Below are 144,179 nucleotides of genomic sequence, written 5' to 3'. Positions count from 1 at the left end.
CCTTCCTAGTCTCTTCTTCATTGCCTGTCCAGAGAACACATCCAACTCTCAGTTTTGTTGGGTGACTAGGTGTAGCAAGGTGTTTTGTTTGGGCTTCTCTGTGCAGTGGTACTTAAGCACTGCGTCTGCAAATGCTTGTCTGCATGGGGGTTTTTGGCACCACCACAATACAGTTAGCTACAACGGTACCTTCCTGCCCTCCGTCACATGAATGCAAGTTTCTAGAGATGTTTGGCTGGAGAGCTCTGAGAGGAGAGGGAGGGCACAGTTGGTGCAGATTCAAAACTAACTTTGTGCCCTGAGATTCAGGGTCACTTGAGGGATAATTAGTTATAATTGACAAGGATTCATTTCATTGCAGTACCATTTCACCTGCTCCTGCATCTCAACTCTCTCTACAAGAGCAGATTAAATGCAAGTTTTGGCCACTTTCTTAAGTGCAATCTTGCTCTGTGCCGATGCTGCAGCTGTGAAAGGGAAACACAGGGACATGGGGTACCGTGAAGTTGGCTGGAGAGGTGTGCCTCTGGAGACAGGGGCATGTCCTGAGCTGGAGTAAGTCCATATGTTGCTCTTTCCTTACCCTCTTTCCTCCACGTCTGTTGTTGGTCACTATGGAAGCTGGGTATGGAGGTAGATGGACCTTTGCTCTGTCCTTATGCCGTTAACATATTGATGCAATTATAAAAGGCCTGAGCACCTTGGCCATGTATGTCCCAAATCTCTCAAAGGGAGCCTGCATCCATTAGACAACAAAAGAGTTCTGGCAGTCTTACATGGAAGTGTGGGATTTCATATCGAAAGCTGTGAGTTGCACAGCTCACCTGCTTTCCAAGAGCCCTGTTAACCCTACTGATGGGCTCGCCCACAAAACACCCCCCACACCAGCCAACCTGAACTGGCCATCCGTATTCCAAAGAGATTTTTCATGCTCATGTTCCCTTTCCTGAGCTTTCAGAGTCCATGCTGACCTTACCGAGGGTGCTGTGCATGGGTAGGGCTCTCCAGCTGCCCAAGGGCAGAGTTTGGAAGAGGATCCTTTTGAGAATCAAGTCCCACGTCTGAAAAGGGTTTGCTGCCCCCCTATGGATTTGACGGGCGCGGCTTGGGCCAGGGCACCAGGGTGGAGCAGGTGGTGGCTGGTGGAGCCAACTCCACTGTCCTCCTGTGTCCTCCTTGCCCGGGCTCCCCCTGTGCTCTTGACCAGCTGCTAGGCTGGAGTCTGGGCTCCCATTCAACCGATTGCATAAACGTAGGAGAACAACAAGGTTTCCCCCAAGCAGCTCCATCTGTGCATGGCACTCGTTCTTTAGGACTTCCTTGGTCGTGCTGTGCTTTGCTGGAGTTTATGCCAAACCCAATACCTGCGGTTTGAAAATAACATTTGGGTGTGACAGCTCCATTATTTACCTAGGAGCCAAGATTGTCTGGCAGGTAGAGCCAAACGGCTGGAAGTCTGGGGCAAGACATTCTTTTCTCATCTACCACTGTGTTGTGCATTACGTCCTGCTGCCTCAGTTTCCCTGCTGGTGAATCAGGGATAATGAAAACCAGCTCAAGATAGCTTCTGCAAAGCTTAGATACTTCAAGGATCTCAGTTAGGATTCCTCCAGAATCATGAGCATTATAATGGGAGGCAGAATGAATAATTGCATCTCCTTGTTGGTGACCAAGCTTTGAAAGAAGCTATTGACCCAGAAACATGTAATAAAAAGCATCCTGAAATACCCAAGACAGTGGCATTGATATGTTGCTGGCTTGCCCTTTATTCTTGAAAAAGAATCATTGCATCCTCTATTCCGCTTAATTTCCAGCATTGGTGGCTTACTCTGCTTTTCACTTCAATGACAGCTAAGTGCCAGGCATCGTTTCTTCCTGACTGTCTACATTAATGATGTCTTAACCTATGCAAACAACTATAACATACATGGAGAGTCACCTTGTATAGTTGGTTGCTTTTGGTTTGTGGTTGTTTTTTTAAAAAGTCATACCTTAGAGATTTTCTTCAGCGTCTGAAAATCCTCATTCATATGATCCTGTCCACTGTGGACAAATGTGGAGAAGAGTCTTGTGATAGCCTCATCTGGGACAGCACAAGCTTCAGGAGGTGGGAAAAAGTTCACATCAAAATGCTTTGTCCTCTGACTGAAAGTGGAAGCAATGTGGTGTGATGGACCACTGTCCTGGCTTAAAAATAGCTGTTTCCAAAGCCTTGCCTTTCCTCTCCACATTGCCCTTAAGGGAATGTTTAATACTGTGAGCAAAGACTGTTTGATAGACCCTCAAGTGATGCAACTGATGCAAGAGTGGAACTTGTGTATTTCTTTTCTCCTTTATGATGTACAAAGAAATGTCCTGAAAATTGGGGTTTTCAGACTCCCTGAAGATCATCTATTTGCTGTGTGCTTGAGCCACGCCAAGCACAATAGCAGTTGAGTTCCCAGATGATGGCAACCAAGCCATAGAGGTGTCAGTAATTTGAGTTTCCTGGAAGACTTCTTGGAGTTCTCTCATGGGTACTGGGAATGCCCTCCCACTGTAATCTAAAGGCATAGAGCTATTGCATCTAAATACATGTCAAGTTTTCTGTCAGTTGTTCATTAAACCCTGGAGTGCCACGATTTTGTTTTGAAGAAGGCTACATTCTTGAGTAGTGTGAATCCAGGTGGTTCCGCTGACTGTCTTGCAGCTAAGCTAGATTTCTGCCAGCTGGGAAACAATCCTGAAGAGCTTAAAGCAACCTGCCTAGAATTTACTCCCAGCTCCCCCTACCTTGTGATGACAGGTTTCTATGCCCATTTCCATCCTGCAGGTGGCCAGCAATTTCTGGGCCAGACAAAACTGGAATTTTTAGGATAGTTCAGATCAAACCTTGTCTTGGAGCTAAACTCTGAAGATGTCTGGGGCTTCAGTTTGGGCCATCCAGTAACAGGTCTACCTACTGAATCTGGAGCGAGCAGCAATGTTTGAAGAGGCTCCCCATGAGACACCTGGTGGGCATCTAGTAGGAGACAAGACCATCTTGCCTCACCCAATGACTCTATGGTTGCAGAGCTGGGCAGGTCCCTGACGCAGGATGAAGGATTCTTGATGGATTATTGTTTTTCTCTTTTTCTTTGCTGCCTTCCCCCTTTGTTTTATATGTTACTGAGGCAGGGAGGACAAAAAAAAAGAAAAATGGAATTCCAGAGTGAGCAGGAGACAGGAACTAAAATTAGCCAAAGAGCTTCCAAACAAATACATGGCTTATACTTAGGAGATCTTGGTTTTGTTTACTATTTGAATTTCCACTCTTTGCCCTCAGATCAAGCTTCAGGAGAGCGGGGAGCATCGAAGGAGGCCTCAGATGTCTGTGCAAATCTTAAAGGCTGTGAAAGGAACCCTGATGAAAGGTTAAGGCAGTGGGATGGATGACACCCAACAAGAGGCACGTACAGCACTTTAGATGGCTTTTTGCTGTAGAATCCTTGTTGCCAGAGAATTTAACCCTCCTTGCAATGGCTAAAAGAGGCAATCACAAGGGGAAGGCCAATCTCTGTGTTTCCCCAGTGGTGATTGTTACCTGCACCATGAGACAGTCTAAAGCCTGGTCCAGGCAGGTCAGACATACCTATCTGGATGTCATATGAGAGGATCCCTTTTCTAGCAGATGCACAAGAAGCCCAAGACACCCAGAGAAAATACATGCGTTCTCTCACTTCTGTTAAGCAAAATCCAGCCTAGATGATTTCTAAGACATGAACTGGTAAACTTTTAACACATTAATGATCCCACTAGAGCATATGGGCTGCATATGTAGGATTAAGCATAAGCTTAATAAATGCTTAATGCATTAAAGTAAATGCTTTGCTAGGCTGAGTGAGGAATTCTGGTATCTTAAGGTAGAAGCTAACTTTGAGAAGTCTTTGAGAAGTCTGAGTGGGTAAAGTTTCTTATTGACTACCATAAAAGAGAATTTTTGCATCCTGTTTGTTTACAGACTGCTTAGTTTCCAGTTCTGGTGACTGCTGAAACAGGTTCCTCATGTAGATCGCTCCCTGGTTTGAAGCCATGTAGTTGTTCCACTGTTCTCCATCCTGTAAACATCTCCTAGAACATGGCACACCGCTTCATTTGTCTCTTGTTAAGTAGAGAATGTGATTATTATTATGCACGAAGTTGTCAAACCAATCTCCAGTCTCCAGACTTCACCAGGGATCAGGCAGCTTCACCGAGATGCCGTCGTCTCCTTGACAGCTGACACAGAGAAAGCTTAGAAACATTTTAAAAAAATAAAAGTTAAATATACTGTACACCAGCAAAAGTGCCAAAATGCAGGCGGAGTGCATGTCAGGGAGTTATTTATAGTGGCTGAAGTCTGAAATCTACTGAGGCTGAAGCTAAAATATCAGCTGGGATCCCAGCCCAAGGTTGGTCACAAATGGAACGCGTCAAAAAGTGCTCAGGAAATGAGTAGAGGCCCTGCTAAGCAGAGCCAGCTCTTCTGTGGCTGCTCCTTCCCGCCTGGAGCTCCAGCAGAGAAAGAAAAGCCCTGCTAGGAGAATGCGAGCAGCTGAAGGGAACAAGTGTCATTGCAGTGCAATGTCCTCTGGAAAGCCAGGGAGGAGCTACACAAGCATGCTTCAGGCACTGATGCCTTGGGGAGCTGAGGGCCCTCATAGCAGAGGCAGGGAGGAAATATGCGGCAGACCTAATGTCTATCTCGCAGTTATTGTGGGTAGTAATAAGACCAGAGTGCATTAAAACATCAGGCTATCTTCAGCTGATAGATCAGTGTTTTTGCACTGACTGTGATAATTCTGTGGTGGGAGAGACTGGATGAGTGCCTGGTTTGTTGGCAGCAACCTGTAGAGTAGCTTAGACCAGGTGGGACCCTCCTCTGAGCACAGACAATGCAGGATCAGGGCTGAGAAGGGTGTGCCATCTCAGTAGCCAGGCCTTTGGCAGTAGACAGTGAACAACAGGTAAGAGTAGCTTTACAAAGGCAGGGAATAGGCATACACTGCTGGTGTAGCTCATATGGGTGTCACCAAACCAAGCAGGAGATATTTGTAACTACTGCTTCATGCTTGCACACACTACATGTGTAAGAGCATGAAGCAAAGGGAGCGTCAGTAGAAAGAGGGTTAGCTTTGTGGGACACCTGCCTGTTGTTAAATTCCCACAAACACACACACACACAGACTTATTGGTCGTCTCAGGACAGGCACACTTCCCCTTCCATTTCTCAGCTCCTTGGTGTGTCTCCTGAGACAGGCAACAGCAACATCATGTGCTTGTATGCTGCCGCTGCCTGGGCTTCTAGTGTCATCCTCCCTACAGGTGGATCCACCTAATGCTGAAAGAAAGGTGGAGATTGATACAGATCATGGATTGACACTTATTCCTCATGGTGGAAAGAAGAGTGGGACTGATCTGTCTTCTGTGATCACAGCATGTCTATGATAGGACCTTTCCTTCTGAAGTGTTAGGTCAGACTTGTGTAAAGTGTCCTTCATGTGCAGCTGCTTGAGCTCAACTCCTGCTGGGTCTGGGTAAGTTCCTTTGGGGTTAGCCATGACCAAGGGAGGGACTCGCTCCATTTGCTAGTCCACTCTTTTTCCCAGCACCCATACAACATCTTTAACTGACCTGATTCTCACAGACTTAATTGTGAATGCCAATGCCTTTCAACCTGCTAGTCCTAGTTCGAAGCCAGATACAGTTAGCAAAATCTCTGAACTGTACCACAGCTTCTCTGATCTGTCCTGTGGCCTCTCTTTCATTGTTCCTCACCTGGAGCTGGAGAATGCTCGCTGTGCAGGAGAACACACACCCACCCTGGGAGATTCCTCCCCATCGACAAGCATGGTGCCCACCTGAGAGTGCGAGGAGGGAGGCTGTGGAGAGTAATGCTGTGTGATCTGGTGTGGAGCACCGCAAGCTAAATGAAGTGTTTCTCCTCCCTGGGGAACACTCACATGCTCTGAACAGCAGTAGCAGCAGCGTGAGGATAACCCCAGCGTGGGATGGGGGCTGACTCATCTCTCCAGAAGAGCAACAGTGTTTATTAATCACTGCTCCTTTGAAGTGGAAAAATGGAGAAAACCTCTCATGGCCAACGTTGTCATTAACCACCTAATTGTTCTGCTGGTGTCTTGCTTAAGGGGTTTCCTTTGGTCTGTGTACATTAAGAAATAGTTTCTCATCCTACCGTTGTTGCACCCAGATGATAGTCATTAGCAATGTACCATGCAAACCCATTGTATATGCTTGTCTTGATGCCTTTCTTTTTCCTTTTCCTTTTTTTTTTTTTTTTTTAACCCTTGTGTTCATCTCTGCTGAAGTGACTTCATTGTTGGCAGGAGAATGACAGCTCTTTGGGTTAAAGTCCTCTGTTTTTCCCAAATCATGCACATGGTGAACTTTGAAATAGCACATGTTTCCTTACCCAAAACATGCAGTGAGTCTCTTCATGAAACAGAGTAAGTTCCTTGTTAACAGATCCTTCAGTTATCTTTTCCATCGTAGGAAATAGTGCCACAGATGATGAAGAGCTGGACACACACTCTGCCTCAACATCCTTTCCTGGGAGAAGACCCATGTTGTGGTTTAAACCCTAGCCAGACAGCTTGTTCACTCACTCCCAGTGAGTGGTGCCAGGCTGGAAGAAATTGAGACCCCCCGCCCCGTGCTCTCCCCTTCCCCACTCCCATGGGTTGAGACAAGAGCAGTCCAGCAATCAATGTACAACACAAATCAACACCGCTACCACCAATGACAACAATGATAAGAGAAAATAACAAGGGAAGAGAATACAATACCACCCGCCAAGAAACGAGTGGAACCAGAAGCCTGTGTCCTTCCGGGTAACTCCCAGTTACCCCCCTCCCCGGGCATGACGTGCTGTGGTATGGAATACCCCTTTGGCTAGCTTGGGTCAGGTGTCCTGTCTCTGCTTCCTCCCGGCTTCCCCTCCTCCCTGGCAGAGCATGAGCCTCACAAAGTCCTTGGTCAGGGTAAACATCACTTAGCAACAACCGAAAACATCGGTATTGCCAGCACTGTTCCCAGGCTGGAAGTCAAAACACAGCACTGCACCAGCTAACACAAAGGAGAAAAATTGACTGCTACTGCTGAACCCAGGACATTATCCACCCCTTATTCCATACCATTCACGTCATGCTCAGATCGCACATTTTCAATACACCATTGCTCTCCCACATATATACATCCATATACACACAGACCAAGAGAAAGAGATCATTTTCTTAGTGCATGGACCAATCCCTATAATGCTGCCGAGTCCATTCAGTCCATGATATCAGGTTCCATATCTTGTAACAATCTTTCAGGGCAGGAAAGGCTGTGTGCAGTATTGGATCGTTGCCTGATGATGCTGGTCGTTCCTTTACTGAGGAACTCATCCGGTTCTATCAAAGTTCATTCTCTGTTGGGATGCTGGTTGGAGGGAAGTCAGGGCCAGTCGCTGGTGAGCTGGAGACATCTAGTTGATGAGCTACAAAAGTATTACACAGCAGGCAACAGCATACAATTGAGTTCACTGGCTGTTTTCCCCTAAAATCAAATCCCCTTGAGGTATACATCGGACTTCCCCATCTTCCCTCATTACCCACCAAGTATATCCAGATCCCTGAGCAAAAGCAATCCCACGAGTGGGTTTGCCTTTACCTGAAGCAGAAATAACCCAGACTGTCTTCCCCAGCAAATTCTTCATATGCACCATGGGAATTTTTTCCCCCTCTACAATATGTAAAAGTTCTGACTGGGCTGGGCCAGCCCTGTTGGCAGATCCTCTGGTGTTGACCAACCAGGTGGCCTTTGGTAAGTGTGTATCCCGATGCTTGAAAGTTCCCCCACCCATTGCTCTCAGTGTAGATTTTAACAGCCCATTGTACCGTTCGATTTTCCCAGAGGCTGGTGCGTGGTAGGGGTGTGATATACCCACTCAATGCCATGCTCTTTGGCCCAAGTGTCTGTAAGGTTATTCCGGAATTGAGTCCCATTGTTGAGAAACAGATTTTGTGGTGACATGGCACCCCAGAGAGAATTGAGTCAGACATAATCTAAACATTACTTAGCAACAACTGAAAACATTGGTATTATCAGCACTGTTCCCAGGCTGAAAGTCAAAACACAGTGCTGCACCAGCTACAGAGAAGGAGAAAAATTGACTGCTACTACTGAACCCAGGACAACCCATCAGACTGGTTTGCAGGCACTTGGTGGGTACTCAGCCCCATCTGAATTACAGAATCACAGCCCCTCCCACCAGCTTTGAGCATGCATATCCCAGATACAGCTGGTGGTGGGTTGAAGATTTTGGAGGCAGCTGGCACACCTAGCCCTAGTTATGGACATGTCTGCTCTTCAGTACAAACAGATTTACACAAGGGCTTAAACTTTGTTGATGCTCTGTGCCTCCTAGACTTTGCTTGTCTTTGCTCAAAATACTAGACTGGCTTTAAGTCCTGTGACTTGGCAGAGGATATATGGGTAAGCTTTAATTTGATCTGCAGTATGAGTAAGAAATATCACTTTGTATTTGTCTGTCTTGATATCTATGTGTCTGTGAATGTGGCAGAGTGGTAGTGTATCTTGGTGAGTAAAACATGGTATCAGTGGAGGGCAACTAGTTCTGGAAATTTTTGTTTAATCGTTCATCCCAGGCCAGGTCCAGCTAAATGTTCAGTTTCAGGTACAGATCTCACAAAAATACATTTCAGTAACATTTCAAGATATTTCTTACTGTAGCTAACAAAACAAAAAGAAGTTTTGAAATGACAAGTAGCTTAATGCCAAGAAAGACATGTTCAGTCTCACTGGCATTGCTGCTCCCTTCTATGCCACAGTGCACACTGTGAGCTTTGCAAAAGCACGTATTTCCTTAACTCTATTCCTGTGGAAGTCCATACAAGTGTTAGTGTGTTTGTCACCAGACCCCAGAATATCTTACATTGTGCATAATGCAGTAGCTCGATTCAGAAAGGTATTTCCATGCACTGAGCAACTGTGTTGCAGCTGGAGTGCAGAGAGTGGCTCCTGCTCTGTTCGGTGCTGCAAGGCTGTGCACTGCAGCTAGAGGGGGTGAGCAGGCAGAAGATAGTTCGAGCTAAAATTTCACATTTGAAACTTTGATCTTGCCTCTCTCTTCCCTCCTTCCCCTGATCTCAGTGGCACCTGCCTTAATTGCAGACATACCTGTCTCCGGTAGGCTTCCATGTGCATGTGTGTTCCTAATACACATGCAGATATACATACTATGTGTGTCTCCATATATACATATGTATGTGTGTGTCTATGCATGCACAGCATATCTGACAATTACCATTAGCAGCTATGATTCATGGTGAGACATAATGTGAGGTCTCAACTGGTGGCTGAGGTTGGAGTGCATGAAGTGCTGTGCACACGTCATGAAATGGCCCTTTCTCCAAAGATCTTGCAGTCCAAGTATATGATTAGGAACAACAGATGGATACCACAAACAGACAGGCGGCGTGGGTGGGGGAGGAGCACAAAATACCACTGAGATAATTAAGATGAATGATTAATGACTCGAATGGGTAAGAAGGGGCCAAAACATGCTAGCTGAATATTCACTGGTGATGCTTCACAGGAACCTCAGTAGAGGTGGACAACAGATATATTGTATTTTGCACTTGTTCATCATCCAGACTGCTAAATTTTTCTCAGTCCATGTTTGTAGCTGTTCAGCTCTAACTTGATGCTGTAGCTACACTGTAAGGATGGTGTAACTACAGTGTATTCTGTATGGAATGCAAACCCAACCACACTGAAACACTAGTCCTTACAGGAATTTTGATCTCATAGGATCTGATCCAACACCCACTGGAGTCAGTGAGCTCTTGACCTGTATGGGGTTTGGGATAGTCCCCGAATATTCAAGTGGGCTCCAAACTGGGCAAAACGACTGGGATGTGTATTTAAAATGATAAGAAGAAACGCTTTGTGTGAAATGCATTTAATAGATTACTGTTTGCATGTACACATTTTTAGTGTGTGAAATCAGACTGGTTTTATATCTGCTGCATCTATCTTAACATGTGGTGTATGTTACAGAGGACTGATCAGTTACATGATTAAAATACATGGTAAACAGATTCACAGCATGCTTAACACTAGCAGTTTCATGTTTTTTAAGTGATTTTTAACCTCAGTCTTTTTGGTTTTATTGTTGCTTGTTTATTTTCCCTTGAGATATTGTCTATTGATTTCCTAAGTGGGTTTGGTTTGTCTCATGAAGCTCCTTCAATTGTTTTTATGGTAGTTGAGTGGCCTGCTAATCCTAGAGCTCACCCTGCTTTCTCCTCACTTCGACAGATTGGATGTTGGTAGAAGAGGATCACGTGCAGCATCTCCCCTTGGCATGGACAAACACAAAATGTCAGTGCTGCTGGGCTGGCAGGTTCCACCACCACAGCATTCAGTAAGAAGCAAATTCAGGGCAGCAAAGGATGCAGAAGGTGTCAAGGAAAGATTTATTGCCTCATCACACAGAATTTGGTTGTGTCTCTGGTGTGCCTAAAAGCTTGTGCAGAGAGGCGAGAGGTGGCCAGGTGGTTTTTAAGATCATTCAGCTCCACTCTGGAGAGGGTTCCATGTGCACAACATTGATCCGTTTCTCTGAGTAAGCTCAAATAATTGCAAAGTAAGTCCCTACCTCTAAGGCCAGGGTTGCTTTGACAACACTCTGGATGGATCATCTGTGGGAACTGAACCTGGAGCCTCTGGAAGAGATAGGACAAGTCTCTATTGTTAGAGCTAGAAGCTGAAATCCTTTTCTATGACAGCAGGAGCAGCCTCATTTGTGCATCCCTCTGCACTCAGAAAGATGAAAGCTCCACCTGGGGAGCACAAGTTATGCTGTGACAGAGGTCACAGGGGCTGGGCCCAGCCTGGTGTCCACAAATGTTGCATGTGTGCTCGTTGTTTGGACTGCCAGTTGTATCTGAGGTGGAAGGCCCATGTGTAAATGGGTACATGTCTTCACAAGGAGGTACTATGGACTTGCATGCTTTCCTCAGTATGTAGGTGTTTGTTGTATCTATTAGCATGGGTTTTATCTAATATATATGGAACATGGATTTGTGTGCATGTAATGGACCAAAGGGAAATATTTGCAGGTGTTGTCATATGTATGTGAAAAAATCTTACACTCCTTTTCAAGCAGAGCTTTTCAGACAGCCAGACTCAGTGTGAGGATTCAGAGAAGGATGCTGGCTCTGATGCCAAACTTGTGGTTTCCTTTAACTCATTTTGCAGGGCCTCCTTTTGCTGCCTAGAAAGCCTTCACTTGAAATGCAATTACCCAGATGTAGAGAACAAAACAGGCATAGCACAGCCATACCAGAAAAGAGGAAATTTCCTCAGACTGCCCCTTCATCATCAACAATGCCACATTTTCTACACTTTCCAGATAAAGAGGGAGAGACTTGTGCTGGATCCTTGTGTAAATGCACAGCTGCACAGCCGCACAGCCCTATTCACTTCAACAGAGCTTTGCCAGTAAACCTTAAATCATAAGGCAGGGTCGGTAGCTATAAGGTCAGATATAATCTCTTCAGAAATGTAAATTAGTAGTTCTATTGGAATCAATGGAGCAATATCAGTGGAGAATCTGACACTTTGTATGCACCCAACTGATGGCAACATTGTATTGAACTTCCTCCTGAAACCTGCCTTGCTTTTGCGAACTCTTACATCCATTCTGATCTGCCATCCTTGAAAAAACATATTTATTTTTCATGATTCATGGAGAGGCTGGTCTCTGACATTTTCAGCATTTCTGGTTCTCTCTTGCATCCTTTCCGTTCATTCAGTTTGCCAACCTGTGTTGCCTCCTCTTCATTTTCTCCCTGCTTCTTCTCGACCTCTTTATTCTTTCTCTGCATTCAGCAGTGCAAGATGCTGGGCTTAACTGAACTAAAATATTCCTATAGAGTGGATTGGCACACTTGTTCACATCATTCTTCCTCTACGATTCCTTTCTGGATCTTCACACAGCAATGGTAACAGTGGTTACTTCTTCACTGGGGCTTCCTAAGAGCCTATCAGTTCTCAATCAAGTCACTGCTCAGAAGGGAGCTGCTGACAGTGGTGGTCCATGCCAGGTATTTGGAGCTCGGGTATCTGCTTTCTCCTTTATCTCCAGCTATCAGAAGTACTGACTGTGATGACAGTATTACATTTTGAATATGAGTCAAGAAGACCATGATGGTTCAAAGGCTGGTGGGGCACAGGAGTATGACTGGAGGAAGGTGCTGTGAATGGGTATTATCCTTCTGAGAGTTTCTGTCAGAGACCATGTATGCCTGGAACAGCTGAAGTGCATGAGAAAGAAGATTTGAAGGAGCTGCAGCTGAGATCGCTTGTCTTCAGCTGATATGCTAGAGAGGCAAGGAGGTTACTGGTGTGATGGAGTTCTAATAAGGAGGAGACCACAAAGGGCAGGTGGCCATTCAGCATGAAGGACCTGTGTTTGTCTGATACGAGGGTAGAATGAAGAAGGGGATTAGTAGTACTTCAGACCTAAAAGTAAAGGTTGGTTTTGCTGAAAAGGTGAAAGAAACAAAAGAGATGTCAGTAAAGAACAGAAAAGCAACTAGCCCCTCGAGAAGAGAGGTGTAGTCCAGAATGACAGAGCTTAAAAAGGAACAAGAACATAGAGAAACTAGGATGTTGAAGACAGAAAAGAATATCTATAGCTCTAGGAAAGAGAATCAGGTAAATAAGCATGTGGTGATGGATAAATATCAGTGTGTTGGTGGGTGTGCAGATGAGAGAAAGACAGTGTAGGTGGTATGTTAGTGGTAAGATAGTGCCTAATTTTTTTAGAGTATGGAGTCAGATCAATAAGAGACAGCTAAAATATATCTGTGTCAAATGTTGTAAGTCTGGGCAACAAAATGTAGGAACTTGAATTAATCATACTGGGTGTGAAAGTGAGCATCTTGGAGTAAATGAAAGGATAGTGAAACATAAATATTGTTGATTGTGATTGGCTGCTCAGCAAAGATAGAGATGGAATATGACCTTATCCACGAATGTAGAAATACTGTGATATTTTTTTTTTTCTGCGAAGAAATGAGTAAGGGTACCATGGATGGAAACTGGATGTGTGTTGGTCAAAATAATTTTGCTATGAGTTTCTAGCACTGAGACCCTTTCATAGGCCCAAGACTCATTTGATGTGTTTTGGAGGCTTTGATTTCCCAGGTATAGATTGTAAAGCCTCAAGAAAGTGCTAGCAGCAATAGCTGATGAGTTAGTTTTTTCAGATAGTTCTTCCTCCTTCAGTCAGTTTTGGTACCCCTTTTGGTCTGAAACTAGAAATCTATAGAAAGGCTAGTAACCATGAGTTCATTAATTTTTAGGTGAAATGGAAGACTAAATAAAACCACCCTTGCAGCTCAGATTATTGATTTCAGAAGGGCAAACTTCTCAGAGAACATGCTCAGCTGTATTAAGGGGCTCACTACTTGAATATGGAGGAGTTCTCAAAGTACAGGGTACTGAAGCTATTGGGAATCTACGCATCAGCTGAGGACAGAGAGCTGGGGAAGAGTTTCCAGGCTTAAATTAACGTACAAGGAAAAAACTTCTTCTGGTTAGCTACAAAGAATGTTTGCCCAAGACAAAAGGATATGCATAGGATATTAGTCAAGGATAAGAAGTCAACAAATCAGGTTCTGGGATTTTTTGTTGATGCCACAAATCTGTTTGTTTGCTTGTTCCTCAAAAAAATAAATAAGGTGAGGCTTATATGGCAGTTGGTTCATACAATAAGACTGAATTTACTGACCCAAGAGCAATCTGCCTGTGGGATTAAGATGAAGAGATGTTTGGAAATACGCAAGTTGTATGGTAAAGGAAGGAGACAATGTTCAAGCTGGTGTGTATGAGCAGGGAGATGAAATCAGAGATGCATAAATAAAATCTGTTGGGGGGGGGGTGTTGGCTGAAGATTGATGCAATCATCCCCTAACCTTGGGCAGCAAGGCAGGCTCAGAAATCTCCCTGGTTAGCAGCCATTTTATAAAAATGTGGGGCCATCACCTCTAGCTGCATAGAAAAATTGTACTCAATCCCCTGTTTGTATGTGTTTGCCCAGTACCCCACATCTGAAAAGGGTGTAAGTTCTCCATACACTCCAGCTGTTTGAAGTCAGACGACCTCATCAGGTTGTACGAAGATGAAAGCACTTCTTACAGAGAGATGTTTGTTCCCACAATGGGACCCTCCCTCTGTGGGAGGGGGTCTAGATAGCGGTCCACACTGGCCTCCTGTGAGGAACAGATGATGAGGTGTCTCCTATGTATCACTGCAAAGTGGCAGTTGTGGCATCTTCTGAGTTTTATTGAGGAAGGTCTTGATGCAACATGATGCATAATGTGAAGAGGCTGAATTCTAGAAGGAGCCATTAATCAGTCACTGTTTGGTCTTGTGGTCCCTGTTGTTGTCATTGTTTATTCACGTATCAACTTATTTTGGGTGAAGAAAGATCTAACTCGTGAGTGCAGCATGCACCAACAGAGGAGCAGAAGTCTGCTGTGCGTTTCTGTTGTGTTTGCATTTTAGCTTCTTGTACTAATCTTTCTTAAGAGGTTTCTATTGTTTTCTACTCTGTTTTCCGGTTCCTCGAGGAACTGCTTTAATAAAATACCCAGAGTCAGTCCTAGATGGAAAGCAGCCAGAGAGTCATTCTATTAAGATTTTAATTTCTCATGAACTGTTAGCAAGGAAGTGTGACAAAGCCATCTGTCACAGTGGACTGGTCTACTTTTGGCAGATGGTGACTGCCATGGCTTGGATCAAGTACATGTTCCTCTGACTTGTGCATCCATGTCTATTGTACATGTCTTCTGCATACCTAAGTGATACTCAAACTGCTCATTAACATGTTGCAAAGAATTATGAGAAGAAGGAGGCATTTCTTGGGAGAATCCATCTTTTTTTTTCTTTTCTTGAGCTCAGCTCATAGTGTTTCATCTCTTCTGATTGTTTTCATAGATTGGTTTGGGTTGGAAGGGACCTTAAAGATCATCTAGCCCCGACACTCCTGCCATGGGCAGGGACACCTTCCCCTAGACTAGGTCTTGTAGCATTATTACATAGCTATGTTTATTCATCAGGATAGGTCTTGGTGTGAGCACATGTTGTTTCATGCTGCAGCTTCTCTGATGCTGGAAACTGTTTTGAAGTTGAACAGGGAGCATGCACCAAGTACCCAACTGTATCTGAGTCTATCACTGATGGGGAGAATGGCTGGTGTGAAACTTTCCTACTGAACTTAAAGCTGTTGCAGATTTCTGGCTTAGCTTCAAGCGAGGTAGGTGTTAAATCATGTGCATTGAGCTCCAAATCGGTAGGACCTGCTGCCTTTAAATATGCACAAAGTTCCCCTGTACCAAATAACTGAGCAGATGCAACAGAAAACATGCTACTCTACAAGCTGGTTCAGCTAACATCTGTGACTGCTGTGTTACCTCTAAGTAGGTCATGAATACATCTGCTTGAAGCCTCCAGGGATCTTAAATTTTTGTGCCACTAGTCTTCAAAGAGGTGAGGTAATGTACCCTACTTGTGTCAGTCACTGCTTGTTTGTAATGCACGTTACATTGCTGAAGTCCAGGTGTTCTGTTCTGGAATTGAAAACCCTTTGCTTTTCAAAAGGTTGGTAGCACACAAGTCACAGACATACAGTTCTGATCCTTGTCTTGTGCACAGAGAAGGGTGTTGCTAACACTCAATTGATTTAGGCATTCTCCTGGGTCACTACAGACTGCTTTTGCTGCAACTCTCTTCCTTGATCTTCACCTTTGGCTTTGAATAACATCAGGTTTGCAGTTTTGCCAGCCTTCACCTCAGTGCTTTACAGGGTGTCACTTTAATGCTTGGCTCTTTTAAAATAAAAAATAAAAAGTCCCTTAGTGTTTGGGTTTTTTCTCATTAATTGAGTTTTAACTGAAAGTCAGCAACTGAAAAAAAAATATGGGTATGTGTGCTAAGGCAAAAGACAGCAAGGAAATAGTTACTGATAGGTTTGGTAACTGTCCTCCTTATGTTGAGGTTGCATTAGCAATACTCTGTATCTTTAAATCAATGATGGAGTTGAATATGTAGTCCCAGAACAAGCCTGTATTCTCCTGCCAAAACACTGAAATGTAGAATCTGCTTCTGCCAGTTACTTAAAACATACAGTATTTCTTTCTTTGAGCATTATACTATCACTCATTGTCACGATATGGCATCCTATTCAATCCCAAATAATTTGGCAGGCTTGGAATCACTGGCTTTTCCTCCCTCTTGGAATATAGTGATGTTGCTTGGAGAATGTGTAATGTCTAGGAAAGTCATCTACTCCTTCGTTTTAGTCTGTCTCCAGTTATGATAAGAGATGCTTTCCTTTTACGTTCCTGCTTAATGAAGCCCTTCTGTTGTGGTGGTGCGGGGGATGCCACTGAAAGAGTTAAATAGCTTTGAGGATTTGCCGAGTTCCCAATTCTAGGTTGTTCTAAGTCACGAATTCTGGGTCACTAACAATGGGAATTGTTCTGAATAATCTGATAATGTTCTCCTCAGTTGTGTTGCTTTGTTTCAGGGTGTTGTCACTTCATATCTGTCTGGAAGTGAGTTAGTGGAAGGAGTTCTGGAATAATTCAAAACTTTTCCTTTGCTTTTTATCTGAAGTCTCTGGCCTGTGCGGATATGAGCTGGGATGCCCAGCCCTCCTGAAATGCAATGGAAATTCATTCTTCTCTCTCCCCCCACAAAAACTCAGGCATCTAAGTCTGGGAGTTAGATTTTTATTGAACTTTCTTTTTATTTGCAGATATCTGGCCTGTCAGAGTAGGCTCAGCAGCAGAGAATGACATGTTCTTAATGCCAGAGAAACATCATCTTTGGGAAGGAACATAAAGCATGTGGTGAATGCCACAAACATCTAGTAGATCAGACGGTTCATATGGCATTCCCTTAGGAAATACTTCTCATAACTCGATTCAAAAGAATATGTCTTTGTTACTTGGAGCCATTCAATATCTCCTCTGATCCAATGATTGTTTTCAACTTTAAAAGCTCTTGTATTCCACCTGTACATGAGGGATGGGAGTTTGTTAACTCTTTTTGCTTTATGCAGCATTTAAGCACAGTCGGAATGTTTCCTCTGTAACCTCTCTCTGAAACCACTGGCTCCACCAGACACACCTCAAGTCTTCTATTTATTTATATTTCATGTGCCCCTGGGGTCTGATGGCTTCGCAACGGTCAAAAGTTTTGGAGTTCAAAAGGCGGACCTATGTCTAGGAAACAAACTCATCAGCTGGAGGCCAGATTTTTCCCCTGCCTTAGAGCAGTTTTGCACAGTAGTCACTCATCATGAATTTACACTGAAGGGTTGGACCTGAGGCAAACTCTTGGCTGTTGCACTCTGATTGCTGAGAGTTTTTGCAGCCCTTCATGGAGCGTTTTTAGGATATATAACCATTTGTTGGTGTTCTTATCTGGGTGTGCAACTGAGACACAGTATCAGTTTTCCTAGGAGGTGGAAATATAGGAGGAATAATCTGATTTACAGGTGAACTTTGTTCTTCTAGATATGCCTTTTGAGTGTATTGTAGTTACTGCATCTGAATGCTTTATTGCCTGTCAGCTGAGCAAAGGTAACTGAACCCCAGTTGCGAGGCTATGTGCGTTAACTCAGCTCTCACCAAAGCCCCTTTCCTTGTAGTCCTCCTGTGTTAGGAGCAATAAATCTTTACTGGTGTATCTGCACACCCCTGCCCCACTCTATGGGACTCAAAACCAAATTCTGCCCTTGATGCTACATGTGAGCTCACTGCAAACCTGAGTTTCTCTTAGCTTTGCTGGCTGAAAGCAAAGGCAGTCTGCAACCTGCCAAGAGAAACTATGAACCATCTTCAAAGTTTAGGTCATGCTTCTCCTCACCCAGGAAAACATGCAGTATAGGGAGACATGGATCTTATAAAATATATCTCCCCTTTGGCTGGGATTATAATAACAAAATGTCTGAGTCACCACATGGTACACTGATATGAAGCAACTGCCTGCAGGAAAACCAAGCCATGCATTTTTCTGAAAAACTAGGGGGAAAGAAGAACAAAAAACCCATTTATTTTCATTCTTTTGGCTAGCCTAATTTTCTTCTATTTCTCATTAACCTTTAGAAAATAAAGCTAGCTTTCCTGAGGGGAAAATAGCACTTATTTGCCTCACCCCACTAGAGCTACCCTTCAGAAGCCAAATTTAGCTAAAGGCATGCAGTGGTTTCTTGGCCTACTGAGTTGAATCTTACTTCTGGTCTGCAGGGGACCTGCTTTTAAGCCCCAGAAAAGCTATTGCTGAGACTATGGAAAATTGTCCATCGCTTGGGCCAGATGCAAAGTCCCCTGGAGGCTGCTATAGCCACTAGGAGTGCTGATGAGTTTCTTGTTTATTCTGATTGCTGTTCAGACCCCAATACCACAAAGAGGTGCCATATCCCTTTCAAAGCTTGAAGCATGGAATTCCTCTCTGACCAAAACATCTGAAGCTGCTTATCTAGGCATTCTACCCTCTAAGGAGAAGCACCTCCAGAGGTTGGTTTGTCTTAACTTGCATGAAGAGCCCAAGATAACTTCCTGTGTATGACTTCATTTCTCCAGAGATTGTAACAGGAGACTAGCTAACTAGCATAGATATATATTTTTGTCAGCTAGAAATAGATGTGATAAATACCATACAAATTTGGTAGCTTCTGTATGTGGTTTCTCTTGTCACAGGTCTTCTTATCCTATATATTCACAGAGGAATATTTTGAAACTCTGATTTCTTCATCTCCAGATTTGTGTAATAGGTTGCTTGGTTTTCATTCTGTATTATGTAAAATCATCATAGAATAGAATCATAGAAACATTTAGGTTGGGAAAGATCCTTAAGGTCATAAAGTTCAGCTGTTAATATAACACTGCCAAGTCCACCACTGACCCATGTCCCTAAGCACCACATCTACAGGTCTTTTAAATACCTCCGGGGATGGTGACTCCACCACTTCCCTGGCAGTCTGTTTCAAGGCTTGTCAACCCTTTCAGTAAGGAATTTTTCCTAATATCCAGTCTAAACCTCCCCTGGCACAGTTGGAGGTTGTTTCCTCTTATCCTATTGCTTGTTATCTGGAAGAAAAAAAATGATGCCCACTTCACTCCATCATCCTTTCAGGTAGTTGTAGGGAGCCATAAAGTTTCTCCTGACACCCCTTTAGTCCAGGCTAAAGCACCCCAGTGACCTCAGCTCCTCCTCCTAACACTTGTTCTGTAGACCCTTCACCAGCTTTGTTGCTATGCTACTCTTTGGACATGCTCCAGCACGTCAATGTCTCTCTTGAAGTGAGGGACCCAGAACTGAACCCAGGATTCAAGGTACGGCCTCACCAGTACTGTATATAGGGAGATGATCACTGCCCTGTCCCTGCTGGCCACACTGATACAGGCCAGGATGCTGTTTACTTTCTTGGCGGCCTGGGCACACTGCCAGCTCAACTGATGCAAGCTACTTACATTAAGGCTTCCAGTATGCCTAGACCTTTAAAGGGTGTCATTAGAAATTTGAAGCATAACTGGGTTTGTGTACAGAAGTGTGTAAAAGTCTGTAACTCTTGCTTGAGATTGTGTGGAGAATTTCTCTTCTCCCTAGAGTGAAGTAGCATATGTTTTGACAGCCTGGAGAATTGGGAACATGACCCAGAGGTGTACCAAAATTGCACTCTAGAGGTGTGATTTGGTGCTGATACTAGGCCATTGTATTGGCTTGGTGAAAGCTTGGAGGGCTGCTTCTGTGGAATACCTGGAAGATGCAGGCTAGAACTAAACTGTGTCCTCTGTTAGCTTCGAATCTGGCATGGCTGGTGGCATTCAGTGACACTTGAATGGTTAACCCATGTGCAGGTAGTACTTCATCTCTTTATGTTTCTCTGGAGTAAATGGTCATGTGACATTTTAAGGATGATCTATGTGGCCTAGCACAAAGACTTGAAGAAACACTAGGAGCATCAAAGTCATGTTAGTGTGATACATTCCCTGGGCCAGGTACAGCTTTAGGGAAGTACCTGCAGTGATGACTCTCTGCATCTTTTCCCAAAGAATCACAGAATCCTAGAACAAGGAGTAGAGTTTGTCAGGACTATTAGAGTGAAACAACTGTTTTGTCAGATGTTGCAGATCTGTACTTCCCTTAGGGAGAATTTCAGAAATATTTCAACCTGAATGATTTCCAGTGAGGCAAATGGAAAAGGGTTGGCATAGTCTATCCCATGCGCTGCTCACAAGCCAAGCTTTCCAGAGGCATACATGCTTGCTGGGTAATTGGTTTTCCAGGCTGTGGGATTTCATAAATAGGATTCATCCTATCTGCCTTCCCTGAGCAAAAGGATGGGATGCATCAACCTCTGTATCTGACTCCTGGAACTGCTGTTGGAACTTGCCTAATTTACCTAACTTCTGGGCCTTAAAGTAAGTCACAGATCCCTTACCATGCGTCTAAATCCTATGTAGGGAAGATGCAGAAAAGGAAAGCATGATAGGAAGAGTCTACGTTTGATTGCAGGGAGGGATGAACATCAGTTTTCAGTGGATCAGAAACTTGTCCATACCTGTGGTTTTGTAGGTGCCTAACTTGCTTAAGGGCCAAATGCAAGAATCATTTGTTATATGTTGCAACAACAACTTTATTGGTCAACAAGCTTGCAAACACATGACAGACGGTATCTTCCCTGTAAGCCACTAGATGGTGATCTTTATACTCGTTAGCCACGTGCCCAGGTAGGTGAAGACACTGCTTTTTCTAGAAAAGGTGGCTTTTTTTAACCCCACAAAGAGACCTGACTGCACTTCCAGCAGGGAGAGTGAACATGGGCCCACTTGCCTGAAACCAAAACAATTTGCTCTTATTGTGAGAATGGAGAGTGAGATTGGTTTTGGCCAAGGTTTGGATGGAGAAGAGGCTGGTGCCGCCTCCTGTCCTTGCTCTGCAAACCAGGCTCTGGCCATTTAGGGTAGCAGAGTCACCTCAAATGTGCTAGTGCTGGGCTGCTGGGTTCAGCCATCTGGACTCCTCCTTTGTAGGGTGCACATGCAATTGGGCTACACGATACAGTAGCTGTGGGCTCACATGCTAACCACCTGGAGGTTGATAGGATAGGCACTCCTATCTTATTTCAGCTCAATGGTGTAGTTCCTCTTGGGAAGCAGACAAGTAGCAAGGAGTTTATTTTAATCAAAAGGTAACCACGGCAATATTTGTATTGGAAACCACACAACAGGATGCCTCCATGATGATGTCTGTACTTGAATGTGAGGTACAGTATTCATCTTGTGCAGGTTCTGATGTGGCCTTCCTGATCACAGACTAATACAGGTTGGAAAGGACCTTCAGAAGACATCCTGCTCAGGACCTTACAGAGCAGGGCCAAATTAGTTCAGGTTGCTCAGGGCCTTGCCCAGGCCAATTTTGAACCTCTCTGAGGATGGAGGTGCCACAGTCTCTCTGAAAAACCTGTTCCAGGGCTTCACTAAATATGAATCCTTTTTTCTTAATATCTAAGTAGATTTCTCTTCTTGAAATTGGCATTATTTAAGCACAAAACTATCTGTAAGTGACCAGTGCATAACTGCACAGTCACTGTGGTGGAACAAAATGATATTTCAGTCACTTAGGTCTACAAGAAATGTTAAACTATTGGCCATTCCCAATGGGATGCTAAGGATCTAATTTATCATCACCCTGTACATTGAAGCATCATTTGTAGCAGCTGAAACTTTTTATGATAGCAGATTTTTAAAGGCACCTTGGGTCAAGGAGGTGGGGCAAGAAGCCCTTGGAGAAGCTGCCAGATTAGCTGTATCCATACCAAATCTTCATAAGCACTTGAGGTGGGGGGAACTGATGAATCTTTTGTAGAGTGCAGTGCTGTTTGCTGTATTTATCAGTGACGTCTGCTTTGTCTGGTTCTGGTCCAGGCCATATGTAGAAATTGCCAAGTTGGCACTGTTAGGATTTGTCTTCTGTCCTCAAACTGGTGACAGACAGTAAAGGGTTAACTGCCAGTCAGAGAAGAGCTGTGCCATATAGTCTTGATGCACAGGTGACCAGTGAGATTAGCAGAAGAGTTTGCTTGGGGAGGCCTTTAATTCAAAGAAACAACACACTAATTAGTAAGCACTTGGAGTTCATGGCACTTGACCAACCTGTCCTATCAAGTACCACCAAGGGTGCTGAAGCTTGTCCAGAACTCTAGCTGCATCACTGTTCTCCCATGTGAGACGAAAGCCATGGTTTGCTGGGGCTTGCAGCTGTTGCTTTAAGATTTATGTCTTTTCTTGGAGGAGAGGGCAATTGTTGGAGTGCTTTAGAGGACACATCAACCTGCAGGATTCTTGGCTCCTCCTGCTGTGAAAGGTAGCAGAAATCTGGATGGGCAACCTGAAGAACAGGCTGGCCTGGTCCTTTTAAGGTACACTGTCTCTCCAGAGGTTTTCCAACTGCATTTCTGCTGAGGTCCACATATAGATGTCTATAAAGGAAGGCTTGTTAGTCTTTCCCAGGCAGATAGATGTTCCAAAAAAGCTTGCCTCTCCCTTCCCCTGTGCTGACTAACCTCATTCCAGTGAGATTACAGTCAGTGTGACCAGAGAAGATCTAACACACACAGACCTATTCTGGAAGGTGAGCCTCAGCCAGTATCCAGGACCAGTCTGTGTGAAGAATGCTTGTACAGGCTTGGACTAAACTGCATCTAGTTTGTGCCTTGTGCAGGGCACAAAACCAGCAAACACCAGTTGTTTTTGGAGCTCCAGAGCACCACCTGGGCATGACTATGTGTCTTCTCCCATAATGTAAAAGCAAATTGCTTGAGAAAGGCAGTAGCTTTTTGAGCAGAGTTAGGAGTGTGATTCCCAGAGCCAGATGAAAGACAAGCATAGCCTGAGTCTGCGTTGTGCCAACTGGGATAGCATCAGTCACTAGATCTCAGTCTGGACCAGCTTGCCACTTTCTTGTTCTTCCTGGTTTTGAGGATGTCAGCAGGTGACAAGGCTGGGACTGTTGCTTATAGACCCTGTGGTTTTCCTTCTGTCATTCCTGAGAGAGGTGAGCAGTTATGCTTTGCCAGCTTGATTAGAAATGCTCATAGATATATTTACAGTGGGGATGATGACTATGGCCCTGAAATCTCCCCCTGCAAGCTGTTCTGCTCTGTGATGGACCCCCAGGGATGGCTCCCAAAACCTTGGCTTGCAACCTCATCCCTTCCTTTCCTTGCTCTTGCCTCGCTTCGCGCTCTCACACACACTGTGTGTCCACACACACCCCTCTCTGTTTTTCTTTCCTGTTTGGCTTCCTCTCATTGTATTGTTTTAAGTTGGTGGCTGGGATGATAGCCAGTCTAAATTTCATCTGCCTCTCTTCTCCTTCTCTTCCTCTGCCCCCTCCTCCTCTCCCCCTCCATCCCCAGAAGTGATACTGTTTACTTTCTCTGCTGCTTTCTCAATGTCTTTGTATGCACTGCAAGGGATATAATCACCAGCTGTGGAAAGCTTTCTGAAACTCGAACTTATTCCTCAGTGCCCCAGGGCTAGAGACCTCACCATTATAAATAAATAAATAAATAAATACAACAGTGCTGTCTTTAAAGACAAGAAAATGCATTTTTTACATCCCGGGCTGGATCTTTAATAATCATGCCTGCTTTCTTCCTCTGTCATGGGGCTGTTCTATAGATGGATAGATAGCCGGGGGAAGAAAACAAACAAAGAAAAAAAGCCCTCCAACCTCCCCACAAAACAGCAACCAACCAAAATCCCCAACCCAAAATCAAAAAGAGAAAGGCCATGCTGAAGAGCAGGTTTTCTTTTTCTTTTTCTTTTTAATTTTTTGGGGGGAGGGTTGGGGAGGCGGGTAAAGGGGAACTTCTGTTTTGTAGTGCTGCTGTTTTGCTTTATTTCGTCCTTGCACAGGAGGAAGAGTCCAGCATGGAAGTGTCAGACTTCGAAGGGCACTTTGTCTGCTGGACAAAGCCTCTGCAGCACTAAGGTGAAGAAAGATTAGAGGATAAAAGTGTTTGCCAGGATCTCGTCTTCCTTTTCTTCCTCTCTGTGTGTGTGTGTGCGTGTGTGTGTGTGTGTGTGTGTGTGTGTGTCTCTCCCTTTCAGGGAGGAGGTGAAAGGGAGGTCAAACTGTGCCTACTGACCTCTGCCCCTTGCCCCCTGTGAACCAGAGGGAAGCCTTTGAAGTTGTAAAGTGTCCACAAAAACAGCAAACCAAACATGCCGCTGGCTTTTCCCTCCCCTTCTCCTGGCTGCCAGCTGCTTAATGGAAGGTGACAGTGCAGAGGCAGCATAGACAGGGGCTCCATGCACTAAACCTCCACGCTGGCCCCAGCGTGCACCTAATTGGCACTGTAAAAAGGCCACACACCCAGCACTGAGGAGAGGGGGCACCAGTGAAGGGTGAAAACAAGCCCTTGCCCATCCCTCCTGGTTGCCCTGCCATGCATCATTCTGGGGAGCTGTGATGTGGCTTGGGGAGACCCTCTTCCTGGGAGTGTTGGACTGAGGTGACTGCAGCAGGCCAGATAGAAGGTCTCTGTGGTGGCCAGAAAGAGGTGGGAGAGGTTCCCTGGGTCCTAGCTGGCAACTGTGAGGCTCCTGCTGGCACATCTCATGGGCAACCCAGGCAGTGCCCTTGTGGGGTTCCTCCTTCCTCTGCTCCTTCTGCTGTCACAGGCACAACAGGATGGTCAGGGTCTGTTGCTCCATGAGAAACAGGCAGAAGAAACTGGAGAAGTACTTGCCTTTCTTTCCGTTGACATTTGGACCATTTTCAAAAGCAGCCCCAAAAGCAACAGCAGGTTGAAGTTTGTTACACATTGTCTCATGTGGCAATAGATAGGGCCGCCCAAGCAGCTAGCATATTAACATTGAATGAGGGATGGGGTATTTTACTCTAATATAGCATGATATCTGTTTTATTTTTACCATTGTCTTTGAGATCTGTATCTTACCACTGAAAAATGCAACCTGCAGCATTTTGGATGCCCTCAAAGGACATGGAGGTTGTTCTCCTTCTTCGTGTGTGAACTCCTCTGTTTCCCGGTGGCTGAGGGCTGTCTCTGGCAACGAGCAGGGTGGCAGAGCCCCAGCTTCTGGGTGATGCTGCGAGCCTCTGCCTGAAGGAGACCAAGTCCTGCACAGTTTGCCATGAGCCCTAGTCTGCCTTGCAGCAAACTGGTGCTTTTTGTAAGATGCCAGGCTATTGCTTTGGCAGATTGCTGCTTGTTTTGTGGGTTTTTTTTCTTATTTTTCTGCTGGTCCAACAGCTCTTTCCTCTTAGTATATCACTGGGACTTGATGCTGCCCCCACTTGCATCTCATAGGGTTCCTGCCCCATGAGCTGGAAAGCCCTAGGTCAACTGAGAGCTTCCTCTGACAGCAGGCAAGCTGTTAAACTTTGTCGATTTGTGGGTCAGACACATCCTTTTATAACAAAATTGACCCTTAATCCCCCCCAAAACCCTGACCCTAAAACCTTAGAAAACAAACCTTGGTGCTAGGTGAGGAATAAGAAACTCCAAACCAGCTGCTTTTCCCCTCTAATGCAGGTAGGTTCACACTGGCCTGAGAACAAGTGCAGCCAGGAGCAATGCATGGCTTCAGTAGTTTCTGCTGCCTTTTTCCTGTGCTTAGTGTGGGTTTTACCCTTAGATGCTGGGCAGGAAATCCCAGCCCAAATGAAGTCAAACTGAGATTTGTCATTGACTTAGTGGAACCTGGGACTTTGCTCCTTATCTACAGTGGCAGCATTCAGGGATTCATATAGAATAAAACTCCTCTGGCTCTCATTCTTCCTATGCTTCTGAGTCCCCAGATAAGCCCTGTGGGTTCCAGCTGGCATTTCTGATCTCATGCATCTGGGGCCTGATAAGGTGTTACAATATCCAATGTACAAAATCCTTTTCAATTTTACCTTCTCTCTTCCTGTATATGTGGATTTTTCATGCTTGAAGAGAATGTCGCGTTCTTGACTGATAACCTGTCAAGAGCACAATAGTTAACTACAACTAAATAATTAGTGTGCTGTGTGGTGATGCCGACTAGTGCCTAATGCATCCAGAGCTGAAACAGCTTTTTTAAAATTTAAATTCAGCCACACATTCATGACTACTACTACTGTTTCTATGGATTTAATCTTTCTGAGCTCAGTAAAATATTGTTTCTTGTTTCCAGTTATTATATGGTTCTCTCTGTAGCACCTCTATAGGAGATCTGATTTTATCATCTGGTCTAGCTGAGATTTTTCTCTCTCCCATTGAGAACAGGACTGTTTTTAAGCATGTCTGTTGATGGACTAACTTGATTCTCCTTCTATCTTCAGCATGTGCCAGACTTCATAAAAGTTCTAAAATATATAATAAAGAAAAGTAGCATTTGTCACAGCTCTGCCATTCTAGCTACAAGGCAGCATCAGGTTGCCCATCTCAGATTCTCCGTCACTTCCCTCTGGGCTCATAGTATGCTTGCCACGTACAGAAGTTTTCAGGAATTCGCTGTCATTGTGTAATATTGGCCACTTAGTGTAGGAGACCAAGTCAGGTTGCCTAAACTATGAGTATGGACTAAGAAGAGGGGAAGGCACCTCTGGGGTTGATTTGGACCACATAAGTAGAACAGGAGCTAGGTTCCTACCCTCTGGGCTCTGAATCACATTCGAAAAATGTCTGCCTCTCTCTGTGAACTTGCAGGGAGTCTCAGTTTCTAATTTGGACATCTCATCAAGGTTCACATGGTGAAATAGTGTGAGGACCCCCCTACGTGTTTACTTGAACATCCATTGGAATAAGTCTGTGCTCACAGTGTCCTGAGGCTCCTCTTTGAGGGCAGCTTCTCTAGGAATGACTGCTTGTTACTGTATTTTTCATCTCAAGGTCAAACTTCAAAGTAGGACCTGCTTTCAACAGATGTATTTATGTATGTATTTATTTGTTTCAGGGGTAGCTCTTTTCTATCTCCGCTTCAGGCTCGGGTGTCCTTGTGTATGTTGAAGAACGTTTTTTATTTTCCTGAGTGTGTCACTGCCATGGTTTCTGTAACTGCCCACTTGTTGCAGTATTGCAAGGAGCCCTTTGTCTCTGTGGGTCCCTGCTCTGGGTTTACACTTGTGTAAAATCTGACATTGTTCCCTAGAGAAACATGCCTCATGCTTTAGTGCTAACTGTGCTTGAGTTTGTTCCCTGCTTGCCAACACCTTTACTTAAGGAGGGTACACAGTGGTGGCCCTCGAATGGTTCTATCCATTGGGAAGACAAGTCTGTCTTCTCCGGTAACCTGGTTTTAGCCTGACTTTGTGTTACAGCACAAGTTTCTGTCTTCCTAGAGAGTCTGAGTATTACTACCACTGTGGGACACCAGATTTGTGGCCGAGGATGCCAGGGGACTGAATAGCCACATTTTGCTCCTTGATCAGATCATCAAAGCTCCTCCATGCTTGGCTCTGTTGCTGACTTCTCTGGGTGCTCTTAGGTACAGTAAATTCACCTCTGCCTGTCTCTCTGTGGCTGTCTGCAGTGCCAAACAAAGCAACTTTGCAAAATTCTTCATGGGTTATAGTAATGTAAGGGTTTTCCCTTTAAAGAGTTTTCTTAGTGTTATTTCCTAGTTTTGCCTGCTGTGTCCACATTCGAAAGTGAGCTCTCCTGTGAGTGAGCTAACCCCACATCAGGAAAATGGACCTTCTCCAGCATGGCTGGAAGCTTTTCCAAATGTCTTTCTTTGGCAGCTTGTGGTCCTCTCAACATTCCCAATGCATGGGCACCTCTTCTGTCTTGAGGCTTAGCACCTATCTCAGTTTCAGTCTATGCGGTTTCATTCTCCTACTTGCTGCCCTTTTGCCACTCAGGTGTTTAGGCAGCTTTCCTTGTTCCCTTTTTGTCAAGCACTGATTTCATCTTGATAGCCCACATAATAAGTGTTGCAAATGACCTGTCTTTGTGGGGCTTTTTTTTTTTTTTTTGATGAAGCACTAAGCTACAGGTTATTAATCTTAGCTAAAATCTCCAAAGCATCCTGTTGATGCAATGGTCAGCATCTGATTCCAAAAGACTCTGTATAATTTTTCTCTTCTTTGATACATTTGAAGACTTTGGGAGATGAAAGAAAACTGCTAAAGCCTCCTCTTTGTTTATTAGTTTCTTCAGTTGCCTCTTCCACTGCCATAAAGATGATGATAAGCTCAGCAAAATGTTCTAAGATCATCCAAAACCATGAAGGCCACATGGTTGCACAGACTGAATGCTGAGCTGTCATGCAAAGGCATTTTGTCAGGATATTACTCTAGCAGGTGTTTTTCAGCTGCTTGCCGCTTATCATTATGTACAGTGTCATGAGAACCTAACTGGTGAGATAATATTGTTAATGCATAGCATGAATGCAAAATCTTCAAACTCTCTCAGTGGAGCAGTGTGACCCCAGGTAAACAAAGGTCTGGTAATCTGTTTTCCCTGCCTGGTACTCCAGTCTTCAAGGGAAAGTCTGTTGCAGCCTACGTGGCATGAGACTCAGTGTTGTCATGCTACTGTGTGATTTGTTTACCACAAAGTTTGCAGCTGGAATTCAAACCAGAAAAGCAGACTTAATCTCTGCCTTGGATTTTTTTCCCCATGGGTGACATTGAAATCACAATTGCCAGCCTTTGAGGAATGGGTTTCTTAATCACCAGATTTCTCTCTCTTCTCAATTTATATCACCATCATAAGGTAGACAACAGGGGTTGTAACCCTGGCAGAGAGCCAGCTTATATTTCAGTATCTAGCACGCGAATTCTTGTGCACCAGCAACCAGTGTGAGCTCCAAGACCCGCTAAAACAAGCACAGTTCTGGGAAGCATTGACTGCACCATTATTAGTGTCCCTGTATTTAAAGGGCAGGTTGATTTCTGCTGCTAGGCACCTATGAACACATAATATGGTCAACCCGTTCTTTTCTGAAATGTACATTTTCATTTCAGGTCTTCACTCAATCCAATTTTAGGATACACAGACATAACAATGGGTTCAGTGCTGCACATGGCCCCCATGATGTACCATGTGGGACTTTCACTGGGCATGAAGCTTTAACTCCCCTTCTAGGGGGGACCTAAGTAAGCCAAAGCCCTGTTGTTGCCCAGGCATTCACACACACAGACTGAAACAAGCCATCAAGGATTATTCCTGGAGTGATTAGGGGCAAGTTCAAACAAGCCTTCATAATAATGCAGACTATTTAAAGCTTCTGAGGGTTGGGATCATATGACAAAGGGCAGGGTAAATGAAAACAGGGTAATTTCTGATGCCATGAACATGCTAAAATGGGAGGTGGGGAATGTCTGTGGGTCTGTGGGGGGAGTTGACTGGAAGGAGGGGAACATTATAATAATAGTTAGCATTTATGTAACGGTTCACATATTTAAAACACTGTACAAACACTGACTGGGGAGGAACTGGAATGCACTGCCTGATACCCAAGGAAGAGGTTTTTTTTTTTTTTTGGTATAGAGCTAGGGTAACAAGTAGCTTCAACTAGGGGAGAAGCAGCATGACTTGTCTGGCACGTGCATGGGTGTCACTTATTGCAGCAGGGCCAGAGGGATGCAGGAAGAAATGAGCATGGCTCTGGTGAGTAGAATATTCTCTGGGGACAGTGGGGAGATCTGGCTCTGTCATGCTTTCCCTTGTGTCCTTATAAAGGTGTGAGGGCCTACAAGTGCCATTTATGGCTCCTTGAAGTGACCACATATTGCTTGGCAAAATGTGAACAAATAGGTGCTGTGATCAGCAGCTGTGATTTCTTTCCCTGTGGGGTCAAGCAGCTTGGAAGGGTTTGAAGTCAACAGAAAAAGACATTTCCCTGTATCTACACAGTGACGAAGTGAGGACAAATGTAGTAGCCTACCAGTAGCAGGCCTATGAAGGAGCATCAGAATCCTTGGATATCCTTGCTTAGGAGATGCATGTCCTTCATCAGGTTGTCCTTCCTGCATTGCTGGAGATCATTTGAGATATAACCAGAACAGCAGCAAATCCTGCCATCTGCAGCAGACAGATAAGACTTGTGCTTATCTTCCTAGCATTGACCCTGGGATCCATAGAGGACCTGGCGCTACCTGCAGTCTTTTACCTGTTGCTGGAAGTTTTTATGGTGTGGTTGAGAGACTCTTGTGGGTGCCTCAGTTCAGGATGCCTGTGAAGCAAGTGTCTCCTCTTTATACATGACTGGGGTTGGGTTGAGTGGATGACTGAAATGGCAAGGAAGATGGGAGGAATCCAGAACTTTTTTTGTGGCTTCCTTGCTCAGCTAAAAACTTTGTTTTGAGTTAAAACCTCTTTTGTTTCCATGTTGAATGAAACACTCAAGACTCTGGAGTAGACAACACCACAAAAAGAGTGTATATTAAGATAGAATCTTATTTCAAATGGAAAATTCAGGTTTTCTTCAGCAAAACAAACATTTTTATTTTTTTTTTACCCACTCATGCTTATCTTCTTCCAAAAAGAACTAAATCACAGACACCAGCAGGAGTGTGATGATTGTTTTCACCTACTGTATAAAACCGTTGCTCAGTGAAAACATATCCCTGAAACATTTCCCTTAGTGCTCTCTCTGAATATCTCTCTGTGCGTCATTGTTTCTTCATGCAGGAGGCATGACTGGGCTCATGCTACACTCTACTTCTGAAATCCTTCTTTTGTGTTTTGATTTTTCGTTAAAGACTTAATAAAAGACCGCAGAAGAAGTTGGGAAAACAGATCAACACCTTCTCAGTCCCAGTTCCTCCAATAGAGAGAAGAAAGCATCTCTCAAATTTTCTGCTTACAACTCCCATTTCCCAAGAGCCAAGCAGCAGAAAACAGCTCTGAGAGCTTCCAGTTTTGAAAGATATCAATGAACATATTTTGTTAGTTCAAGTGTTTTTCATTTCCCCCCTGACCTTCTCATCATGTGAGTCTTCAGGGTGGAAATGGCTTGAGAGAGCTGCTTTGCTGTCTGGCCCTTGTTGGAGGTTCCCATATCCCATGTGCCTGGGTTTACAGTGTATAGAATTATAGAATTATAGAATAGTTAGGGTTGGAAAGGACCTTAAGATCATCTAGTTCCAACCCCCCCGCCATGGGCAGGGACACCTCACACTAAACCATCTCACCCAAGGCTTCATCCAGCCTGGCTCTTACCACCAGGGAGGGAGCATCCACAGCCTCCCTGGGCAATTCCAGTGCCTCACCACCCTAACAGGAAAGAATTTCCTCCTTATATCCAATCTAAACTTCCCCTGTTTAAGTTGTAACCTGTTACCCCTTGTCCTGTCACTACAGTCCCTGATGAAGAGTCCCTCCCCAGCATCCCTATAGGCCCCCTTCAGGTACTGGAAGGCTGCTATGAGGTCTCCACACAGCCTTCTCTTCTCCAAGCTGAAAAGCCCTAACTTTCTTGCTTATTCTTCATGCGTGACATCTGAGTACTATTTTGCCTGTTTTCTTTTCTATTCAGGCTGCTCTGCAGCACTTCACTATCTCTGTTGTCCCTCTGATTCTGAAATATCTTCTTCTCTCTACATGGAAAGACCTGTCTTGGTTTTTGAGAGCTTGCTGAGCTGTTTCTTCAAGTGCTGTGCAGTGTTCCTCTGTTTTCCTTGCTTATGTCATCAAGATGCACTATATGTATTGCACTTCTCAGTGCTGTCAGTACTGAGTATTTTCTTAGGCCGATGTATTCAGCCATTGTATATATGAACTGAGTGTTTGAGGGCTACATTTTCCTGCCTTCTCTTGTGTGCTCGATTGTTCAATACCCAACCTTATGGCTTGGAAACCTCACAAGAAGTGCCTTTGTCTTACTGACAGACTTGGCCCAGCTTGCAAATGTCAACCCAAGGTGTCAAAGTGAGTCACTGCGCACACACGTGTCTAGAGAGGATTTTCCATGCAACATGATGAAGTCATTGACAGCCGTGTTGTGCAATTGTTGGTTATGAATCATGGAGATTACTGGCTGAGGAAGGCTCAGGCTGTGGAACCAACTCATGTAATTACCTATAATGACATGAACAGCCTGGAGAAGAGAAGGCTGTGTGGAGACCTCATAGCAGCCTTCCAGTATCTGAAGGGGGCCTATAAGGATGCTGGGGAGGGACTCTTCATTAGGGACTGTAGTGATAGGACAAGGGGTAACGGGTTCAAACTTGAACAGGGGAAGTTTAGATTGGATATAAGGAGGAAGTTCTTTACTGTAAGGGTGGTGAGACACTGGAATGGGTTGCCCAGGGAAGTTGTGAATGATCCATCCCTGGTGGTGTTCAAGGCCAGGTCGAACAGAGCCTTGGGTGGACGTGGTTTAGTGTGAGGTGTCCCTGCCCATGGCAGGGGTGTTGTAACTTGATGGTCTTAAGGTCCTTTACAGCCCTAACTATTCTATGATTCTATGAATATAGAACAAATTAATCAATAACTGACATATTCTTTCCATTCACTTGGTCCCAGTTGTCCCATTGGGCAGCCTAAGGCTTTGCACGTGCTGTTGGCAGGCTGTGTCAGTAATCCACTGCTTTTGCAGGGGAAGGGTATGAATCTCTGTCATGTAAGCGAGATGTCAATGAATCTGGCTACTGGCAGGTAAATAGGGAGCAGTAAGACTTCCTGGTGTGAACTCTGCTCTTTGTCCTCCCCTCTTCCCCCTTGCTTACCTTTTTTTTACTTTTTGGGCTCTTTTGTGTGTTTGTTGGGTTTATTTTTTTCCCCAGTTTCTTAATCCCTATTCCTCTCTCTGCTTTTCTGTCCTCTTTCTTTCATCCTCCCCTCACTCCCCTGCTTTTCCTCCTCTGTTTCCTCTCCCCTTTGTTCTGCACAGAAAACACTTGTGACAGATACTTTTCACATTTGCCAGCCAAAATTCTGTGCTCTTTTCCTGTAAATATTTCAGTTTCATCATGAGACAGCATTAGGTTGTTAGCTTTTTCTTTTTTTTTTTTTTTGACTGAATGGGCAGCATATTGTTCTTATGTTTGTTTCTTCTGGGAGATTTTTCTTGGTGTTTTTTAGTGTCTTAGATTTTTATTAGTGTTTCCTCTTGCCAATGTTTTGCTGCAGAGTGCTGCCTAGTCTTACTATGAATGTTTTGGTATGAGGCAAAGAGAATTCATATTTCTGGGAGATTCATTCCCTTGGTATGTGCTTTGGGCAAGACCCTCTCTTTATGATGTGCCGAAGGCAAAAAATAATTCTCATGGATTCCTGTGAGGAGCAGGACTGGGTCCTGCTTTCGCACCAATGGAGGATTGCTCTACCCCACACATGTTCTCTAGGGAGAGGGCTGACTTGGATAAGAGTGAGTGAGATGGGACTTGGGTCTGCTGTCTCTACAGGACAGTATTCTGCCGAGTATTCTTTAGTGTGAGGTATCCCTGCCCATGGCAGGGGGGGGTGGAACTTGATGATCTTAAGGTCCTTTCCAGCCCTCACTATTCTATGAGATGCACAACAGGCTTGCTCGCAGTGCTCAAAGGCATCAGTGTCTCAAGCTCGAGTCCCCACTTCCCTTTCAGTAAATTGTTGAAACCTCTCAAAGCTCACAGTCAGTACTACCAGCCTCAGCAGCAGTCAAAAACCATGAGTCAAGTCTTGACAAACCATGCCATTGGATGAAAAGCCATGAGGTTGGAATATGTACCTACTTCTTTACTGCCTGGTTAGTGAGCCTGAAAGGACATCAGAAGTGATCTCTGAGTTTTCATGTGCAAGCAAGAAGGCCAGAAAATTTTTTTATTAAAAAAAAATATTATATTTCACCTAATTGCAATAACTGAAGTGTGGGAAACTGATTGACTGGTGAAATATCTGGGGTAAAATTGAGAGTGCTGCCATATGCCAAGGTGAGCTAGCAGCCTGGGAGGGACACAGGTAGCGCAGGGAGGTGATGGTGAGATTCAAGACCTTGTCATCAACTAATTAACGTAGGTCTTTGGGCTGGAAACCAGGGGGCTGAGTATGTGTTTCTGCTGCTCATAAATGAGAGAATTGATGGCTTTAGAGAGAAGGAGGCTGCAGACTGCAGGGGCCTGAGGCTGAGTGTATGCTCTGTGGAAGTTGCATTGTTTTGGGCAGGGTAGCTACAACAGAAGTAGGTCTGTTAATGGGTGGTTGCAGTCCTGTGTTACAGAGCCTGATGGCTGCTCTGAGATCCGACATTAAAATGCTTCACAGAAAAATAGTGTGTGGTATCCAGTGAGCTGAGCCACTGGGCCACATCTGGGCTGTGTTTGAGAGCCAGGTATATCTGCAGATAGCAAGAACGTTTCTTGCATGGATAGTGTGTGTTAAGGGAGGCAGAAGCAATACATATGGTCTCCTAATAGCATTTCCTGCAAGTGTTTTTGAGCATCTCTCAGAAACAAAGTTCCATTTTCTGATTTGACAGTAAAATGCAAGCAAGGCAAAAATTGGACACCATTTCAGAAAAGCAGCAGAAAACAGCTCTGAGAACTTCCAGTTTTGAGAGATAAAAATGAAAATATTTTATTAGCTTAAGTATTCTTTATTTCTCCTCCTCATATTACCATCATCTTTTATTCTGTTTTGCTGTGAAAAGTGAGGCAACAGAAGAAGATTGAAGAAAAACAAGGCTGAGAAAGTTTCTTGTTTTTGTGTTTTACTGAAAAATTAGAAATATTTGATGGAGGGGAGAAGAAAATGCTCATAAATTAATTTTCTTTTGAAGAGAAACCACTGTTCATTTAAAAAAAAAATAAATAAATTGACCAATTCTGTTTGAGCAATTCCATGCATAGACAAAGAAGATTGGTTTTAAAATTCAAGTTCTGGACTCAGAATCCATGGTTCCTTTTAAATATAAATGTAGGTAAATATGTATGAGGTAGAACAATTCCTGTAGAATAATGAGGCTATTTATTTGGAATAGCCCTTCCCCCACCCCTTATGTTCTGTTTGGATTTCAGTGACTAACTGGAATGATGATTAAAACCTCTGTGTGTGGACAGCAGCCGCTTGTCTTCAAGGGTAGTCCAACTTCCATCTCTACCATAAATAGTTAACTATATACAGTTTGCCATGTTTCTTTGAAGAAGTTTTTTGGACAATTTTAACCTGATTTTCCAGGAATCTCCTCTCCCTTGTACTTGGAAAGTGCTATTAAGTAGTGCTTTTCTCTTTCCATCCCTGTAGCACATCCCGAGGGTCTGGATAAAAGGCAAAGTCCAATGATTCAACACTGAACATAAGCACAGCTAAGAAAAGAGAGGAGGGAGGAGAGGGTTTATGACCAGGAGACTGTTGAACAATGTGGCCTCCTTCATGTGCATCCAGTTGTGGTGTCTCTTCCTAGATCACCCTGGCTTGGAGCTAAAGGACAAAGCCATGCTGTACATGAGCCCTGTCTTTTGATGCAGTGCCAGTGTGTTGGGCTGTCATTCAGGAAAGCCAAGGTGGAAACGGAAGCTGAAGTACTCGTGGCTCTTGAGCATATCTGTGTATGATCAAGCAGGTCAGAGAAGCATCTTCTTTTGAAGCCCTCAGATAATCATCCTCTCCTCAACAATTCTCAATGCTTTTTCTTTTTCAATGCTTTTCTTTCTGTCCCAGTGGGGTACACTGCCATTTCTCAACAATGAATGTATTTTCTTTCCATTGAAATGCTATGGGGTTACAGTTTTTCAAATTAAAAACTGAATGTTTTTGAAAGTTTATTTCCCACATGGACATTTCTGTTGACTTGCAAAATCCTTTTCTGTTCAAAGTGTCAGTAGTAGATTTTTAACCCGTTCTAAGAAACTTCCTTCTGTTAAAAATGATGGATGTCCTAAACTCTCTTAGCAACTGTTTGTCTCTATTTCCCTTGCTGGAAAAATGATTTCTAAAATTGGTTTTCTTCCCTTTTCTCCCCTTAGCACTCTCTTTGTGTCTCCATAATTTTCCCCTTCCCTGCACAGCACTGAACTTTGGTAAAAGTGATATTTCTGAACATGGAAAGTAAGAGAAATAGCACAGTAATTTAGCTGGGATTATAGAAGTGATTTAAGCCAAGCCTGATCTATAGGGAAAAGTTTTCTGGAACCAAAAACTGTCATGCTCCTGCAGTTTTTTCAAGCTTAATAGCTTTGTAAGTTCAATGTACTGTTCTACAAGAACTTCTGAATGGATCTTGTTTGCTAATAAATTCCAAATAATTCTTGCCGACTCTTGGGCTTCTTCTCCACTAGATTTTATTATAAGACTTTTTACATAATGGGACAACACAAACAGGAGTCTTGGAGCCACAATTGCAGAGCTCTTTGTTCTGGGGTTGGGAAATCAGTTTCCAGATGTGGACCCTGTTGGCAGTTTTTTTCCTTTATTCTCCGCTCCCTCCCCCCCTTTCTTTTGTGTGTATGTATGTGTGTGTATGATTTCTTTCTCTCTTGGCCAGGAGTGAGAGGGGGAAATTAAGATGATGAATGAAATAATGAAAATAATAAAATAACAATGGTCAAAATCCCCTTTGTTCATGAGTCACGACTCAGTTGAGGGCAGCAGCAGGAGTACTGCTCTGGGTCTGCTCTGATACCAACAGCAGATACCGCTATAGGGACACATTTAGGTACTTTGGGTGGAAAAGGTGGAGTCTGGGGAATGCATGGAGAAATCTGCAAAAGACTTAGAAGGATCCTTAGGTCCATGTTCTCTCCCACGCTCCGATTTGTTTGCACCACTCTGGAAAGACAACAGATCTCCCCAGCTGAGGGTTTTCCCAGCATGGGGTAGTCCACAGATGGCAAGCTGGCTTCTAAATTATCTTCCCACAGCACAGGGTGTGGATGGGGTGGGCTGTCCCCAGCTGATGGAGGAGAGAGTTGCTCTGAAAATGGCTCCCCAAAGCAGGGATCAGTAGCAAATGCTCCAGGTGTTGGTGTGAGTCAGGGTGTTTCCTTTCTCCCTTCTGATTCTGTCCTCTCCAAGGGAAAATTAAAAGCCTATGGTACCACAGAGAAGTGATGTTGTGTGCCTGCCCACCACAATCCCCATGACTGGCCACCAAAAGGGACCCACTGTCTGACTACTGGAGAAAGACCCAGGGCTGGAGATGTCTGCAAGACAGGGCCTTTTGCCAGGATTGCATGAGCGAGGACAGTAGGATTAAGATATATTAGCGTTGTACGTGCTCTTTCATCTACTGAGGCAATGAAGTCCTAGTAAGTGCTATAACTTCCATTGTTCTGCAGGCATTTGTTTCATTCCATTGTGGGGAAGGACACCAAAATGGTTTCTTGTTAGATATCTTGTAGCAGAGCTTTAGCCAAAGATCTCTAGGAGTGAATTCTGAGACAGGGAGCTGAGAGCAAGGCTTTAAGTATAATGGGAAGAGGAGGAGTTGCATTCTCTCCACATGCAGACACTTCTGTGGTGCATTATCGAGTCCCCCTAGAACCATTCAGTGTTGCCTGCATAAGATAAGCTGGACAGATGCTGAAGGAAAGGGAGGGGAAGAGGAACTGAGCTCCAATAGCTCTAAAGTTGTGGGTTTGTTTTTTTTTTTTACCTCTGAAATCACCGCTTTCAAGTTGTGGAGACATCTGGAAGTAACAGCATACATGTGTAGACTGTGGTTTTGAAGGAGAGAAGATGAGATTCATATGCAAAGGGAATATGCAGTCCCTGTCCTGACAGCATGACCTTGGAGGCAATTGAAGACAAACTGGAGGTAGAGGAAGAACTCCCCAGATCAAAGAGAGAGATCCATCTATCTCTGACGTTCCTTTTGAGGGAGCTGGGAGGTTATTCTTGAATGTAATGGACATGCACGCAAGTTGTAACACATGACTCACTCTGGTGGTTATAATGAGATTTGCACCCTCTACTTGGGTGACATGAGGCACCATTCTCAAGTCAGGTGAGTGATGGATGCCTAAAATAATCCTGACTGTGTTTTTACAACTTTGGTTGCAGCTGGACATTTAAGAGTATGGCCACAAAGAAAGTACAGCTCTGAGCCCCTTCACTGGCTGTAAAGATTGTTGAGGTAGAAAGCTTGGGAGGTATCATGTAGCTTTGATATATCATTAGGGTTTTTTTCTTTATTCCTTTGCAGTTTTGGGTTTCCAGCGGTTTAACCAGATTTTGATCATGAATCACACTGCTGCTTTATCTACCTTTCCATTAGTTTTACCCTACTATCCATCTTTATGTCATGTGAAATGTTTTCATTCTCATCACTGGGAGGGTCCATGGAGTCCCTTGTCTGGTCCTGCTTTTGGGGATTTCAAACTCTGTTTTGGATATAGTTTTATTATTAGGCTTTTTTTTTTTTTTCTTTTTAAGATCTACTAATATTCTGTTTATGTTCTGTATAGATAGGTTTATTTCAGGAGGCCTCTCTAAGATTGTCTGGCATTTTTGGGGAGAAAGGGAGAGTTTGAGTAGGATATCCTTGTTCTTACAAAAAAAGTTTTACTCAACAACAAAGTTTTTTTGATGTTTCCTCTCAGTTACTGAATCAGAGGGGCCACTGTGATGGGGTAACAAGTGAAAGAGAAGGTAGCGTTTGATCTTTCTGTCACAATCTTTTCTCTGATGGGACTACATGCTGTCTCATGATACGATGGACAAGTATTGTAGAATGGAGTAAAAATTTTCCATTAAATGTTTGTATTGAAATCTCAAACCCAAAAGCATACCCTTGCTATCTTAGTATCTTAGGGGACAAGGAGGAACCTGATTTTTGCAGTGTCAATGTCTGTGGTTTTTTTTGAGTGTTGTTTCCTTTTATGTTGTTTCCTTTTGACTTTCCAACGCTGTGAGAGAAGTCAAAATAGCAAGAGAAGCAGAAGTGGCAGTTCACGAGATTGCCGCTGGTTGCCAGCTAAATCTCAGCCTGGTAATTCTTACTTCACAGGCACTTCCGAAGAGCTGGTGCCAGCAAATGGGAAACTGCATCCGTGCAGTTTGGCAACATGTAGGCAGGCTGAATCTGCATTTTCATTTGAGCTGACTCCTGGAACTGGGTTACTGTGACTTTCAAAGATTCTTGACAGAATCAGACCTTGGAAACAAGAAGGATAAGGATGCCTGGTTTCCTTCACTGTCCATCTTGGTGGTGCAGTAGTCAGATGAAACATGAGTGATGCTTGTAAATGTGAGCAGGTAGGAACAACACTTGGGTTGGAAGAAGCCAAAAGTTAGCTGACCAAAGATATCCATGCTGTATTGGCCTCCTTGGAGCTGTAACCAAAAGGGAATCATCTGCATTTCATTTTTCTCATTTGTATCAAATCAGGGCATATTTCCTGAGGATCTGAATGGAGAATAATTTCTCACAGGAGCTTACTATTCCCTAAGTCATATAAAACAGGACACAGTGTCCATGTTGATGAGCAACTCAGCTTGGTCTTTAAGCATTTTCATGAATCCTTTTTATCTTTGATTTGAATAGCTTCAATTGCAGGGCAAGATGGAATGCTAGAAAGAATTAAGAGGAAAAAGGAGAAACAATAACCTAAACCAAGCACTTATATTGAAAACAGGACCCAGGAAAGAGCAAGTAACTGCTGACTCTGTAGGCCAGCTCGCTCTCCTGCAGATTTCTTTCATCAATGAGACAATATAGTAAGAAAACAGACGCATGTTTCATATTGCAGAGAGCATCTTGGCAGATGAATGGACATAAGTATCAGAGATGATCTGACTGACCTTAGCCTACAAATGTTACCCCAGCCTTGTATTCATAAGCGGACTTCTGGTAGTTTGGTCAAGCAATGAAGGTGCAATCACTCTGCCAAGCATAACAGTTGTGCAGGGCTTGCACAGGGTAATTGTCCTAGCACACAAACCCTAGATGTTGTCAAAACCCTCTGTTACCCAGCAGGAAAACTGGAGTGGTTTCTTTAAGCACTGCTTAAAGAAACCAACCAACCAACAAAAAAATAAATTAAAAAAAAAAAAAAAGAAGAAAACCCCAAGAACAAATAACTGTCTTTGAAAAGATAATTACTTTTGATGTCTGCATGGCCAGCTGTGACATCCATCTGCTTTTCTTCCTCACAGCATGTCCAGTGCTGCTGAAGGTATGGGTGAGAAATCCATGTGGTGGTTTAAAATTCAGCGTTTGCCTTGAAATGAGAACTTCAGGCAATATCAATGTGGTTGTAGAAGCATCGTTTCTTTAGCCTCAATAATGGGAAGACAAAAACCTCAGTCCATGTGTTTCAGTAACCAATTGTTAGTTAGCAGCTACTCACAGTCTTATTTAATCCTTGAGTGCTAATAGAGGAGCAGCAACATGATTGTTTAAAAATGCAGTCTTTAATTAAAAAACTTTTCTGAGGTTTATTAGTTAAGAAACAATTGTATCTAATAGGTCATAAATAATATATCTGTCAGACAACATAAAAATAAAAGCAATGCGTGGGCCAAATACTACCTCTGGTTACATTGTATAACCCAATGGAGAAGATAAGTGTAAATGAGAACAAGACTGTCTTATAATTGTAACTACATAGATTAATAGACAGCTTTGACCACAAAAATGTAACTGAAACTGTCAAACTTCTGACTCTGTGCCAGGTACCTCAGGGCTGAATTTTACATCCACTGTAATGTGTTGTTTAGGGAGAGGACTCAAAGGAAGAAACATACCTCTGTCCTGAAAACCCCCATCTTGAACTGGGACAGCTGCCCAAAAGTGGTGTGCTGTATCACAGCATCTCTCTCCATCCATCACATTTGTCCTCCTGTGGTTTTATTGATGCTTTGCCCTTTTTCTTCCTTCCTTCCTTCCCTCAGTGCCTCAGTCTTGAACCTAATAAGAGGTGGCATTGCTGCCTTTGAAGTTGAACCTAGTTCTCCCAGCTGTCAATACTGGCATTTTGTGCACAAGGCAGCCATGGGTTTCATGCCAGTCCTGAGCTGCAAGCTCTTCCTCTGCCCATTAGGACACTCAGTTTGGATCCCTGAAGCTACAGCCTTTGCTCATTTGGCTCGGTACAGTGGTAGGAAAAAATCAGTGGTACTACTCCCTTGAAGGCTGATGCTGGCAATGAAAGGAAATTCCTGGATTTGAATGCTTGTCTGTTTACTTATTTATTTACTTTCGTGTTCAACAGTGGGAAAATATTTTCATCTTCCTCCTTGTCAAACCACTTTATTCATCGCAGCGGGCACAAGAGTGCAAAACTGGACTGTAAGAATTTCTCCTCATCCTGGATCTCTCTTGAGCCTCAGAGAAATGCTGCGAGGCTGGGAGAAGACCTGCCAGGGATTTGCCAGGAAGAAACAGCCACCCTCATTCTCCAAGGCCACCACAACCTCCCCCTGTAGCCTTGGGATATGGGGAGCTCCGCGCCCCACAATGCTGGTCTGCAACACATCATTGGCAGAACTGCCAGAGCTTGCCTTGCCTCGTTGAACGGTGAGCATGCCCTGCCACTCCGTCTGCTCACCTTGCTTTCTGCTTTATCCTGTCTGTGAACTCCTGACCTTGATTGCTCCCTCTCCTCGCCCATGCTCCCTTCCCTATTCCAAGCTCCAAGACGGTCTCGTGTTTCTTGGAATCCGGCAGCACGAGGGCTTCTTGTTGATTGGTATAAACAATCTTAAAGGTCACATTCCCCCCCCCCCCCCCCCCCCCCCCCCCCAGAGGGAGCTGGGGGGGTTGTGTGTCTAAAATAAAAGGCTTCTCTCAAATTAACAACCACAAGGATGTAAACATGGAAGCCAAAGGGAGCTGCTCACCAGCAGTGTGAGCTGTGCCAAAGAAGGCCCTCGGGGTTTTCTTAGGAAAGAAAATGTGGGCACAAGATGCAGCATGCTCTTGCAGCTGGCTGGGAGGAAGAGGTCACAATGCCAGGGGATGGTGGCAATCATGCCCTGCATGAATGGTGACATTGGATTTGAGCAGCTGTGTTTGTGCCAGGGTCACCTCGCTAAACTGGGGGGGAATGCAGAAGTCCTGGTGGCTTTGAGCTGTGGGGGCAGGAGGCCTGGAGCTGTGAGACAGTGGACAGCATTTCACTCAGCCAGGTGCTGGGTGCCATCCAGCTCCTAAAGCCAGTCCGCTGCCTTTGTGGATTTCAGTGGGAATTGGGTCAGAGCCCTGACTGGGGAGAGGCTTGTGGAAAAAAACAAGCAGAAAGCAAACGTAGGTGCTCAGTTGCCTGCTCAGGGCTCACGTATGCTTTTTGGCTGAATCACAGCCAGGTCTCCACATGACTCACTTGGTTTGAGTTCAAATATGGCAGGGAACTGCAGTCTCAACCAGCTTGGCTGTGCCAGGAAAACTCTTTGTAGGTGCAGCCTGTCCTGGGATCAGAATCTCTTAACCAGTTTAGTTTATATAATCCAGGGAGAGAGTTTAAATGTAAAAGAGCAAGACCTCTTCTTATCTTCATAATTTGCCTAGTGTTAGAAAGACTTTGTAGGTTTAATTCTTCCTATACCAACCTAGTTTGAGGCTTGTTAACACTGCTCTGCACTGTGCTGCCCATGAGTTGTTCCCCCCTGCTGCACTGCAGGAGAGCAGGAGCCATTTGGGATGTGGCATGGCAGCTGCAGGGTTCTTGCCAAGGCTTCAGAAGTGAGCAAGCTGAAAAGGTATGTTTCAGAAACATGTCTTCAGCAAACCCAGCAGAACTTTGTACCCCAGCAAGCTTCTCCAAATTAAGAATTTATGTAAAGTTTGAAGGAAGAATTTTCTTGAAGAGAAATCCATAGACATTGCTAAGTGTGTGGTGACTGCATTCTTCTGAAGAATTTGCTGAATTGAAGAGGACACTGGACAGAAGTATCAAATATGTCTGCTGAACTGTACTCCTCCTTGGGTGTCTATTGTGGCCAGTGCTAGAGACAAGATACTGATCTTTCAGTCAGCCTTAGTAAGGCCAGTCTTTATTTGTCTGCCTCAGCTTTCTGTGGCCTGAACCCCTCTCAGAAGGAGAGGCACAGCTTAATGCAGTGTGCGTTAGTGAGTACCTTCATAACCCTGCTGCTTTGGCTGGTGGATATAGGCGAACCAGGCCAGATTGGAATCCAAGAGATGAGAAAGTTTTACTAGCCATTTTCCTAAAGAAGTAAGCTCTTTGTGAATGTATTTTGCGCATGAAGCTGTGTTCCTGCTTGTCCCTCCATCTCCTTCTTTAGACTCTTCAGCTGGTTTCAACCTAACATAGGAAGGGGGTAGAGATCTCAGTGATAATCTAGTGTTTACAAATATAAGGAAATTCACAGCTGGTGAGGAGGCAAGTCCCACTAATGGATGCAAATTTCAGCATTTAATCAGACATGAAAAACCACACAGGGTGAAGATCTTAGGAGAAAAACCCAGCCATGGGAAAATCTTCCTGGGCCCAGCAAATATGTTGGACACCAAGGTTCATTAGTTCTACTGCTATTTTTTTTGTATTTGTGTTATTTCCCTGGATCTCTACTTATCCAGATTCAAGCCCTGAATGGAAGCAGAGTCTCAGAAACAGCAGGAAAACAATTAATTTTTTTTTTTTTTATTTGTATTACAATAGATCTTAGATGCCCAAACAGAGATCAGGATCCCTTTGTTCTTGGGTACTTTCCATCTCATACACAATAACAGACAATCCCTGGTCTGAAGTGCTTAAAAGCATCAAATGCAGGCTGAGGAGTGAAACTGGGTCACCAGATCAGCTCACCTCACACATCAGGTTTGCATCCAGGATCTGGGACTTTGAACTTGCTTTCTCCTGAGCAAGAGCCCTTGGGGCCACATGGTTCCAGCTGCCCTGGTAAGAACTGTTCAAAGGCTTGCTCAGATTAAAGCTGAGCTTATTAAGATGTTGATAATGCTCTCCTGCAGTTAATGCTTGAAAAATTAGGTGCTGAGTATTTGCCTCCATGTCTAAACCAAAACCGACTGCCTGCATCCCTCCACTTGCTTCACAGAACTTTTATTAGATGCCAAACAGTCCATTTCTATCTTCTGTGGGGTGGGAAATGAAGGGAGGTGGCAGGTCTGAGAAGATGTTTGTGTTTGAAATGGTATGGGTATTTTAACTATTGTCTGCTTTGTTGGTCTGTTGCTAAAGGGCAACAAACACCATTCCTGTTCCCGAATGTTGAGTGTCTGGGAGATGAGATCACACTGTCTGAGGGTTATTTGCTGATACATCACCTTTGTTTAAATTCCTACCATATTATGTTTTCTAACCAAAAAAGTGCCTGAAAAAATTACTGGTGGCCCAGAGTGACTGTAAATGTTTAGTTTGTCTCAACACAAGTTTGAAAACTGGGGGAAAACTCCTCAAATTTAGAGTTTTATTATGATTTCAGATGAAGACTTTGGGGAGGTTCGTTGAATACTTAGTGAATGGTTAGAGAGGGAGGGCTCCAAAACAACTAAGAAAGAAATGAGTTATTTAATAGCCTGGCCTTCAGTGCTACAGTGGACAATTCCAAACTATTCTTGCTGAAAACAGCAGTTTTATTTAAATTGAACACTTCAAGGAGAATTACATGTTTCATGAACAATAAACTGTTGGAGGAGCTGCAATACTAACCCTGGCATAAGCACTTCTCAAAATTTGATATAGTTTTAGCCAAGAATTCTGAAGGGCTTTTAATGCTTTCTGAAGCAAGTGCTTGTAAGATGCTCCAAAGTGAGATCCATAAAACTATACTTTTCCATGAAAAAAAGAGGGGAATGGAGAAAAAAGGCCAAAGACTGCTTTTGTGAAGCACCAGTATCTTTTAAGAGATATGCAGTGAGGAGGGCTAGTCTGGGATCTTCCTCCTAAAAGAGATTTGGACTCTGTAGAGGAAAGAAGGGGAAAACTTCTTGCCCAGAGGATATGAACCATTGTGGGGATTTTGCTCTTATCTGAATCTTCAGTTTCAAGCAGTCAGGAGAGCTGATACTTTCTGTGACACATCTCATCTCATCAAGCACTTTATTTTCTTCCTGTTGAAGATTTCCACAGGAAATCTCCAGCCAATCATAATATTAGGCGTGATTCTTCCTTCATTTCCACTGCACTAACAAGGTCAGAGTGGCAGAGGTAGATCTATTCTTGCTAAAAACTGAGGCTGTCTAGAACTGGTCCTTCTGCTGGAGTGGAGTGGGAAGCAGTTTGGAGAAGTCTGCATGCGTATTTTCGTTAGAGTTGTCACGCTCAGGGGGAAGTTTGGATCCACAGGATACGGAGGCAAAGCAGCCTACTTCCCCCATGGCAAAGCTTCTCTTTTTTTCAGAAAGCATCCCTCCCTTATGTCCTGGCAGGACTTGGGTCATGCTCCAAATTCCACCCTGTCCCTCTGCTTCCTGCCCTTTTACCCATCACCAGAGTGATAAAATAACCATCCAAAGGCATTGCAGAACTGATTGCTCTGCTATACTTCTGGAAATTAAAAGTAATGTTGCAAAAGCCGTTTTTGTGGGAATTTCAAAGGGACCCTATTGATGTGAGCTGCCCTGCGTCTCAAGAGTTTCAGTGTTCGAAATCTTTTATGCTCTGATGAAAACCCCAGCCTTAATGCTTAGATTTAGATTTTGCATAGATTGCTGTTTAGCAACACAAGAAGTGGTCTGGCCTGTCATGTTTGCGCCGACAAAGATGTCCCTTAAGAAATGGATCCTTCACATTCGGGGTTTTGGATTGATAGGCTCAAGCTGAGAAGTTGGACTGCTGGCTTCACAGGAGCAGAGGAAACTGCCCCTAGGAACAGATCACCACCCAGATACAAAAGAAAATCCACCCAAATGTGGATTTTCTGGCATTTTTGAAGCATCTGATCTTGGTCACTGTTGGAGGTAGGATATTGGATTAGAGAGAGTGGTTTTCTCCAGTTTGGCTGTTTTTCTGTTTCTCTAAATCCATGGCTCCACGATAGAGCTCTCAGTAGGAAGAGCTGGCTTCTGCAATATTTCACAGTGAGCTGTGGGACTGCTTTGATAAACCAAGCTGTCCTAGAAGTGTCATTGTAGCTCTGATTGTCTATGATCATAAGCAGAGAGGTTTATAGCAAGGTCAGCAGTATCAGTTGGTGCAATAAAAGACAATACCTTTGCCTTCAAACCTTGCCTTACTTAAACTAAGGTATTTGCTAGGGCAAGTTAAAGAAAAAATAATTCCAAGCCTGGAAAAAACAGCTGGAGGTACATGTTTCAGCTCACATAAAGAAAAACCTACTGTTTGAGATGCCGAATGCTGCAGAGTGAAGGAAACTGGCTATCCTGATGGGAAGGTCTGGTGATCCTGAGAGTAAGGATGCTGATTTGAAGAGCAAGTTTTCAATCAGCAAAGGAGGAATGAAGTAATGTGCAAAGGCACATTTGCTGGTTGCTTTCCCCACATTGACACCCTCCCCAGCCTAGCCCATGTTTTTTTCCTGGTGCGTCCTTAAGGTTGTGCTTTAGAGGTTGGAAAGCTAAAGATTTAGAGAGGAAACAAATGGGGGATCTCATGAGATGATAAAGGTGGTTGAAATGTCAAGATGGGGTTTAGAAATGTGCTTGTGTTCTATCTCTGGTACCCTTAAGAGCAGGTTATGGAGAACTTTTTCTTTTTTACTTCTTCCATGCTCTTGAGACAAGTGGCAGTGTCCTTGATTCCCTGAGGTGATAGATACTGCACAAGTGTCTCGTGGACATTGAAAGTCTCCTGGATTTATTCTGTTTTTTTGAGACACTTGAGCACATTGAAGAACTTTCTCTTGAAGTTCATTATATCATCCTGGGCAACCTGCTCTAGGTGACTCTGCTTGAGCATGGCAGATTATATGACCTCAAGAGGTCCTTTTCTACCTCAGCTATGGTGTGATTCAGCCTCTTGGAGTGTCTTTCTAACTCTGCAATGGATTAATCTGGATACTGGAAGCAGCATATTTCCAACAATATAGCAGAATTACCTTGTATTAATCTTTTCTATGTTCTACCTAGCTTATTTGAAACTTCCATGTTCTCTCACACTACACTTCAGTTGAGACCAACTTGTAGGTAGCAAATAAGGGTTAGGAGGTGATGTTCTGCAGACACAGCTGGCAGCCACCCCACCCAGGTCATTTCTTCAGAGCACCTCTTGCCCATTTCTCAGTGCCTCCCAGCACCTTGCCATCCTGTCTGTGGCCCTGGCAGGGCTCAGCATGCCAGAGGAGACAAAGCTTCCTCCCGCATAGCTTGGGCATAGCTCAGCTACATTCTTCGATGACTGTTTTTCCCCAGTGACCTTGCTCTACAGCTCTGGTGGTCAGTTGACTATTATGCTGTGAGCTTGCCCACATTCCTCCACCCACACAGGCAAGCACTGCCCCCTGGGAAGGGGCGGCGAGGCATGGAGGAATCTGGCTGTCTGGGGACTTATTCAAGGGAAACAGAAATTCCAGGCCTTTGGGACTGTTTTGCCCACCACTGCTGCAGCAACTGGGTGGTTGGAGCTGCTACTTGAAGAGGGTCTGACCGCTGCAGTTGCCACACACCCTGCAGTGACAGGCATTCCCATAGCAAGCCAGGAGGCTCCCCTTGTTGCCACGTTACTTGGTCCTTTTCTCACATTGAGAGGAAACCCTAAAGAAAACAGTGTGAAGAAACCTTCACAGAGTGGTTGCTGGTTGTCATGTTTGTGGGAGCCTTACAGTAACAGGTTTAGCTCCCCAGATTCCCTCTTTGAAGCCTGGGAAGGTGCTAAGCTAAGGATCTTTAAACACTGTAAATCATACAGCTTTCTGGGTTTGAGAGCCTTTTAATTTTGACCACTTAATGTGCAGCTTCTAAAATAACAGTTTTATTTCCCTATATATGTGCAAGAGAGGCTAGACATGAGCTAGATAGGGAGTTGCAATGCAGATGATTGTTCAGCTCCGGAGCCAGCTCAGACAGATTTCAGTGGAGAAGGGTTTGTACAGTAAGAGGAGAAGGCTAGAATCCTGCTATTTTATTATTGCCATGGTTAGATTAGAAATGTTACAAATTTGTAAAGAAATGGCTAAGTCAGGAAAATTTATGATTCTCAAAGCTCACTCAGGCACTTACACATACTGTGTATTTTCTGACATACTCCCACCAGCATAAATATTAATAGAGTAATACTGACATTTAGGGCCTGATCCAAGTCTTATTAAATTCAGTGGAAACACTCCCATTGTCTTCAGTGGAAGACGTATCACGGTCTTGAAAAGAAACAAAGGAAGAGAAAATACCAAGTGGGCTTCATGGGGCTAAATAATGTTGTTATCGAATCAGAACTCCTCAGCTTCCTGAGTCTGAGCATTTCACTCTGTGACCTTTAACGTTAAATTATTGCCAAAACAGGAAGACAAAATTAAGGCTTGATAAGGGTTGAGATGGTCACAGATTATACCAGCCTAACTGATGGAATGTGACAATTTCTTCAATGGGAATGACTTGGGCTTGAATTGTTCATTGGTCGTTTCGATTTATTCAACCTCTCAGCCCCATAGTTTGCAGTGGCAGGGATTACTAGAAACTCTGCAAAAGAAATTCTTTCTCCCACTTAGTTTATAACCTCTGCAGGTGCATGAAGTGTTACAGAGAGAGGATTAACTATTGTGAAATGGCTCCATTTAATTCATGGAAGAGATAGCCCAGAATCGGCTATGTGGATACCATGTGAGGATCTATTGCAAAAGCTTTTTTGGCATCAAAATTTCTCTCTCCTTTTCTAGATCAAAATCTTTTCCCCAAACTTTTCTGCACAGCAATCAGTTACAGCTGTGTTTTGCAAAGCCAGCTAGGGAATTTGGATGTCCAGTTCCCATAAAGTTTAATGTGAATTAGGTTTCCAAGCAGCCTTTAAAGTTCAGCTGAATTAGGGCTGGAACCTCCTAGTTTTGATACAGTTCTGTACATGGAACCCCTGCATCTCTGGATTAAAAAAATAACAAAAAGGGAAATAGAGGCAGAGCACAGGCCTTGATGAAACACCTGAATCAGAGCTCACAGCAACTGCAAAAGCCACACTTTATGTCAAAAGAAGCAAAAAGTAATTTTTCCAGCATTCTCCAATAATTTTAGGACCAGGTTTCCAAGAGAGTCCCTCTTTGCACCCAAAGGTGCACAGGTCAGGTATTCAAAGGGCCCCTTTATGAAGACAAAAATGCTGCACCTCAGTGCACTGACTTCTGAAAATCTGGCCAAGGGTGGAGTGATCACAGAAGACCCTATACTCAGGAGTACCTGGCAAGCTGCAGGCCAGAACAGCTGTAGTGTACGTTTCCCTGGAGAGGTTATCAGTGAATGTGTGAACTTTCTCAGCTGTGGCCACCAACAGAATTTCCAGTTCCTCCTCTTGTCAATTAGGAGGTTCGTTTCTAACCTGTGGAGCACAGGTACTTGCAGGTAGCTTGTCGTTTCTACTGCCAGAAGAAAACTATGCTGGGAGTAACAACTGGAAGAGCCAAATGAAACAGCTCAATAATTGCAAGAGCAAAATCTGGGTTTAGACTTTGGCTCCACCACACGACAGTCTCCTAGCTACCAGTATCTACAGAGGTGATACCTTCACTGTGTTCAAAATATGTCTGAAGAGAACAGAGTTGGAGAGAAGGAAAAGGAGAGAGAAAGCACTTTAGTGCAACTAACTGATGGAGAAGCCTTGAGGAAAGAGGTAGTTATTTAAGCTGCAGACTTCTCAGAAAAAGACACTTTAGAAATACTTCCTTTAGCTACACCAGGGGTCTACACATCTTAGCCAACAATCTGGAGCCACAATGGTGAACAAACGTATACTGAAAGTAAAAAAGGGACTTTGAGAAACAGGGCCACGGCAACTTAGATGATTAGCTTTCAAGTGCTAGTACTCAGTGGCCACAAGAGCAACAAACTGAAAAGATTTCCATCTTAGTGAAAAACAGAAGCAATTGTTTACGATGAGTCCTGCTTGGAGCCTCCAACATTGTAAAACTAAACCTGTAGTGACCTGAGTGAACATAAAGGTTTTACAGGGCCAGAAGGCATATGCGTGTTTGCAGTGTTGTAATAGAGAGGCGAACGCAACTGGAGTACTTGAACCAGTCTCCCCATATCTTATGTTTTAAAGCTGTGCTGCACATTAGCCTGCAAGTGACAGGAATGTTATGCTGCATTATTTGAACTTTTGTCTTACCATTTGCAATATTTGTCTGCCTGGCCTTTTACTGTTCTGCATCTGTAGCACCTTAGCTCTGGAGAGTTCATGGGGTTCCTCAGCTGCTGAAATTAGCAGGTACTGAAGGAAATGGTGTTGGGTACTCAGGGGTGGCTTTCTACCCAGGCATGACCTGAGTAAAGGTTTCTATGCTGCTGGTTGATCAGATGAAGTATACCAGAAATAGGAGAAGTTCTTGGTCTTCCATTCTAGGTGTTCTTGATGACACCAAGCTCAGTGGTGCTGATACTCTGGAAGGAATGAATGCCATCCAGAAGGAACCTTGACAGGTTAAAGAGGTGGGCCCTCATGAACCTCATCAAGGTTCAACAAGGTCAGGTGTAAGATTCTGCATCTGGGTCAGGACAACCCCAAGAACAAATACAGGTTTGGTGATGAGTGGATTCAGAGAAGCTCTTAGGGATATTGGTGGATGAAAAACTAAATATGACCTGGCAGTGTGCACTTGCAGCTGAGAATGCCTATAGTGTCCTGGGCTGCATCAAAAGAAATGTGACCAGAAGGTCAAGCGAGGTGATTGCCCCCTTTATTCTGCTCTTGGGAGACCCCACCTGGAGTAGCTGTGCTCACCTCTGGGACCCCCAAGATAAGAGCAGGTCCAGAAGAGGGCCATGAAGGTGATCAGGGGACTGTAGAACCTCCTGTATGAGGACAAGCTGAGAGAGCTGGGGTTGCTCAGCCTAGGGAAAAAAAGATAAGGCTCTAGGGAGACATTATAGCAGCCTTCCAGTACTTAAAGCAGGCCTACAAGAAAGATGGGGAACGATTCTGTATCAGAAAGTGTTATGAGGGGTAACAATTTTAAACTGAAAGAAGGCAGATTTAGATTAGACATTAAGAAATTCTTCCCTGTGAGGTTGGTGAGGCACTGGTACAGGTTGCCCAGAGAAACTGTGTCTGCCCCATCCCTGGTAGTGGTCAAGGTCAGGCTGGGTGGGGCTTTGAGCAACCTGGTCTAGTGGAAGGTGTCTCTGCAGGTGTGTTGGAATGAGATGATCTTTATGGTCCTTTCCAACCCAAACCATTCTGTGATTCTGATGGTGTCAGATAAATAATGATGATGGTTGGATACTGTAGGTGAAATTCTACCTTTGTTACTCATGTTACCGAATATTGACTTACCCTTTCGCTACAAAATAATGTCTTTTTGTCACCTGCATTTTTTTTTGCATTTTTTTTTTTTTTATTTCCAAAAAACTTTTTCAGAAATTTACATCATAAAGTGCTGCTTGATGTGATCTGGACATTGTCAGATGGGTGTAGGTGCTTGTAAGCCTTAACCTACTGCAGGAAAAAAGATCAGTATGGCTTAGGTAGATGCCTGTGCATTGTAGATTCAGTGCTTGGTGGCTTTTTGTTCAGCTTTACTCAACTGGGAAAACTCCTTTAATCCTTAGAAAGCTAGAATGGAAAAAAGAAGTGAATTAGTCTGACTGAAAGGTTCTCACTCTGTGAAGGCGAAGTGCAGCACTGCCCAGTGCAGAGATGAGCTGTGGCTTCGTTTGTCCTGCAGCCCTTTTTCTCCACATGTAATAAAAGTTCCTTCTCCCCACTCCCCTTTGCATTGTTTCCTCTCCTCTCTTTTTTTTTTTTTTTCCTCTTCCCATCAAATATTTAAGCAGAGATTTCCTTTCTGATGGTGTGCCAAGCGGCATTCCAGCTCTGCCCCTTTCAAAAATGAAAAGGCTGACCCCCATTTCCATAACCAAGGAAGGGACAGGTAGCCTTTGTTTGTGTTCCAGAGCATGACTGTTTTTCTTAGGTTCACACCAAAAGAAGAGAAATGATGTTGTTATTCAAAGGAGGAATTAGCCAGTGACCCTAGCAAATGAAGTAGCAGCAGCAGTGAAATGGGTGGTATGAGCCAAATGCTTTTTGGTGATGAACCTTTGGCTTCAGCCAATTTCTTTCCTTATCCTCTTCCTCTCTCTTCTTTCCCCACAAGATTTCCCTTTTTTCTTGTGTTTGAGGCACGTCAAACCCTGGAATAGCCCTCACAGGCATTAGTCACCAGTGATTAAAATAGCCATTAAGCAAGCAAGAGCCTGCAATGATTTGTGCTAAATTGGGTGTATCTCTGTTTGTAGCAAGGGTTGCTAATTTGCAAACCTCCCTTGTTATTATCATTGTTTTTATTAATAGAGCCAAGGGCCTCCAGCTGACAAAGTTTCATTTCATCCATTGCTCTACAAAAGGAGGGAAGGGGAAAGTTTATCATCTGGATGGGCACTGTAAAAGTCAGGAGAAATGAAGGGCTCTTTGGTCCATATAGCTGAAGCACAGAAGTCCCACCAGTGAACAACCAGGAAGGGTTAAGAGCAGACCTGAAAAATGGGTTCAGGTCCCCCCAGCTCTGAGCAGATTCTCAGTCAGGAGACTGCTCATCACCTCCCTTCTGACAGCAGGGGACTCAGTGGCTTGGTGCAGGCAGGGCTGCTGCCAAGATGTGTGCTGTGCTGGGGGTGAAGGTGGGAAGAACAGATTGTGCAAGCTGAGAAGAAATCAAAAACACCAAACCAAAAGGCCACACTGCTGGGGTTTTGTGACAATAAACTCATCTGAAAGGGTGAAAATTACAGAAACTGTAATTGCAGATGTGTACTTGCCTTTCCTCACCTATAAGATGGAGACAGAAGTGTGACCTCACAGAGACCACAAGTGGTTTAAGGGTCCAGCTTTATGCATATACATGATCTTGGACCACTACCAGTGACCCGAATGAAAAGCCTGTTCATTAGTAAGTATGACTAATGTAATCTAGTGGCTGAATCTATTAGCAAAATACATCAGGTTTCCTTATAGTCATTAGATTGGTGGTTTTAATTTTATTTCTAACACCTAGAGAACTGTAAGGATTTACCCCATTTTTACCCCTTAACTCCAATAGCAAAAAAAAACCCTGTGGTTTTATTGCTCAAAGTCTTGGGTTCTGTCCCTGCTGATGGCTCATGCATAATACATGTCTTTGATGCAGAACAGAAATTGGAAATCTTGTAAGAACAACTTAGATCAGGCTGCAAGTGTATCAGAGGGGTTTTTCCCTCTGTGTATCTGCTTCCAGCTGAGAGGAAATAGCAAAGAATGTGTTTAAAAGCAATGAAATTAGTTGAACTTCTTTGACTCGTAATAAAGATTTTGATTTTTTTTTTGAGATTTTAAGTGAAGTTTTGTTTCTGATTTTGTTTTGTCTGTAGTAGTTCACATATCTCTAACTGTATAACAAACTACAAGGTCTGAACAGGATTGCTAGAGGTCTGTGTTGCTCTGCAGTGAGCATCACTCCTGCTGCTCACACTGACAGTAATAGTGGTGGATTTACAGAGAGGGCACATTTTAAGTATTGGCTGTTAATTTGTGTCTTAATATGTGGTGAATTGAGCTAAGCAGAGAAATAAATATGCAGTCAGTTTAAATACAGCAGTACATAATTTGAGGCATCTGTCACCAGACTGAAACTGCGAGCACTTTGCTCAGTGAAGGGGATCCCTGATTCAGGAATGCTGAATAAAGAATAAAGAATAAAGATTTGAACGATCAGATGTGATTAGTGTCCTTGCCATTGACAGAGCTCAAGCATGGGCTTCAAACAAAGTATGTTTTCGGACTGCAGGGAGAGTGTGTGGGAAATGTACCAAGCCACGAGTGTGGAGAGCCGAGGAAGTTGAGTGATGAGACTTGGGAAGGCTTCAGAGTGGCTGTGAATGGATATGCAGGGGAAGGGCAAAGCAAGCGTGAGCTGTGAAAATTAGTCAAAACGTCTCTTCAAACAATTTATTTCAGTTCTCCTGTGAAAATGTCATGGGGATGGAGAATAGACTTTTGGCTACTGGCTTCTCCAACAAGCAGCATGGAGGTTTGCATTTGGTAATGCTGTGAATCCAGAGGTGAAAGTAGAGATGGTGGGTTCCACTCCTCCCAGCTGCAGGATTCAGGGGGCTGTGCCTGCCAGGGCACTACCCTGGTGTGCTGACAATGAGCATCTAATAGAATGTGTGCTATTATAACCTGGATTGTCTCTTTGGGGTTTTATCCTGCCCAGTGTTTTTTAGTTCTCACTTGATTACTGAGAGGCAAAGATGCAAAGCAGTGAAGCAGCAAAGCAGCAAAGCTACCTTTTCGATATACAGTTCCAAAGAGACAACCTCAAAATATTCTCAGAATCTACCTCAGGGGAAGGAAGTCTCCAAACTGCCTATTAAGATATCACCACAGCACCTCATCTTTTTGAGCTAAAAGCTTTCAGGAGATGCTTCCCAAGCCACATCCCAGCTACAGACTTTCTTCCTCAAATACCCTAGATGGGGGTGTAGGGAGGGGGGTGAGAGGAGAGGGGAAAAGAAAAAAAAATAAACAAAAGAAATCAAAACCCCAACCCATCCCACTATCCAAATGCTGTTCTGTCTGCACTGATTATATAAGGTGATAAAGTGAGGAGTGAGCTGAGGTCAGAGCCTCAGGACACTGTCTTCCTGTGCCATGAAGGAGCTTTTTGTGTGTATGTGCATGAGGGATGATGGTTACACTTGGTTCTTGAAAAGCCCTCAGACACTCTCCAAAGAATACAAAATTTAAAGCAGCGTAAAGTGCTCCATCAAACATGTTTTACAGTCTTGACATCACTGCCTGTTAAATGTACCCCAGTGGCTGCTTCTGAGAGCTTTTGCTTTTTTCTTGCTGCTGGACAGAGTATTCATGGAAAATGGGGACAGTTGTTTTATAATCCTGTCTAGGTGGGGGAACCTTGGAGAAGGCTGCTTCACCCAAGGTCACTCAAAACATGTAAAATATATTCTGCCTCCAAAAATAAACAAGATAAATAAATACACTTGGGCCAGGGTGTGAAGCAGGAGTTAATAAGGCATCTGGGACCAAGGACTTACTTTCAAACTGAAAGCATTGTGGTCAGATAGAGGTGTTTTCCTGAAGCTTTTAGTGTTTCTCCACAGTGCCCATGGGTGGGACCAGGCATGGTGGAAGCCAAAAGAGAGATTTCTATTGGAGATCAGATGGGAAATCAATATCCTGGCTGAGGCTGGATGGCCTCAGAATTGGTGAGTTCCCAGGGGCAGCAACCATGATGTTAGCTTGCATGGAGGTACTACATCCTGATCCCTGGCTGACAATCTGCTTGTTGATGTAGTAAAAGAGCTCTCTGCTGGTCTATTTAGGGCATCTCCATTGTATTTCAAGCATTTACTCACCTATATTGCATCTTGTATGAAGTACCCAAGACTAGGGCTTTCAAGTCTGTCCAAAAGACTGGGGAGCTAGAGTGCCACTGGGTGACTGGGTTTAGGTGTGGTACTGGTGCAGCAGACATAAAATGCACTATGACAGGACATGATTTCAGCTGTCATTGTGCCCTGACATGAAAAGGAATATCTCAGATTTGTCTCAGTAGTTGCTTTCCAGCAATCTCTCAACTCTGCCTTAGCCTTTGCACAGCAGTATGACATTATTAGCCTGTGGCATTTCTTCCTTTCTACAGACAAATAGAATGGAGGAGAGAGGAAGAATGACTAAATGCTATAATGTTAGGAGCAATAGGACAAAATAAGACAGGGCAAAATTGCAGTTCAGTCTGAAGGAAAAAGATTTATGATGTGTAATGCTTCAGCCATAGCTAGGACTTGAGTATGGTGGGTCTGAGCGCATAGGCAGTTCTGCCTTGAATCTGTTTACAGTCCAGAGAGATGACAAGTGAGATATGGCAAGTACTGTAATATTTTCTCTTTGGAGGGTGAATATGGATACAGAGGGTTAAATTTTTGTCTTTGTGTGTCAGCAGGACCTTTGCTGCAGACAAGAGTAGAGTTTCACTGTAAGCCATTTGGCCAAAGTGTGTGTAGTGAGTCCCCCTCAGTGCCTTACACATCCTTTTGCATGCAGTCCAGTTTTCACCTCTAAAACGTGAAGGATCATTGTAAAGTACTCATTTTAGAGGTAACCTGGGCTTGTGCATGAGTGTTGTGCCTAATCTTGTGCATTTCCTTATTGTCCCTTGTCCCTCTGTGTGCTCAAGCATGGTCATATGCATGCCACTGCAGGCCAAAACCTGTGGATAGTCTGTACTATAGCTGGCAACAGATTTTCCCTCCTGAGGTGTCACTCCTGAGCAGTCACCCCAAGCCATGATCAGCTCTGATGAGCAGAACATGCTCTGGAAACACATGTGAAATGTGGGTGCAAACAGAAGGATGGTTCTTACATTCAGGGCCCATTTGACCCTGCAATGTGAATGCAATCAAGTCCTTTTGCCAGCAAGCAAGCCTGAGCAATGCAGCTGTTATCCAGGTAGTCTGGGACATTTTCACAGAGATGTGTCTAGTGGGGATATGGAAACTCAGATGTTTCCTTTCAGCACTGATGCTCGCTCCTGAGTTAGCTAGTTCGAGGTTGGAGCCAGGCTGCAATCACTCAAGTTATTTCTGCAATGAGGAATATGTGCAGAGTCAAGCAAAACACATCTTGGAAGAAATGGATTACCAGCCAAATATAGATTATTTCATTTTGAGGGACATTATCCAGTCTACTTAACTTCTCAGTCATTCAGCAACTTTTAATGTGCATTAATGCCTGTATTTATTGTAACCACACATACTAAAAGTCCAACCTTTATTACGTCTTTCTTGCTTGTTACTGCACATAATGTTAGAGAGGACAATGCCTTTTCTGTTTTCTGAGACACTGAATGTACAAACTCCTTATGTTATAAGTGTTCTCCCATGGATTTTATCCCCTTTTTGTGTAGTAATAGGCAGGAGAGGGTACAGACAGAGTGGTGTAATTTTCATGGAGGGCTAGTTTCTTTTAAATGAATCTTCTGGCACTGATTCAAACTGTATAGATACTTACTTGTGATAGCTTTGATGTGATTTAAGCAGGTGCTGAAACTTAAAGGTAAGCTTTGTGTTTTGCAGAATAATTGTCCTAATGCCTTATTTGGGGATGGAACTGTCAAACTGCTCAGTTGTGCAATCTGCCTGAGCCAGAGTAGTATGGCAGGCAAAGACAGCTCAATCCAGTTAATTACAAGGCCAGCCTAAGTACAGCAAAACTCAGAGACTCGCTAATAAGCTTCTTAGAAACCTTGTTGAAAATTGGTAGTCACCAAGTGATAAAATATCGAAACTTTTTCTCTGATAAAGCTAAGAAGTGGTGATCTTTCCTCTGAAATACTACAGCAGAAGCACTAATGAGATAAATGTATTTATGCCATGAACAAAATGCCTGATGAAAACTAATCCGAGAGACGGAATAAGTGATTGAAGTGGGCCAGAATTGTCAGTACGCTCCATCTGCTTTGCATCATTGGACCGGGCAAAACATCAGAGCATATTGGTGTATCTGGCAGATGTCATGTTATTTTTATGTCATCCTTATTCTTCCAGGGCCTGATCCAAGCCCCACTGAAGCCCATAGAAATGAGTGGACTTTCCTTTACATCAGCAAGCTTTGAACTGGTTCCTTCCTTGCTCACTAGTAGCATCAGGAGTCCACGGTGAGTGTTGGGGGCATTTTGATAGAGCAGTTGGGCACAACTGTGCTTTTGCCTTTTTATGATTTTGTTACTGATGTATGGTGGTGGCTGGAGTCCAGAGATGTAACAAAATGGGGAACATAACAAACTACAAAATGCATAGTAATTTACCAGCTAATAAGACTGCTCACAGAAGCACTGAAATTCAATGAGATTTAGAATCCCAAGGACCCTATTATTTTGGAAAATGGACCATATGCTTTCAAGGCGTTTGGGCAGATCTGAAAACTTCATCACTTCTATGAAGAGCAGCACAGACCTTATGTAATATCACAGGCAGCAGCCAGAACTGTTAAAAGTAAAACCCCCAAAATGGCCTGATTTTCTATTGTTTCTGAAGATGCAAATTCCTCTTTTCCTGATGTTAAGTAACTTTTGGGTGTTGTCCTCTGTTAAAAAAGGAGTCTGCCGTATGTTGCAAAAAGATGTTTTTAAATTCCCTCACATGCCTGTCAATCCAGACATCCCTCCGTATTCCTGTTATGTTTATTTCTATAGACGCATATAAACCCAAAAATCTTGTACTTATTAATCAAGGTGATTCAGCCCATGCCTCCCACTGTCTTTCTTTGATTCCAATCTTATTCCAAAAAACAGCCCTAAATATCACTGAAGTTACTCATAAAACATGGTACTGGTCTGCATGAGTAAGATTATTTGAATCTGGCCTGGAGTAAAGTTACTAATTCTCAGTGAGAAGCAGAGCTAGACAAAGATTGCAAAATACTGTCCATTAATCTGTTCTTGAATTTTTAAACATATTTTTTGGTCTCTGCGCACTCGTGGATCTCTGAGCTAATGAACTTGTTGACAGGAATGTTCACCATAACAACCCATTTACAGCAAATATTGCAAGATCTTTGCACTCTTTCCTTCATTCAAAATAATACCAGTCTCCTTCCCCAAGAAATGACCTTCCTGTTGTAGAATTTTGTCATTAATTGTGAATATTTACATTAGTAAGATGTTTTGTTTATTTTTATGAATCCTCCTACAGCAAGAAAACAGAATTAAACCACTTGAACTAGAATTTAACAAAGAAAGATGTTAGAGGTCCAATGCCAAGAGAAAGAATGGCCCAGAGGTTGGAGCTGTGGTGGAAGATGTGGAAGTCAGTCTTCTGTCCACCAAAGTCTTGGCTGCGTCGGAAATCAGCAGTGCTGCACCTCAACTCCCCATGTAGTAACACTCTACCTTGAAGGGCACTGAAAGTTAACAGCTTTCAGGATCTCAGGTACACTGAGGTATGCATGAAGGATGCATAATACTGGCAAATCATTTGCTTGTGACCCAGCTATATAAAAAACAAGAAAAGTGTAGAAATGACTTAATTACAAATTCCTTTACCTAAAGATGTCCTTTTGTCGACTGGTGGATATTTTCTTTGAGGAGATTATTCATGGAGCAAGGTTCTAAAATAAAAATTGAGGAGGATGGAGCAAAGCTGGGCTTTGGTAAATACATCTAAACCCTAGACACATTGCAAACAATCTGAGCCTGTTCCCAGGCAACTCCCAAGCAGAAAATAGTCGCAACTGCTCTGAAGTCTTTCTCTATGATTTGTTTGCATACCTGTACGGTATTCTTCAGAGCCAGGGGGCACAGTTGTTAACCTCAGCTTGCTTTGGATCTGGCCTGTAATGAGAGCTATACCCACACCAAGCTTCAAATTTCAAGTCGTTTGATGTGGCCTTTTACAAAGAAAAAAAATGGTTAGAATTTTTATTACAGTAAGAAAATGTAATTTTTCATTCTCTCCTCATTTCAGGAGGTCTGAGGGGATTTTACTCTCTACCTTCAGGCAGAGACCAAATCTGAGAAATTGCAGACCAATTCTGGAAAGTTCTCAGGATGTGCAAATTAGGGACTCATGATAGAATCATAGAATCATAGAATGGTTCAGGTTGGAAAGGACTTTAAGATCATCTAGTTCCCATCCCCCTGCCATGGGCAGGGACACCTCACACTAAACCATGTCACCCAAGGATTTGTCCAACCTGGCCTTGAACACTTCCAAGGATGGAGCAGTTACCACTTCTTTAGGTAACTCGTTCCAGTGCCTCACCACCATTACAACAAAGAATTTCCTCCTTATATCCAATCTAAACTTCCCCTGTTTAAGTTTTAACCCGTTACCCCTTGTCCTATCACTACAGTCCCTAATGAAGGGTCCCTCCCCAGCATCCTTATAGGCCCCCTTCAGATACTGGAAGGCTGCTATGAGGTCTCCATGCAGCCTTCTCTTCTCCAGGCTGAACAGCCCCAACTTCCTCAGCCTGTCTTCATACGGGAGGTGCTCCAGTCCCCTGATCATCCTCATGGCCCTCCTCTGGACCTGTGCCAACAGTTCCGTGTCCTTTTTATGTTGAGGACACCAGAACTGCACACAATACTCCAAGTGAGGTTTCACGAGAGCAGAGTAAAGGGGCAGGATCACCTCCTTCAACCTGCTGGTCACGCTCCTTTTGATGCAGCCCAGGATACACTTCCCTGCCCAACCTGTAGCTGTGCCTGGGATTGCTCCAACCCAGGTGTAGGACTTTGCACTTGGCATGGTTAAACTTCATGAGGTTGGCATCAGCCCACCTCACAAGTGTGTCAAGGTCCCTCTGGATGGCATTCCTTCCCTCCAGGGTATCAACCAAACCACAGAGCTTGGTGTCATTGGCAAATGCGCTGAGGGTGCACTCAATCCCAGTTTTCATGTTGCCAACAAAGATGTTTAACAGGATTGGTCCCAGCACTGACCCCTGAGGGACACCACTCGTTACTCATCTCCAGTTGGGAAGCTGCTGTTCAATGTATCTTGTTACATGTGCTTCTGGGAATCTACTTCAGACCAGGTGCCCCCTTCAGCCCTGCTTTTTTCTGATTTATAACCTTCAATCAGAAGAAGTGTCTGATTAAAATGATGGGAGGTTTTTCCCTGTTGGGACCAGGATGGCTAGAAGGTAGTCAAGATACGGACTTGCATAGCTGAGAACTATCTGCCAACTTCTGGAGGGTGGCATCCAGTAGAAAAATGGTTCCCAAAGCCTGAGAAAGTCCAGCCAGGGTCTTGCTGTTTACTCAGAGGGCTTTGCCACTGAACCTATCAGCCCCAGATGCATGGCGACTCAGGGAGGAGGAGAGGAATGGCAGCTGAATTGAGGGGTGCTCTCTTTTGGCAACGTCCTGAAAACTAGGACAGACTATAGCCTGGGCTTTTGATGATGCAAGATTTTTATTGATCAAGAGTTAGCACTGATCTGCTTTTGCAATGTTCAGTGTTCAGAAGAGTGTGGTGTGCCCTTACCAAGAGCAAATGTGAGCCTTATCTGAATGCAGCTGGTATTATTTTCAAGCCCAAATTAGATGCTGTGTTAGACATTCTGGCAAAATACACCAGCAGGATAGAAAAAAGTCCATAGAACTGAAAAAAACTGCTGTGAATTTGCTATTGTTACATCCACCGATTTAGGAAAAAAATCAGTGTGAAGGCACAATCCCTAAAATAAAAGAAAGAAAATGTCTTGTATCCACTGGCAGGCACTGGAGCTCCCCAGCAGAGGCAGAGGCTGCCTGGGAGCAACAGAAACAACTGCACACAGCTTCTTAGCCACAGTAAACAGCAGCGCAGCATTCACCCATCCGAGGGAGAGATGTGCACTTTGCCGTAGGTGTAGGTGGCTGATGCTTCTGTCTCTTCCTTGGCTATAGACACCTACCCCTAATTTGAGATCCTGCACTGCTCCAGGCAGAGCTGGAGGAGACAGAAGGCGTGAATGGACAGCCAAGACCAAGCACAGCCAAGGGACTGGCTTGGCTCTGGAAGGCAAAATGCAAGCTGAGCCATTGGAGCCGGCTGTACACAGATGAGAAGGAAAATGCACAAAGTGATAAATAACTTTGCTTGGGCCGCCAGGAAGGGCTGCCAGAACATTCTCGCTTGGCTATGCTGTGACTTGGCTCGCCTGCTGCCGCCGCCCCCCCTCCTGCACAGACGAAGTGCCGGGCCAGAGCCATGCATGCATCTCTGGGCTGGCTCACCCTGTCCCCTCACTACCCAGCCTGCCCATCACACTGCTCCCCTCCAGAGCCCACCCTCCATCCGGATGGGCATCCCAGAGGTACACCCAGCAAGAAGGTGTGGAGATATAAAAGTCAGGAGGCTTTCCATTAGCTCGGGTTGTTTTTGGAGGAGCCAACTCTCCCGTTGCTCCCCCAGCAATCTGGACAGCATCTGCCTTAAGCGGCACTATACTGTACTGCGTCCCTGGGCAGCTAAAAAACCCTTTCCAAGGGTCAGCTCTGCACCCTTCCTTACAAAGGCAAGTAGCGTATACAAGTGGTTTGGATGGTTTTAGCAGAGGTGGATAGCTGCTTTCTCACCTGTGAGTACCTGGCAGTTGGCAGAGCAGGGATAGATGCCTGGAGTCACAGCATGGGGTGTGCAGAATGGGAATGCGCTGCCAGTGCCATCCGTGGCAGCATGGAAATCAAAGCAGTGCTTCCTCCAGCACCCTGTGGTGCTACCAACTTGGTGCCTAAGTAGAATGGATCTTATAGAGGATTTGTCAGGGAAAAAGAAATGTCTGCATTTCTCGGTTTCAGCTGGCAGCTCCAACTTGAGAAAAGCTATTGTTACAGGATTTCCAGCTTCTCATTGCCTGTGATGCACATTGAACATATGTCTTTGTTTAGTTGCCCATTATTTAATCTAGATTTTTACCCCCTTGGGAGACTACAGTGAATTCAGGGCAGGGCACATGAATGGTTTAATTTATCATTTTCCAATATAGACTGTCTTGCACTTCTGTATAGTGAAAATAATTTGTTGTCAGGTTATCCAGTTACCACCTCATTTTATATGCTCCATAATAAGCATAAGTAATGATCCATACTTGTAAGAAGTCTAAATAATCCAAACATTGCCATCTCATAGCAGATAATTACTAAATATTTCCAACAGCACTGAATCATCCTAATCCCTGGGAGAGCAATGTACACATTTTCAGAGAAATGGTTTGCCACTAGAAAATCCCTTTTCGGGAGTACATGGTTTGCTTTTGAAACCCTATAGACTTTGGAAAAATTCAGTTTGAGGGGGGATACACTATTTTATTGGAATTTTGTTGTTGTTGTTGTTCTAAGTTGCATCTCTTTTCCCTTTTTCCTCTTACTCTCACGCATTCCTTTTGCAGTGGATGTGTCTTTCCACAGGGCATGGCTCATTGCAGTAGTACGTTGAAGATTATGGGCATGTCCTTATGTTTACCACAAGTAATTTTTCCAACATATTCAAATGCCTAGAGTACTCTGATTAGTACACATTCACCTCAGACTTGTCCTGCATGCCACAAAATGCCCAAGGATCCCCATAGTCACTGAAAAGAGAGGAGTGCTCTTGGAAAGTGTTTCATCCCCCCCAGGATCTAGATGATCCTTGGCTGTAGCTGTCTCACCTCCTGACAGCTGAGGTGGTATATTATTCTCCTAGTTAAATGGGGTCCTCAATTAGACAGATGAGTTAGATGCCTAAAATGGCTCAAGCTGAGCCTTGGCAGAAGCACTTCTTTTGTTCTTCCACTGTTTGGTGTTAAAACTTTTTACTCCTGTGCAAGCAGGAGACCCCGGTACCATTCCTTACACTTTAGTGTCTGTTTTCTAATCAGCCAGTGTGATGGGGCAGCTGCCCTTAGGGATTTAAAACCTAAGTTACTTCTACTGTTTTTTTATGGCATGACTTGGCATGATGTGACATCCCTGTTTGTCTTGAATGAGGGACTGACCAGTGACTCGGACTGCCTGACAGACTATAGTCAGAGACTAATGACTGCCTGCACACTGCTAGGAGGAACCCCCTGGGGTGGCAGGGGGACCACTGCCAGCTCTGCTCTGAATTAACATCTTCACTAAGGAGCAGGCAGGGAGATTAGGAAGCCATGGAAAGAAAGACAAGCTATACCAAACCCCGCAGTGTTCTAGCTGCTGAGAAGTCAGCCTTTTGAAACTAGCCTGAGTAGGTTGTTCAGGTCAATCAAGCAGATAAGTAATCAGGAACCCACACTATTCCCCAGTGAGCTTTAACATTTCAGATGGATATAAACATAGGAACTTATCGGGGAAACTGCAGTAGCTGAAACTGAACTGAAATTGTTTGTACACAGAAATGATCTTAAGCCATACACTTATTATATTGTGATTTCCTAAAAGAAATTGTAAGCTTAGGTAGAAAAATCACTGCCGTACATATCCTCAAGCAAGGCTGTAGAATAAATGGGGTTCCCTGCAGTGATTTTTTTCAGAGAAAAAATTTGCAGAATAAAAACAGGGTTTTTTGAGAGCTGCTTTGAAGCACCTCTCTGAAGGAGAAACACCTCAGAAAAAGTCTCAGGTGACAAAAGAGGAAGAAATTAACAAAATAAACTCTAAACTTGAGTCTTTCTCTTTTTCTAGCTCTTCTTTACAACTGTATTTCTAATCTTGTAATAATAATAATTTAAAAAAAGTATTGCTTTGTTCAATTAGAATAACATCGTTTTCTTCTTTAACCTTAAGTAGACTTTTGAAGGAATTCAGATAACTCTGGAAAGCACCAGGCTCACTGGGTTTTTTAAAATATTTCTGAAACCAAGAGCGCTTTAAAGGGTTTGGCTTTGCAGAATACATCATTATTCAGTTCTCTGACAAATGGATCTGGTTCCTCCTCTTTTGAACTTGCTGTTGTCTGTTGTTGGGTTTTTGTTTGGCTTTTGTTTCATTTGTTTTGATTTTTTTTTTACTTTCTTGGTCACAGAAGGCCCGGATATTACAGTCAAATTGTGTAATTTGACACTGGAGGGGGACACCTCCCCAAAGGTTTGCTCTAGCAAACCTGATCTACATTTTTAAAGAGCAGTGAATGGCAGTACAAATGGATATAGGAGACAAACCAATTAGCTCCTGTTGTTTAATCAGCTGTGCAGGCCGGGCATGAAACTCCAGCTCAGGAGTGCTGTAGCTCTCTAGGGCATTAGTGCCATCAGACAGGAAAGCAGACTGGTTGGAAACATCACCAAGAAGTGATGTGTAGAAGCCTCTTAGATTTGCTGTCTTGCTTCAATATAGGAGACTGCTAGGCCTATAGCAGATCAGTGCTGAGCCATTGCACAATGGTGTTCTGGAAACTTGGGGTCTTTTTGACATTTTGCTCCTGGTCTCTTCTCTGTTCATGGTCAAGTGGCCAACAGCTATGGCCATGGTTACCTCTGCCCTTTATTTGCAGTCAGTCTCACCAGGAAGAGTTCCTAAACTAAATGTTTGTTCAGGGCTGGTAGCATTTTGTAACTTCTCTAAATTATGTACATCAAATTATGATATTTTTAAAAAGGTGGTGTTGGGGCTGACAGAGGAGCCACAGACCTCTTCTGATGCTCCTCATCTTGTTGGGCAATATTCTTGCTGGCTATTCACATGTTACGCCCTCACCCAGGGAATCTCTCCTTCCATGGTACCTGAGAGATGTGGGGTTAAAGATGATGTAGTTCCGACTTTCTTCTCAAGACCTTCTTTAGGAGGATACGTACTGCAGGTGAGAAAAAGGATACAAGTCATAAGGCTTTTCTGTACCTACAGACTACAGCCCATATCTGTGTATTTATTTTAAAAATGTGACATTGTTTTAGGTTGACGTCTCTACATTTTCAGGCAGAAGTGCAGTTAACATGACCTCTGTTCAAACGAATGTGGGTGTTATTCATGTATCAAATTGCACTCTCTTAATGAAATCACTATGAAATAATGTCTTGAGTGATAGCGGTATGAACTGGGGTAGCCCCAAAGTGATGTGAAATAACCATAGCGATAGTTAAGCTTTCTGGGCTGTTGCTGTGGCTACTAGCCTATTTGACTTGCCATTGCAGTGGAAGAATATTAGCCAGGAGACAACTCATTTCTGAGACTCCCACATGACAATAGTACTTTCTGCCAAACCTCCCTCCCCCCAACAGAACTGAAACAAGACAGACGTCAAACTGTTACTGTTGTCGACTCCTGCAACGTGTCCCAAATGGGAAATTAGATTTTCAAATGTCATTAGAAGGGGTATTTAAAAACATATTTAAAAGTTTTCACATAGGCTTCTAAAAAAAAAACAAAAAAACACCAAAACCCAAAACTCCAAAATTGTCAGGTTTCTACAGAAATTCTTTGTATTTTTCAAAAGATAAACTGTACTAAACTGAAGTATTTCAACCAAAACCCTTAGTATATGTTCTGCAAAACAGTACTGTGGTGCCCTTTAGGAGTTCAGTCTGAATGTTCCCCTTATCTCACATGGATCAGAGGGGGTGATCTGAGAAGCTCTCTAAATGTGTACCGAGCTCCAGTGATCCGATATTCACGCTGTAAAATGGCTCCTGTTGACTTACACCCTGGAAAAAACGTACAGTCTACTCTTGTCCTTCAGGAGTCCTTATTCTTCTGGTAGATTTTTCCACTCCTTCTTCCAGACACCTAGGAGGGAAGCTGTTAGCAGGAAGGCACTCTTAGCATAACCTGAAAATAAAGCCCTTCGGATGTTCTCACCTTGGATGTATAAGAGGGAACCTGCTCATATCAATACCTGCTCTTCAAAGTCCAGACCAGTGTGTTCTGCTGCATGTCTGAAAGGACTTCCCTTCCAAGAACAAGTCAGCAATGCTTTGGACAATAGCTATGAGGATGTTCTTACATGATATTTGTAGAGATGACGTTGAATGTATGTAGTTAACAGAGCAGTGTTTTTTCAGCTGAAAATCATGTGCATGATTGTAGCTATAAAGCCTCACAAAATCTCGGGGTTGCAGTTCTCAACAGCAGCATTTTAGAGATTCAAAGGAAGGGTGAGAACAGCAAAGTGTCCCAGTATCCCAAACATTTCACCACAGATGAGTGTCATGCTTTAGATGTTTTGTTTGGCCTAGTTTGTGAAATACAGGTATACAACCAGAGCACTGAGAGGGCTGGGGTTTGTACAGACATGCCACCAGCTCATGGTCATCTCCAGAGCAGTTATTGGAAAGGACAATGGTCTTCAGCTTTCGTTTCTCTGACTGCTCCTGCCGTGGAAGCTTGTAGCAGTGGTGCTCCTTGAGTGAGGCTGAAGTGGATATCTGGAATGGAGGCAGCAGCAGAAAGGCTACAAGGAAGTCCCTCAATTAGCAGGCCATCAGGATCTCAGCACATCTAGATGCTATTTCTCAGGGTGCCCAAATAGGGAGACAGAGCATGGTGAGTAAATTTGTATGACTCATCAAGGTGGGACAGGATAGAGAAGCTAATCCCTGTCAGCTCCTAAAGAGTACAAAAAAGCAGATCCAAAATAAGCACATCATCCCCAATCTCCAGAGAGTCCAGGAGACATGAGAAGATCATGATAGCTGGTGTCTCTCATCCTCCATATCCTTGCAAGGGATCCTGGGCTGGCCACTTAGAGACAAGCGTCTTGGTGCCAGCTTGATGGACTGGCTGCTTGGATATGTCTTGGTGCCAGTGACTATGTGAGTGTGAGGGAAACTGGTCTTATTTTAAGAACACCCCCCCTCCTCGAAGAGCTTGCAATGAACTTTGCTGCATTGTTGCAACATTATTTCCTACATTCATTTAAAGAGGAAAAAATAGCTCAAGACCCCACTTTCATCCCAACGTGAGTCAGTCCTGTGTGCACATAACAGTGTGCAGCCTTGGTCACTCCCAGCAGTGAATCCACACCGGCACTTGGGGCGCTTGAAGTAAGGGTGTGTTTCAAGAAGGAGTTGAGAAGAAAGAATCTGGCAGGAAAAGGACAAAGCTGCTTGCAGCTATCAAAGTGGCTGCAAGGAGGTGTAGACGTGGGAGATGCTTAAGAGCCAGTGTTCAGTGCTCTGTCCCAGTGATGGCTGGAGAAAACCCAGATGCTAGGGGTGGTCTCTGCTGCAGCAAAGTGCGTATCTGGAGCCTGCTAAGGAGGAAAGGCAGTTTGAACACAGATTCGTGTTGTTGTATAGTTGAATCAAAGCATAACGCAGCTCCCCCCTCGTCCTGTCTCTCCTCCTCTTTTCATGTCCCTTTATACATAAAAATAAATATCCTTTATGTGAATAAAAGTAGAAGGCGCCTCCCCTAAGCATGTTTTAAAATAAGCCAAAAATAGTCCCAAAGTCTCAACCAAAAGTGAGCATAGCCAGGATTTCTGTGGAAAATATCTGTAGCTGGAGGGGGGCAGGGGGAAGGCATTCGGGCAGGGTCTGCCTGGGCATTTCTCCTTGCCCCCAGCCCAGCTGCCTGCTATCCGCCTGCCACCCTGCTGCTGTGGGGAGGTGACCCAGCCACAGATCTGGGGATGGGTTGCTGGCCGGGCAGCTGGCCTCCCTGGGAGGCATCAGAGCCTCCGCTGTGGGCTTCCCTGTCCTTCGTCTGACAGTTCTTGGCAGCTCTGGCGCAATGTGTTGTTAACAGCAGTCCTAATTAATGGGGAACATGTGTGTGTTGCAGAAACCTTTTTGGTTTTTTTTTCTTCTTCTTCTGTTTGGTGGAAATACCATAAAACTGTTATATGCGCTGTAAAAGGGACAGGAGGGGGTTTACTATCTTCCTATCCCAAAGGTTTCCTTTACCTCAGATCAACCCATTTTGGGACAGGCACTTCCCTAATCCCTGGGTGTCTTTTCCTAAATGCTTTCACACATCTGCACCCCTCTGTCCTGCATTCCTGCCATACCATCATCTTGTCCTAACGAAAAATAGCAGCCTTCGGCCCTGCCAAGTCCTTCTTTTTTTTTTAAGGCAAAATCCTGTTTATCAAAAAGAATTTCAGAAGTTTGTTGACTTTTTCCATTCATTAACTTAAATTTTTGCAAAAAATGAAGAAACTTTTGCTTTCCCAACTGTTTTCCCTTCTTGAGTAATAAGAAAACAAATGTTTATATACCATCTGCCACCAGCATGTTTTACAGATGATCTGGCAGTTCACTTCTAGCTCAGATAAGGGTCCCGTGTCGTAGGTGACTTGTTCTCCATCACAAAGAGTGTTTTGGTTGGCTTGGGAATAAACACAGGGAGAAGAGAGCAAGGGGATGCATAGATCTGTCCTCAGCTGGTGCTGAGCACCAAGAGAACAACTGAGCCCAGTGCAATGCAGAAGGTCTCCAGTCTCCCGTGAACATGCCAGGACCCAGGGAATAGAGGTACAGTGGTGCAGGGCTGTGCTGAGATAATATATTCTGAGTCAGTTGGATGTTTGCAGTCCTTTGTGGTGTCCTGTTGTGCAGAACACACATACTCACACTGTTCATTGCAGTCAGCCCTTGACCAACAGCAACTTTGAGACCTCCTAGGGCAAATAATGATAAGATAGGACATACCTATAAAGCTGTGCATGGTCTTTCCTTGAGCACCAAGCTGTAGTGATACCTGTACAAATCCTTTCACAGGGGGATGATTAAGACTTAAGACATGGGAAGAGAGCCCTAATTAATCTGGTCTCCTTAAAGGGAGGGAAATACTCCTGTTTCTATTTTATAAACGCTGAAGTAGAGGGTAAGACAGACAAAGAAAAGCAGTGCTGGTGGAAGGTGGTGAAGAAAGCCATAATGCACACCTGCCCTTTGAAGTTTCCTACTGCCAGGATGAGGAGAAACAGCTGATTGCATTCTGGATTTCCCTAAGATCTGTAGAGACTTTCACAGCTCTGGTACTGGAGCATCCTCCTTTGGTGGGTTCTCCTGAAGCCAGATATATATGGTGGGTTGCAGGCTTGACAAACAGCACAAGGGCTATGGAGTTGTGCTTTGGACTTCAGGTTGCATGCACACACTGGTAACTTGGAAAAAACCTGTCACATCCTGACAAGTCTGGCAGGAAATACTATCCTAGCCTGTATCCAGGTTCCTGGATGTGTTTGCTGAAGGTCCTGGGAGACTGGATATCAACAAAGAACAGCTGTCCAGTCTCTTCTGGAGAAGGACATTTCTGAACACAGATGTGTGGAGTGCCTGTTTTGGAAGGTGTGGCTTCACCCAGCTACTCCTTGAGCCTTGATTGCCATGGTAAGGCTTTCGGACATGTATAGCGTACATAGGAGGGGAGCATAATGATGAATAGCAATCAGTATGCAGTTTTGGCTTAGAGGGAAGTTAAATCTTACATTTTCCAGGAGAACGTTATTTCTGGTGGTTTTGGTGTTTTGCATTAATGAACAAGTTCTGAAATTCCACAGATAACACATTTTCCTATATTTGCCCCAAAGGGGGGGGGGGGGGGGGAAGAAAGCCATTCATGAAACATTGCCCTTTGTTTCTTGTGGAAGACAGCAGAAAATTTGAGACCAGAGCATCAAATGTTTCACTTCTCATCAAACCCATGGAAATGTCATTTTCTCCAGGTTTACCAGAGCTGCAAGTATGTCCACATAAGCTGATACTACCAGTACGGCTAATGGACTAGATCCACAGCCAGCACTAGCTGGCATTGCCCTGCGGTATACTTCTTACCTTAGCAGCTTGCCAACCATGGTATCATTTTCCAGATGATTTGCATTGAACTATGACGATTTATATTCACTGAGGATCTGGCCAACTGACACCCACCCAGGAGGACTTTGTTTTATGGAGCTTTACCCCTATCTTACAAACCAACCTGATTAAAATGCCCCACCTTTATGTCAGGTCATCAGTACCATGATGACATTTCTTCCATGGCAATGCATTGTGTGACTTTGTGACATATCTGGCAAAGCTCCACTGAGAAGGTCCAGTCTTGGTAAATACAAAAAGGAAGAAAAGGGAGCAAATGGATGAAACCAGTGAATTCCCTAAGATTAAAGAAGAGATGGGGTCATTTCTGAATGACTAAAACACACTTCGGCTGAGGTTACTGGTCTATGGCAACCTTGAAATCTTATAGACACTGTGTTTTTTCTCCACAGCCTGCCAAGACCTTGCTGACACATCCAGCATAAAAAAAGAATCAGCATACACTATATCCTGAAAGGTTTCTGGGTTATCCTCCTCTAACATATTTAATGCTTGAGCACGCAGAAGCAGAGGGCTCCATCTGTTTTATTTTTTTTTTAGTTTTTGTATTTGAGAAGATAGTTCTATTCCCTTCTATTCCCTTCTATTCCCTTCTATTCCCTGTTTGGTTCCCAGATTGAACCTGTCCAGTCCCCATCCTTTGTGCTTTCAGGAAAGGGAAGCTTTTCCAAGTGTCTTATTTATGATGCCTTCAGAGCTCATCCATCCTCTATTTGGGCTTTTTTATTTACTGAAGACAAGTCTCAACTTTTTCCTTCATTTCTTTGATGCTCTCTCATCAAGGGCATGACAAGCACCCAGTCCTTCAGTGAACACTCCCTTCCCTACAGTTTGTAATTACATATGCATTTAATCTACATGCAGCTTTAAAAGAAATACACTTAACAACAGACACTGCTCTTTTCTGGACACTGATGTCTGAGCAAATAGCATTGCAAACTTCAGGCAACACAACCCCATTTGCTTTTAGAAGTGTAAGCTAGTGGTCTGCTGTAAAGCTGGGAATTAGAGTCCGAAAGATAGGGAAAGGTACCACTGGCAGACTGGGAATTAGAGTGCAAAAGATAAGGAAAAGTACCACTGGCAGGCTTAGAAAGAGGTAAAAAAACAAAACAGGTGGATTTGGGGAGGTTTACCCAAAGAAAAGAACAAACCCACCCATTCTGGATTTTCCCAAGATCAAGAGAGTGTCAAACAATGTACATCAACTGGGTGCGTAGCTGGCTTCTCATCACCACCCCACCAAGCCTGCCTGTCTCCCCTAGCACTTCCCTCCGCTGGCAAAGTACCTCTGCTGCAGCCAGGGAGGAACTTGTTGGGCTAAGGGAGCTGCTGTCCACATTGAGTACACACAGCAGGAGTTATGCTGCAGCATTTTCCCACCAAGTGTCTTTCCTGGCTTGTTTTGGCTCTGTTTGTAGCTATACATACTATTTTCTTTTTCTGGATGCTGGCTTTGAAATCCACATTGCCTTTTTCTTCAATTCTCTTGACAAATGGCTCTGTTTAATCTAGGCCTCCCCATATTTCCCCTCTATTTCTCTTTCTCTTGAGTCTCAACCACAACTGGGGCTGCAACCAAGGACTTTGACAGACATTTTCAAAGCAATCTGTTTCAGTCTTCAGTTCAAGACCAGTTGTAAGTTATTCTGTGGCCAGCCTTTTTTTTTTTGTTTTTTTTTTTGTGCAATCTCTGCTTTAGAGCATATTATTTATGTTTCTTCTTTGTGGGTAGAGAAAAAGGCATTCCTCTGATTTCTGGCCTGTGGTATCACAGATAGCTTTTCTCCTTGCCAAGTAGATCAGGCACCTCAGGACTAGCAGATGTCAGACATAAGCTGCCTATCTGACTCGTCCCACAGCAATCCTATAGCTTTCTAGGTACAGCATGGAGTACTGTAAAAGCTTTCCGTATATTTAGTACTTCAGCCTTTGTAAAATACTCAGCTACTTGTTTCAGCTGCTGACTGTGGACTTTTTTTCTTATTCTGGTGTTCAGTAACCACCCAGGGCTTGCATAGTTTTTTAGATAGACCTGGTTCAGCTACATCTCCTTCCAACAGTAACAACAGCCCCTGACAAAGGCAGCTTGCCCTTTATAAGGTAGTGCAGGGCCCCTTTGAGATCTTGGCACATCCCCCCAGGACCTGATTTGTGTGGTGGGAAGGGGTGGAACCTGAAGTTAAGAAAAGGAGAAAGAGGCAATGAGAAAGGACTTTTGGATGTCTTCATGTCTATAAAGGAAGGAATTGGGATAGAGGAAGAAAACAAAAGAATGTGTTTTCTGGGGAAAGAACAGGAGATGGTGTTGTGGCAGAGATGCTTTTCTGAAAGTTTCCATAAATCAGGGATGAAGACAACTATGGCTGGTAGAAATATTGATATTGTCTTCCTAAGCTGGTATAGGCACAGACAGACGAGGAAAAGTAGGGATGAGATCTTCAGAAAGATGCTTGTCTGTCTGCCTCTATCATGAGAGAAAATATATAGGGAGACTATATGATGCAAAGAATTTAAAGTAAGTAGGGCTTTTCCATTCTGTCTCTTATGCCAGTCCACAAGGTGAAGGCCAGCAAGCTGAGCCACAGAAGGCAATCTCTAGCCAAAGTACTTCACAAAATTGTTGTGCGGGAGAGCTGAAGTGGCTAATGGCACAAGAGGCTGCAGAAGAATCATAGAATCATAAAATAGTTAGGGTTGGAAAGGACCTTAAGATCATCAAGTTCCAACCCCCATTTAAGGGACACCTCCCACTAAGCCTCCCAAGGCTCTGTCCAACCTGTCCTTGAACACCACCAGGGATGGAGCATTCACAACCTCCCTGGGCAGCCCATTCCAGTGCCTCACCACCCTAACAGTAAACAACTTCTTCCTTATATCCAATCTAAACTTACCCTATATAAGTTTGAACCCATTACCCCTTGTCCTATCACTACAGTCCCTAATGAATCCCTGTAGCCCCCCTTCAGATACTGGAAGGCTGCTAAAGAATCTGGGTGATGACAGGAGATGTGAGAAAAGTGCTACGTGTACCTCAATGCACTGCAATTAGGAGTTAGGTAATATGAGGAGCTGTATCTACCTGAGGCACCATGTTGTTGGGAGTGGGTTGTCAGTGCTTCGCAACAGCCCAGGAGTAAATCAAACTCTGATTCCCCGCGTTTAGTGAAAACTTGACAGGTGGGCAGGAGGGGTAAGAATGCAGCAATTCCACAGGTTTTGGGAAACAAGTGATCTGGGAGAAGATGGGAGAAAGCAAACTTCTAAACCTCTAAAACCACATGGGATTGCTGATTCTCCTCCATAAGACTGATTCAGATATACTTGAACTGTATTAGCTCTTAGTTGTAGGCTGTAGTTTGGCTTATCAAAAAAAAAAAAAAAAAAAAAAAGAAAAGAGGGAAAAAATAGACCCCAAACCAGAAATAAACGAGAAGGGGAGCAGACCCAAATCCACACCACATTGAGTGGCTGTGTAATAGCACCTTGCAAATGGGTTCACCATGGGATTGCAGATGACTTAATTGTATATAACAGACCACAATGCTCAAGTGACTCATTGCTTTTGCTATATCTGTTCAAGATCACCATATTTAGTAAGAGAGATTTGCCATCACAAAACTTCTAATAAATTCTGTTGTTTCGCAATATCCATGGTGCTTTTGAGAAAAATATGGCATATCTCGTGCTCTGAGAATGTCTCAACCCCCTCTGCACATGTGAACCATCACTACCATCCAGCCTCTTCCCATGAGGGGCTGATACTCCACTGCATTTGCATTGTGTGTTGCTTCATTATGTTGGACTTCCACTTCAGTAGGTTGAGAATGCTCCATCCCTGGAAGCATTCAAGGCCAGGTTGGATGGGATTTTGAGCAACCTAGTCTAGTGGAAGGTGTCCTTTCCATTGGATGGTGGGGTTGGAACTAGATGATCTTAAGGTCCTTTCTGACCTAAACCATTTTATGATTCTATGAAACAAACCACTTCAAACTAAGGTCCTAAATTCCCTACCTTCCCCTCTACCTCTTAACTCCATTTACCCGTATTTCTTAGATGTATAGCAGCAGCTTATTTATTAGCGCTCTTCAGAAAATAATTGCACTGGTGACATTAGTGCAAAGAGTGCCAGTCATATCAAAGGCCTTCTGTACACAGCATCACATACACATGCACAAGAAGTAGGAATGCTCTGATCTACAAACTCTTGGCTGTGCAAACAAACTTTCTAAAATCACTTTTATATGTAATGTTTTATTTTTACATTTCAGCCCAGACTAAGCTCTGTCAGCTTGCCTTTTTCCAGAAAATTCTTTGGATGCTCAGCTGAATTAATTGTCACAGCTGACCTCAGGTTCTTAATTTTCACTAATTACTAATATTGGCAATTTCCCTCTGATGTCAGGATAGGCCTTGCTTGAGGAATGACTAAATAAGACCCTCAGGGTATAGTGCTCCATATGTTTTAGGAGAGGGTTTTTTTTTTGTGTTGCTTTAGTGAGAATGTGGGAGAGGGTTTTAGAAAACTTTCTAGCTCAGCTTTCTTGGGTTACTTTTTCCATGAAAGGTAACAGATGCTCACTGTGACGTGAACGTTATTTCCATGCTTACAGAGAAGAAATAAGGATCAGTGTGATCGAGACTTAAAGGTTAGTTTATTTCAAATTATTTTGTGACGTCAATAGGCAATGATATATATAGCATAATATTTTCCCTCCTTACCACAGGGCCTTTAAAAGTATATCTTTGTTGACTTAGTTGCCATAGCAGTGACTAACATGGATATATATATATGTATGCACGTGCATATATGTGAGGAGGGATTCCCCAGCCCTAGGGTTGATTGTGTTGGCTTCTGTGGTTGTATTTCCTTTTTCTTCCCCTGCTCGAGGTGCTAAAAGACAGCTTGTGAAGCATCCTGGAGTTGGGAAATCAATCTTTTCAGTCAACCATCTTGAAGCGTGGGCCTTATTGTGTTTTGCAGGGCACTGGTATTTAGTGCTTATCTCCTAAAACAGGTAGCAATGTGTGGGCAGAGCAAAGCTCCCACATTACCCCCTCAGTGCCAGGATGATTCGTGTGGAAGCAGATGATGGAGATTTGCAAGGAGATGGGGCTCCACAAATAAATTAGGAGGCTATTAGTAGTAAATGTGCTGTTTACTATTTAGATGGTTTCACATGTGCTCAGATTGTGCTGAAAGGCCTTTGACATATTTAGTTTATCCTTACCTTAGAATAGATTTTTATCTCTGTGCTCATGTTTCAAACTGTTTCTCCCTTTCAGCAGCCTACTAACGTATTTCAGAGATCTTCTTGTCTGTGGTGTCTGTTAGGGTCGTTGCCTGCATTTTCTCTGCCCTGAGCTCTGCACCCTGTAAATAGCAGGAGTGTGATCCAGACCTGGAATCGCCCCTGAGTTCAGCCCTTGGGAAGCAAAACACTTTCAGAGGGTTTCTTGATCTCTTTTTGGTGGAGCTCAGTAGTCACCTAAATCTGAGCCCCAGGGAGTGGAGGCACACTGGGTGGTTTGGGTGCAGGGGTGAAGCTGCCTAACTGCTCTGTGCTGCAGTCGTGTCTCCAGTGTCACCATCCTGATGTCTCTCCCACCTCTTCTCCTCTCCTGCAGTCAGAAGGCAGCAAAATCTGAGCAGGTAGCTGCAGAGAGGGAGTGAATGTGGCTTCCTTTACTCTCTGAATATCTTTTGCTTCTCAAATGACAACAAATCTCAGGGCAGTCCTGGATGTGATGTGGATATAAGCTCCCTCCTTGTGGCTTTTGGGGGCTGGCAGGAGTAAAAGGGGTGGGAAAGGTTAATCACTATCTGAGTACAAATCATAGACTCATAGAACAGTTAGGGTTGGAAAGGACCCTAAGATGATCTAGTTCCAACCCCCCTGCCACGGGCAGGGACACTTCACACTAAAACATCTCACCCAAGGCTCTGTCCAACCTGGCCTTGAACACTTCCAGGGATGGAGCATTCACAACTTCCCTGGGCAGCGCATTCCAGTGCCTCTCCACCCTAACAGTAAAGAACTTCCTCCTTACATCCAATCCAAACTTCCCCTGTTTAAGTTTCAACCCGTTATCCCTTGTCCTGTCACCACAATCCCTAATGAACAGTCCCTCCCCAGCATCCCTCTAGGACCCCCCAGATACTGGAAGGCTGCTATGAGGTCTCCATGCAGCCTTCTCTTCTCCAGGCTGAACAGCCCCAACTTCCTCAGCCTGTCTTCATACAGGAGGTGCTCCAGTCCCCTGACCATCCTCGTGGCCCTCCTCTGGACCTGCGCCAACAGTTCCATGTCCTTTTTATGTTGAGGACATCAGAACTGCACACAATACTCCAAGTGAGGTTTCACGAGAGCAGAGTAGAGGGGCAGGATCACCTCCTTCGACCTGCTGGTCACTCTCCTTTTGATGCAGCCCAGGATACGGTTGGCTTTCTGGGCTGCAAGTGCACACTGCTGGCTCATGTTCATTTTCTCATTGACCAACACCCCCAGGTCCTTCTCCGCAGGGCTGCTCTGAATCTCTTCTCTGCCCAACCTGTAGCTGCACCTGGGATGGGTGAAAAACTTCAAAACTACTGGCAAGTCCCATATATTTGTTGGAGCTGCAGTCAAACTGGACTTGGCCATGTGCTGAAGGAAGAGCGCTTATACATAACACCATCCCAAAGAGCAGAAAGAGGGGAATCTGAGAACCTGAACCAACCTATGGTTTTGTGTTTAAACTCTTGCATTCTTAATGCATCTTTCCCCCCAGTGTTTTTTTTTTATTGCGGCTTTTTCATTTTACCTATCCAAACCTATGCTTCTACATCTCCGCAGCCAGCCAAAATTCAGCTTTTCCATTTTTGCTTGTGTGTGTTGCTACCAGCAAGTAAGATGTTGGAATGAGAATTTGGCTGGTCAGTGTGTTGATGACAAATGAAAGGGAAGCAAACACAGCTTGCTTGTCTGCAGCTACAGTGGTTCAGCAGGGCTGGCAGTAGTAAAGACATGTTATTTGTTGATAAAATACATGAAGCCAAGCTCTGAGAAGGAGCTGACACAGTGCTATCGTCTGCCTGTTCCATCTGCACCTTCAGAAATCCTAGCTTGTTGTGCTGGCTTAACCTGGAGGAGTTGGAATGGTGCATAGCTCCTGCTGGGTAAGATCAGGAGGGATGATCCTGGAGGGGCTGTGAGCACTTCACAGGTAGCACAGAAAAAATCGCAATGTGCCACTTGCAGAGGTGATATGCATGTGCACGCATATTTAGTCTTTGCCAACATAGCATGCGTGTCCATGTGCTTAGTCTTTATACATATTTACATATAATGTATATACACATACATATATACATTATACATATATGTGTATGTTGATATACATGCATTGAAGTGCCACGTAAAGGAGTGAAGGCAGCATACGCCAGCATGCAGGACAGCTAACTGGTGCTCTCTGACTTTTAATCCCACCCCCACCAGTTCCCTTCAGGGTTATCTCAATAATACTGTTTAATGTCTTTCCTTTTGTGTCACTGCTCTGTTGAGACTGAAAGGTCTTCAAGCAGGGACTGTCCCTTCGTGTTTGCATGCCCAGTACCCAGTATGGGAGGCCTTGTCCCTAGCTAGGACTTCTGTATTACCAGATAAGCACAGCTACTGAGCATACTGCTGCCTTAAGGCATCTTGAGGAACGGCTCCCAGAGACATTTTGAAGCAGAAGGAGGACTTGTTCTCTTAGTCATGTAGTGGCTCCTGAAGTTAAGGATCCTTGGTGCAAAACAGTGAAGAAAAAGGTATCACTACTTTGTTGCAAAAGTCCTGCCTCTAGCAGAGCAAGGATGTAGCCCAGTAAAAATGATGCTAGTGTCTTCCCAGACTCTCTCTTGATGCTTTGGGTTACCCTGCTCAGTCAAGAAAGGATCCCGTAAGTGCATGCAACACAGTACCACTTGCAAAAGGATGCATGCATGGCAGGCTGTAGGAACCAAGGAATTTCCAGAAAGCTCAGCAGCTCTCCAAGCCCTTGACTTACAGCATATATCAAATCCTCATAATTATGGTGGTAGCAAGAACAGTAAGAGGCAAACCTTGGACCATAAAGCTGGCATCCTAAATAGCCAAGAGGTGCAGGATGGCAAAGAAAGTGCAGCCATGGAGGGGAGACATGACTTTCCAAGGTTAGATGGTGGGGTGGCAGGGTAGCCAAGAACAATGGCCTGGGAGTCAGGTCACTATCTTAGCAACATGACCACATTCCCCGCAGTAATAAGAGTCATACTGAACCTTTGCCAAGAACCAGCTTGGCTCTACTCTGAATGGTCACCATTTCTGAGGGTTTTTGGGGGGAAAGAATAGCAGTTCAACAGTAAATAAACCCATTCTTTTCTAGTCCTAGAGGTACTAAAAGCAGTAATAATGGGGAACCAACAGTATTGTTGGTTTTCTTCATTGCCCCAAACCTACCAGGAGGCAGAAAATCTTCACCTCTGTTTGTATCTTTCAAAACAAATGTCCTTCTAAATCTGCTGCTGCATCTCCTTTGACGCATTCCAAGTAATGGGTGCTTCTACAAGACTTCTGAGCTTTGCTTATTATGGACACCATGGTGGGGAAACAGGACCATAACAAATCTGGCTTCTCACCAATTTAAAAGGTTGCTCTGGTAAGTCAAAGCCCTTTGGTATGGAATGTAGTCCTCATCCATTCATACATCTAATTTTAATTATATGATTTACTGATAATACACAGCAACAGCCTCTCCCTAGAAAATAAAGTGTCTGACTCTCAGCTACTTTCTACACAGAGACAAACAGATTGGTGTGGAGTCTATGGATGTTAGGGACACTGGTCCAGACTCTAAACAACAGAGCCCATTTAATTTCAAGAGCTGAATCTCCACAAAATGTTCACAGCAAAGCCCCAAACTAGGTGCAATAAATCTAACACCAGCCAAGTTCGCAAACCCAGGCTGAATTGCAGGAAAGCCCTGCGCCAGGTTTGTAAGAAGCCCTGGGCCAGGTTTCCAGTTAGCTTTGAAGACACATTTTAAAGAGGCTCCTCATCAGGATTTTGATCTTCCCACAGGCTATGCTTCAAGGTATTTCCACCAGCCAGGATTTGAGCTCACTGCTGCCAAATTCCATACCTGCTTGGGGCAGAGCAGCAGCAATGTCCAGAGGCAGGTTTCAGCTGAGCCTAGCTCCCCTTCCTGAGCAGCACTGGTGCCCCAGGGAAGGTGCTCTCAGCCCAGCCGGCAGCACAGGCAGGGCTGAGTGGCAGGCAGCTTCCCCTATAGATTGCAGCTGTTTTGTTTTCATCGGGTTTCAGCACTTGGCATTTTGGGCTGAATTTCACGCCAAGTATTCAAATCCAAGAGGCCCACAGGCCTTGTGGACATGCAAAACCACCAATGTAATGAAAATTGGTTTAAAATTGATTTACTTAAAAAAAAAAAAAATTCAAGCCACCATGTGGAAACATTTAGAAGAGTCAGTTATGAAGTTTAACTAAATGGAAGTAAATGCCTTTGAATGTGTCCATACAAAGCACTGCACTGGTGAAAGTCAATCTATTTACTGTGAATTTTAATTAAACCAGTTGCTCTCTTATTTAATAACCAGCAGGGAGTAAAGTTGCCAATCACCAATCACCCTGCTTAGACTCCCAGGTGTGGACAGAGTCTCCCAGTCACCTTTGTAAACTTTCCCGACACTTAACTTTTTCCTTTTTTGGGAAAGTGTGTGTGGGAAATCCATGTTCCCGTCCAGAACCTTAAAGATGCTTATTAAAATGTCTAAGCACCACTGATTTCAAAGAGGTTCTAATGCCTTTGAGGATCTTGGTTCACAGACTTCATTCCTATTAACCTGACAGGAGGTTTCTGTTCTTCTTGGTCAGCTGAATAACTTGGAGCTGTAGGATCCTAAATGATTTAAATCCAGTAGCGGTTTATGATATCTTTTAGGTTTCAAGGCTATGGAGTACTGTAACTGAAAAACATATGGTAGGGAGATGCTCTGTAACCCCAAACTCTTCAGTCTCTCGTGGACTTGTGGAAATCACCTCTATGCACAGTAGTGCTTGCTTGATGCCAAACCTCTTCGGTTAACACAGCCCATCAGGTTGTGTGATTGCCCTTATTTTGGGTTGTTTCTGTGTCACCTGGGCAACTGCCCATTGAACAAAAACCTCTTGCTAGTCCTTTCACTAGGTTTAAATGGGGCAAAGAGTTGTCTTCAGTTTCCAGGTAGCTCCGTCCTGACAGTAGTGTGGAAGAGATTTGCAGCTGATGTTGCAGCTGATATTGCTGAGCTCTCACAGTAGCACCAGTGATCTTTGTCCCATGGTTATTTCATTCTGGGTTTTTTTTGTCTCTGGGGTTGTTTTTTTGTTGTTGTTCTTCTTATTTTTGGTGTTTGTTTGCATTTTTTTGCTTGCTGGTGGTGTTCCACAAACCCTACCTGTAGTGCCACGAGCACAGGATGTCTCTGCTGCCCATCTTTCCCTTGCACATCTACATGCATGCACAGCTATGCATATAAACACAGCAGCCTCAAAAGTGATGTGATCAAAAGGTTTCAGAAAAGCTCTGCATTTTATGAAATGTTTTGAGGCTCAAAGCCCAAAGGGGGAACTCCATCATGAACTCCCCATGTATAACTGAACTGGGGAAAGGGATTAAAACGGGACAGAGCCTCTTGCTTTTTCTCCCCCCTCCTCCATGGCCTCTTTCAGAAAATTAGGGGCCCCTCTCTGAGGAGAAACTGTTGAAAATTGCACACTGCTTTCCCTTCCCTTTCCTCCTGAACATAGCCAGAACAGCAATATACATTTCTGAGGTTTGGCAGCAGCATCTGAAAGCATGATTTTTTTGCAAGAGAAGGACTGGCTGATGGGGTCCTAAATGCATGTGGACTTGGGGGATGCTTGGAGAAGGGAAGGCACCTGTACCCTCTCTTCCTGCCACTGCTATTAGAGATCTTGTTCCCATTGTTTCCAGGTTTATTCCCGGGGTTGTGATTATTGATGATCACATTTATCCCCTGGGTTGTATCATCATGGAACGAGACCTGTCAGCTGATATTTGTGTCTGAACCTTGGTTTCATAACAAAAGCAGAGACAGTTGCTCTTGCAACAGACCTCTTTTGGACTGAACAAAAACATGTACAACCCATGTGCGGTCCATGCAGTCAAGAAATACAATGTTAGCTAAGCTAGTCTGGAGCTAGCAATGATATTGTTTTATGTGAAGTTTTCCTCCACTGTAACATCACTGCCTTCCTTCTCCCAGACTTCTCTCTGTCCACCTCTTGCCTGACATGGCACCAGCCCCCTTAGCTTGCTGAAAGCCCCCTTAGTCAGCTTTGGTTCTTGTTACCGTGATATCCAGACAGCTATCTTGCACCACAGCAAGCACGCATGTTTTTAGGACCATGATGAAGTCTAGTGATGTTGTCTCTTACGACTCAGAGGAAGAAATTTCCATTCCATTTCAGAATTATCATGGAAAGATTTGAAAAGCTTGGGGGATGGGAAGGGAAAGTTTTGTTGCCCAATGAATCTGAAACTCAAAGTATTTTCATGGCTTGCAAGCTGAAAAGCCTTTCCTGCATTTCTTCCTCTGCACCTTTCTTTCCTGTAAAAGGAGAAGGAAGAGGAAAAAAAGAGGACAAAAAAAGGTATTCTTTCCCCTCCTGGAAAAGGGTTGCAAAATGTCAACCTACAAATGAAATTTTGTCCAGAAATTTGCTAGACCTAAATCCAAAGCTGATATTTTGTTAGAAAGAAACCTTTATTTAACAAAAAATCCAGACTAGTTCCCATTATGTTTGTGCTCATAAATGAACATTTTTATATCTTTTTTTTGCCCATGTTTGAACAGCATCTAGGACGCGGAGGTTCCAGGGCACGCCTGAAGCCTCTGCATGCTGCAGCAGCTTGTGTGATGTGCCTCAGTGTTAGCTTACAAATATTTCCTCATTGTCTAATGCAGAGCATAAACACATACATTTAGTTTGTTGCCTTCCTCAGCTTGGGATGCAAGGAGGCATTCATTATCCAGCAAGGGACTGCCCTGTGATTAAATTTCCTCCACAAGCCCATGGCAGCAGGGTAGATGGAGCTATTCCTGCTGCCCCCAAAGTTCAAACCCCCATCAGAGGGGCTGCAGCCATCAGCATGGGAGAGAAGGGCTGCTGTTATTCATGTTTTTACATGGCTGGGTTCCACTTTGGCAGACGGGAGAGACTGCAGTCTGAAAGCCGTGGGCTGATAAGTGGTTTTTGAGAGATAAGATATGAAAGACTCTGTAATTCTGGATGTGAGTGTTGAGTAGTTTATTTGTGTAAGTCCAGATGTTCAGTAGAAAGAGCTGTTCCAGCCCTTCAGCTGCATATGTCTGCTTGCACGTGTATGGTCTGGTGTGCTCGTGGCACTGGCAAAGCAATGGTCCCTGGGTGCAGTGAATGAGGCGCTGTTTCCTGTGGGATTCAAGGGAACCAGAGGGCTAACATTCAGGCAGCGCTCTATTTCCATTTTGCTTTGACACAGCCATATTTCACCCACAGGATGAGAATGCTTTCTGATCATGGAAGCTGCATCCAAATATACAGCCCAAATTGGCAAGGCAGGGGAAGCCCCAGAGCATCGGCACCCTGAAGGCACTGCAACTCAGGCACATTTCTTGGTCACAGGGGCTGCCTGCTTTGCTAATCCCATGAGACACTAGTTTATTACTGGCCTACTAAATGCTAGTGCTGGTGTGGATATCTAAGGCATCCAGAGCACAGAGAGGCTCAGTTATAGCCTCCCTGCTTTCTCCCTCAACTCCCACATGAGTAAGGAGCAAGCAAAGCTGCATGTGTACACCTGTTCCAGAAAGTGCTTTTCTTGCAGAGGGCAGGCTTGTGTCCAGATCAGCTGCATTAGTTAACTGCTCTTAACCATGAATCATCACTGAAGGAGAGCTGTGCCTAACTAGAAGTGTATCTTATCAGCAGCCTATGTCTCAAACATACAGTTGTGGGCTAAGAACTGTTTTAGTAAGAGGCAGATTCAGGGCTGGGTTCCCAGCATCTGTCAATTTGGGGTAGCTTCCCTAAAATGGATGTAGCTGTATTGATTTAAATAGGGTGGGAATTTAGCCCTGGATATTGTGCAAGTACATGAACTGTCAATGGCGAGGATTTTTCCAAGGAGACACACAATTTTTTATTGTGAGCAAGATCGCTGCAGACAGAGAAATAGATAAGCAGTTGGATTTTTCTTTGGGCTGCGATTTTTTTGGGTAGATGCATTAGTTCAATTAACGTAAACTTGTTTAGTTGGTGTTTGAAAATAAACAGGTAAACATCTGTACTTTTCAGCCTTTTCTGAACCAAACTTTCCATAATTTTTGTGTTTGTCTCTAAAAGCAGGCTGTATGTGGGACTCTTGGATATTTTGATTGGCAAGAATCACCAGGATTTTCAGGTGTGCCCAAGAGCAGGTTGTTACAGACCTAGGAGTGAGGTCATAGAGACCCCTTTCAAGTCTGCAGGGTGGGTTGTCCCCCAAGAAGGCCTTTTAGAGCCTCGCCGGCCACTTGTGCATGCGTACCTTCTTGACTGCCATCCACCCTGGCAGGATGATGACCCCAGGATGGGGGTATGCCAGGCAGTGGGTGGTAATAGCTTCTTGAGCATCCACTGTTCAAACCAGTGCAGTTTATGTGCTGGAGACTCACATATCATATAGTGGCTAATATTTGCCAGTAGGAGTGCCCTGCTGAGAACCAAGAGAGGCATGGTAGGCTCATGTGGGAAACATGATTTTGTTTGCAAAGAGCTAAGACAGGAGCAAAGGTGGGGAAAAGACTGTTAGGCACAGGAATGACCTGGTGGCTGGCAGCACAGAATCATAGAACAGTTAGGGCTGGAAAGGGCCTTAAGATCATCTAGTTGCAACCCCCCTGCCATGGGCAGGGACACTTCACACTAAACCATGTCACCCAAGGATTTGTCCAACCTGGCCTTGAACACTGCCAGGGATGGAGCATTCACAACTTCCGTGGGCAACGCATTCCAGGGCCTCCCCACCCTAACAGGAAAGAATTTCCTCCTTATATCCAATCTAAACTTCCCCTGTTTAAGTTTTAACCCGTTACCCCTTGTCCTATCACTACAGTCCCTAATGAACAGTCTCTCCCCAGCATCCTCATAGGCCCCCTTCAGATACTGGAAGGCTGCTATGAGGTCTCCATGCAGCCTTCTCTTCTCCAGGCTGAACAGCCCCAACTTCCTCAGCTTGTCTTCATACGGGAGGTGCTCCAGTCCCCTGATCATCCTCATGGCCCTCCGCTGGGCTTGTTCCAACAGTTCCATGTCCTTTTTATGTTGAGGACATCAGAACTGCACACAATACTCCAGGTGAGGTCTGACAAGAGCAGAGTAGAGGGGCAGGATCACCTCCTCTCCTTTTGATGCAGCCCAGGATACGGTTGGCTTTCTGGGCTGCAAGCGCACACTGCCAGCTCATGTTCATTTTCTCATCAACCAACACCCCCAAGTCCTTCTCCGCAGGGCTGCTCTGAATCTCTTCTCTGCCCAACCTGTAGCTGTGCCTGGGATTGCTCCGACCCCGGTGTAGGACCTTGCACTTGGCATGGTTAAACTTCATGATGTTGGCATCAGCCCACCTCACAAGCGTGTCAAGGTCTCTCTGGATGGCATTCCTTCCCTCCAGCGTATCAACCGAACCACACAGCTTGGTGTCATCGGCAAACTTGCTGAGGGCGCACTCAATCCCACTGTCCGTGTCACCGACAAAGATGTTGAACAAGACCGGTCCCAACACTGATTCCCGAGAGACACCCCTTGTTACTGGTCTCCAGCCAGACATTGAGCCATTGACCACAACTCTTTACATGCGGCCATCCAGCCAGTTCTTTATCCATCGAGTGGTCCATCCATCAAATTGATGTCTCTCCAATTTAGAGACAAGGATGTTGTGTGGGACAGTGTCAAACTCTTTGCACAAGTCCAGGTAGATGACATCAACTGCTCTACCCCTGTCCATCAGCTCTGTAGCTCCATCACAGAAGGCCACCAAATTGGTCAGGCAGGATTTCCCCTTAGTGAAGCCATGCTGGCTGTCACCAAGCACCTTGTTGTTTTTCATGTGCCTTAGCATGCCTTCCAGGAGAATCTGCTCCAAGATTTTGCCAGGCACAGAGGTGAGACTGACTGGTCTGTAATTCCCCGGGTCATCCATTTTCCCCTTCTTGAAAATGGGGGTTATATTTCCCTTTTTCCAGTCATCGGGAACTTCACCTGACTGCCATGATTTCTCAAATATGATGGCCAGTGGCTTTGCAACTTCATTCGCCAGCTCCTTCAGGACCCGCGGATGGATTTGATCGGGTCCCATGGACTTGTGCACGTTCAGGTTTTTAAGATGGTCTTGAACCAGTTCCTCTCCTACAGTGGGCCCAAGGTCTTCATTCTCACAGTCCCTGCATCTGCCTTCCAAGACTTGGGTGGTTTGGTCAGAGCCTTTGCCAGTGAAGACCAAGGCAAAGAAGTCATTCAGACCCTCAGCCTTCTCCAAATCCTGTGTAGCCAGTTCTCCCAAGAGCTTCCTGAGGGGGCCTACATTCTCCCTACTCTGTTTTTTATTTGCTATGTACCTGTAGAATCCCTTCATGTTATCCTTAACGTCCCTAGCCAAGTTTAATTCTAACTGAGCCTTAGCTTTCCTAACCTGGTCCCTAGTTTCCCGGACAACACCCCTGTACTCTTCCCATGCCACCCATCCTTGCTTCCACCTTTTATAAGCCTCTTTTTTCATTTGAATTTTCCTCAGCAGCTCCTTATCCATCCAAGGAGGTCTCCTGGCCCTCCTGCTGCACTTCCTTCTGGTTGGGATGCAACACCCCTGAGCTTGTAGCAGGTGATCGTTGAATATCAACCAAGAGCCTTGGCCCCCCTGCCCTCTAGGGCTATATCCCATGGAACCTTAATAAGCAGGTTCCTGAAGAGGCCAAAGTCTGCTCTCTTGAAGTCCAGGGCAGTGAGCTTGCTTCACGCTCTTCCCACTGTCCTGAGGATCTCAAATTTGACTATTTCGTGATCGCTGCAACCAAGGCTGCCCTGGAGAGTCACATTTGCAAGGAGCCCTTCCCTGTTGGTGAGCACGAGGTCAAGCATGGCACCTCTCCTTGTCTGCTCCTCTATTACTTGCAGAAGGAAGTCGTCTTGTACACAATCGAGGAACCTCCTGGATTGCTTGTGCCGGGCCATACCGTCCTTCCAACAGATGTCAGGGTGGTTGAAGTCACCCATGAGAACAAGGGCCTGTGAGCATGTGGCTTTTCCTATCTGTCTATAGAGTGCTTCATGTAGCAGATCCCCATAGTAATGTCTCCCATAGCTGTTTTCCCTTTAACCCTGACCCACAAACTCTCTGTTAACTGCTCACCTGTCCCCAGACAGAGTTTTCCCCAGGCAGAGCATGACCAGCTCATGGTGCTGTGTCAGTGTGCCCCCACTCTGCCGGTACTCTATCTCCCCAGGTCCTCCTCACCCACTGCAGTATTTCAGACATCAGCAGCAGCTTCTGCTGGCTGCAGCCGCAGAGAAGCACTACCACAGTGCTATTCTGTTCCACATTACAGCCTGGGATTCACCTCTTGCCATTAGTACACATTCCTTGATCTGATTCACAGTGGCATCTCACTCTGCTTCTTATTCATTACCCAAACATCTTGGCAAGCAGGGGCCTGTTAGTGGCTTTGGCCACTTGGCACAAACAGCAGATTCTTATGGTAAACCCAGAGACACTTTATGGAGGTGTAATATCTTGGGTTTGGTTACCATTGCATTTTTGTAGTGCAGTGGCCAAAAACACATCAAAGAAGTGAGTCTGGCAGCGAGCACCAACCTAAATTCATTACACTCCAATTAGGCTGTTAAGAAGAGATAAAAGAAGCAGCAAAACTGTATGTCTTCCTCAACTGCTGTTTGCTGAGGTTCCTTCTCTCTTGTGGCCTGGGTCCCTGGGTATCTCAGTCCATCAGCATCAGCAGTGTTGTGTGCCTGGGGACAGCTGAGGCATCCTTTTCATCAGAGCCATGATTGGATCAAAGGGGTTTAGCCAGTCCCTGTGGAAGAGCAAAGGGATTTTTTTGTGCATCTCCCTTTGTAACTAACTGCTTTTTCACCATTTTGCCTCATTGATCTGCTCCCCTTCTATCTGCAGTTGTGGGTTAAAAAGCAAATGTATTTCTGACATGTGGATTCTGGTGTGCAGGGATGACCTCTGTGTCAGTGCCAAGGCTGGAGAAAGGCACCTTAGAGCTCCATTCCTCCTCCTTGAGGAGAGAGTAAGGTACGAAAAAAGGGACTGATTTCTCCTTTGGATGACTTGAGATAGGACAAGTATCTCAGGTGGGACAGGAGCATGCTAGTCAGCACTTTTGGTTTTGCTGAACACCAAATAGAGGGGAGAAGAGTGAGAACTTACTGGCTGTTTTTGGCTGTGCCTAAGGTTCCATGATGTGTTGGGATCCAAATGTATAGACTCCTCCCTCATGCCCCAATCTTTAGTGTTCAGGGAAAGGAGATCTGGTGGGAACAGGTACCAGAATGTGCTCTGGATGGCTGGGGGCATTTCCCAGCCATTTGCTCTGTCTGGCTCTCTGAAGGCCTGCAAGATCACCCCATCTAGGAAATAACTTCCCTCCCTCACCCTATTATAGTTCTGTCTTTGAAGGTTTCACATTTTTAGTTGTCTGAAAACCTTGTCTCTCAGGGTTCCCCTTCCACATTCACACAAATGATTGATAAAAAGACTTCCAGAAGAAATTTGGTTTTGGCTGAAAATTGCATACAAAACCTCTCCCTGTGGAGGAAGACAAAAAGATCGCTGCAGGAAGTTTTCAGCTCTTCTGCCAGGAGCTGCAGTTCTTTGGAACTACTTAGGTGACCCATCAGCTGGCAGAATGGCTTCTTATATTCTCTGCTCAATCCATGTGACTGTTTTCCAGCTAACAGGCAAACAGTGCTCCAAGAAAGTGTTGTCAGCTGAGTTACAGCAATGTCAGGAACTAAGGACAATCCTTTATTGGTAAGGCATTTTGAAATCAGTGCCTCATATGGTGATTATCAGAAGCTTCCTGATGCATCCTGGGTGCAGCATGTGCCTTCAGGTGGTCATGCCTGCTGTTGGGGAGAGGAGTATCAGGGCATCTCCTGCCCTGCCAACAGCAGCCAGAGTTTTAGCCTCAGCAATGCAATTATTAAGCAGGTGGAAGCCTTGTTGTTTCCCGTTTGCAATGTCTATGCTAGAATATTTTATTAATGAAATCACTGATGTTTATTACCTCCTAAATGATCTCTTTCTCCAGCAATCTTTGAGGGTTATTACCACGAACACTTGCACAACAGATGTTAAAAGCCATCAGTTTAAATCAACATATACTTTTACTAAACCCAAAACCGAATGGTTGTTTTTTCTAATCCCTGCATTCCAGTCACTAAAGCTGAGATAATCTTCTGGAGAAGCTAATGGATATTGTTAATAGCTGAATTGAATTTATAAAGAGCTGTGAGAGAACAAATAGGAGAGCAGAGGCAACCTTCAGCAGCAGTAATGAAGGCAATCTGTTGTGCTTTGCTAGCAGCTTTATTCACACCAGCCATTTCAGCCGTTTAAGATGATGCACAAGATGAAATTGGATATTTCTAATTATTCCTTGCATTTTTCTTCTGACTTAGGATCCCAGGTTTAAAGGGTTCAGCAACTATAATATTATGAGTGTGTATTTGTTGTCAGTCATCTTTTCCTTCGTTGTGGTTTGCTACAGAATTCTAGACAGGCTATTGTCTCTGGTCAGTTTATTGCAATGTGATACTTTCATAAAGGTGACTAAGGATCTGATATCTCCAGACAAAACTTATTTGTTTTTTCCCCACTCATGGATGGAGCTAAGTCCAAGCAAGAACACATAGCCTAGGTTCAAGTCTCTCTAATGTACCAATGACTGCTGAGGGTGAAGGAGTTGCTTAATTACATGAGTGATGCAAGGATCAGGTGAAAAAATTTGCATCCTGATTGTATTGAGTGAACCCTGCAGTTGGTGTGGTCCTTAGTGAGTTCTAAGAAACTAGTGATACCTCACCAGATTGAAGCAATTACACTTCACAGTGCCACTGGTCAGATATAGTCCATACTAAAGAGCATAGTGACACAAGATAAGGAGGGCAACATAAATGATGGTCCCGGTGTGGACTTGCTTTCTATTTTCCACCAAAAGCAGGTTTCCAGTTCAGGCTTATTTATATATATGATCTTCTCAGAACATCTCCTGTGAGTTGACATGTTTCCAGCTGATCTAAACTCAGAAATCAATTCTAGCATGCAGACTTTATTGGAAAATTGTGTAATAAAACACGTCTTGTGACATTTCATCAGGTACTAGAGAAGGACTTTCTCCAAGAGACTATTTCCCTGATGCTTTTTTTTTTTTTCCTCACTTTGGATAATTTTGTTTTAAGACCTGCTGTGAGTCATGGACATCATAGTGGATTAGGAATGGTGCCTTTGGCATGTTTCAGAGTACTTGGTTTGGAAATAACCATTATGGTTTCTGCAAACAGCATAAACTGAAGATATGCAGTGTGCTCATTCCTAGAGCTTCAGAGTGCCCTAAAGGATGGCAGGGCTGGCAAATGTGCCTCCCTGATTTCAAAGAAGGGAGGAGGCAATCTAAAAATAGGGTGCTCCCACCCCAATATCCATCTGTAATCATCCCCCTCTATGGCTGCCTACCATTTGCAATAGGTATCCAGTATGCCTCTAAAGGACATCCCTCAATGTCTTCACCTTTCTTGGGTGAAACAGTGAGTGGGAACCCCTGTTTTCCTCTTTTCTTTGTTTTCTTCCCCTTCCCCCTTCTCTGTTTCTTAGTACTGCAGAGCCTGATGTCACTCTTTCAACAGATATGCAGGAGGTTCTCGCTGGGATTTTCCTCCCTGGGATAACGCACAGTGTTTACTGTCTGTTGCCTTTCTGGTGGTCTCCCAGCCTCCAGGAATGGGAATCATGAGGTCCCTTTTACCCCCAATTCCATGGTCTGCGGTATCTGTTGTTTTCCAAGTGCTGGAATCTTTGTCCCTGTTACGTAGCCCCAAACCTGACCTTGTCGGAGACCACACACGGGTGTCTCTGGATGAGAGGGGAATGTATGGAATGTTTTTCAACGAGCAGTTTATGAAATTCCTTTCCTATATGTTTCAGAAATTCTTTACGTTAAAGAGCACAAACATTTCTCCAAGGAAACTAGAGTTCGCAGCAGCTCAAATACAGGCACTTGTTTTTAAAAACATTCTTTATTAAGAAAGGGGAAAATAAAGGAGGGGGTGGGGAAAATAAAAAGATGAGATGTAAACAAGGAAGCCCAATTCCCTGCTCAATATATTCACAGGCAGGCATAACAGCACAGTGGGGCTGCACAACTCCAAGGCCTGGCAGCAGGCTGTATACTCTTCCCAGGGTTGCCAGCTAGCAAAAGTGATAGAGAGCTGTATTGACCCTGTGTCTCTCATAGGGTGCAAGGGTTGAGACTCAAAGAGCCTCACTCACCCTGAAGCACTGAACCAGGGGTCTGAGCCCCCTCTTAGAAAACGTGGGGAGATAGAAAGTGGAAAAGCAAATACTGATTGTGGAGATGCTTGAGACAGGCAAAAGGGGATGCTGAGGGCAAAGGGATGTCTTAAATCAAAAAACCTCTCATAAAGAGAAAGCATATGGCTTTTGTGCCTGTTTTCTCTCTGACAGTACTTTATATATTCACACATTGAAAATAACGAGATCAGGTATTTAAGCAAAACTTGGCAGAGGAAACTAGGTCCAAGAACATAATTTTTAAATGTGACTGAAGTGCTGAGAGAAGAGGAGGGAGGGCTCCAGACTGTGCACCCTCTGTGGCACAGGGCTGAGTCCTCTCAGGCAAGCAGGAGAGGAAAACCAGTTCTGCTTGGGTGTGTGCTACAAGCACTGAGCTATTGTATGATAAGGTGGTACCACCTCTTCCTCTATTTGTGTTTTGAAAGAAAGTGGAGTTGCTGTTGTGTGTTTGAAGGGCCCTGGTGTTGGTGGGCACAATCCAGGGGAACCTATGAAGGTCTGGCTGGAGCTGAAGAAGGGAGGTGGGCATGGAACTGCCTATCAAAGTGGAGGTGGTTTGGGGCATGCTCCATAGCAGAATTACTAATTTTGAAACTCTTTGGCTTCCAGGGACTGAGGACCTTTGTCTGGGACTCGCATACCTCAGTCCCACTTTAAGCGCCTAGGTCCTTCTTTGGATCTAGGCCTAATCTGCTAATTCAGATCCAGCTTGCATGCGTCAGAACTGTAAGCCAATATAGAGCTGGCAGGAAACAGCTTTCCTATCCTGTGAACATTTTCAGGATTTTTTTTATTTCTTTTTAACCAAACCTGGGTTTAAAACATGGGCCAACAGCCAGAATTCTGAAGAATTTTGCAAAATGAAAACCCAAGTTCTGAATCCTTTTCCTCTAACATCAGCTAAAACATTTGATTTCAATACTGACTTCTTCTTTGTGTTTTACTCTTTTATTACCAGTGGTTTAATTTTAAAAACAAAAGTGGAATTTAAAACTGGAGGCAGTTGGTTGAACTCTTTCCCCCCATCAAAAGTCTTGGGTTTGATGGATTGGCATATTCTGATCTGAAAAGCACTTCATCAAGAAGCAACCGTAGGCCAATGAACTACAGCTGTTGGCATCTGATGGCAGTGGTCTGTTAAATAAGTATGTCAGTGTAGCAGGACAGATGAAAAACACAGCAGCTGGCACACACTGGCTGTCTCAGCAGAGATATTACCACCTCATAGGCACAGGAGATGATTATTCTTCTTCTGAGGCATGGTTTCTTACCTCCTGGTTTAGGAACATGTGCTAGGACTTGTAGTAGTAGGGTGCAAACTATGGTGCCAGAGAAGGTCTGGATCTGGGACCTTTTACTGCTGCAGACCGTTTGAGCAATATGTCCAAAACAGTATCTTTTAACAATTTGCAGTATGGCTAAGACTTCTCCCACTGTGTATAATTTTTAATTTGAATTGTCTTTTTTGTGCTGTCTTTTATGTTGCCCTCTATGCCCAGCAGTAGTTCTTCCCTGCTCTGGTTCTGATCCAAAGATCATTGGCATCAACCAAAGTCATTCCACCAGTTTCACTGGGTTTTGGAGCAAATCTCCTGCATGCTAAACAACCCCTATCTCATCTTTCAAGTACTTCCTGCAAAATATGCTTCTTTCACAAAGCTCTTAAGCACAGCTGATCCCATGTAACATTTGTATTGCTTTGAGATAGACTTTCAGCCAGTGAACTGTACATGGGTCAATTAAACAAGATTCACTGATCTGTTTTGCTTGGTGTTTGCTCTAGAAGACCATGAAAGCAAAAAAATGCATTGTTTATTAGTACTGAGGATGAGTTTAAAAGTGTGATATATACCATCTAGAAACAGGTTTTGTGTCATAACTCTTTCCCTGTCCTATAATATTCTTGAAGTGATTTGTAGTATGTTCCCACATAGATATGATTTTTGGAAACAGAGTGTGGAAATGTAATGAACATGTGTGGGTGTGAAGTGGCTCACTTCAGTGTCTTCTTGATTCCTGTGGTCAATAAAAAAGACACATCTAGCAATGTAAAAGGCCCTCTGAGCAGCAAAAGCCCAAGAGGTGTCAGATCTATATTATTCCATCATCCCAGGTGTCATCTTTCCTTGGAAGATAGTGATTGCTGTTGACTGGTCATACAGCAACACTTACCACACAGTATCACAGTATGCTAGAGATTGGAAGGGACCTCAAAAGATCATCTAGTCCAATCCCCCTGCCAGAGCAGGAACACCTAGATAATGTTACACAGGAATGTGTCCAGGCGAGTTTTGAATGTCTCCAGGGAAGGAGACTCCACAACCTCCCTGGGCAGCCTGTTCCAGTGTTCCGTCACCCTCACTGAGAAGAAGTTTCTTCTCAAGTTTAAGTGGAACCTCTTGTGTTCCAGTTTGTACCCATTCCCCTTGTCCTATCATTGTTTGCCACTGAGTAGAGCCTGGCTCCATCCTCGTGACACTCCCCCTTTATATATTTATAGACACTTATAGGGTCACCCCTCAGTCTCCTCTTCTCTAAACTATAGAGACCCAGCTCCCTCAGTCTTTCCTCATAAGGGAGATGCTCCACTCCCTTAATCATCTTAGTTGCCTGTGCTGGACTCTCTCCAGCAGCTCCCTGTCCTTCTTGAACTGAGGGGCCCAGAACTGGACACAATATTCCAGATGCGGTCTCACCAGGGCAGAGTAGAGGGGAAGGAGAACCTCTCTCGACCTACTAACCACCGCCCTTCTAATACACCCCAGGATGCCATTGGCCTTCTTGGCCACAAGGGCACAGTGTTGGCTCATGGTCATCCTGTCGTCCACTAGGACCCCCAGGTCCCTCTCCCCTACACTGCTCTCTAACAGGTCTTTCCCCAACCTATACTGGAACCTGGAGTTGTTCCTGCCCAGATGCAGGACTCTACACTTTCCCTTGTTATATTTCATCAAGTTATTCCCTGCCCAACTCTCCAGCCTGTCCAGGTCTCGCTGGATGGCAGCACAGCCTTCTGGTGTGTCAGCCACTCCTCCCAGCTTAGTGTCATCAGCAAACTTGCTGATAGTACACTCGATTCCCTCATCTAAATCGTTGATGAATATATTAAATAATACCGGTCCCAGTACTGACCCTTGAGGCACTCCACTAGTTACAGGCCTCCAATTAGACTCCGTCCCATAGACTACAACTCTGGCTTCTCTCCTTCAGCCAGTTCACAGTCCACCTCACTACCTGATCATCCAGACCACACTTCCTCAATTTAGCTGTGAGGATGCTGTGGGAGACTGTGTCAAATGCTTTGCTGAAGTCAAGGTAGACCACATCCACCGCTCTGCCATCATCCATCCACCGTGTTATTTCCTCATAAAAGGCTAAGAGATTGATCAAGCATGATTTCCCCTTGGTGAAGCCATGTTGACTGCCCCTCATAACCCTCTTATCCTTGATATGCCTTAAGATGGCACCAAGGATAAGGTGTTCCATCACTTTCCCAGGGATGGAGGTGAGGCTGACCGGTCTATAGTTACCTGGGTCCTCCTTCTTGCCCTTTTTGAAGACTGGAGTGACATTTGCTTTCCTCCAGTCCTCAGGCACCTCTCCCGTTTCCCAAGACTTGGTAAAGATGATGGAGAGTGGTCTAGCAATGACTTCCGCCAGTTCCCTCAGCACCCGCGGGTGCATCCCATCTGGACCCATGGATTTATGGATGTCCAGATTGCTCAACTGGTCTCTAACCCATTCCTCATCGACTAAGGCAAACTGCTCCGTTGACCTGACTTCATCTAAGGTCTCAGGGGTACAGGGCTCTTCAGGACTGCCCGCAGCAGAGTAGACAGAGACAAAGAAGGCATTCAGTAACTCTGCCATCTCTGTATCTTCTGTCACCAGGGCACCCATCCCGTTCATCAGTGGGCCTACATTGCCTCTGGTGTTAGTTTTATCTGCCATGTATTTGAAAAAGCTCTTTTTGCTGTCCCTGTGTGACAGACACTGTAAATAGACCCATTCAGGCTGTGCTGAGAGAATTTTCCATCATCCCTTTCCATTATTCTCCACTCTTGTCCATTCTTCATGCCACAGACTCATGTTATCTGTGCTGTTTTTGTTCCCTCTCCTCTTCTTTGTCCCTCCCATTTCTATGATGAATGCTAGTACTACACTGACATTAACTGGCCCAGAGCTACTTTTTGGGTAGCACAGGTGACATGGAAGCACAAAATAATAGCCAGCCCTTTCCCTGAAAAGATTAGAAAGGGGGAGAAGATGCACTGGATTCAGAAAGGTGCTAGCCCAGGACTGAATGCAGGTTGAATGAAGAGAGATACAAAAACCAATAATATGGTCACTTCCTCTCCTTATCGCAAGAGCTAAACTGCATAATCCTTCTTTCTTCTCAGTCCCCTTGTTTTACTGTTACCCAAGCAATGGTTCACCCTTACTGTGGTATGTAGAAATATGAATCTAACAGATCCTTACCCCTGGGGCCAACATCTTGCACCTTCATGGTGTGTTGAGCATATATGTGAATCTGATATTCCTGCCTTGAGTAGCTTGTGATCTTGTCAGGTTGAGCCACATACACTGAGGTGGGAAGCAGGGCAGTCTCCAAGAGCATGAAAGAGCAGGCAGCTGTTGGTAGTATTATGAATGGTTAGGGTTAATTGTTCCTTCAATCAAAATTGTAGGGATCTGTTGAGGACGAGGTGGCCAAGGGAAGCTGTGGAGAAAAATGGTTATTTGGAGTTACTGCAAAAAATGGGGCTGTTAGGAGGACATGTAGGAGTGATAGGAGGCTATGAAGAGGGCAAGTAATCTGACCAAGTTTACAGAAGTAATGGAAGGGGCAGAGAACAGAGACTGACAACATCTGGGACCCTGGTGTGATTAAGTCTTAAGATCAAAGCAGAACATGCTGGAACTATTGAAATAAAGTACTGCAAATGATCTAACTAGAGTATACTGGTTTCAAAAATGTTTGGAGATTTAGCAATTCTCCCTACTGGGGAAAAAAGAAAATAAAAATCAGAGAGACTGAAGAAGAAAAAACTCTCTGATCTCAGGGGATAACATAATTTTTTAAGCTGAAAGAAATCTTTGCTCTCACTGAGCTCCCACTCTCCTAAACCTGTGGACATTTCAAGAGCAGGAAATACATTGAAAAAACTCTGTTCATACTTGCCTCTCCTCCCCTTACTAACTTGCTTCCAGATCCAGACCGCTATATCCGGAGTGCAACCTATGTTGCTGGAGTGGGGTTTTTGCTGTACAGTGAAGTTGCGAACATGAAGACAGTTTTCCAACAGAAAAGAGAACAAACAATGAAACCCCTCAGCCTATCTAAAAGAAGTGAACACAACTTCACTTTTAAAGCCATCTGTCAAACAGCTGGCTTCAGAAGAAAAAATTACAAAGCAGGAGTGTGGAGGAACTCAGGGTTGTTGGGTTATTTCCTTCTTCATTTCATCTGGCTAGGATTAAGTATTTTGTTTTTATCTTCTAAATGCATCAAAATGCCACCATAGGACTGTATGACTTCATATGCAGATAAAAAAAAAAAAAACCAAGATAAGAGAGTTACTAGTGCTCAATTGAAACCTCAGCTGGTTTGAGCTCGGGGCTGAAGCAGAGGTGAGAGGAGCACAGCACTGACTCCTAGGCAGGGGGGAGAAGCCATCAACTTTCTCTGTTTGTTGGGGAAAGATGTAAAATTCTGGGTTATTCCAGATGTGCAAGGGTAAATTTAGAGAAGAGTTAGAGAATAGGGAAGGTAAATTTCACTGGCTGATTCAAGGTTGGTGTATTACAAAATCAGGGGAATCAGAGCTAGAAAAGAACACATGTTGTATTAAGTCATCTTATCCGGTCCCTGCAACCAACCAGTGTATGCTTCCTCCCATGGGCTTTCCAGACAAGATTAACCCTTATTGAATAATGAATGATCATTGCTGAATACAAAATGAAACTGGCTTCTGGATCTGGACCCATTTCCTCCCCATCCCTTTCCAGCTCTACCCCCCAAAAAGGCATCTTTTCCTCCTCCTGATTCACATCTCCTCTGTCTTTCACACCCTGCTGTGATCCCCAGACAGATATCTTCTTCCAACTCAAAAAGCAGGACAAGAAATGTCAGTATCAGGAAAGACAAAGATTTAGGAGGAGACTTCAAAAGTGGGTGTTCAGAGAAGTTCTTAATCCCTTAAGAGAGATGTTTCTTTCTTTTCCTGCTCTAAAGAAACCTCCTTCCTTCCCCCCTATCTGCCTTTGCAAATGCTCAGCAAAGACGATGATTTACCAGTTGTTATCTAACTTGGAGCTGTTGATTTCCTGAGGATGAAGGGCCAGTGTACAATATGACAACAAGGTCTTACATTTAACTGCAAAGTCCCTTGACACTGCAGCATTCCAGCACAGCAGGCTGGAAAATGTGTTGCAGCTCTGTATAAATTGAAGGGGGGAAGAAATAAAAAAGGGGGGAGGGCGGAGGAGAAACATAATGAATTAAATATGGAAATGAATAATATATTCAAGGACAGGCATCTCCTCTGTGTCAACTTGGTATTCAATTCCATTTATTTTATGTTGTCCCCGCATGATCAACTTGCAGAGTTGCACAGATTTATGTGTAGTGAACGTGGAACTGTTTTGTTGAGATTATCTGAAAAAGGCTGGAGGCTCAGCCATGAAGGAAGAGAATAGGAAGGGCTTGTAGGGCTTGGGGGGCTTAAAAAGCAGCCTATGAAAAGAGGGAAGTGTGTGAAACTGGCATTTGTTGCTGGTTTAACTGTAAGGACATGACAACTGCCATTGAAATTAAATTTAGCCTTTAGGTTTTTCCAGACCATTGGCTCAAACAAAGGAGAGTTTCCATCCATCAGAGCTGCTTCTTCAGGCAGACATTATTTTAGTGTTTATAAGGATGTCTAAGACTACAAAATGAAGTTGGGTATCCCAGGAGGGTTTTTCAAGAGACTGGGGAGCTACTTTAGTGCAGAAGACTAAGTCTGAAATGATGGAGCTGTCCACCCTCACTTTCCAGAAGTGACTTCTACTGCTTTGATATAAATATGTACAGCTTGGATTTTTTTTTCTAATATCCCATAATTTCTAATTCAGGCTTCTATTCCTTTGCTCTCTAGGTAAGAACAGACTGTGTGCCTCTATATTTTTCTCCTGGAGTGTAGATCAATTGCAGATTTTTTTGTAGGAGCTGTAGTGAATATTTTATGAAGTATATTGAACCAAGAATGAGTTACCTTAAGTTGATTAACTACCATATATCAGCTGCTCTGCAGTAATTGCCCAAACACATGCTCTTAAACTTAAGTGAAACTTAAAACATGCTCTTAAGTACTCCCATGTAATCATATGTGTCAAAGTGCTAAAATGTCCATTTGCATCTGACAAACTCCAAATGGCTTGTGATTTCATTACATCTCTAATATTAAACTACCTGCACAGCAAGGAAATCATATCCTCCTTCAGAGTTGCATTTGTCTAACATCAGCCTGAATTTTTTCTGAATCCTTTTAGGTCTCTGGCTGAAAATCTTGAAAGGTTGGTAAGGTGTCTTTTGCATGCAAAAGTACCTACATATAAAAATATCAAGTCACTTTTTGACTAATCACAGTAGATTTAAGTTACATACTCATTGCATTGCAAGACTTGTTTTCTCTTGCAAGATCATTTTTTTGTGGCTTTAGGTTGAACTCTGAGATCTTTCCTGAACTGGGAATGCCAAGACTGAAGATAAAATTCTTCCAATGGGTTTAACAGTGGCCAACCCATGGACAAAACCACTTCCTTTTTCATATGTGAGAATCCCTTTTTGACACACCTAAGTATCACATAAGTCATCAAACTCTGCAACAAAATCTCATGCTGAGGTAGTTAATTTTTATGTTCTTTATGCACAGCTTTGCAGGACAGAGGTCTGCCCTCCTGTAGGGGCTTGGCTTCAGCCCTCCTAACTTCAGCCAGATTTCCACCCACCCCTAACCCCCAGAGTGCCATTTTTTCTCCATTGACTGTAGAGGAAGGCTAGGCCAGTTAGGCTCTTAGTTTGTATGTCTCTATATGGGCAGGAGATGGGTGGGGTTGACTCTCAGCCTTTATTGTCAGGTGTGATATGTTTCACTTGCCTCTAGTAAGATGCACATATTGAATTGTGATAATTTAAGCAGGTAAGCTGAAAATTCCAACCTTATTGGACTACCCACTTTTCTAAAGCATCTTGCTAATTATGGTCCCATTCATTATATTGCTTCCCCAATAACTATGTGTTAAAAGCTGTCTCTGAAACATGTTGGTTAAGTCTAATACATGCCTTATAATATCTACACAGTGCAAAGTATTTGTTTCTTAACTAAGATCTCATGAGATATCAAATCATATGCCTTGGAGAAAACCAAACATACTCTGCTAGTGTCTTTGCCTTTATCAACATAGGCCTTTGTCCAAAGAAAGGTAACAATCTGTGCTTCTCCTAAGTACCAAAGCAATTTCACGTCTCTGTAGGTCTAACAGAAGCTGAATTTACTGGCAGCTGGAGCTTAGCAAAAGTCCCATCACAAACCTCTGGAGCTCAAATTTACTGCCTTTATTCCCATCAAGAGATGTCAGCATTCATGTCCTGTTGTTGTTGGCCAGCATCTCCATAGTTGTCCATATCTTGCATTTCAAAGAGTGTGATCCTTTCTTTGAGGAGGTATCAGATTTCCTTGAAATCAAAGACTCTTTCCCTCTCAAGTTCTTGAAAACTTCAGCCTACGCTTCAGATACTTCTAAGGGTGATCTGCCATGTTCCCCAAATCTGAGGGATTTGCTTATTTAGTTCCAGATGTTTAATATAGGATGGGCTGGCAGTGGAAAACCTGGTAGGACAGCTGGCACTGTTCTCCAACATGATGCATAGGCAATAAAGACTTATCCACGTGTCACACTTTTCATATATTGCTGCTCTTGGAACCCATCTTCTCAGGGTTTGCCTGTCTTGCTCTGTCATGATTAATTTCTCTTGCTAAGGGCCTTGGGGCAGGTACCTGTGATTTCAGGTTTTGCCCTTTTTTTCCTCATTGTAATTGTAAAGGGCTCACAAAGTCACAGACATCCTCTAGTACTGAATAAGTAACTAACAATGCTAATTCTTTTCACTCCAAAACTTAGTCTGCAGATTCTTAAGAGAGAGAATGGTGTCAATGCAATCGCAAAAGTGCACATCATCACCAGATGGAAATCAATACATGGCATCACTGTAAGACTCCACATGGTAGCACTTGTCAGTAATTCTCTTCCAGTCTGTCAACGCAGTACTCCATCACACAAACAGGAGGAGCATGTTGTGGGTTTGTATATTTGAACCTCTCTGGGGACACCACTAATATAAAAAGCATTGCCACCAGAGGCTTTTTCTGCACTTAACGAAAGGAAATACATTTTCCTTCATTCTCTTCTCAAGCTTGTAGAGGCCTGGACTCAGATTGCTTAGCTATGCTCTTCTTTTGTGGACAGCAGCACTGCTATCCACAAAAGCTAGTGGCAACTGTGATGACATGGGCTTCTACGCCCTGAAGGCTGACCTAGGACCAGACTTGTTACACTTTGGCTGCATCTACACAAAACTTTAGTATCAAGTCTGAAAATCTAGGCATGAAAGCAATGGGTTGATGTTGCCCATACATAGGACCTACAGGCCTTGCATGGAGCTGCCATGCCTTGTCACTTGGAGGAGAAGTAACAGCAATGTGTAGTGGCCCATACAGTCACTGCAAGGGTACAAGTGCTTAGCCAGCCGTGGGCATGCAACAAGGGGGAGATGTTCTTGGGGCATGTGACAGTCCACAACTCGTTAGTCAGCCATCTTTCTTCATTCATCTCCACTGGGAGCTCTCCACAAGGTGGCAACGTAACACCACACATTCCACCATTTCCTCTGGCAGATGTCCTCTGATTGAAGTTTCCCTCATCCCAAGAGTGGTGGCCTTGGTTATGTGCACCCATTGCAGGCATGAATGCAGGCAAAGCCTGGCTCAAATTGAAATAAATGAAGCTGGTTGGCCTGATGGTTCTCTGCCAAGTCTTCAGAGATAAAGAACAAAGTCCAACTTACACAGCTTTGCCACTAGTTGTTGACCATGGTAAAAGATGAGGCATGAGAGTATAGTCACCAAGCCGGAGCAGGATCGTGGTGTCTTTAAGGAAAATGGCAGACTTTTAAGAGACCAAATCTGATATCATTGCAATACTAAATTTTGCTTTATTAAAAAAAAATACTCCTGCTCCAGAGTGTAGGATAGGTGTTGAAGCACAAGACCACTTTGACATGAATGAGCAAACCAAAAACTGTCTGCACTAGGTTATACCTGCTTCCCATTAATTTAAAAACAGCCAGGAAAGATGTTAGCTGAAAATGAGATGTGATCATTGATAGATTGCTTATATCAGTTTAAATCTAGCAGCAAGAACAAAAGAAGTACAAATGATGGATATATAACACTAGTTTCTTTCTACACCACAGATCAGGATTTTGTGAATTATCCCCAGATTTCAGTACCTCCCCTCCAGCTTCTGTTCTGTCTCTTACAATAAAGATTTGCTTGCCAACTTCTTTGAACAGGGAAAGCAAGCCAAGTCAGTCCTGGAAGGGGTTGAGCTGTGTTTGTTTTGCTATGTTTTGGGAAGCCCTCTTTTGAGATGTTTCAATGTGCTTGGTCCCCCTTAAGTCTCTTTATCTTTGTAGGGGGTCTCTGCCCTTTAGTTGATTCCTTGAGTAACCCTCCCAGAAGATCTGGGGCAGTTCAGGATGAAAGTGGAAAGGATCCTTTAGCAGCTTCTCACCCATTCAGAGAAGGGACTCTGTCTAAAGCTGGTGTTCTGCTGCAACTACAAAGTTGTGTTGTTTTCTGAAGTACCAGGTATTGATCATGGCTGGAAAGAGAAGAGCAGATTAAATGGATCCAATGAACTGATCTGGTACAGCAGGCTTTAAGCTCTTTGAAGCCTACGAGGGCATTTCCATTTCCAAACCACAAATTATTTCCAGAAACTGGGAAACAAGAGGAGGGAAACAAGAGGAAGGAAAGCTTGCACATGGCAAGCTCAACAGAGAAGAAAAATCCTTTGCAATGAAGTCATTGGACAGAAAGTAAACTGCCCACAAGCCCTTTTACCAGAAAAGTTTGGATCAAGAGTCCGATGAATAGGAGAATTATACGTAACATGTAGTATATGAACAGTCAGGGCAATAAAGAGGCATTATCCATGGGCTGGTCTCAAAACTTCCACTGAACCCGTTAGTGCATGAGTCAGTCACAGAGAAGATGGGTCTATGTGGTCCCTGTTCCAGAGCTAGGTTAGAGGAAAGGTGGAACTTTTCACAGAAAATAGTTAACGCTTTGCTTTATCAGGCTTGCTAAACTTTGCTTAACTTGTGCAATGATTCCTGGCTCTTCCGTATGGCCTTCACCTTTGAGTACTATTGATTAACTAGTACCTAGTTTGCATACGATCTGAGTTCCTCTTACACCTTTCTCCTCTTTATCTAACGGAGTTGGTTATTTTAACCCTTTGACTGGGGACTTGGTGGCTGGTACCTTCTCTGAAAAGCTTTTTGCTAAGGAAGCAGGCAAGAGAGACTGAAGATCCTGGGGGTGAAAACCAAGTTCTTTTAAACTGTTAAGGCTCTGAATTCTTTGTGTTGCAGTAGCCTCTTGTAGGCATAATCCAGCTGGGGGGGGGGGGGGGGGGCAACTGTATGAGGCACAGGACCAGCATGTAACGAGAGGGCTGCTCCTGCCCTAAACAACTTGCAGCCTGAATAGAAAACACAAAGAATGGGAGGAAAACTAGAGGCACAAAGAAAAGCAATGACTTGGCCAAGACTGAGCAGTAAATCAGTGGCAAAACTTCGAAGAGTTCCCTTGAGTCCTAATCTAGTGACCTTTCTAGTGGGGCAGGCTGCCTCTGGCTTTTAACTGAAGTGTGCAAAGCATTGGCTTTTGATTTGCAAATAGGTTAGAGCATACAGTATCTTACGCCAAAAACTTCAGCGCAAAGTTAACATTGCCTAACGGTGTCTCATATTGTTCCAGAATGCATAGTGGATAAATCCTCAGCAGGATATGAAAAATTAATGCAAATTTAAACTTCTGAAAAGTAGGAAGTTTAAAGGTTTGTGCTATACTGTCAAAATAACCTTAACTCTGTTCTCTTCCAGAATTACTGCTATATATGCTCATGCAGAGTGAATCTCAGAGGAAAATTCAAGAAACAAGGCACATGAAAACATGCAGTACAGCCTAATCTTGTCTTACAGCATATCCCATCAAGAGAGATGGAACAGACAGCAGTGTCTGTTCATACAGCTTCCTATAAGTTCCTAGGCTTTAAAGCCAGTAAGCCTTTGCTAGACTGTCTGACCTTATACCAACCTTTAGACTTTTTTTAAATCGTGTGTATTGAGCCAGATACACTGAGGCTGCCCACAGCATCTTCAACAAAGGCACAAGTTCAGATCCTGAGTGCAGTAGTTTCAGACAGACAAACTATTGTCTGGTTGTTTTCAGGGGGTCTTGGCTCTGGTCCTCCCCTACACGAACTGGCTTGCTAACCTTGGCATGCTCAACAGCGAAGATGCATTTTGGGATTCCAAAGCATGCTGGTTTAGAAGTACTTAGAATAGTCCACCTAAAACCAGAAAGTGATGCTTGGTATTATCTATAGCTGAGCTGAGATTCCTCTAATATCTGGATGACTCTAATGCCCATTTTACTTTGGGGGAAAAGGGTCTAGCAGTGCCACAAATTGGTTGCAGTTTAGAGAATAGTTTGCCTTTTCAGGCATTATGCTCCCTCCCCATCTATCAGCAAGGTGTTTACCAAAACCAAATCACTATATCTATTTAGTCATGATGATTTCCCATGGACAGAAAGGGCTAGCAGGGGTCTTTAGACCCAGCAGCACCTGCAAGGATGTTCTCAGTAGATGGCTGCACAGCGGTGTGAAACTGGGTGGAGGTCTCTCACGTGTCCCTTGGACTTTGCTGAAAGCACTGAAGCATATGCCTCAGCTCTTCGCTTGACAACTTTGCCTTTCTTATTCTGCTTGTAAGCAGTTTGGGCATGGTCTGGTGCTACAGGTAGGAGTAAGATGCTGAAGTGTAATATGATAGTAGAAGCCCTGTTTCCTGGTTTTAGTGAGTTAGGTCTAGAAGGATGAAAATTCTGTTTTTCCATCTGCAGCACATCTAACTTGTTATCAGCTAAGAAATGGGCTGGGTAGGGAGAGCTCAGGCTTTTGTGTTACTTAATCACGTTTGATATTACAGCTAGGTGAGATGTCGGCAGGGCATTTATTAGATGTCTTTTCCCTGTATGTGTTCAGGTGCTTTGAGGAACTTCCCAAATTTACCCACCATGCGTCACTCAGTTGAATCATTCCTCCAGGTGAGTTTCAGCCCCAGATTAATAACAACTTGAGTGCAAATATGATTCATTCATTTTGACTGCATGCCAAAAGCCTTGTGTCCTTCTCTTGCCTGGATGAGGGCAGCTGTTTTTATCTTTCTTAAAAAGAAGAAAGAGTGAGTAAGGGAAAGGAAATAACATACAATGTATGGCAATTGTGAGTTACTTGTGTAATGAACAATGTCTTTGCAATGCTACCAAGTCACTGGGACTAAAACCCAGGCGCCAAAGGGAAAGTGACTGAAAGGGGACACCCACACAGCCTACCCATCTGGAACTGCCCCATCTAGTCCTCATCCTTTGCATCTCAGGACTTTTCAGTCATGACATGGTTTCATTGTCTCCATCCCGTGGTGATGCAACATGTCTATCTCTTAGTGGGAACTGAGGCACAGGCTAGATGAATGTCTTGCCCCGTATTTAGCTGGAGCCAGGCTCCAAGTCATTTATAATGTTTTCTTCACTGCCACTAGGCACATTTCCCTGAGTAACTTTTTTTTTTTCTCTCTCTCCAGGGTAGGAGGAGGCTTCCTAATGTGTCGCGATATCTGTAAGGGATACGGATACCCATTTCTGCTTGGTCCCCATACTGTTATTTCCTAGAAGCTAAATATCTGTCTATGCCCTATTCTTTGCATTCTTCCCTACATACCCACTGCCAGCTACTGTCAGACCCAAAATACTGCACTGCTTGGACATTTGGTCTTATGTAATATGGCATTTATGTTCTTATGAAGTTTGGGAGGTTTCCTGTTTTTCATTATGGTCTCCACTGAGCAGGCAACATGCAAAATGATCCCAGCAAATTTGGTGGGTTTGCTGAATGTCTCTTAAATGCTTTCTCCTACATGCAGTCCTGCCTTCAGTGAGGCTGACAGTTGACTGAGCTCTGTACCACCCACCCAAAAGGTCTTTACCTTTCGTATGTTGCATGTTCACCATAAGGCTACTAGTCCCACTAGTGTCAGTAGGGGTTGTGCAAGTGAACCTTGTCAGACCCTGAAATCCTGATTGTTTTTAATGGCCAAAGGAGCTGCTGCAATAAGAACCTGATCTTCCATGTAAGACGGGCCTCAAAATTTCTTCTGCTAGTTGTTGCTTCTATCCCAGCCACTTTTAGTTGTGGTTGAGAAGGCATGTGGATACCTCCTCAGCAATGGCCAGAAGGGTTGATATGGGCCTTTATCACAGAAAAGGGTAGTGAAGGGAAGAGGCATGCAGTGAAGCTGAAGTGATGCAGCAATGGCCTTTTGACAGAGATGTTTTTTTCAGAATGTCTCCTATTTCTGGCAGAAGATGTCAGGGCAAATGAATCCTGGAAGCCCTCAAGTGCAAGTCTGGATATGTTCTGTCTCCATTTACCAGCTCTGCTGAAGGAGAAATGACTGCCATGCCACTGTCCCATCACTCAGCAGCTATCTCGCAAACTCTCCCTTACATCAGCACTGCAGCTGCCTTGCGTGCTATCTGTTGACTATTTTCTTTTCCTCAACCTTTATGCCCTGAACTGATCAGTTTTTAGACTTTACAGGGTAAGTGTCAGACATCCCATTGAGAACTGAACACTGATGAAAAAATGCTGGAAAGCTGATGGAAATTGCTAGAAAGCAGCATTATTTATCCACTGGAAAAGAATACTACATCCATTGTCAGAGCAAGCACCACATCTCCTGGCTCCCCTATTGTCCTCCAAGCCTCTGCTGAATTTGATGCTTGTTCAAGGTCAACCAGCCACTTTTGTCTCCTGGCTCTGTGCTGTATCCTCTTGCTTTTGGAGATTTTCTGCAGCAGGACCAGCCAGCTTCAGGAAAGAAGGGATAAACCTCCCTTGTTGGCACAATTGTTTTTGCTCAGGTTCAGTTCAAATCTTCTCTCTTTCCCCCATCAACACTCTTGGGCTCACCAGTTTCTTTGGGGTAACTGACACCCTCAAGTCCAACCAGTTTGAGGGATGAGCAAGGTCAGAATTTTATTTTGGTGCATCTCTCACCTTGAAAAGCGTTAAAAAAAAACATGAAATAATTGCTAGAGCTGGTTGGAAAAATTATTTTACATGGTTTTTTTCTGCCACAAAGGCAAATATGTTCAAACTGAAATGGTGGGAAATGGGATGGTTTCACCTGATTTTCCAGCTTACACAAAGGTTATAAGTCTTCTAAAACCACCCCACCCCCCACCCCCCCTGCTTTTATTTTTAATGATTAGAGGTTTGTGGCTTTTTTACATTAAAATAACATTAACCAAACTTAATTTTTACTAGATAAAAGAAATTAAACAAAGAGAAAAAAGGTCAAAATCAAATATTTGAAGATTATTTTTATGTATGTCAATTTTTGTTTTGCTTTGATTTATTTTTGTTTTTTTCTGGTGGTCTGTGAACATTTTTGAGATTTTCTTCCAGTTTTATTTCTGATGTCGAGAGGAAAATCAGTTGAAATTTCAAAAGCTTTTATGAGAAGGGGAAAGTCTTCCCTGCCAAGCTCTAGCTGCGGCTTGAATACATCTTAAAACACTGACTGTAAAAAACTGTGATCTGATTTACCAGAGAGGGTTTTCTTATGTTGCTGCACCACTGTGTAACCTCTGAAGAGTGAATAGCAGGCAGCTATTGCTGATGGTTTCCACTTGCACCAGCTCTTCAACTTCTCTAAGATAGAGTATATTGTATTTTGGAGATGGAGATGTGTTAGAGTCAGACAGGAGGATTTGTAAACAGAATTATGAGAAATGGGAGTCAATGAATAAGAATGATGATATGTAGGAAAGGATTGGGAAATACGAAGTTAGGGATGACTCAGTGTGAAGGTCCGCACCAAGCAATCGCCTGTGACGAACAGCAAATGTACATGAGAGCTTCAAAGCAGAGGAGCACTGAGTCTCCAATGCAGACTGTGTGAAAACCTCTAGAGGTTTGTAGCTCAGGGACTTTTTGAGCCAGGAGCTTCACCTTTTTGTTTAAAGACATGGCTAGGAAATATCAAAATGCAGTGTGAATACAAATAAGAATCTAATAATTGTGACTTTTTCAAAAGCAAGTGGAACTGCTCACTGGGGCTAATGGAAAAGATCATGTAGCACCTTGGTTTTTAGACCATCTTTCTTTTCACCACCTTTTCCTAGCCACAGTTTTCCCTCTCGACCAAGCATGCCAGACCTGTAGTTTTGAATTTTGTCTGAAAAATGGGTTGTTTTGAGTAAACCTTCACCCCTTCTTCCACTGAAGTTTCTATAAAAAAATATAAATCTCAAACTGCAGCTAAAATCTTTTATTCTGCCCAGCTTTTAACCTTATCTCTACTCTCTTTCTAGCAGGGTAGGTAATCAGAGAGATGAAACACAGCGTGGCTTTGTCCCTGAAGAACATCATCTGCTCTTTCTTCTCCCGCACATAAATCTCACTGGTGTACCTTGCCCTTTACAATGTGGTAAGACTGAGTGACCAGCATACACTTAGCAGAGGAGATGGCGAGGTTTTAAGTACAGATAGTTTCCAAATGACCCCAGAGAAGTGCACATATCATGTTGTTAACAACCATATTCTGCATGGCAGTGATCCAGGGCCCTGTAATTAGATATGAATATTACAGTTGGCTTCAAAACACTATAGAAATTAGAAATTGCTGTCTGTTGGGGAATTAGAGCATCATTTTATTGGACAGGGGAGAGCAGATTGGTGGTGGGCTCGTTTCATGTTTTTGTATTTCAGCCAGTTTGTCTGCTTGAGAGGAAGCTATTTATTGATCCCTGCCTGCGAGGGTTAATAAATCTCTGTTCAGATTGGTTCAAACTCTGGCCAGGTCAATCTGAGGCAGATAACTGCTTCTTAACTAGAGGCACTCTGCGAACCAGCTGGGGGAAGCTGCCCAGCTTCTATTGGTCTGCAATAAGAAACTGGGGGTGTGCAGACCCTTGACCTTCCTTCGAGCCTCTGGTGTTTGGGTAGTTTGGATTTAATGTATAGAGAGTCCTTTTTTTTTTTATGATATGGCATTGAGGTCAGCAGCATTTTTTCCCATCCCTTCACATTTCCCATTATTCATGCATGCCACCTTCAGTGGGGGGAAGCGTCTGCTTGGCAAACAGGCTGGTTTCATTACCCAGTCTCCTCCCCTTGCCTCCTGAAGGACATCTTCATTAGGAGCCTCTGTGTGTGGAAATCGGCTTATGCTCCACACAATATGCGAAAGCCCCCTGGAAGGATTTTATGAGAGGTCACACGCTCAAGCCTGTCTGTCACTGGCCACCCAGGGGTGGCCACCCCACCCTCTTGCCTCCCTGGGACTTGCCCTTTGATTCCTCACCCTGAGCAGCAAATGCCTCTGCTTCAATAGATGTAATTTCCAATTGTCTCCATGCGCTTTGGAAGTCTCTCTATCACACCCTGAACAAATATGCCTTTTTTTTTTCTTTTTTATTTGTTCTCTGAACTCGCTGCTGAATAATCGGTTCTTTCCCCACTGCCATGCTTCTGCTCTAATCAAGGACAGATTCTTGTGAAAATAGATTGGTCTTTCCCCCACCCACCGTGTGTGTATGTCTGTTTTTTTAAAAAATCATTTCCTAGAACTGGTAGATCTGGCTGGCCCCTGGGTCTCTGCTGGTGCAGGAGGGTTAAAGGGAGAGCTGGGTGGCCTGTTTGCTCTCAATTTTAACCATTTCATCATTTGCAGTGAAAACCCTTTCTCCTACTCCCATTCCTCAAAAGGGTCACTCTCGGTGCACGTGGTGTAGAAAGCTCCACTGAAACATAATCAGCAGCACTGGGCTTAGGTAATGCCTCCTATCAGCCCTGTCAGGCAGCCCTGGACTGTGGGTTGATCCCGAGAGATGCTGGATGCATCCTGTTGGGTGCTGAGTGCCCTGAGCTCTCACTGGTGATCCCAGGTCTTGAGGCTCTAGGTTGTGTGCACACCCCCAAGGCCTGAAGCTCCTGATGATGCGTTTCATCATTGAGGACATCACCTTCCCTGGGCTTCTCAGGTTCCCTAGCTTCTTGCTACGTGCAGAAAGGACCAATTCTCACCTTCCCGCAAGGGTCCTGGGTGCCTGGCAGTGAGACAGCAGGGCCAGATGCAAACCTCACATCCAGAGGAAGGTGAACTGCAAAACCTGAGGAGGGCACTAGAGAAGTGCAGAAACGTCGAGCAGCCAGTGCACGTGGCTGCCATCTGCAGAGCCCCCAGTTCCTGGTGCTGGGCTTTTCCTCGGAGAGTGAGGTGAAAGGGGGGGGGGGGAGGGGGCTCTCAGACTCCTTTTTGAGCAGCTAAGGTCTTATCAACACTTTCCTCCCCGTCTGATCCATGATTACTGAGCCTTCATGTGTACACACTGGATGTATGTGCGTATAAAAATATATGGCTGTATAATTAGAACCAGCCAAGAATATTTGGCTGAAATGGTGGTGGAGAGGGGGATTCAGGGGTGTCCAAATATACTGATCCATTAAGAGCCAGAGCTCTTCATGGAAAGTGTCAGGTTTGATGAATTTCCCACAGAAAAAAAAAAGGAAAAAGAAAAAGAAGAGGTTTTGACATATTTTAAACATTCCAATGCAGCATTTTTAAACCATCACCTCCCAGTCTCACTTTTTTTCTGCTCACAGAGCTTTTTGAGATCATTCTGAACCAGGAAGAACAGGGATTTGAAGTATGGCCAATGTCCTAAACACCAGCTAAACAGCATCATTCAGTCCCTCTCTCTCCTTTCTCCCAAGAAATACTTCCTGATAAAAGCAGTTGAAGACGAAATGTTCCACGTTTCAGGGCAGGGACATGTCACCTTCAGGCAAATGGTATATTTGACTAAAGGAGGCAACAGCCACCCATAATTAAAATGTTTCCATTGCATGTGCACTTTAATGACTCTCCCCATCCCCAAGATGCACCTATCATCCTGCCTTAGAGCAGCTCTTTGGTTGAGACCCTTCACTGAACTGGTCTTTCCTTAGTTTCTGCATTTCCCTGCATCTTTCTGTCTTCCCAGAAAGGCTCCCTGCCTTTCTTAGTGCCACAGAACATCAGCCTTGCCATGGGAAAAGGAGGCTGGAGGGATGACTGAGCTCGCAAAGGCAGAGATGAGCAAACAGTAGGAAATGTGGCAAACCCATGCAGTTTCAAGAATCTTTTGGGAATTAGGACCCACCTGCCTGGAGCATCTAAGCCACTTATTAGGACCATATCCATTTTGGGGAGGGGGTGTGGTGGGTAGTGTCAGCCACGTGGCTGGCGCTTTTGCCCAAGCTATTATTCATGCTTGTCTAGGTAGAAAACCTTTGTGCGGGAGCACAGATCCTCAAAGGTTTGGCTTGACTGGAGAATCAAATGCCTAAATACCTTTGAGGATCGCAGCCTTAGTCATTACATCCACTACATCCACAGCCAGCTTTAAATCCACTCTGGAGAACTTACAAATGCTTCTTTATAAGCTTTTCAAGCTGGATTTTGACCCCAGCTGGCTTCCTCCTGTGTCAGCAGCACCCCTCTTCCTCCAAACCTTGGAGCAAAGTGCTCATCTGAGCTGCTGTTTCAGTGGGTCATTGCAGGATGGGCTAAGTGGAGGTTGGCAGTGTGAGCTACAGCTGAATGAAAAGGTAATGTAAATGTCTATTCCTATATAAACAATACATCGATTGCTCTATATGTTTCTATATGTTTAAATATGCATGCTGTTCTCATCCTGGTGTTCCTATACTTTGAACTAGTTCACAGCTGGATTGAAGATAGGGGGAGAAATGATCCATTCCTGGTGTCAGTCTGAGCTGGGTGACAGCGCCTTGTCACTGTACCAACACCTACATCTGGGATCAGTGGGATGGAAACAGAACATCAATGTTTGCTCCCTTGGGACCTAGGAAAAGGCTTTCTCCTGTACATCACAAAGGAGCTTCCATCTGCAAGGCCTCCAGCACCTTCTTTCCCACTGTCAGGTACAAGCTTCTGCTTAAGAACTCCAGATTTGATGCAGCCTGAATACATATTATTGTTCTTTTTATTGTCCATCCATGTCCCCCTCAAAGCAAATAATAGCAAAAAAAGAAACAAAAATTCATGTAACAGATGCACTGTTAAAAGGAACTTACACTGTATTCAGATACTAATGGAATACTTGTAAATGTTGATAATATTTCTCCAGTCTTTGGGGTATTTGGGATCAATGTTTGAATTTCTCTTTTTTATATATTGTGACAAACTCAAATCTAAACCCAGAAGGAGGTCTGAGAATTGTTCTCAGTCATTCAAACAAGAACAAATCAAAGCACCCCATGAGGGTGCTTAGCTGAACCCCAGCAGAGCAGAACTTACCCCACCAGAGTGCAGACAGTGGTGACACTTCCAGAGGAGCCCAATCATTTAACTTCTGGTGGTTCCACGGCCCGGGGAGGCTCAGCATTGCAATGCCATCTAGTTGTGCCTCCACACATCCCCCAGAACATCATCATTCCCTGACCTACTTTTTTCTCCAACAAAACCTTTTCTATTCTTATTTTTCCTGCTCCTTGTCCTGGTTTTCTGCTTGCCTCTACATGTACATTCAGGGCTTATAGCTTTTTCTGGATGTTTTCTTGTAAACATATTTTTTGGCTGTAACCCACCCATTACGCATCCAAAGGATGATTGATTGGCAAATGTCTTCAAATCAACAGAAAAATCGACTGCTCTACTCTTTTATTTTCCTCTCCAGCAATCCACCTGGACTTCCTTCTCTGCTGAGCCAGTGTGCTCAGGCCTGCCTGCTCCCCAGGGACACTTAGGGAAGCTTTAAGGATTCCCTGTATTGATTTTTAGGTCCCAGGGAGCCCTGGGAAGAAGAGGACTGTCAAAGTGCATTGCACCTTATGGTGGGGCCATGCATTACTGCCCCAGAGCTCTCACGCGAGGTCCATGATGGAGCTGGCCATACCAAGGGCTGCGCAGCCATGCTGGTGACATGCACACAGGCACGCCAAAGAAACGTGCCATGACCACCTCTGTCTCCAAAGCAGGAGAGCATCCCCTGAGCCATCAGGGGCAGCCGCTCCTGGCTGCTCAGGCAGCTGCACGAGCTGCACAGACCCTAATGCTTCTCATTTATTCACCTGCTTTTTTTTTTCCCTTTTCCTCCCTCCACCCTCTCGCAGACAGATTTCCCTCAGACAGGACCTCCCTGTGGCCGCCTCTGAGGGTGTTGTTCCCTCTGCTGAGCTCTAGGCACAGCATAGGGGTGGGCTGGGGGCTGAGTCTGCCGGAAGGGCATTGCTTTGTACCTACCAGATGTGCTGAATTTCTCCCTCTGGCTCCTTCTGAGCAGCCCCCTGCTTCCTCTTGACCTTGCTGTAATTTAGATTCTCAGCCTTTTGCCAGTCCCTGCAGCTGATTTATTCTCCTGATGTTTAATGTTGGATTTGCTTCCTTGGAGGAAGGTTGTATCCACCTTGGAAATATTTGCAGAGCAGAACTTGTCTTTTTTTATTATTATTATTTATTTTTTGCTCACTCCTAGAGAGCAAACTTGTGTTATGGTATGTGGCTAGCCTGCAGTTCCTCAGCTAGCAAATTCTCTGATGGTCTTGTCTCTATGCGAGCATTTGCGTTCTGTCATTAAGCCTTTAGAGATCTTGCCAGCCATTGGTTTGGCACCCAGTCATTCTCAGCAGGACTGGTTGTCTGTATCCTGTATTTAGCTAATGCTCTGTCAACCACAGGGTGAAACTCAGCCAACAAGATCTCTATCAGCCTTTCAAGGACCAACAGTTCTGCCATGTGGACTGGAGTCCTGCACCCTGGGCTGATCTATTTATTAAAGCGCTCTGCCAATCAGTAGACCTTGTCAAAAATAATGTTTCCCCTTCTCCTCTCCCTCCTCCCTGGAAAATGTTGATGTGAGTGACAAAATGTTTGTTTTCATTGACTTATTCCATGGAAATTTACAGGTTCCATTGGAAAATGAAAGATATGTTTTCAGCTGTTGAAGATGTTTCACTTTAAGTCTTTTCAAATTTCCAATAAAAGGAAAAGAATTGAAAATTTTCAAGGAAAGGCATTAATCACATTGGTTTCACTGAAAGCAGAGCTTTCCAGCAAGACTGCTGTTTGCTTACTTTCACAGTGACTGAATGGTTTTCCTACCTCAAAGGTGCTCCTGCAGGATGGCTATAAGGTTTGCTGTGGCATACATTGCCATCTGCTTTCCTGGACAGTGTTGGTTGCAACAAAGCCAATCAGTTAATACAGATGTCCAGTCTTGCATTTTGACCACAATATCATCCTTTCTTGCTCATCTGAGCACATCTGGTCCTGCCTACCCCTTCCACCAAATCTTTCCTCATGTTACCCTTATAGCCCTAAACACACACATAGGAGAATATCTTTATTTTCATCCAGGCCATGGGCTTCCCACTTTATGGACCAGAAACTGAGGCATTGAGTCATACCCAGCTCATTAGGTTCTGCTCTGCTGTACAAGCATGAGGGAAGGTGGAGAGGGTTGATCAGATAAAGCCTGGAAGCACTCCATTAGTGAGATGTGCTCACAAAGCCACTGTGATCACTGGAATTAAGCTTTAAAATATTCTGAGCAAATATTGTCTCAGTTCTGAGAATTGCCTTTGTGTGTGTGGGCATGCGTGCAAGTGCATGTGCCTGTTTTAGCCAGATGCTCTGGCTCAGCCTCCTTGAGTTTGGCAGAGGCTTCTTGGACCCTGTGGCTTCAGCAGAAGCTTGGACCTGTGGCCTCAGCACCTAGTGGCTTCCTCTGAGATGGTCTCCAGCTTGATGGGAGATATCAGGAAGTCATTTAATCATGCAGATGCTCTGGGAGCAGCTGCACTGGTAAGAGAAAGCTTTGGAAACCAAAGAGCCTTCCCCATACCTGTCAGCTGTGGGAGAGGCATGCTGCCTCTTGCCTGCCCTGCCCTGGAGGCACAAGTCTCCAGGACCAAATACCTCTTTCCTGGTTGTGTGTGATGCATGGCCTTTTGGCCACTGGGCTTCTTGTTGTCCCTTTAGGGCATATCCATCAGCTGTCTTCTGTCTTCCAGTACCTCTCTGAAGTAGCTTGACTCAAGAGACTGATCTTTACAAACCTGGGAGGAGAGGAACATGTACAGGCATTTCTGCTCCACACTCATTTTATCCCAGCCCTGTACGAGCTGCCTTTGTGAGGGGAAGCAGTGGCATTCAGAATACCATCTGAAGCAGTAAGAGAACAGTAAAGACAGCACCTCTCACTGCATCTCTTTGTGCCTGACCACCCTCTTCTGTCTTTGCTGGCTGGTAACTTCGGGATTCATAACAAGGCAGCACAGGTAGAGTGAGACACTGCAGACTGATGTCTGGGGAGAGCATGACGCTGCAAACCCCCAGCCATCATACTGAACCAACAGGGAGAGAGCCACAGGGTCCGTAAAACAGACAATGACAACCAAATAGGCCAGAAGTAGAGCTGACCAAGCACATCTTCAGATTTCTACATCCTCTTCCAGTCTCATGTGACCATGTCCTTGTGACTGGTGCTGGGAAGGGGACACGAGAGTTGGGTTTTGTTAGTGCAAACCTTGGGGCAGTTGGTAGTTCACTTCAACACTTCTGTTGTGTCATGCACAGAATTGCCAAAGAGCTGGTAGGGGAAATGCGCGAATAGTGGGTTTTCTTTTAGAGAGTGCAGTCCTGTCAAAACTCCAAATGTCTTGAAACATTTTTAGGATGAAAAGTTATGTTTCTTTTTTTAATCCTGAAATAACTTTTTATAATGTGGTGCATTACGTAATAAAAAATATAAAGTAAATACGTTCAACCAGACCTGACCTGATAAGAAAGTTTGGTGTGTTTTTTTCCCCCACAGAGATTTAAGTCATATTCAGGTTTTATCTGGTATTGAAGAGAAAATCCTTCTGATCTTCAGTGACTCCAGATTACAGTTCCTCACTTTTTTTTTTTGTGAAACTAAGTCTTGGTCCACCATGGAACTTAACTTAGTAGAAACATTTTGTTTTAGGATGAAAGCCTATTAATGCTGCATAACCATTCAGTTGGAGTCCTCTTACAAAAGCCTCAGTCCCCCAGCTGGAAAATAGGAAAAGTGCCATGCAGCTGACATGACTGATCACGCTCATGCAGGCCAAATCAAGCGTCATATCAGTGAGGAAGAGGAACAACCCTGTGCCTAGGGCAACAGTCTGGGACATGAGATCTGGATTCTCTGTTTCCTGCAAACTATTCCTGTGGCCATGGCCCCATCACCTGAGATCATCCTCATTACATAGAAGTCCCCCATGGCCATTACCGCCTTGGTAATGGATGTCAATGTGCTATTAGTACTGATTAATTGCACTATGTGCTCAAAACCCCAACCTGATGACGAAGGTAGGCAGAAGTGATGGAGGTGACTTGGTATTGCATACCAGCTCCTCAACAACAAGGAAATATGCAAGCCTGTTTCCTCTTGTATCCTATTTCGTTATGAAAGTTTTGGGGGGAGCTAGGAGAAATGCAACGGTTGGAAGTCTGCAGGAAGCTCACCAGTCGAGGGGCTGGTGGGACACTAGACCTGGTGGACTTGGGAGTGAACAGGAGTAAACCCAGCAAGGGTTAGGTGAGGTGAGCAACTTTTATTTTTGAAGCAGCACAGAGAGAGGGGAAGAGGAAAGGACAGAACAGCTGTAAGGACATATTTGTTGCTGACTGGTCCAAAGGAATGTGTATAAACAGCTTTAGATGTATTTTTCTGAGCATGCTAAGTGTACTTACTGCCTCCTCTAATTGGTCCTGCCTCAAGTTAGCCAGGACTATGAGTTCCCATGGGAAGTACGCTTCACTGACTCAAACGGTCTGACAACTGGTGTCCCCAGTGCAACCTGTGTTAATGATTGCCCCGGAGCTGTCCTTTCTCACAGCCTCCTGCCAGAGTGCCCAGGGCAAGCTCATATTTGGCCCTGCCTTAGGGTCCACTGGCTAGATAGCTTTACCGCAGGGCAGCAGCAGGGCCTGGCTGGTACCAGCACTGGATCTGGCAGCACAGGTGTAAAAGGCTGCATCTCCCTCTGCGGAAGGCTGGTCCGTGTGGCTGAGGATGCTTGAATTTATTTCCTGAGCTGGTCACAAGCTCCTTGACTCAACCTGAGGAAGTTGAAGACAGAGGCTCCCGGAGCAGGGGCTGCACTTTCCTGATGGGCTGGTTCCTGTGCAGGCACCGACAACTGACACCAGCAAAGATGGTTTTGCATGTGCAAATGCGCCTGCACACAAAGTGATTGTTCCTAGTATGCAGCCACTTTTTCTGAAGAGTTCAGTGCAAGCAGTCAGCAAAAGGAGGGAAAAAAAAAAGAATAAACCAGTTTCTCATGGCAAAATGTCATTTTGATGGAACTGACATTTTTTGCAAAGCCAGTATAAATTTCAATGTTTTTTTTGTTTGTTTAAAAAAAACAAACACAGAAAATGTCCAAATACGTAATATTGACATTTTCAGAACCAAATGTTTTGCTACTCCATCCTGGCACAGTTCTTAAAATTTGAATGAACTTTTTCATAAAAATACGGAAATAACGATTTTTACATTCCTCTAAAGCACTGGGTCTTCCACAGATTTTATCTTTTTGCTCTGACTCAAGACTTGAGCCCATCCATCAAAGAGAAAATGAGTTGCCATTTTTGGGGAAATGCATGGTTTACTCCACTGGCTAAGCCAGTTAGTTGTGAAAATGTTTCCAAAGAGCCATACCTGTGTTTGGTGATCTTTCAGGCAGCCGGCATCCTCCTGCAAGCTGAGCTGTGCATAAGCCTGTAAAATGCATCCTTGACAGGGTATCGGCACTGTTGGCCTCCCTCACAGGGAGCATCAAGGCAGAGGCGGGGTGTCTCTGTCCTCATGTCCAAAGGCAAGATAAAGTGAAAATTGAATCAAGCCACTGGACTTTTAAGAATTGCTCTCTTTGAAGGTGCTCAAGTGCAGGAAATGTTGTGGAAGGGAGGAATTAGGGGGGAGCTGCTGGATGCAGAGTGGTACAAAAGCATAGCATGGGGTCTGCTGCTGCCTTGCATGCTGCCAGACTGTGGGGCCAGCAGAAAGTGCTGATAGGAAGCACTGGTATGACTCTGACCGGTTTTGAACTCCTGTGTTAATACTGACTATAAGTATTGATTAGGACTGCAATTCTCCATCATCCATTATATTGCTTTGCATATACAAATAGAACCAAGAGGGAGTGAAAAACTGAGCAGTGGGTTTGCATTTGGTGACCCTAATTAAGCTGGGTTTGGGAGCTCCAGCAAGGCTTGGTTCGCAGTCGTGCTGATCCTCTGGTTTTCCTTCTCTTTCACTCCCATCTTTCCTTCAAAGCTCTCTTTCCTTCAGTGTTTTCTGGGTCCCACCAGCCTCTGACGTGTCAAACACAGCTCTCAGGACCTGGCGGCAGAGCCTCCCCACGTGCCCAGGAGGTGATGCAAGTCACACCCGTCATTCGGCAGAAAATGTTGCAATAGGGTAATAAGGAAATTTACGCAGGACCACTGAAGGGAATCAGTGACAAAGAAAGGCAGAAAAATCAGCCCCAGAAGAGATCAAGTTATCTCCCACCAGAAAGGTTGACCTTCAGGAAGTGTGGTGGGTCGAGCACCAGGAAGACACAGTGTCACACATGACACATGTGCTGATCCTCCAAGAGCTGTTTTTATTTCATGTGGTGCTCTGAGCCCTGAAGACCCCCTGTTTGGTCCCTCAGGGCATGTTAGCAGGGGTTGCTGCCACAGTTCCAAAGAAGTCAGATTTAAAACTGGCTGACGGGACTACAAAAGCCTTGAGTATAGTCATCTGCTTTTGATTTCTTCTTCCTTGAGCTATTCCCCACAATGCTTTTTTCTCTCTTTCTATCCATCCCATGACATCTCTCCCCACTCTCCTCCTGTGGCCCCCACCAGCCCCAACTCCACCCATTCTCTGAGTGTCCCAGTTAGGAAGCAAAGAGGTAACTACGTGCCAGCTAGTACCTTCTTATCTAGTCACAGTATGTTCCCCTAAGAGAATTTTTGGCCTGGGATTGTGTGTGTGTGTGTTTTTATATGCTTTATTTTTATCACAGAAGGGATAGACAGTACATTATGTCTTCAGTCCAGGAGGTTACACATTAGATAAGAGACAGGCAGATATACTACAACTGCTCCAGCCTGTGGAGTTATGTTCCTGAGATAGTACAGGGAATGTAACAGGTAAACTGCTTCCAACCCCCCACATTCAGGCAGTGGATTTTCTGTCAACAAAACCAGATCCAAGCAGAGATTTCAATGTTGATGCTCCTGCAGCCAGAGAATAAAGTCCACAGTGCTCCCTCCATCTCTGTCATGCTTGTACCTCCTCACCAGTCCCAGCCTCCCATCTCCCCTGTCCCATCTGCTCTTCCTCTGGCTTCATCCTCATGTTTCTCTGTCAGTTTCTGATCTGGACATGTGGTACAGTTCAGCGATCATCTTGGACTTCTCCAAGAATACAGCTAGATTCAAAAGAGAATGGGGGAAGGAGGGAATGCAGGAAACGGTGGCATCAACAACTTCATGATATCAAATGCTAACTAAAGTGGGGAAAGGGGAATTTTAAAATATTATATTAACAGCTAGGATTGGAGATGGTTTATCTGTGGCTGCTGCTTGCACCTTTCTTAAACTGTCTGGGCTAGTTATAATGCTGTAGACTGAATGATAGTTTTTAAAGGGTTAAGGGTGAGGCACAGTATGGTGATTCCTTTTTTTCTGCCATTGCAAGAACAGTGTCCTTACCACACTGTGTCAGGCTCCAGCAAGCATCCAGGATCTGGCTCACCAGTCTCACCACCCATCACAAAGCTCAGAGGCACCTGGCCACTTCCAGCATCTTTAGTCTGGTAAGGGAGATGTTGCAGAGCCTTTGAATCATCCGGCAAATTTGTGCCTGCCCTCACCTCCCTTCAGACCTTTGTCTCACATTGTGAAGATAAACAGCATATTGCAGCATCACCATGCTGCTGTGGGGATGGTGGTGCTGGGTTTATTTTCTCAGGAGAAACAGATAAAGGTGGCACCAGCTACTACCCAGCACTAAAGTTAAATCAGTAAATTTATTATTCTTTTAAACCTGACAGACGTGACAGGGGATGTTTGGGGTTTTGATCCAAAGCTTAGCAAAGCCCGTGACCTCTGTATCAGCCTGACAATGAGCAATCGTGGCTGTGCTGCTCCAGCATCCATCAAATGCAATGATTAAGTGGTTGATGGCACCTGAGAGATAAAAGTCACTGTAACTAAACATTGTCACAAGATTGATGTCTCCCACTTAGAGAATATTGTCTTAACTTAGGCTTTAGTGTTTGGGTGTTTCCATGATGGTCTCAGCCTAGTGTCTGCATCCTTTGCAAGTATTACCCGGACTTTAATATATCTTTCTGGCTTACCTGTGAGATAAGAGCAAGCTATCATCCTAATTTCATAGTGGGGGAAATAAAGTACCAAGAGATTATCCATAAAGCATAATCACTCATTTTGATACCTAGCATGAGTCATATAAATCTCCAATGCTCTGCGTAATGGGGCTGGAGGACACCTTTGCATTTGCTTTTACGGAGATACTGCCTTGGAGGTCATGCCGGCAAGCCTAGCTCTGGTTGCCTGGGATTATTCATGTTGCCTGGACAAACTGGTCCTTTCCCTTTGGTACAAGAGGCACTTCAGTAATGAAAAGCCTTGCCCATTCCCAAATGAGCTAGCTGCTTGAGCTCAGAGACCAAGAGTACGTTATTAGCAAAGAAATGCCAAAATTGACGTGGTCTGGAGCAACAAAAGACATGTGAAGCCTCAGAAAGCTTGGCTTGCACATGTAAGAAAGAGGTAGCATTGGGTCTGGTAAATCCAAATGATCCCTCTCATCCTAGGGTGATCAGCTCTGCATACTGAGTGTGTGCTGAGAAGTTGCTGCAGTGAAAACAGAGCTGGTGTTCCCAGGGCTGGGGACAGAAATGCTGGAGCTGCCTGGGGTGAATGGTTCCCAGAAGGTTTTGGTGAATGCTGAAGGTGCCCACAAGCCATCAAGAGGTAGATGGGAAAGACAGACAAACAAACTGATCTTTTTGATGCCCCCTTACTGCAGAAATCCCCTTTTCTGGCTCAGCTTTTGGCATGGCTTCTTGCTGACTGATGAGCAGCTTGGACACCAGAACACATTCAAGGCAAAAAATGAAGTTCTCAGCAATGACTTCTGCCACTCTTAAGCCCCGATAACTAGTCAGAAGTTGAGATCATGCAAGTCCCCCAGCCCTCCCAAACCTTCCCCTCTCCCCAGCTGGCTCCTCCCCATGCAGAGTGCAGGAAGTTGCTGGGACAGCACCCATGCTGCCCGTACGCTATTCCCCTCCTGTGCTTTACAGCACTAGGACTGTCAAAGTTGGCACATTTCTGAGGCTGAGCTTCTCACAGTGGCTTTGGGAGCAGGTTATTCTGCCTGCCTTTAGCTTGCTTTTTTTATTTTCCATGTCTCCCAGCTGCTCTGCATGGCCAGGAGCAGGGCTGGGATGTGCTTCTCCCAGTGTGCATGGTGGTCATGGGTCCCTGCTCTGCTGTACAAGCAGTAATTAATTGCTGTCCTCAGTGAGGAGTCCCTGTGCCAGCAGTAATCAGCACAGGCCTGGAAGTGAGTGGCAGAGAGCTGCATACTCCGCACTGGCACAACTGTGTCAACAAAGTTACGGCATTGACCATGGCTTTAGTACATGGGTGTTGGGAAGCAGATAGTCTCTGCGATTAGGGTTCCACACAGGTTTTTTGTACCCCCATCATTGCAGGGCTGACCGGGTGTGTGCTTGGGCAGGGGTCTGTGACCCAGAGGGTGCTCCCCTCAACTGGGGTGTCAGGCAGGGTAGCAGAAGTGCTTTTGTTCCAGCTAAGCTGTATCGGAAATTTGTTTTCTTTTCATCCTCTGTCTAGTTTTTGGCTCTGAACTCAGTGCCCAAGACACACAAGTCAAAAGTCCAGCGGGCCAAGATAGCTGTGTCTTTATGGGGACTGTGCAAACAGGAGCAGGTGGGGAGGGAAGAGGAGCCAAACAGTGGGGTCTCCCCTCTTGCTGCCCAATATTTTTGGTGATCTTTATGTGCCTGTCCCTGACTACTTTCAGTGATGTCCATGGTTGCTAGGGCTGAGCTGCAGCTCCCTTGTTTAAGCCAGATCTCCTCTATCCACTCCATTTGACTAATTCTCCACTTGATAAATCCATCATTTGCAGTGACAGAAGACAGGTCAGGGAGCATCACTGTGGCCTGCAATGCAGCACACTCCTGCATGTTTCCAGGCTAAGGTAATGTCACTACATCTCCCAGCATCTGTGCAGCAAATGGAATCAGAGTCCTCTGAGGGGATGGGCTGAGGAGACAACCTGCCCACCAACTCAGCCCTGCAACAGAATGCAGTCCCAGGACCAGCTGCAACCACACAAATAAAAAGCCAAAGACTGATAAAGAATTTGCAGACAGAAGACATTTGGAAATTCCGATGAAAAAAGCATTTGACAGTTTGCAAGTTAGAGGTAGTAATTATCTATTTTGCCTGTGTGACTTTTTCAGCAAGATGGGCAATGATATCACATGACTGATGGGATTTTTGCACTCTGTCCCATGCTCTTATTTTCACCATCTCCCACCTCTTATCCCAGTCACTCAGGAGCTGCTTCAGTGTTCACATGTTTAAATGGACAAGAATACAGATCAGTTGGACCTGGAAAATCAAGCCTTTTGTGTTTAATATATTTCCACCTCTGAGGCAAGGCATTGATACTGGCTGAAAGCAAATGCTTCCAAATGGTGTCTCATTACTTACACTTCTCCAAAGAGTCTCCTACCCCCTGTCTTAGTGCTTTGTGTGTCTGGACTTACTTCAGGTACCGAGCAGAGATTGAACTTGCAGCAGTGCACAAAGTATTACATTCAGTGAACCAGAAATAAAACCGAAAAAACATTCTGAGAAGTTCCCTGAACATTCTTAAAATAGATTTTTCCATCTTTTAGGGTTGCATACAGAACCCTGCTTGATTAGGTCTGGGAATCTGTTGTTAATTTGCTCATTAGAAGGTGTTTTTAAAGTGGCTTTCAGCACTCATGAGTTTTGTGCTCTTTCTAAAACTCTCACTAAACTTCCAGTAGCAAACTCCAGGAGAGGGGAATCAAGCACTTGGTGCGTCCATCAATCCCCTAAAATCAACCCTAACCTTCCCCAGCTCCCTTCTCTCAATATCATGCCAAGGCAAAGATCAAACATGTGCATCCCCAAATCGGCCATGATTGAGAAGCCCTGGGTGGAATAGATCTGAATGACTTTTACCTATCTATCCCAGGAATGTATCCTACTGCCTCTGACAGTTTGCATGAGCACCAGCAAAGAGTCCTATGCAGTGACGCATGCAGAGGAGCAATGTGGCTGGGAGTGCAGTGGGGAATGCCAAGGATGCCACAACAGGAAGCGTGGAGACATAACAGATCCAAGTGGGGTAACTGAGGCAGATGGAGCAGGAATGTGATTAAATTACCCCTGCGGGATTTGGCTGAGATGCCAAGGCATGCTGAGCTCATTCCCCATCAGAGGGAGGAAGCGAGCAGAGTAGGTCTAGCTGTTTATGTTTTGTTTTATCAGATAGGACCAAGCGTCAGCAGCAGCAAATGTTGCGGTTTGGGGAAAGACGTATTTCAGCTCATTTCCCAGTTCCTTCTGTGTCCCAAAGTACAGCTAGTGGAGGAAGAGCGAGCAAATGAAAGTCTCACTGGGTCTGCTAGTGTAGGAGATTGAGCCACCTGCAGAGTCTTGCCAGGAAGCCAGCAAACACTGGAGGGGCAGATCCTGTGCATCCCAAAGCAGTGGCCATTGCCTTGCCAGGTGCACATGGAGCCACCTCTGAAGGAGCTGCATATGGCTTTAGGTTTGCATATGCTTGCCCCTCTGCGACACAAAACCTGTCTGCTCTGGCTGACAAATGGGTCCCAAATCCCTGATCTGCATCCACGAGGGTCTTGAGTAAGACATGGGGATGATGACAACGTGCATCAAGTGGCTCCTCTACAGCTGGTCTGAGCTCTACAAGCTTGGTCCTGCCCAAGAGAGTGGGTTGAGGGAAACCTTTGCAGGCTAATTCAGTGTGCAAGCTACAGTGCCTTGTTTGGTCTCCTTCTTCATTGTGGTCTGGAGTTTTTTCTTTTAAAGATTTTCACCTGAAAATGCAATTTAATCCAAAGTAAAACTATCTGCAGAGAAAGAGCAGCTTTGATATAAGCAAATGCGCACAGTCTTTTGTCAGTAGTTTCAGGTCTGGGGAATTCTGCACCAAAATTTTTTTAGGTTCAATTAAAGTATTACAAATGCAGTGAACATGGAGTAAAAAAGTTGGGAAAGGTCAACACTGAAATGTTTTCCTGCCATTGACCTTCTCTCAATATATTCCTTGTAACTCAGGCTTCAGTAAAGTTTCCCAACTTTTGGGTTTTACTGATTCAGGAAAGAGAAAAAACATTTTGAGCGTTGGGAAAGAGTTTCCCACTTAGTCTGTTGGTTATTCTCTAAGTATCAAGGCTCTTTGCTCTTGTGCTGTGCTACATAGCAAATATGCACATACTAAATCAGAGATACAGCTTATCCTAATATCCAGCTGCTAAGCAGGCTGAGACCTGTGTGACAGAAATAGGGCATGTTTTCAGATGCCACTTGGGAAATACTAGATTTTACACAAGGCATGAAGATTGTCTCCATGCTGGTAAGTGTTTCTAAAATGCAATCATATTTTGGGGTGGTGGTGATGAGAAGAGCTTGAGATTCTCTTCTGCATTAGTAAGTCCTCTGAGTGTTCCTTTCTCAGGTTTTGCATGGGCCTTAAGTGCCTTATATGAGGCCCTGAGAAAGCAAGACCACCAGTCCATTGATATAGTGTGGCTTGTTCCCTTTTCTTTCTGAGTCCAATTTGGGATTATTCCTACCAAGCCGTTTGCACTTTAAGCACAGCTTCACAGAATCACAGAATCCTAAGGGTTGGAAGGGACCTCAAAAGATCATCTAGTCCAACCCTCCTGCAAGAGCAGGGTAACCTAGAGTACATCACACAGGAACTTGCCCAGGCAGGCCTTGAATATCTCCAACGTAGGAGACTCCACAACCCCCCTGGGCAACCTGTTCCGGTGCTCTGTCACTCTCACAGTAAAGAAATTTTTCCTGATGTTCACATGGAACCTCCTGTGCTCCAGTTTACACCCATTGCCCCTTGTCCTATCACTGGACATCACTGAAAAAAACCTAGCTCCATCATCCTGACACTCACCCTTTACATATTTGTAAACATTGCTGAGGTCACCCCTCAGTCTCCTCTTCTCCAAGCTAAAGACACCCAGCTCCCTCAGCCTCTCCTCATAAGGGAGATGTTCCACTCCCTTTATCATCTTTGTGGCTCTGCGCTGGACTCTCTCCAGCAGCTCCCTGTCCTTCTTGAACTGAGGGGCCCAGAACTGGACACAATATTCCAGATGCGGCCTCACCAAGGCAGAGTAGAGGGGGAGGAGAACCTCTCTTGACCTACTACCCACACCCTTTCTAATGCACCCTAGGGTGCCATTGGCCTTCTTGGCCACAAGGGCACATTGCTGGCTCATGGTCATCCTCCTATCCACCAGGACCCCCAGGTCCCTTTTCCCTTCACTACTGTCCAGCAGGTCAGCCCCCAACCTGTACTGGTACATGGGGTTGTTCTTCCCCAGATGCAAGACTCTACACTTGCCCTTGTTGAATTTCATCAAGTTCCTCTCCGCCCAACTCTCCAGCCTGTCCAGGCCTTGCTGAATGGCAACACAGCCCTCTGGTGTGTCAGCCACTCCTCCCAGTTTAGTATCATCAGCGAACTTGCTGAGGGTACACTTGGTTCCCTCATCCAGGTCGTTGATGAAAATATTAAACAGCTTCCCAAGTTCCATCACTTACTTAGGACACAGTCATGTCCAGCAACACCAACAAGAGTGGAAGCAGATCTGTGGCTCATACAAAAGCTGGAAACGAGTTTTTCAAGAATTTGGAAAGCAATTTCTGTAAGAACTGGTTTGGGCCAATAACCGAGGCATCCCTCATCACAGATCAAAATCTGTAAAAAGGACCTCAGCAAAACTGCTTTACCTCCCAAATACATTTCCTTTGAATGACTCCTGTCTTTACCAGGTTTCACACTTTATAGGTTAAACCAAGGCAGTTTTTCCCCCTATCTGGCAACATTGCAAGTCTTGCACAGTATCTGAGCAAGAAGTGAGGTTGCTTCCAGTCTTCTACGCAAGTCGGGGTGTTTATTTAAAAGTTTCCAGATATATGGACTGTGACAGAGCTCTGAACTTCACTGTAATTTCTGAAATGGTTTCTTAAGGGTTTCAGTTCACATCTGAGAAGAGGATTCAGGTGGCTCTTGGTACATTCATATCCCTGTGCTTGTATTTCCTTGTTTTAAGCTGTTCCCTACCACATACATGCTGAGATCAGGATTCAGCTGGTGGCCTTGCTGGTGGGAGAAGCAAAAACTGGCCTGCAGTTCCCTCTCTTAGTTTTGCACTAACTTGGGAGTGCTGACTTTGATGAAAACTTGGTTTTGTCAGTGTTCAAAGCTGCTTGCGTGTTACTCAAGAGGCAGAGAGGCAGTAGACCCGAACTGGTTAAAGTCACTTCTCTGACAGCAAACTTTGCCCTCTCCCCAAAATGCTAATTTCTAGTGCCAGCCCCAGAAAAGCTGCCCAACTTCTCCACACACACACACGCACAATCCTGCTTTCTGACAGGCATTAGATGTTGTGGCACTTTTTTCTTTCCTCAATTGAGAAACACATCAGAGCACCTTTTTAATATTTCTTTCACTAACAAACTGAGGATGCTAAACAGGCAGCTGAAGAGCAACCACGGTTTTAGTGCCAACAAGTGCTGCTGTATGGATCTTGGGATGTTTGTGAGCAGGTTTCTTTGAGAAATGGGGCAAGTCCTAGGGGTGGTTTTGCCATGATCAGCTTTGCCGGCTGTCCTTCCACGTAGTGACAGCCAGGCAGCCAAAGGATCAGCCATTCCTGTGCCACGAGTACTTGTGAGTCCCTCTGATCAGGAGGGACTGATCCAGATGACAGCAAAGGATGGGAGTAGAGGCTGAAAGGACCTATGCCCCCCAGCAGCCTTCAACTGAGCTCAGGTGTGGCAGCTGGATGTACATCACAGTAGCCCTGAAAAGTCTCTTTCTTATGACAGCTGAAACTGATGTTGCTTTAGGTCAGACATTGCCTCTGAACCAGCACCATTCAGTTTGGCCTGGATCTAAAACATGCTCTTCCCTGGGGACCTGTTGAGAGGAGAACCAGAGCTGCTCCAAGCTGTTCAGCCCTTTGGCAAAGAGCCATCATTTACAGCCCTGATCACAGCCATGCTACTGCACATGGTAGCCAAGAAGACCTGCAAGAACTGTAGGCTTGAAACATGCCCATGAGCCATAGATGACTCTCCTTTGGCTCATTAACTCCCGAAAAGACTTTAGCCAGGACCAGCTTGCTGAAAACACCCTCAAAACTCAATGACACAGAGACAAGAAGGTGGCTGGTTAGGTATAACTACTTAGCTACCTTCCTAACCATTGTTGACCCTTATTAATGGTTAAACTCTCGCTGTGTCATAGCTTGCTGTTCCTGGCCAATTCAGACTCTTTCAGATGGAAGGAAGGGTGAAGAGTGGAGGGAAATCAACACCAAAGACCTGTTTGTATTCCTCAAGACACCCATGTAAACAGCACCTCAGGTTACCTGTAAGTGGCATTTGCTTTCCCGTTAAGGGATATTTATTGAATTCAGAACTGCATGAATGAGTAGGGCCTTAGCCTTGTCTTGAAATGGGCGAACATGTATGTGTGCTTAACTCCCATTCTTTGTATTTACATGGCATCCTTCCCTCATCTCCACAGTACCACAGAGCCTCAGTTTTATGCTTATTTATCTCCATGGTCTCTTGAGCACTTCTTAAAAAATGAGGTATGGCTGATTTACCCAAAGTCAGGAAAAAAACCCTGGTGTCAGCACAGAGGATTGAGTTGAGTGTTTGTCAGCATGGCAAGTGGATCACCATGAGGTCCTTCTACTGTACCTCAAATCTCACGGCAGCCCTTTGGCCTTGGGCACCTGCCCTTCTTTTTTTGTGGGGGAGGGTGATGAAGCTGTGCCAGGCTCATGCTCTCATGGGGCTATGTGCCTCATGGGCGCCCATGCACGGCACACATGGAGTCACAGGGGCTTTGCCTGGCCACGAGGCTATGGGCAGGTAACTCATGCCCCTGCTTGGCCACTGACAATCTCAAACCTTTACTGACCTGAAACTGCTGACAGTAATAGATTTGCTAAACCACATGTTTTTCCTGTTGCAGTCATATGCTCAATGAGAATTAAGCTGAGTCTGCTTCCTTACTCTTTCTCCTGCCCAGTGGCCATGACGTGATGTTTGAACCATGTATGTGTGAACCTGGGTACAGGTCTTTGTCTATCAAAAAAGATAGACAAAGACCTGTACCCAGCCTTTGCCTGAGACTTGGACCAAACTACACTTGGCCCTTCTGTCAGTTTGAAAAGTTCAATCAACCGTTTTTTCAACTTTCACATTCCTCTGCCCTCTTTGGGATTTGACTGAAGCCAAAGGCACCAAAATACCCTGAGAAATGCTGTCTTGTCATAATTTCTGACCTGCTAAAACCAGTTTTTCTGATTCTGATAAATTCTTACAACTTCCAGGCCAAAAAACGATTTGGGCAAGGTTCAAGCTGACATCCAGGCCAACACTTTCAAGTACTCTTATTGACAAGTAATCAGTCAAAAATCTCTCTCCTGAGTTTGGTGGCACCAACATGAAAGGTGCATCAACATGAAAGGTACACCAACAGAAGATTTGAAGTCAGTATTTTTCATTGCATGGCCACACCAGTGTTGCCATTTTGAAGCTTGATGAAGGATGGAATGAGCAGAACCTGCCAGTTTTCACTGCCTGTGTTTAGCAGAGGACAAAGGTTTTGCTTTACCAGAGGTGAGGATATGTTGGACAGCTGTGGCAGCCCCTCATTCAGATGTGCCACTTGATAACCTGACCTCAGGGATAATGCTGAGATTTTCTGGGAGCCCATTTCTAAACTGTCATGTTACTTAATTAGCTTTATGCTTTCTATTTTTTTTTTTTTTTTTTTTTTAGTTCTTCTCATTCTTTTATCTGGCAGGCACCTTGGTTCACAGCATGCTGGGAAGTTGGGCCAGTACAAGTGCTTTTCCATGCAAAGACATCCTGTATGAGCAAGAATGGGGTCTCTTGGGCTGTCCTCCCTATTCCAACCCTGATCTACTACCATATGCTCCTGCAGATGCTATTGTGGTCTTTGTCTTTTCCTGAAAAATGACTTGAGCCTCAGATGGAATGAGGGAGGTTTGAGGGCACATGCCCATAGAGCAGTCAAGCAGCTGAGCAAAAAGCATTATGCAGGAGATAATGAACTTTTTTTAGATAACTAACAATGTCAGCCAGTTACATTTCAGCTTCCACCTACCTAGCCCTGCCATCAAGATCAGGCATTCCTTGCCTTGCAAGAAAATTAACTGAGGGAAAAGAGGGAAGTGGAGGTGGAAGTTCTTCTGTTTTACAGCTGTTAATGAAATATCATCTAATCACCTGCAAAAACAAGAACAGTCACTTCTCCAGCTTCCCAAACACTTGTCCACATGATGCTGCAGCTCGTCTCAGAATTTTGCCTCCTAAAGGATGACACTGACGGGAAGGGGGAGCAGTTTAGTTTCAGGGAGGTTGTTGCCTCATAGCACAGGGGAGACAAGGGCTTGAGGGCTTGAGTCTGAGTTTGACAGCCTCTCAATTGCACATCAGGTATCTTAGTCAAGCAACCAGCCTTCCCTCCCTACCACAACAGTATACAAACAAACCAGCCAGAGTTTAAAAGTTATGAAACAAATCAAAACCATGTAAGTATGTAAGTATTATACTAGTACCCTGTTGCCTAAAGAAGTAAAGGCAGAACTGGTCAATACCATTTTGATGGTGAGGTACATGCATCTGTATGGATGCTGTGTACAGCAGGACCCTGTTTCCTGAGGAACAGCTGAAAGATGAATTATAGAACATGAAAGCACTAATGCCTCTAGTGGGATCAAGAGAGCACCAGATTCAGCAGCTCTGCCTCAGGCAAAGAACAGGTGAGTCCCTGAGGATGCAGGTTTGCTTCCTTGTTGGCTTTTCCTCCTCCTCAGGAGAGACAGGGTGAGTCCCAAGATTATCATCCTCCCACAAGCAGCAGTCACACCACCTCGACCATGCTCTGAAACCAGAATGAGATGGTCCTTTACCTGGTCACACTCACTGGGGCCTCATCAGCTGCTTCATCTCCCTCTGGAGGGAAATCATGAGGAGGCACAGCTGGTTCCTTACTTCATCTCAACTCTCTACTTTTTCTCCCTTTTCTCTCTCTGCAGCTGCTCAGGCTGTTTGTCACCACATCCAACATACTCAGTGTCAGTGTGCAGTGGGAAAGGATCTCATCTCCAAGCTATGCTGGCTTAGTGGCTGGAAGCCAGCACCTTTCTTCCACCAGATACCGTCCAACCTTGAATCCCATCATCCAGATTTGCAGAACAGTGGCCCAAAGCAAAGCTCTTCCTTGACTCTGATACTTCTATCCAGATGATGGGTTAGTTTAGACAGTAAAGAATTTTTCTAACATTACTAATATGAAGAAATAAAGAGCTATCAAACCAAAATGTAACTGACGCCCAGTTGCCTTTTATCTGGCTGTGCTTTATTTGCACAAGCTGAAGAACTTCATGGTGCCAGGAGGAATGTGATAGAAGTTCTTTGTCTCATAAATTATTTTGGCCCAGTCTTCCCCAGGGATATAGGGCATGAGAGCAAGAGCTGGCAGCATGGGTTCTGCTCCCAGCTTTGGCACTGACCTGCTGCATGACCTTGGACAACTCACTTCACCTCCCCTGAGCTTCTGTTTCCCATCCTCTCTTTTGTCTGCCTTGTTTATTTGGAGTGTCAACTCCTAGAGAAAGGAATTCAGCCTCCCTGGCTGCTTGCAGATTGCATAGCATGAGGGAAGCTCAATCAGACTTGTTCCTGGGAGGTATTACAGTAAAAAAATTCATTATGTTGACTGAAAACTAGCATTTGCTAAACAATTAAATGGGCGGTTTCAATTATTAAGTGGCATACATGAATTAACAGGACATCTCTGGCACTTCACAGTGTTTGTCCATGGGTGGCGACTGCTGCATCTTTCCTTTTCTGTGGCTACACCAAAGGCCATGTTTACCAGTCCCATAAATTCTGACATCTTCTCCCTGTCCCAGCTGCACAGTGGGAGGAGTGGAAAGCATCTGTTGGAGAAGAGGAAGAGTTCATTGTAGGCAATGAAGAAGGCTACTCTCGGAGTCCTCCCCTTGTGAACATCTGGGCAGATAACAGTTCTTCTGAGAAAGATTGAAAGAGCCGGTGAGGCCTTCTGGAAAGGGCAGGGAAACCATCTGCCTCAGAGCTGATCAGGGTCAAGGGCAGAAAGGCCAAGAGAGGCTATGCAGTCTAATGCAGACCCTGTCACCTAGAGGTTGTAAGTGAAACAGATTAAACCAAGGCTACCAAAGACTATCTTTGAGTGAAACCGTGAGATCCTTGATCCCAGAATATACCTCTTTTAGGCAAGTACTGCAGCCTTGAAATACATTTAACCATATGAATGGTATCAAGAGATGTAATAAAAGGCTTGCCATTGCATCCATGGCTCTGGAGGAGACTACGTGCTTACCCACTGGTTTCGCCTCTATTCAGCAAGTCCCCCTGGCAGTGCCACCACTGTCCTACAGCCAAGAGCATGCCCTCCTTTTGCCACAGAGTGACCCATGATGGACACATAAGGACATCACCAGATGACAAGAATCACATAATTTGCTCTATTGGCCACTCCACAGCAATAGCTAAGAGCAGGTTAACTGGTGATTCACAGGACCTGTGTACAGGTTGCCCAAAGAAGTGGTGAATGTTCCAGCCCTGGCACAGACAATCTAAGAGAATAGGCTCCACCTGGTCTTAATTCCCTTATCGCCACTGCAATAGGAGCTCAGGAAACTCCACAGATGGATGAACACATGTAGAAAAGCAATGCTAAGGTGCAGGGTGAGTGTGAGTGAGGATTACCTTGTGCATTGCCATCAAGGGTGTTTACAGACCTATGTTTTGCCACTAGATCCAGCTTGCTACGCACCCTGATGACTTCAACGCATAAAGCAGGCAAAGGGCAGTGGTTGCATATTTAAAAAATATAATAAAAGAAGGGGGGAAAATATCTGTTTTTCAGAGCTCGCATGTTGCTGTTAAGCAGCTACTCCTTTCCATGACAGACACTGCGGCTCAGAGACCACTGCAGACATGCAGTTGCCAGGGTCTGAAGGGCAAAATTCCTGTGTCTCAGTCTCCAAATTCCTCAAATAAGTCCCTCCAATTTTTATGTTTTCATAAAGACATGGCCTGCTGCCGGGTGACCTGGAAGAGGCATCGCAGTGCTTTGTCAGCACACTCGCCTCACTGCAGAAGCTAAGGACCAAGTTGTCTTATTAATCATTTAAAAAAACGATGAGGAAAAAGAAAGGCACAGTTCTGGCTAATTGGGGGGGGGGGGGGGGGGGGGGAATGAGGTCAGAGTTCATTTTTCTCTCTGCTGCTGATTCACAGTTCACTGGCTGACAAGGAAAGAAAGATAACAAGAGACTGGAGATAGTTTAGGGAACAACCTCCCTATTCCAAGGAGAGGTGGGGGAGTTCAGGTTTCTGACATGGATGGAGAGGCAGCTGTGCTGGCTGCCAAGCTACAGTACTTGGAGGGCATTCTGTGAGCTACTCCATGAGGGGGTGGAGAGTTTTGGCCCCAGCACACGTGGAGCAAGGGGGGAGACTGTCTCGATTTTTGCCACCCCATAAATATGCTGACATTGGTGCTGGTCTCAGGGAAGTCTGAGCTGGGAGGAATCAGGAGCCTTCCATCATCAGTGGCCATGCAGGAATTCAAGCGGATGTATTTGATTCAATCTCACCCTCAGGGTTTATCCACTCTCTGTTTTTTTGTTTCTTTTTAATTTAACATCTATGCAAAAGTATATGTTGGAGGGGAGAGCAGAGTCCTGGTGCTCCTTCCACTCTAGCACAGGGGTGACGATATGACAAAGCCTGCCAAACCACCCTTCCCTCCTTCCATCCCCTACAGTCACTCCCACTACGAGCGGCGATTGCTGGAGTAACTGAGACCTCCTCAGGAGCGTGAGATCCAGAATCATTCATTTTATGGGGCCCTCCTGCAAGAGCAAGGGATTTGTTACCCTGATTCCTGCTGGGGAAGCGCTCCCACAGCCAGAATGTGAAACACAATACAGCGCGGGCTCTGACATTCAAGCTGGGTTATTTGAGGCGAGTTTGTTATACGGGGCCTACGCAGCACAATTCCAGCAGTAATTATACAGGCTCCTTGCACCACTCTGACTAGTTAAATGCTAACTCTAGCCTGAAATCACAAAGCCACCAAGCAAAGCCAATGTGCTGTGGCTGGGTTTAGGGGTGAAGGGGGAGGAAGGGGGTCAGGAGAAGGAATCGTAACCAAGAGGTGGTTGTTTAGTGGAGATCCCTGCGCTGGGGGCATACGCTACTATGGGAAATTTGCTTCTGTGAGCATGAGCAATGGATTATGGCAGGTGGCTTGGGACCTTCTTCAGCACTGGCATTTGCGGTAATTCCAGTGTTAATGCTAGTGTTAAACTTTCTGCTACAGAAAACGAAGTGATAGCTGAAGCCCCTAGGTCAACAACACAACATGCACTAAAATCACTAGGGTTGTGCTAACAAGGCAGGAAAGTTTCAAGAGGATGTGAGCAAATAGTGTCAGAAAAAGCCATCACAGAAATGTCAAGATTGCTCAAGGCAGATAAACCTGTTTGATTCTGGATTCACACAGGTGGTTCTTCCTGATGTTCTTGCCCATTATAAGACTTATGGCTGCAGTTCACTTCTGGTTTTGAACTCATTTCCACTATAATTATGATCCAGAACTGGGAAACACAACATCAGGCATCCTCTACTCATCCCGCCTCACTTCAGCTGTCTGCAGTGTAGGTCTTCACAAGTGACCTGGGCATCCAAACTCGTGTTATAGTCACGTGTAGTCTAGTCAACACAGAGAAGTTTGCAGTGTTTCATGTCATCCTAAAGTGGACACCTACACCTGTTTGGAGGAACTGTCCCACAGCTTCATAGAAAATAACAGCTGAGAGGCTGTGGCTCTGTAATCACCACTGTTAGATTTGACCAAAACAAGAGCGATGTCTCACATTGTAAGTACAGGGGCTGTGTTCAGAAACAGAAGCTATCTCCTGAGGCAGAGTCTGATGGACAATGAAAGAAGACCTCACTCTTGGGCCATGGGGAGTCTCCAGGTAGCATCTGAATTTCTTCTGTGACATTTTTAGTAGCACATTCAAAAACAAGGACATGCACATTGGACAACAAGCACAGCTGCTGAGAACAGAAGTCCATAGAAGGAATGGGAGCCCTTTGTAAAACATCTTCCATTTGAAGGATTCAGAGATGTCTTGGCAGACACGTATAATCATAGAATAGTTAGGGTTGGAAAGGACCTTAAGATCATCAAGTTCCAACCCCCCTGCCATGGGCAGGGACACCTCCCACTAAACTAAATGGGAAAATCCTCCATCAAGCAAATTGTTTTTAATATCTGTATAAACACACCTTCTTAAAATCAAATTCCAGATACCAATGATCTCTGTCTGTTTACTTTAACTACATAGTTAATATTTCAAAGTTCTCTGACTTAACAGGCATCATCTGGGCATCTAATTGCCAGCTTGTGGCTACGCTAGAGCTATGGACACTATGTGATATCTGGAACTCCTATGGATGTCACAAAAGCAAGACAGAGCTACACTGCTGCTACCAGACTTAACACACACTGATTTAATCGGCACATGCTCAGAATCATAGAATAGCTAGGGTTGGAAAGGACCTTTGGATCATCCAGTTCCAACCCCCCTACCATGGGCAGGGACATCTCACACTAAATCATGTCACCCAAGGCTCTGTCCAGCCTGGCTTTGAACACTGCCAGGGATGGAGCATTTACCACTTCTTCAGGCAACCTGTTCAGTGTCTCAGCACCCTCACAGTAAAGAACTTTATATATAATCTGAATTTCCCCTGTTGAAGTTTAAACCCTTACCCTTTGTCCTATCACTACAGTCCCTCTTCAGCGTCCTACAGAGCTAAAACGTTTCTTCCAATGAAATGAGGAGCTGAGCTGACTCTTCTGAACATGATCCCTGGTGAGTTGTACACAGGTGTTGGCCCAGCTTTGGGAAAGCTGTGATGAGGAGAAGAGTGGGAGGTCCATCACTTCCACAAACCCATCTTCCTCCATCTTTGCTCTTCTCTTTATCCTTAATCTGATATGTAGTAAGAGGGAAGGAAGTGTGGGAGACTAGTCAAAGTGTAGATCCGAAGGTTTGCTGAGAACATTTGACTTGGAGCTCTATCTGAGGTGAGATCAAGGCAGTGTGGGTGAACAGAACAAGGGTTACAAGCTGTTTGTATCTGTTTGGATGCCAGCAGTTATTCAATAGCCTGTACTACAAAGGTCAGGCCAGGTGATCACAACAGGCTGTGAGTCCGTCTGTATCAAACACAGGGCTAGTCAGCCTAGGCAGAGCTGTCTGGAAGGTGTTGCCTAAAGGTAGGATCAAAAACAAAGTCCTGAAAGACTTCTTTTCCTCAGTCGGGCATGGCAGAGCAGGCACAGGTTGCAGGGGTGTGTGTGAGGGTAGAAAGATGTTGTTAAGCCCCTGTGAGAAGGTAGCCTGTTTCCTGAAGGCTGCACAAGTCCCCACCAGCATCACTGGTGGTGCGGAAGCACCAGCGGCTGAGCAGGTAAAAGGTGGGTGGGCCATTCAGGCCAGACACTAGCTAAAGGCTCCATCATGCTCAGAACCACAAAACTAACCTGAAATTCTAAGACATGTGAAAAGGAACAGCAGATAACGAGGGCTGAGCAGAGGGTTATAGTCATCTCCAAAGACCGTGTCCCCCACCCCCTGCAGACAGACCACCCATTCCTTTCCTTCCCAATCCTATTTTCTCTTAATGCAAGATAATTCCTAATAGCTTTTGCTATGGACATAACAATGTGTTGTCTTCCCCCCCCCCTTTTTTTTTCTGGTTGGGACATCAATAAGGACCCTTCTGCATTTAGACATGAAGGAAGAGAAGGAAAACAGTCTTGTTTTCAATAAGACAGGGTCTCTTCCTCCATTGCTCAACTGCCCATTTGCACAAGGCTTTCTGGCCCCATAGTAGACTGTTTCCCTGGAGAATGCCGCCGACAAGGGGAGGCGAGGCGGTGTTGGAAGGTAGCCTGAGGATAATAGGCGTTATAAAGAGGAATTTTTTTTCCTGCTGTTTTTGTTTGTTTTACCACAGAGGCTCAGAGGAGCTGGCCAAGAGCCTCACACAGCAGGTGCTGCCTGGGAATGTAAGGGGAGCAAAATTCCTACTAAATGGAAGCATTATTTGACACCACTGCCTTTCGCAATCTTTTTCTTTTGTTTCAGACAAACTCCAAGGCCTCCTGGGCTTTGCGGTCAAAGCTGAGTTGGAGTCTTCTGCAGGGGAGGAAAGGGAAGTAGTAAAGGGTGTCCCCAAACATGCCAAAGACTTGGGTGACAGAGACCAACCCTTCTGGAAACAATACTGCTGGGTTCCCACAGAAGTAGCAAGAGGGCCAAGAAAAAAATAAAAATCCCCTTTGGCTCCCCCACAGCAGGTTTTTTTTTTTCCTTTTTTTTTTTTTTATTTAGTGAAGAAGAGGTTGAGCCTGCACGCCCACACCGAAATGGTCTCACCATTTGGAGACCTCTGAGTCTGGATCCACAGGAGCAGGTTGCAGCTTTGCCCAGCTTGGTTATTTCTCTCCTATGGCTGTTGCAAGACTGGGAAAGAGTAAGTGTGGTTGGGGGAAAGCAGGCTAACTCTTTCCTTCAACAGAGGTTTCCCCTGTGGCTCAATCCTTCAGCTCCTCTCATTTTCTTCTGTCACTCAGCTCCTCGCCTGTAAAACTGGTAGGAGCTATGTGGGGATCATATATTGACAGCATGGGATGTAGAACTATTTCATAAGTGATGGATCTGTAGGAATATCCAGAAAGAAGGAAATCAGGATTTTCCAGAAATGACAGGCTTTGCCACAGACTTTACATCCTTTTTTATTTTTTTCACAAGCCCGCAAGCTGCCCCTGTCTGAATGCTTTCCTCCTACCAGCGAAGACTCAGTTTTCATAGCCTTGTGTTTGGATGCCCCAGTTGATGAAATTAACCTGCAGAAGGGCCTGGTGATAGTTTGTTTCCATCAGCCTATGAACATGCCATTAACTGGCTGTGCCTGCAGTATTCAGGTACATCTGTCTCATGATTGTCCTTGAGCAAAAGGACAGTGCTGTTTTCTCCATGCCTACTTGCTGGGGTCATGCTCACTGGTGGAGCCCTAGGGTGATCCTTCAAGGCTGGTGCTATTAATATTAATGATTTTCTTCTCCTTGCACACTCTAGTTCTTGGGAAGCCAACGGTCCCTCCTGCGCCAGCCTCGATGCTTTTATGCCACGTTCCTTAGCTACAATCACGCACCTGCTCTCCAAAACAAGTACAAAGCATGACTCCCAGTTAAATGGATGACATGGTTCTTCAGGCCCAGAGGTAAAATCTAGGAGCAGAAACACGACATCATGTACTGCAAAAGATAGAGAAATATCAATGTGAGACAATAATAATCTGATTCTTCCAAGCACTTCCACTGCTCTTTATTAAGTACACTAAAAATAATGAAAGCCAATGACATTTGGATGGAGGGCAGAAAGTCATAGAGTTCAGAAAATGAAATTGAAATTGAAATGAGCCTTTTTCAGAAGGCCATTCATGTAGCATTGAAATTTCTGCCCACTCAGAAAGTAGAAGGAAGGATAATACTGAAAAACACCCACCAACTTTAAAGCTTCTGGTGTAAACTGGCACGGGTGAGAAAAGTATGCACTTGACAAACTGCAAGAATGATCAAGCCCTTCAGGATCAGGAGTCCTGGTGAACGGTATACCTACTGAAAAACAGCAAGGTTGCAGAGTAAGATTGCACAACTAATTTCAAAGCTGCCAAATATGACCTGGTGGTATGAGAGACAGGTTTATCCCCATCTCCTTTTCAAAAGGGGATGGAGAGAGAGTAATAATGTGCAACACATCTGTTCAGGGAGATGGGTGAGGTGTTCAGAAGCCCTTTGGCGAGGCTGGACATGGCTGTTGTTTCAGCAAAAAATATTAGTTTGGTTCTTGTATCAGCAAGCTCAATTTCTGTTCATTCTTCTAAATTAAGGCATTTTGAAAAATATTTTTCAAATATTCCAAATAAGTATTCTCTGTATTAAGTAAGAAAAAATAATACTGCTAGCAACACTGCAAATTTATTTTTTTTTTAATAGCCAAAGCTGCAGGAGAGTCACAAACACTTATGATACATCAGCATTTTATCCAGATGTCAGGCAAATAAAAACAAACTCCAGAGTCTGAAAAAGGTAGCTTGCCAGGCAATGCTGCTTAGTTACAAAGCAGAGAAAGGTGCAAAACAGACAGCTAGATGTGAAGCCAAACAAATGCAGATTAGAAACAAAGCATGTTTTTTAATTCATGTGAGCTTCAAAATCAAGGTGGTGAATCTCCAACTTCTGATGTGTTCACATTCTCATATCTTGTTGTGTCCGGAGCTGGATGCTTTCCTGGAAGATGCAGCAAAGCTACTGGGCTCAGTACTGGGCTAATTGGCTGCAACTGAATGGCTTTGAAATATAGGAAGTCATACCAGATGTTCTCATAGTTCCTTCTGGCCTTAAACCCTGTGAATCTATGAATGAGTTTCTGAATCTGTGAAATCCCAAGTCCTAAGAATACAAACATATGAGTAGAGTTATATTTCTGGCCTCCAGATCAGAAGAAAGATATTGAATGTGCATTGTTGCGATAAATCAAAGAAGCAGCTAAATTGGAGCTGTAATAAAAGTCAACTTCAGATCTTTGTGCAGAAATTGGTCATATGTCATATGAGGACAAGGTTCAGAGAAGCTATTTCTCAACATCTAAAATGATTGCTTTTTGGAGCAGCCCTTTCCAAACACTGTGGTGGAGATCCTCCTCCAGACTTGGACCTCGATGCCATACAGGAGCTCATTTGACAAGTGATGATCAGTGTGGCACTGAACACTGTTGACCACAGTGTAATTGAGGTGGGCATCCCTGCCATGAAAACCAGCAGTGAGACATTCAAGTCCAGAGAAAGGGCATTTGTTTTGCTGGACTTCCTTAAGGGGAAGCTTGTCAAAACTTAGTAAATTGAAAGGCAAAGTCAGCAAGAGAGCTACTCAGCCATGGCTGAAGCACAATCACACCAAGCACATATCCACCCACTCCCTCCTCTGAAAAAAGAAGAGCAGCAAGAACAGCAACAATAACATTAAAAAACCAACAACTAAACCACCAAACAAAAGAAATGTGATACTTCTGAATGTTTTAATAGCGCTTTTTAATCTCATTTGTTTGGGGAGGAAATCTTCTATATGCCCCATAACTGGACTCAGGCGACCAAAGTTTGAGTCTCACCACTGAAATACCTTCTTGCCAAGCTCTGAGCATCTGTTTCCTGTCCTTTACCATCTCTCTCAGCTACGTCTTTGGCTGGAGAAAGGATAGGAGCAGGTGGAAGCCAGCTGGGACCTAGTGTGCCTCATCAGCACAACTTGGGGTGATTCCTAAGATGGATGGTTGGCAACCATGATGGAAATCTCCCTTCTCCATGCATGAGGATGGGCATGTTTATATGGCTGCTTTAAAGAAAACCTTCAAGAAATGAAGATCTCACTTGAAGGAAACTCTCAGAGAAAAAGCATGTGCTGCCAAAATTCTCTAGTGAAGAACCTTTATTATATAATACCAGACTACATGTGTCGTGCAAAGTACTGTATGTCATTTTCAGAGGGCCCGTTGATACTCTAAAGTCACCACCAATGTCACGCAACACTGGATGAAGCAACAAGGATGGCAGTATCACCAAGAAGTACATAATGCCAATGACAGTGGAACTAATGTGGAAGCGATTATCCTTACATTATTCAACACTTCCAATTGCTCTCTGGTTTAAGTGGCTATATGATGTAATAATATATAAATACTGTAATGAAGGGTTTATATATAGCCACCCTCAGTGTTACCAGTGAAAGTATTAATGCATTTTTCCCACACTATGTTCATTGACTGCAGCAGAGCAACCAATTTTCAGGGACTGTCTCAAAAGAGTGTTTAAGCCATTCCTCAGTCACAGGAACGGGTGAATGTCTAATGCAGCAGGGAAAGTAATAAGTTTTAAATATGGGGATTAAAAAAAAAACAAAGGCAAAAAAATAAAGGTGAAGAGAGAACATGACTCAAATGGAAAAATGTTAAAAAGTCTCTAAAGGTGGCAACTACTTTCCAGCCTGGGGACCAAAGGACTCCCTGGAGCAGTAGAAGCTTGCACCCAGCTCTGATTTGAGACACGAGCATTGAGGGAGAAGTGATCAGACCTCGGGGCTGTGCCTAAAACAGGACCAAAAGCAGCTTCAGGTCTCAGAAATCGGGAGTGAAGCCATTCACACCACCAGTCACACTCAATTTCTAACAGTGTTTGCCTTAACTGATCTGGTGTTCCTGCCTGATCCTCCATGTAGCTTTCCAAAGCACCCTGGAGGCACCAATAGCTTCCAGATGTTTCTCCTCCCTAAGGGTATTATGGAGAGGAAAATGGCAGTTCTTGAATGGTTGAAGATGCAGGCTTTCAGAAGGACTATGTGGCATTTGCAAAGACACTGCAACACTCCCATTCCTACGCTCCATCTGTAAAGAGAGTTCCCTTTCACTCTGAACACAGTGAAAATAGGAAAAGGCAAAAAGAAAAATACTCCCTTTTCCCTTGTGGGAGAAAAGTGTGATTTCATCATTGTGAAGTGTGGGTTTCTTGGGTGCACAGGAGAAGCTACAATTACCTGGAAAGACAAAGCGGTGGAGATGGGATTTCTGGCTTTCTGGTCCACCTTCCTGCTGTTCTGCACTAGGTCCTACCCCACTCCTGATCCTCTCATGTCCCACAGCTTTATGCTGGTCCAGGAAGAGCCGCTTTACAGAAATTTACCTGCTACCTTCATTTCCCCTACTTGGCAATGAGCTTTCCTTGCCTTTAAATCTACTAATTTATGTGATACATAATTCCTTACAGAGTGCAAAATGTCTTTCCAGTTATGGCTTTTTGAGCGGTAAAGACATGGCAAGATTTGTAGAGAAAATGTCAAAAATTCTCTAACCAGTTTAGGACTTTCCCATTCATCTTTCTGACAATATGCCACTCTGAGAGCATGAAAATCATGTGTATCCGTGTGGGCTTTCAGTGTGAAGCAGAGCAAGAACTGGGGCATCGGCTTTTCGTGCAAGAGTGACAGCAGGAGGGGATGTAGCTTCCTCCACCGCATTGGCATGCTGCCTGCAAGTGCAAGAAACTGCCTTTTTTCCCTGTTTCACAACAAACAGAGCTGTGCTGTAAACAGCATTCATCACAGAGGGAGTTTCACTGCGAACTGGATGAATGCTAGAAAAATACTATTTACAAGTCCTCCCTCAAATAAAAACCATGTGTTTATTTTGGCACTGACTGTGATTTTCCTAGTGATTGCTTCTGGCAAGTGATCAGGCAGGTACAACAGCACTTGCTGAAATATTCAGAGGATCGGGCATGTTGCAGCTACTTGTGTAAATACAGATCATTGAGCAAACACTTGTGCAAATCTGTGTTCACACAAGTCTGTATAGAGAGGGGTTTGCATAACTGGTTTTGAGAGCTGCTTGTGAATTTGGGACTCCTGGAGTCAAAGCGGAGAAGCTCTGCAATGTGACGGAGGTAAACAGGGACACACACATAAACTCACTAAGGAGAGTGCAAATGAAAAAAAATAGGGCATATAACAAATAGTTGAACTGCAGTCAGGCTGCAGAGTTTACAAGCAACCCAGAGACTGAGAAATGGCCAGAGAAACCATTCACGTAAGAACAGCGTGTCAAACACATCTGTGAAGTTCCTGCAGCCTTTGCAAACAGAGGCCTGAGTTCAACAGGATTTACTTGGAGCAGTTCATACAATTACAATTAGGCAAGTGTGTAAATATCTTACTGGAACAGGGCCAGAAGACAGGACTACAGTTGCATGGTTAATTGAGTTTGGCAAGTAGTCGTCCAGCTATATTTCCTCCAGGATCAACGCATGGAGCAGATTGATTGGTACTGGAAGAATTAAGTATGGGAATTGCAGGAAAAGAGCAATGGGAGAGCTGACTGAGCTGGCTAGCAGAGATGGGCAGAGGGGCTGATGTTCAGTCCCCTTAGAGCAGGGACCCAAGGCAGGTGTCACTTTGCACAAACATGTCTCCTGATGCTGTTGGAGACTTAACTGTATGCTGGCTGTAACTGATGTGTCCGCGTGTGAAAGCAATTGCGATGGCTGGAAAGGCTTGGGTTCTGTCTTGTTTGTGTTGTTCATTTCCTACAAATGCAATTACCAAGGGATAAATTAAATTAGGTTGTAACATTATTTTGAACATCTTTTTTGGTTTGCTTTATTTCAGATTTTCTGAGAGGCCAGTGTTTACTGTTAAAAGTACAACTTGGCAGATGTACAATCAGGAGTGAGCAACACGTACCACAAACAAAACCATTAAGACCATTTAGAAAATCTTTCCAAAAGACAATCAAGTGTTAGGGACTAATTTCCCACATGGTTATCACAATTCTATGTCAACGTTAACACCACTGAGTTCAGCTGAGCCCTACAGGCACAAAGCTTGTGTGATGGGTTGGAAAACTGTCCCAGTTTAGCATTATGTATACCGTATTATTTAAAAGACAAAGAAGCAAGTCCCAAGAGTGTGCAAGTACCCTGAAATCTCTGAACTCAGCCATTTTCCCACTGAAATCAAAGCCAGACCATCTGTGTACTGGGAGGGGCTAGAATCAGGTGTCCCTTAACTGCCACTTGGAAGGCATGGCCACCAACACTGCACTTTTTGGGCTTGATGTGACAGGATGGATGCTCCAGAGAATGGAGAGAAGACATCCCCTCTCAACCACCAATACTTTCTTATTTCTGATTACTTCATGTTTCTCCATTTTTAGAACAATATTTCAATTATTCCTGGCAGAGTAGGAACTATTTTAAAAGCTTCTTAAATCAGCCAGTGCAATTTTTTGTTCTTGTCTATATGTGTATGGATAGAGAGATGTGTATATCCAAAAAAAAAGATGGGAGGTGGTTTTTACCTGGTTGATCACTGCAGGGGGGGGGGGTTCATTTTTAGGTCTTTTGTAACAGCAATTATATTAGACATGCTGGGCTGGCCACTGGGATGAGTAAAACAGTTTGGGAGAGGAAAAGGTTTGTGAATATTTCAGGGTAATTACTCGCAGTTAGTTCCAGAACCAGAAGAAAAAAAAAAATAAATGAAAAAACACAAACAAAAAAAGGCAATGAAAAAGAGAGAACAGCTTTTGCCTGTTACTGATTTCCTTTTTGGTTTCAGGGGCCATTGTTTGTTTTAATGACAGGAAAAGAGAGCTGTCAGAAGACATTTGCATAGTGCAAATAGGGTCACAAATCAGAGGGACTGCATAGATCATTTAGCAGCAAGCCAGCAGCCATTGGTGTGCAACTGCAAGAACAAGATTGTTTTCTGGAATATGGGGAAAAGCTGATAGTTTTTCCACATGCAACTGAGGGCTAGAGTAAATTTGGGGGAAAAAAGCTTCCTTCTTGCAGTGGGGTCTGCTGGGCTCCAGTGAAGGTGTAGCTGTTTGTTTATTTTCCTAGCTGCATGCTTAAGATGCATTCTTTGAAAATGTAGCTGATGGGTCTGTTTGTATGGACTGCACTGCTGGTGACTTAGACCAGGGGTTTGTGTTCATTTGGGAAAAGAGAAAGAATCCTGGCCATCAGAAATGTTTACTATATCAGGAAATGAATTCACTACTTGAGGGTTCCAGTGGATATAAAACAAAAATTAAAACAAGAGCCTTGTATAAACCCACTTTGTATTGTCTCCTCCATAAACAGCCCCATACGTGACAAAGCCCAGAGTGAGCGAGAGAGGTAGTTTTATTGGGGCATGTGGAGGGGAGTTAATTGCTGTTGTGTTTTGATTTTTTTTTGCACATGTTGGTGAGTTTGAAGCAAAATCTGGTCTCTTCTTCCTCCCGTTCCAGGGAGAGCTGAGCCTTTGCTGAGAAATAACACTAGGCAAAATGACTTCAAGCTGTCACCATTACACAACCTAAACTTTATTTCTTCATTAATGCATTACAGAGCAAAAAAACAATGAGAGCATTCCTCTGGAATGTGTGTTTACCGAGCACAAAATGATATGTTTACTGAAATAGCAGTTGCTGCCGGGTTACCCAGTGGGAGAGAGCTTTCTCTTTCCGCAGCAGTACGAGATCCCAATGCTGCTCTGCTCTATAGCCCTTGGTGCCTGCAATTTTTCCCCCTCCACCCCATTCCCTGTGCAAGGCAGAGGGGGTCCTGAGGGGAGAAGCAGTTATAGTGCAACCCAAGCTGAGGTTCAGCATCATCC

At 44.4% G+C, this 144,179-nt stretch overlaps 2 long non-coding RNA genes across 2 annotated transcripts; both read left to right on the top strand.

Moving 5' to 3' along the window:
• Window positions 1-74,689: 74,689 nt before the first annotated feature.
• Window positions 74,690-106,057, top strand: LOC130601051 (uncharacterized). The gene is made up of 3 exons (XR_008972573.1): window positions 74,690-74,906; window positions 104,302-104,363; window positions 104,900-106,057. It is a non-coding gene; the product is annotated as an uncharacterized LOC130601051 (long non-coding RNA).
• Window positions 106,058-110,860: 4,803 nt separating this feature from the next.
• LOC130601050 (uncharacterized) lies at window positions 110,861-120,604 on the top strand. The gene is made up of 3 exons (XR_008972572.1): window positions 110,861-110,973; window positions 117,699-117,842; window positions 120,471-120,604. It is a non-coding gene; the product is annotated as an uncharacterized LOC130601050 (long non-coding RNA).
• The last annotated feature ends 23,575 nt before the right edge of the window (window positions 120,605-144,179 follow it).

Source organism: Pezoporus wallicus, unplaced genomic scaffold (genome assembly GCF_028554395.1).
Source record: "Pezoporus wallicus isolate ANWC-B61680 ecotype Strahan unplaced genomic scaffold, APGP_CSIRO_Pwel_v1 scaffold_6885, whole genome shotgun sequence".
NCBI classification, from domain to species: Eukaryota; Metazoa; Chordata; class Aves; order Psittaciformes; family Psittacidae; genus Pezoporus; species Pezoporus wallicus.
The sequence above is the reverse complement of the archived record's forward strand: the minus strand, read 5'-3'. Positions and strand labels throughout refer to the sequence as shown.